Source organism: Marmota flaviventris, chromosome 18 (assembly GCF_047511675.1).
Source record: "Marmota flaviventris isolate mMarFla1 chromosome 18, mMarFla1.hap1, whole genome shotgun sequence".
Taxonomy (NCBI): domain Eukaryota; kingdom Metazoa; phylum Chordata; class Mammalia; order Rodentia; family Sciuridae; genus Marmota; species Marmota flaviventris.
This window is the reverse complement of record NC_092515.1, coordinates 61,696,044-61,837,805: the sequence shown is the minus strand read 5'-3', so window position 1 is coordinate 61,837,805 and position 141,762 is coordinate 61,696,044. Positions and strand designations below refer to the sequence as shown.

Here is a 141,762-nt window from a genome sequence, read left to right as displayed (position 1 = left end):
GGTGTTCCCTCTCTGATGCTCCCTCTCTGATGCTCCCTCTCTGGTGTTCCCCCTCTGGTGCTCCCTCTCCGATGCTCCCTCTCCGATGCTCCCTCTCTGGTGCTCCCTCTCTGATGTCCTCCCTCTCTGATGCTCCCTCTCTGGTGCTCCCTCTCTGATGTCCTCCCTCTCTGATGCTCCCTCTCTGGTGCTCCCTCTCTGATGCTCCCTCTCTGATGTCCTCCCTCTCTGATGCTCCCTCTCTGATGCTCCCTCTCTGGTGCTCCCTCTCTGGATCTGAACTGATCATTTCTTTTTCTTGCCTTCCTCCCTTGGCTTGGTCCTCTGTCCCTGCGTGGAGTAGCACCTGCAATTTCAGATGCTGGTTTTGCGCCTGACTTCTGTGGGAATGCATTGTGCATATTTCCAGTAGAAAAATGCCTGATACCAGATTTTTAAATTCATAAATTTGCTTCTTATTGCTGGTTTACTGACCCCTGGACCAGGTGATGGATCTCAGCAATGGTGGTTTGACTCACAGGGATTAAGCCGATGAGGGGCTGGCATACATCCTAGTGTAGAACCAATCTCACACTCAGAAACCTCTCCAGACACTGTGCCTGTCACGTGGGGTACGGCATCCAGGGCAAATCCATTCTGAAGATGCTTTTGTGCTTCTCAGTTCAGGCTCCTAGAGAGAGAGTGACAGCGAGAGCCTGTGCACCCCAGTCAGTGAGAAGCAGGGACGACCACTGGGTGCTCACAGGCATCTCCATGGTGGGCTGTTTGGAAAGGGTGGCAGGGCAGGGCCGGAGGCCAGCTCTGGGGCAGGTTCAGACAGGTTCGCAGTTGACAGGATATCCACGTGACCTCTGCAGGGAGCAGACTGCAGCTGGACCTGGAGTATCCGAGTCCCAGAGTCCAGGGACGTCCAGGCTGGCAGCTGCACTCTGAGGCTTGGTACTCCCCACTCCGAGGTCCCCCGTGCCATGCCAGGATGCCAAACGGAGGCCCTGAGTGGGCAGGAGCTGTGTGGTGAGACTGAAGGCCTCCCTGTGAGGGCCCCTCTCTGGGCTCTGCCCTGCCTTAGGCCAGGTGGCTCCTTGTCCTTGAGCAAGACCTCACTCTGGAGCTGCCAGTCCCACGTTCCCATCCCACCCCCATCTCCCTGGACCAGCCATGCGTCTCCACGAACCCTGAAGACCAGAGCTCTGGTCGTCCTGCCTCTGTTCCAAGCTCTCTGCGTCTCACTAGTCATCAAGCCCCTCCTCTAACGACCACCAGAGCCTTCAGTTGTCCCTCCCCCTGTGCAGAGTGACTGGCACACATGGCTGTGTACACCCACAGCATCGCTTAGCCGTGCTCACACAGGGCCACAGCGCACAGGCGACAGACCTGGTCTTCACACGCCTCTCGGGATGAGCTCAGGCACATTTATGTCAAGTCAGCAGCAAAGGTCTGGGCACTCAGTGTCCCGTTCTGTGCTGGGCATGTTGACGCACTGATATCATTTAGTCCTCTCAACGGGGAAGCAGAGCAGGCCCAGGCAGGCTGGAGGGGACCACATGGCCTCTGGCTCAGACAAGCAGGCAGGTGCTGGAGGCCAGGTCCCCACACCCTCCTCTCCAAGCCATAAGTAAAACGTAAGCCCACCTCAGTGAGCAGTGCCCACATGGCCAGGTCCAGCTGAGAGGAACATGCAGCAGGCACGGTGACCCTGCAGCCCACAGTTCTGCTCCATCTCAACCCTCGGGCACCAGCCCAAATCACTGTGTGGCTGAGAAAACCACAAAGTAAAACAACAAGAAAATGAGGAGAACATCCCTGATTTCAATCCTGAATGTTGATTCTGCTTCTGTTGGAGAAAAACACGAATCAGGACAAGGACGCACGCTGACACAGGCAGGGAACGGCTCCTCTGGCGCTCCTCACAGGATGCAGGACAGACCCTGCAAAGCCCCTCAGGGAGGCGGCACCCTCCCCAGGCCCCAGCCCTGGTCCCAGGGCCTCGTTCCCTTGCAGATGAGAAAGAGAAGCCCCCACCGGTGCCCAGCACCGCCCAGGGGCCGAGCTGTGGAACCCTTCATTCACATCCCGCCCTCAGGGGCCTCTGGGTATCCGCCCTTCTGCAGAGAAGGCCTGTGCCGGCTGGGCCGGGGGCTGATGGGCCTTCCAGAAGTCGAGCTTCACACAACCCCAAGCCTTGCAGCCTCTTCCAAGTGCATGATGAGCTCACCCTTCCTGGAACCCAGAGGGATGGACGGGGGAGGATAGGGGACACACAGAGACCAGCCTCCTCCCATCCCAAGCCTGTGCCCTGCATGCCCAGGGAAGGGGTCACAGGAAGCCAGGAACTGCCCTGCTGCGGCCATCTGGACCTGAGATGGTCCTGCCACAGGGCATTCCCCAGGCTCTGGGACAGCATACCCACGAGGGCTGGCCTCACCCCAGCCATCAGAGTCTGAGCAAGGAAGACTGAAGCCACGGCAGGCACACCCCCAGCCCTGCCATCCAGTGGCACTCTCTCTGGTCCAGGGATTATGACGTGAGCACCTGGGGGCCATAGTTCAGCTGACCACAGCTCATCAAACATCACTGTGGCTGCCACGGTGAGACGGCTGGAGCCAGACCTTGGTCCCATCAGGAGCAGAGTCCCAGTGCCCAGCCAGTGTTGGCTGGGGATGAAGAGCCCTGGCAAGGGCATGCTCGCCCCAGCTGCCCGGCTGGATTGTGGTGTGGCCAGGGGTCCACGGTGGCAGATCGAGGCCGAACTCCCTGAGCCCCAGTCTGAAGCAAGGAGAGCACCCCTAGCCTCTGCCCCCTCATGCACCCAGGACCACCCTGTGCAGCAGGGGGCACCGCTGCCCCAGCTAACCTCTGGAGGGGCTCTGGGCAGCCTATCGCCAACAGCCAGTCAGACCAGCCCAAACTGCTCCACAGATGCCTCCTGAGTGAGCCTGGGACTCCAAACATTGAGCAAGAGAACAAAGCAGAGGACGAGGGACTTGTGCCAGAGAAAATTCCTCAGCAAATACTGGACACAGGATGAGAAGCCTTTGTGAGATAAAGGAGGAGGGGACGGGGACACCAGAGAGTCACTGGGAAGATCCTTTTGTAGCCCTGCCCCAAAGTCTCTCTGGTCCTTGGGCCAGCAGCACAGAGCACCCTTTTCTCCAGGTCATTAGCACTTGGCCACCTGGGCCTGGGGCTGGCTACATCAGCAAGGCAGGGCATGACTGCAGCAGGTGCTACCCAGGACCAGCTGGGAACTTAAACTTGAAATAGGTGAAACCCAAGAAAGAGGTCACCAGCTAATGGGCAAAAAGAAAAAAAATGGCAATGAGCATGTAGCAAAAGACAAGTACCCAAAGGATACACCCAGGCAATCCACCAAAGAGAAACGCAAACAGCTACCATCCTTACCAGCAGCCAGGAGATGTGCCGCACATGGGGCCACCGGCAAGGGTGAGAGGGAGCTGTGCTCTCAGGTGGGATTGCAAGTGCAACTAGAGCAGGCTCTTCAGGAGTTACTTGAGCATCTGTCCCAGTTATAAATGTGCTTACTCCTGATTCTGTAATTCCACTTCCAGAAACATCCTAAAAAATTAATAGGAAGCTTTTGCAAAGACAGATAAGTAAAGATGTGTTTTTGTGTTTTTCTGCCCTACCAGCCCTCTCCGGAGCCCTGTCAGGCAAGGGTTAAGCAAATCATGGCCCAGGGCCGAGAGTGGGTGGATGAGACGGCACAGCCTTGGTTCACATCGGAAGCGAACTCTCTTGCAGTTTATGGGCCTGGAAGTCAGCACTTGACGCATCTTAAATATCAGGAACTTTAGCCGACTTCTTAATACGTGTTACTTGGGACCTGGACCAAGTTTGGAGTGTATCTCCTGGTACTCGTGAGGGCATCTTCCTACTCTTCCTTTAGAGCCACACACTCTGTGCTCAGCGGGTGTGGCACATGTCCTGACTCACGGGGGTGACCAGGATGTGCTTTACGCCTCTTTGGCACAAGTGTGCTTTGTGCTGTGTCTGCTCCCTCCCCCATGAGTGTGCACCGTGGCCGAGCACCTCTGGGTGCAGGGGATACAGTGAGGAGATGAGGCCCTGTGGGTGCATGACGTTGGCCTCAGCTGAAGTGCGGCTCAAGGTGGGTGGCTACCAGTGAGGGGCCTCAGGGGTCCTCCCAACCCACCCCTTCACTCCCACTTGGGAAGTTTCCATCTTGTCCTAACACCCGGATCACTTTGTGAGGCAACACATTCTGCCAGGAACGAGGTTTGGATTGTTCAGAGGATGCCAGAGTGCTTTGACCATGGCCATGGAGCAGGAGTGACGTCCCCCGAGCAGGCCAGGGCAGGCTGCTGGTCACCGGTGGTTGGGATGGAATGATGGGCCAGGCAGCGATTCCAGGCCTGGACTTGAGGGCAGCAGGACCACTGAGAGTCCAGGGAGGGCGGCGGAGGGCAAGAGAGGACAGGCGTCCACCAGGCCCCCCAGCACCTGGGTGCAGAGGGCTGAGCCCAAGAGGCGCCTCCCAGCCCTGGGAAGGAGCGGGAGGAATGTGGAGCCCCAGTCTCACCCCGAGCGTGAGCGAGAGCCAGCTGAGGTCATCCGCGAGGCCAGGACTGTGGAGGGTAATTTTTAAAGCATGTGGATGGAGCGCTCACAGAGTATCAGCTCCAGGCCATGATTCGAAGCAGATGGAGAGGCTGGGAGTGTCCCCACAGCGATGGGACTCCCAGGAGCAGAGGCTCCCACCCTGTCCTCAGCTCCCCGGGGTGCCCTGGGTGCACACTGCTTGGGGCTGGCAACAGGACACCCTGCCTGGAACTGGCATAGCAGGCATGGGCAACAGGGCCCCAAGCCACCCACCAGAAGGTCACAAAGGCGAATCCACACTATGGGGTGTCCCGGAGTGTGCCGATGCCTGTTGGCAGGGTGGGGCTTGACCAAGCTCCGATCCCTGGGCCCATCACCACAGGGGTGCCCAGTGGACATGGTGCTGCTGCATTGGCACCCACCTCTGGTGACTGAGCCAGAGCAGGCTCCATCTGGGCAGGCCAGCTGCGGGTCTGGTACCCCTAAGCTCTTATGGCCCGCCCACCTGGCACTCCTGGTCACCAGGACACTTGAGCCTGGGGCCATTTGGTGCTTTTCAGAATTGCAGAGATGTGAAGCCAGATCTGCCCCGGGGCTGTCAGCAGACCCAGGAAGGGGCAGTTGGCGGAGGCCCGTGCCCACCGAGGCTGGCCGGGAGGCACCCAGGGGACAGGTCGCCACCATCCAGGGTTGGGGGGCTCAGGTCCCCAGGCCCTTTTGTTTTCCGTCCTTCTGCTTGGTTTCTTGTTTTACAATAGCCTCGGAGAAAAGCAGTTGTTTTTTAAACTTCTCTCAGCGGGGAGTGGACATGTGTGTGTGCTAACTTCCCACTTAAGGGGGGGGGGGAGCCCGGCCCCCGGCGGTTGCCATCAGCTCCTGAGCGAGTGACTTAGCAGTGAGCGACTTGAAATACAAATTTGTTTGCAATTTCACCTCCAGGAAGGCTGGGCAAACGCAGCCGCTGCCCTGCGGCCCAGGAGTACATAAAATGCACACCCCACACACTCGGGCGCCCTGCTCCTGCTGCCCTTCCCACAGCAGCCCCAGGACCCCTGCATCGTGTCCAGCCCCAGTGCCATGTCCAGGTCCTTCTGTGCCCCCTTGGTCACTGGACACAGCGAGGCCTGCACCTTGTAGCATGGGGCTGCTGCTTCCGAGCATTGCGCCCAGCCCACTGCCTGCAGGTCCTGGGATGTCTGGTGTGAGCTGCACGTGCACGTGACCCTTAGTAACACAGGCATCACGTCTGCTTAAGCTGGCTGTTCAGGCCACGTGTGACATGCAGGTTCTCTAGAGGACACCCCTCCCATAGCATGTCCACGGGGACACCTCTGGCCCCAGCTGGCCTGCCCAGGTGGAGCCGGCACATGGGGCCCTGGAGGCTGGGCAGACGCACGTTCCCTTTCCAGAGTGTTTGCCCTGTTGGCACAGGTCAGCCCCAGGTCAAAGGCCAAAGGGCACAGGTTCCAGGGCGAGCTCTGGACTCTGTTCACACAAAGATGCCATCTCCCCACCGAGAAGGCCTCAATCCTCCTCCCTGCTCCACAACAGGGTTGGATCACAGGAAGAATTTAGTCCAAAACTGGTGAGTTTTTCAAGCCAGAGATCCAAGCAGGTAAGGACTCCCTCGGAGCCGTGTCTGCTGCAGCTGAATAAAAATACACTTCACAGCTGCCGGGTTCTGAGCGCTCCACTGAGGACCAGACTCCAGAGGGAGCAGGGCCCATCGCACACGGACACACCACGCTGCGCAGCCAGCGGCTGAAGTTAGAGTGCAAAGCCTGGAAGTCCAGCTGTCCTCTGCCCATGGCTCGGGCACAACGGGAGCCGTGGCCAGATGTGCCAGGCCCTGTACACCAGCCAGAGCTTGCCAAGGTGGGAGCTTGCCACGGTGGGAGCTTGCCACGGCGGGAGCTTGCCACACGAGAGCGCGCCACAGCAGCTCACTGTAGGTCTGCGGCCGACCTGAGGTCACATGGAGTGACTGGCAGAGCCCACAGGCTGGCAGGGATGAAGAATCAGGTGCCGCTGGGGGGTTCTGCACTCTGTGGACCCATTTTCCTGCTCTTCAACATTTATATGGTGTTGATCGTCACAGCACTGTTTTCAAAGCAGACGTCTGTCTTTCACCTCTTTGCGCTGTGGTCCGGGTTTCCAGTGAGCTGCACCCTCTCTGCTCTGTGTCCGGGGACACGTCATCACCCTGAACAAAGCCTGAGCTTTTCAGAGCCGGCGGGAGGCTGGCGAGGGGAGAGGCATAGGTGTAAGCTCTGCTTCTGGCTTCTGCCCACGGTTCTGAATTTCCTCAGCTCAGGGGAGCACGAAGCAGCAGTGTGACGGGCCCCAGGAGAGGGACAGCAGAGGCCTCTGAAGGGTCCCAGCCCCTGTCAGGGTAGCAAGTGGAGAGCGGCCCGCACAACCCACTGAAGACGGCAGGGAGGTCCCGAGAGCAAGGGTTTGCAGGGAGAGGGCCCCTGGGCAGGGGAAGCAGAACTTCTGTCCTGGGAGAGGGTCTCCTCTGGGCAGGGGCTTCCTGGCTCACAGGAGTGGCCAGGCCTCGGCCCAGGAGCTCAGGTTCTTTTAGCTAGAGAAACTTCCTGAATGGCCCTGGTACCATTGGTACCATTTCCTGGTCCACAAATCACATTCCAGGGCTGAAGGGCAGGAGCAATACAAACTCAGCCACTCATTTATCTTAAAACTCATTTTTGTATTTATGAGATGCAACACTTTGAAAGATTCCATGCTTGCAGGGGCTGCACCAGTCTGTGCCCCCAAATGGTCCAGGGTTACCCCTACTTATCCTGCTGGCCGCTGGAGGAGGGCCAGCATGCCATAAGATGTGGCCTTCAGGCTCACCCTTGGCCTTCTGGGGCCCAGTGCCAACACACCCAACAGGAAACCAGTCTGACAGGAGTCTGCAGAAAGTGCCCATGTCCCTCCTGGCCACCTGTCCTCTGTGCTCGGCAGCGTGTCCTGGGGGAGGTGACTTGGGAATGAACACTTTGACCTATAGCCTGGGGCTGGCCCTCGACCTGTCCTGGACTGAGGTGGAAAGTGCCCGTGGGACCTGGGTGGGTTCTACTTCAAGGACCCAGGTTCTCCTAAACAGTTTCAGTTGTTGCCAAATTGAATGGCCTCTGGCGTCCTGGGGACCGCCACCAGCCACCCCCACTGCCCCTGGGATTAACCGGTGCTGTACACACCAACTAGGCCCTCTTGGTGAGTGGGTTCTGAGGTGTCTGAATGGCCAGCACCACTGCTCACATCTCGTCTCTCCACACAGATGTGCAAGCCGAGCGCAGGTCTCTAGAAGTCCACCTGATGCTGCTACTATGAATGAAAAACTCAGATTAGTTAACTGAGCAGAAAACAGCCCCAGAAATCAGCACCCTGAGAACAAGGCAATGTCATTCACGTCAGCTAGCTCCTGGGGTCAATGATGTGCTGCCAAATTCTACTGTCCAAGGCGGGAATCAAACCCACACAAACTCATTGAGAAAGCAAAGCGGGAGGGGCTGTCTCCTCATTCCTGTTATGAGAACTGTGAGGAAAGGGAGCAGCAGAGGAAGCCTCCTGACACGAAGCAGAGCTCCTTGACACACGTGAGCAAACCCTTCGGGAAAACATGGCAGTACTAGCACATTGTGACCACGTGGGCTGGTCCCAGAGAGGCAGGGCTGGCTTAGCACTGAAAACCAACAATGGTCCCGTGCCTGGGGCACCTCATTCATCCAGCTTCTTGGGAGGCTGAGGCAGGAGATTCTTGAAAGTTCAAGGGCAGCCTGGGCCACTTAGCAGACCCTGTCTCAAAATAGAAAGGAGCGGGGTGCAGCTCAGTGGTAGAGCACCAGCCTAGTGTGTGCGGGGCCCTGGGCTCCATCCCCAGCTCTGCAGCAACAACAGCAGCACAGAGCCAAGACCAGAGAGTCAGAATGAAGGAGAAAGACAATGAGATCATCCTGAAAGACGCTGCGAAGCCTTTGGACCAAACTCAGTGTCCAATTGTGATTTTTAAAAATTCAAACAAAATCGGGACAGAGGAGAACTCCTGCAGCCTGATAATGGGCATCTGTGTAAAACCCAGCGCTGCCACCATCCTGAGCAGGGTGACGAGCTCCCCAGGGTTGGTCAGGCGGGCCGCCAGCTACCAGAACATGAAGACTAAGTGCCCGTGTGGCTCCTCTGCTCACCTGGAAGCGCTGCAGCACTTCCCAGCGACCCACAACCACAGCTAGAGCCAGCACGAGGCCCCAACAGGGAGCAGGGGAGGCCCGAGGGCACAGGACCCACAGAGGGACCCGCGTGGAGCCTGCTTTCTGTGGCACCCGTGGTGACCCCTCCTCACCCACCCCAAGGCCATGGGCCAGGACTCGAACACATTGTTGGCTGGTGACAGACCAGGTGCTTGGAAAGACACACAGGCTACAGGGAGACAGCCCCGCCTGGTGCTCCCCCGGAGCCGCGTAACCTGTGTGCACACGACAGAGCCCGGGAGGTCACGCCGCTGGTGCCGGGCACATCCCAAGGAAAGGACGGCTCTGTGTGGGAAGCAGCGGGTGGGGGGCACCCCCAGAGGAGCAAGGGGCCTTCCACAGTGTGAGGATCCAGCTCGGCCAAGTGCAAAACCATCCCAGCTCAGAGTACGTCTGACTCAAACCCTCAGGCGTGTTCAATATGGAACAAATAAAAAATGCCGCAGCACAGGAGGAGCGTGCGTGTCAGGACGCAGCCCAGCCAGCCAGACCCAACGGTCCGCCCGGCTCCCATGGCTCAGGCTGAGCGCCCCCCCACTCCCCCCCACACACCGCCCCCCTGGCCTGGCCTGGCCCACCGGGTGTCAGGACTGAGCGTTGTTCTGTGTGAAGCGGATTTCAGGAAGGAGGGGCAGTTCTTTGTAAAGAATCTCAGCTGGGGCTGGGGATGTGGCTCAAGCGGTAGCGCGCTCGCCTGGCATGCGTGCGGCCCGGGTTCGATCCTCAGCACCACATACAAACAGAGATGTTGTGTCTGCCAAAAACTGAAAAATAAATAAAATTTAAAAAAAAAAAGAATCTCAGCTAATGAACAGAAGCAACCGCAGACTTAGAAATCTTCCATTCTGCAACCCAGGTTGACGGGGTCACCAAGGCTGCTGGCACCTCGAGGCCAATGGGCCTTTGTGGCAGATTGTCAGGCCGGGGACAGCAGGTGGGAGAACCAGACCTCAGGACATCCTGGGGAGACACCCCAGGCGAGGGGCACAGACACCCATGGAGCCTTCTGGTCAAAAAGACAAGGGAAGACCGGAACCAGAAGTGACCAAACCTCTAGCTCTAACGAGCAGCTTTAAGACTAGAGGGAGCACCAGAGGCCACCTCGGAGGTGCCCTCACCATGAGGTGGGACGTTCAACACGACGATGACCCGCGTTTCCTGGCAAAGTTGGCAGGGGGCTTCCCTGGGTCAGGATGGCTGGCCAGGGTGGTCTCGGGCAATTGGGGGCCCTGCAGGGGCAGGAAGGCGAGCCTGTGTGAGTGGGGCTTAGGGCCTTAGGGACTCACAGTCGGGGCTACAGACGGGCACTGGGGCCGGCTCTGTGTGCCCAGGGGGAGATGACTCAGGGTGGACGACGTGGAGGACTGTGTCCTGGGCACAGAGCCTGCACCTCAACTGCTGGCTGCTGAGGCTGAAAGAGGAGGGAAACAGCTTCCGTGGGAACAGTACGGATGCCATCGCCAGGGGATTTGGTGAGTCCCCTTCGAGTGGCAGGACCGGGAAGAGGCAAGCTGTGACCAGAAGTCCCGTCCAGAGAGAGCTTGCCTTCACCGGGACAGCATGTCAGCGTTCACAAGTCACGTAGAACCGCGCAGCTGCTTGCGTGGCGAGGGATCAGGAAGGCGGACAGGAGGTTGCTGAGCCACAAGAAGATGATTTATGATTCTGAGGTCATTGGAATAAATTATAGATACGCCTAAATATTTTTGGAATTTCACCTACTCAGCTCTGAGGGAGGCCCGGGGCCAGATTAACACATGAGCCAAGACCTCAATGTCGTAGCCAAGCTTTCGGGGCCATCGGCCAATGCAGCACCCCCTCAAGGTCAATCTCGCCTCTCTGCTGACAAAGCCCTCCTGAAGGCTGAGCACGCACCTGCCCGAGGCCACCAGCACGCGGGTTTCCAGCCTCGATGTAGAATGGGCTGCACCGGCTCCAGTACTGTTTCCTGTTTCCTCTGAGTACACTCTTCAACTTTGCAAGCCAGTGTTCTGTCTCAGCTCCAAGGCAGGGTCCGCCCCGTGGACGGCTAGACGGGACGGTCAGCATAAGGGGGCTTGTGGTGTGCTCAGGCACACAGCACTGGGTGAACGCCAGGTGAGGAGGACACAATGCCCAGAACCTCAGGGAACACTCCCCAGGTGAGCCAGGAAAGACCACAGAATCCCCGGGGGAAGCTCTGTGGCTCCAGGGACCCTGCCCTGGTATCCAGTCACCTGGGTCCAGCTGCTCTCCTCCAGGATCAATGCTGGCCACCAACGAGCCTCCAATTCCAATAAGCACCGACCTCCGGGTTCCTCTTCCTGGGCACCCTCCAGCAGCATCCCCACCCTTCTGCCCACCAGGAGGCAGAGCAGACCAGAAGCACGAGGACCTTTTGCCCCAGCTCTGTGAAGCCCTCCTTAGGGACTTCAGTGACTCAGACTGTCTGACTGGGCAGTCTTTGCCTGGGTGGGGCTCTCGCCTCCCAATGACTGCCACTGGCTCAGGCCACTGCCCAGCACTGGCAGCCTGGGGTGCCCACCTGTCCCCGCTAGTGATGAGTTTCCAGGTGTTGCAATAAGGGAGACCTCCTCCTGCAGCTGCCTGTCGGCCAGAGCCCTGGCCTCGTTTGCCAGTCCTTCAGCCAGTGCCTCTGCAGGGCCCCCCTCCCCCGGGAAGGAACCTCAGCTCCTGCAGCCATCCGCTGGCAGCGGGCACTCAGCAGTGCGCGTGGTGGGGAGGAGTGGGCCTCCTTGGGGCCGGGGAAGGAGTTCTGTGCCTGGCACTGAGGGGGGCAGAGCGCTCCCACCTCCCGCTCCCTGAAGATTCCTCAGGAAGGACTGGGCTGACTGCACGCCCTGGAGAGGGGACTGGAGAGCCCTCCAGGGGCACCTCCCTGCCCCCGGGGCTCGGGCTCAAGCCTCTTCCCAGTGGTGACTCCTACACCCAGGACCAGCCTCTGCAAGCAGACCTCACCTCTGCAACCTGGCTGGAGGGACCACCCGCCCCTTCCAACAGTGGGCAGAACAAGACCCAGATGCCACCCACTGCCCACTCCACTTCTTCCCAGTTTCCAAGTCCAGGGCTGGTGAACTGAGCACATGCCCAGTCGACCTACTTGCTTCCCAGGGACAGCAGAGGGCAAGAAGAGAGGCATGCTGGGACAGCCCACTCCCCTGACCCCCTGAGCACTGGCCATGTAAGTACTCCTGAAGGGCTGGCCACTGCCTGCGCCTCCATCGCCCTCTCTGTGGGACTCGCACCCAAGCTGCTGGCCGGGAGCAGTACCCTTCACCACTGAGTGAGGGAGTCTGTGAGCTCCTCAGGACTCGACTGCTTTGAGCCCCAGGCCCAGAAGGGACATCTGTGAGCAGAGAAGGACATCTGTCAGCCCCCCAGGGTCGTGCTCATGGGGAATGTCTGACACGGAAGGTGCATACACTGCAGAGACGCGCCTCGGGGCGTGGTGGGCAGAGGTCTGGGGCCAGGGATGTCGCGTGAACAAAGAGGGGGCAGCTCCAGAAGGAGAGAGGCCCACAGACAAAGGTGAGCTCGGAGCAGGTTCCCGGCCAGCCCAGGGCTCCTCCCAGCCACGGGCCACGACCCCACCAGCTGTCTGCTCTCACTGCCCTGCCCAGGCACGCAGTCCGAGGCCAGAGCAAGGTGGGAGTCAGGAAGGACTGCAGGACACCCCAGGGCCCTCAGCATCTGCTCCCCCGGCTGTCCTGCAGTCACCTCTGTCAACCACAGCCAGTGAACACTGCCAACCACTGCCACACACCAGCGGTGGCGGGCAGGGAGGCGCCGCTCTGCCTGGGCTTGGAAACCCCCCGGCCTCCCTGTCCTGCCTGCCACTCTGAACCTCTTTTTTTTAATGTTTTTCTTACTTTATTAAACCTTACTAGTATTCTTTAAGGGACAAACACATGGACAAGTACGATATAGTGAAGAAATCTTATTTTTATAAGAGAATTAAGGAGTCACCAAGATATTTCCAGATACTATCTTCAGTGGTGATTGTTATCTTTTTTCTGGGACTCCAGATAATATTCGGCCCCTACGGCTACCACAAAAGCAGCAAATCCCCATTTAAATCCTTTTAATAATACACCAACAAAGGAAGCATTGTGTGCAGAGCCACCCATGTATCTCCAAGCTTCATTGCGGCCCCATGGATCCCTGAGCCCTTTTGCAGCCAGCTTCTCCTGGACAGTTTGTCATGGTGTCCCTTCTATCTTCCATTGCCTATAATCTGGAAGTTCTAGTTTTCCATGACCATGTTCATGTCCACGTCCGTGTCCGGGGGCCATGTCTTTATTTAGATGATTCTTTTAAAATGTTGTCTTAATGATTTTGAATACGTATGACCACATGAACTTTTTCTTACAGCAATTTGACCTCTCAGGACACTCAATAGTCAACCGTCCACTCTGAACCTCTTGAACCCTGGCGACAGTGTCCTTCCTGTGGCTCATACCAGCAAGAAAGGAACAGAACTGCTTTCTGTCCTGACAGTGAAGCTAAGTGCAGCCACCCCTGATGATGCTGGGCCCTGGGGCTCCCAGAGCTTCTCCACACTGTCCTGTTCCTGGGCAGTGCAGCGGGCGGGCCCCTGGGTAAAGTGGGCCCGGGGGCTGGCCCTCCACTCCGCAGCCCCTCTGTGACAGCCCCACAGTCCCCAGCTATCAGCACGGGTGGATGGGGGCCACCAAGGCCAGGGTCTGCCTGCCACCTCCAGCCAGCCAGACACTCCCCACACAGAAGGGGCTGTGAGCTGGGGCAGGGCAGAGGCAGCACTCTCTGGACAGGGAACCGCCCCACTTCCTCTTGAAGGAGCAAGACACTGAGGGGAAGAGCTCAGCCGAGAGCCACACACACCCCCAGCCCGGTGCCGTGAGCTTCCTGGGCTGCCCCAACCAGACCCAGGAACTCGGGCGGTCGTCACTGTCTCCCCACCGGGAGGCCCCCTTCCCCGGAAGCAGTCGGTGGCCCCTGTCTGAACTCAGGGTCTTCGATGAATTCCCCTCACAGTGGATGTGGGCAGCAGAAGGTAGTGACCAAGCCAAGCTCAGCCACTGCCACATGGAGAGTGAAGGGCCACCAGTGTCCACACTCCTGGCTAGCTATGCTGTCCATCTTTGCCTGCACTGGGCAGGGCAGGTAAAGCCAGAGCAGGGGGCTGAGCTTCCAGGACAGCACCTGTGAGAGGCTTATGGTCAGCCCAGGCCCTGGCCTCCAACCCTAGCTGTGGCCACAACTGCCATCTGAAAGGCTTTTTTTGTTTTTGTTTTTTTGGTACCAGGGATTGAACTCAGGGGCCCTAAACCACCAAGCCACATCCCCAGCCCTATTTTCTATTTTGTATTTTATTTAGAGACAGGGTCTCACTGAGTTGCTTAGCACCTCACCATGGCTGAGGCTGGCTTTGAGCTCACAATCCTCCTGCCTCAGTCTCCCGAGCTGCTGGGATGACAGGCGTGGGCCACCAAACCCCGCTGACAGGCTTTTAAAGGAGTAACGTGGCTTTCAAAAGAAACAGATTAGGAGGTTGCAAACAAAGGAGATGAATGAACAGTGCTGGGAGAAAGCTCTAGAACACGGGTGGTATGAGCCCAGATGCCCCGCTCCCTCCAGAGCACACGGGCCCTTCCCTCCGGCAACCCATCACATCTGGGCCAGGGGTTGTGCTAACTCTCCCGTGGAGGGTGGAGGGATTCCTTCAGGAGCCTTCTGCCAAGCACCATGCGTTGATTAGAATGGGGACATGGGTAGCAGGGGTGCAGGGCAGAGGGAGGGAGTAACCCCTGGCAGTGCTGACTCCACAGGAGGGGCCCGGGCAGGGTGAGGCCTGCTGGGGGCTGGTGCCTGTCCACATGGCCTACCTCCTTGGAGCTGGCTGCCCCAAAGGGAAGTACCCAGTGCCCACGCAAACATGGCCAGATGTGGTGGACAGTGTACCCTGGCTTTCAGGTCCTGGATTGTGCAGAGGTAGCTGACAGCTTCTTCCTGGATGCATCCCTTCAACACCCATGAGCATTGGCCCCAAGAGTACCCAGCCCTGCCGTCTGGGATCCAGTGGCTTCTCCTGCTGACCAACCTTGCCACCACACCCCCGCCCTTGGCGGACAGCATTCATCAGCCGCTGAGACCAGACAGGGCCAGAGTCCTGTGCACACAGCATCTCCAGCATGTGACCCTGTCCGCGGATATCCTTCTGCTCATCTTGCCCGAGACCACTGCTGCCCTCAGATCACACCTCAAGCACTATTTTGGAATGTCCCTGAATCTGACTTTGTCTCAGAGGACTGCATAGGAGCAAGGATCAAAATCCCCCTGAATATCCAAGTGGGGTCCCCTCCAGGGGAGAATGGCCAGGGGTGCACACTGGAGCGAAGGGCAGGTTAGAGCTGAAGAAGGCCTGCGGGGAGCCTCCAGGGGAGCTTGGCCTCTCTTACCTGGGAGACAGGGACCAGAGAGGGCATTTCATCAGAACCCAGAAACGCGTCAGAGAACGGGGCCACCAGCACAAGGGCAGAGAGCCCCATCGGGGGTGCCGGCTGCGCAGAGGAACCTCAGAATGGATGCAGAGCCACACACGGCACCATCCAGTGTGACGCCCACAGGCAGAGGTGGACTGGGGTGGCCCCGCAGGATGGGGTCCTGTCTGAGCGATGCCAGTATCCTCGGCTGAAAGTGGCCACAGTCAATCCACTCGTGAGGGCTGAGACCCACAGGCCCACACCTCACCCGGGGCCTTCTGGGATGTGAACCATCTAACGGATCCTTTTCAAGGCATCATCTGGGAAGCAGATGACTCAGTGGACTGCCCAGGTTGCAGGTGGCCTCAGTGGCTGTTTACTCTTCCCTGAGGTCCAACTCCTTTGACTCTGAGCAGAGCTTCAGGTGACTGGCTTTGGTGGGCTGTCCTCTGGCGGGGACTGAAACTGCCCCACAGACCCCTAGCATACTGGACACAACGAGGTGCTGGTTCCTAAGAGCAGCCCTGGGCACTGTCTGGCACACTGAAGCCAAGTGACAGACTAGGAGATTAGCATCTGTGCCAGTGAGCCCCCCAGGCAGCCTGTGTGGTCAGCTGGGAGCCGTTTCCACCCCCACCTGCTCACCCACAGAGGCAGGTGTCCCAAGCCTGTGGGTGAGAACACGTTGACTACAGGCAACAGGAACCAGGAGACCCACATATCATCGCTTCCAGGAGCAAGAAGTGGGGGCAGTGAGAGTGCTCGGCTAGCCTCCCATCAGGGGTTCCGTGCTGGGCCCAAGGAAGGGGCTGCAGACAATGGATGACACCCAGCTGTGCCCTTGGGACTACTACTACCTACATGTACCTGGGGCTACCAGATGCCACCAGCCCCAGTGCACAAGGACCACGCCAGCCACCAACAGCCATCTCATCCTCAGAGCTGCAGATTTGCAGGATCGGGGGCTGGTGCCACCTGAAACCAAGCCAGTCATACAGGCTTAGAGTGGAGGAGAGGGCTCCCAGGGGGGCATCTTGGGATACCACACCAGAGAAGGCAGACCATCATCTCACGGGGCCTATGGACACCAGAGGGCCCGCAACGTCTCGCACTCTGCAGCCTAACCGAGCACCTGGCACAGATGCCAACTCCCAGTCAGTCGAAAGAGTCACACATTGACGGGTGCTGGGAGGCTAGGGGGACAGTAGGCACCGGACATGGTAACCACCACCAGACTGCAAGGTGCTCCTGCGCCATCGTGTTGGGGGAGACCTCCTGCCAGCTTTGCTGAATATGGGTTTCCATAGCCACCACCCCCTCTGTCCTGTCTACTTCAGACATGGGGGTGGGGCCGTCAACAACACATAGGATCACTCACCAGCGCCTCAGATCACCAGATCTCCCCACTCAGAGGACGACACTGGGGGAACAGTGTGACTTCTGAGAGCGGCAGTTAGCAGCCCTGTCCATTTCTCCCTTCTGTCCATCCCGAGCCCCGACTTAGACCGTCATGAGTAGGCTGGCCGCCATCTTTCCTGTTGTGACAGGCCAAGGCGCACCTTCAGGTGGACCTGAGAAAGCTCCCTGGCTAGGTCTCCTGCCTCTGGTGACTTCCCAGGAGTTTCAGGAAGTCAATGCACAGAAACCACGACTGTCTCAGGCGTTCACTGCCAAACTTTGAAATGGGAACCAGGCCAGGAAGCGGCTGCTTTGAACTGAGTCCAAGTAGAAGGGTCACAAGAAGACCAGGGCTTTTAAATATCACGAAACGGCTGTTATCAGCAGCGCATGCTTAAGACAGACATGGACAACTGCCCGCTGTCTGTCCCAGACAGTCGTGGCACCCCAGCCCCTGCTGCCCGCCGCCTCCCTACTTTGTCCAAAGAGCCGTCGTGAGACGCACATTTAACAGAATGTACAGCTAATCAGGTTTGTGCGTGGCATGTCCCCCACGTCCACTGAGAGATAAGCCTGCCACCTGGGACATGTCATAGAAAGGGTAGAACAACAGGAGCCGCCAGCAGACAGCGTTGATGGACCCAGGAGCCTCCCTGAACACGACAGATCAGAGCTCAGCGGACTCTGCTCCCACCGCGTGAGTTCGCCTGTCGAGTCCTGGCCTCTGGTCCAGCAACTGGAATTTTCAATAGGAAAACAAAATACTTTGTTTTGCCTCGAAGCTGTTTCCAGATTGTGTTGCCTGACCTTCCCGAGAGTCTGCGAGCATTCATCACAGAAGCACGGACTGCCCTGCTTGCACCAACCCAAGCTCCTAATGAAAACCCTTCCTCTGGCCGCCCAGAGGCAGTGCCCTCGCAGACACCGCACTTACCCTGGAGCAGCAGTGCCCTGTGCGTGCCCTCCTCTGTGACATACGCCTGCAGCAGGACAGCCACAGGCCCCAGGTGCCCCCAGCTTCTGTGTGTTCGGTCCACGTCTCCGGCTGTTTGCTCAGGCTGGCTCTCCAGGCAGCCTGGGAGCCCTCTCCCCTCCACACGCTTAACCCTGCTCTGCCCGGTTCAGAGGGACCCAGAAGGGTCCATCTTGCCCGTCAGGGCGCACAGCCCGCTGCTCTCCCAGGGCAAGGGCTGTCCTCGCCTCCCTGCGTTCCTGCTCGCTGGCTCCCTAGCAGATTGGAATGCGTGGCTAAGATACGGGAGGCTGGCGGTGCAGGACGGTGTCCCCAAGGCGCTGGCTTTTCTTCAGGCAGGGAGCACCCCTGAGAGCAGAGACGCACATGCCCCCGTGGGAGACGAGCGCCCTCCTGTCTGGGGCCACCTTCCGTGGGCCCCTGAGAGGAAGGCAGGGGTGCTGCAGGGTTCCCTCACCCCTTGGTCCCCAGGGGGAGCCTCCCCAGTCTTGGCCCTTTCAGGCCTGAGTCTGCTCAGCTGCAGCCACCTGCCCACATGGGAGAAGCTGGTCAGGGGGCTGGCTGCCACGGGGCATGGGGCAGCAGGACCCACGCCCTGCCTTCCTCAAGCCCCTGGGCAGCCCACTCTGTCCATGGCACTCCCAGGGAAACTGAGTCATGGGAGCTCAGTCACGGCCAAGATTTATCCTATAAGTAGCTCCTGAGCCACACGGAGAGACTTGGGGGCACATGAGGACAAGATGGCAGCAACTGGCACTTGGAGCCACAACACACCCGACGTTCCTCTTGGCTATGTCCCCTGGCAGAATCATGGTCTTCCTCTTCTTCCGACGTTTCTGTTTTTGACGCTTCCTATAACAAGCACATAACTTTTATAACCTTCCTATGATAAGCATGTAACTTTTATAACCCTGACCTCTCCCTCACTTCTCCTCACTTGTTGGATTTTCCTTTGAAATTTCTCTCCTTTCCACTTCCCTGTCTCCTCTCTCATCTTCCCATCCAGGCTGACGGTCCAGCTCCCCCGCATCCTGCGGGCTCCCGCAGCCCCTGTGCCCTGCCTGGGCACACCAGCCCCATACGGGAAGCTAGGGAGAGCAAGCCCACCATCACAGCTAAGAAACCGCATCCTTCACGCCTCAGCAAAAACTGGCTCTGGCTTCCTGGAAGCTTCTCGAAAGGACCCCACACTGTGGTCAGGAACATACATCCCCCTACCTGCCAGCCAAAGTGAGCCGACCCAGCCTGGGGGACGGAGCTGAGCACGTGAGGTGGAGGGGGACCCACTCCTGTTCTGCACCTGTAGCTTCCTCTTGGTGCCCGGGCCCAGAGGCACATGCCACCCCTCCACAGGCCCGGGGAACACAGGGAGGACAACGGCCAGGACCCCGCCTACACCACGTGGTCCTCTGGGGCTCTCCCGTCTCGCCTTAATGGAGGTGAAACTCAGTTAACACTTTGAACCCACACTTGGAAGCCTGATTTGGTGGCATCCAGTGCACGTTGTACCATCGCCTCTACATGGTTGGGCGCACTTCCTTCACCCCCAAAGGAGAGCCTGCACCCACCAAGCAGCCGCCCCCTGGCCCCATGGACGTGAGCCCGGTGTGCATCTGCCTGCTCTAGTGAACAGGTCCTAGGCCGTGCGCCCTGGCGCCCGGCCCCTCTCCCTCCCCATGTGTCCTCAAGGTCCACCTCAGGCCACTGTGGGCGGGCACTCAAGGCTTCACGCTTCCCACCTCTGAATCGACCAGCTTCCGCCTTCTGGCCTCGCAGGAGCCCTGGCCATGGAGGCCACCCTCATTTCAACTGGGGGCCGCGCCAGCCCTGGATGGCGAGCTGAAGCTGGCTTGACCTCGACCCCCTCAGAGTCCCTGAGTTCTGCACAACCAAAAGCCCAGTGGGACACAGGCAGGTCCCAGAAGTTCACAGGAAGCCCTGTCCTTGGTGACGTTAGCTGCTTCTCCCTCAGCAAAACGCAATCATCACAAAGCAAGTCAGGTGGCAAGCTCCCAAGGCCACTGGGAGGACAGCCCCCCGAGGACCTCACAGCCACAATGCTCATTGGTTCCATTTTGTGACAGAGGCTGGTGGGGATCCCAAAGGGTGACCCAACTCAGTGGCTCTGCACTCCGCTGTAGGTCTCGAGGCCCTGGGGTAGCTTTGCTCCTCCTGGTGCCCAGCCCCGTCCAGAGTGGGAATCACAGCCCCAGGCCACACCAGCACGTTCTAAGCTGCTGGTGTCTCCAGACCCTGCTGGGGTTTGGCTGGAGCACAAGGACCGTGTTAGGACATTTTGGACAACACCTCTTCCTCTGTGGGGCAGAGTGTGCCCCAAGGCAACAGCGTGCCCAACTCTGGGAAAAGCTGAGAAGCAGACTCTGCTCCCAAGTGGTGGATGCGAGTTGGCCATCAGGAGGGGTGACCTGCCTGTCAAGCAGCCACGTGGCAGAGAGCTGAGTGAGGCCTCACATGGCCATGGGGGTGCACACATGGTGCAGGTCAGAACTGAAACATCCAGGCAGCTGTCACCAAGCGATTTGTCGCCCGCCTGCTGGACTCTCCATCCCCTGGCCTGAGCCTTCGGGCAGCCATTGACCTGCAGCCATCTCCTCTACCCAAAGCCCCGGAAGCTGCAGCCAGTGGAGAAAGGAAGGGGTGGATTTGCTGGTCAGAGCCAAAGTCAGGGCAGCTGAGGGTGGTGGAGGCCACAGGTGAGCTGGTTTCTCTCCCCACCGACCAATCGACTGATGGAGGTGAAGAGAACAAGATGCACCATAGCAGCAGAGGGACGGCCGGGCTGCGGGGCGTTGGCTAGACTGAGCCTTCAGGTTTGGGCCCTTTCCCAGCTCCTTGGAGCAGAGAGCATTGCCCCTGGGCACCTGCCTAGGGTCCCAGAGCTGGGCCATCAATATGGCACAAGAACCTGCAGGTCAGGTTGTCCAGATGAACCTGGTGGTAGCTCCTTAGCTCTCCCACCTGCCCCAATGCCCAAGTCCCGGTAAGGAAAGGAAGGGCAGCCACGTGGCGGGAAGCCAGCCGTGCTTGGGGTGCCAGCCTCTCTTGGGCGGCGGTGCTCCAGGACTTTCCTCTCCCTCCTCCCACTCTGGCTCTCAGATCCCTGGTTCTGCCTCCACTTGCCAGTAGCAACCTGACCCAGCTGTGACAGCCATAAACATCTTCAGACATTGCCACTGTCCCCTGGGTGGGGCAAGAATCCCTGGGTCCTCCTGCACGCAGAGGGCAAGGCCTGTCCTTGTCTCCCCATGAGCCCACCAGAACCAGGGCAGAACACAGCTTTCTCTCAGCAGCCTGGGCCTGGTGTCACTACGCCCACCACGCTGAGGTCATTCTTAAAACCCCCCAATTGCAGACACAGAGCAAAGGCGGGAGGAAGCTGGGGCCCCCTTGGGGAATCCTGGAGTGGCCTGGCCTCCCAGTTGGGTGGGGCATGAGTGCTCTCCCCGGCCCTGAGGCAGAGGGAGCCTGGAACTAGGGAGAACCTGCACCCACTCAGCCTGGGCAGGAGCCAGCAGGCCTCTGTGGTCACACCCGGAGGTCCTCACAGGGTGGCCATGCGGCCCAGCCCCATGGAGATCCTCATCCTGATAGTCTGGCCACCCAGGCAGGGGAGGACACATGCAGAAATGGAGAGACCTCAGGGGCTAGGTAGGGGCTTGCAGGGCTCTGGGCCTACGCCCTGTGGCAGACCAACCCCGGGAGGGAACTGGGCATTTCCTACTGTCAGGGCACAGCTCCAGGTTCCTGGGGCTCAGACAGGCCATGACCCATTCAGTTCTTGGGGCAGGGGCACTGTGTCACTTACCCAAGCACACAGCAGCTGGAAGGACCCGAGGCCCATGGAACAGAGAATATGCTTGCTCCCCAACAGAACCAGGGCCTGTGTCCCAGTGTCTGCTCCTCCCTCCCCTGTGTCCTCCAACCAGGAGGGCTGGAAGCCTTGAACCCTCTGTCTGAGAAATCAGGGAGTCAGTGACCAGACCCAGAAAACCCCAGGTTGTGTGGGCTACAGCTCATTTGATCTGGGGGCTCCTTCCAAGGTAAGGAATCCAAAACCACGCATGGGGGCCCTGGCACAGGGCGAGTGTGCTGGTGAGCGTCACCGGAGAGTGCTCGGTTCACCACTTCAGCCCCGTGAGTGATGGGAATCTTTGGGGAGCTGTTTCTACACCCAGGATGCAAGCAATGGCCTCTCTGCTGGGAAAGACAGTGAACCCCACGACACACCCCACCAAACCCAACACGTGTCCCTAGCTCTGCTGTCCCTGGCTGGTCCCAGGTGTGTTATAGCTGCCAGGGACAGGAGGGGAAGGTGACGGGGAAGCAGAGGAGGAAGCTGGGCCTGAGCAGCTGCTCCTTGAGACCTCGGGGCTCTGGGTGACTTCTGCCGGCAGCCCCCCAGCCCGGAGCACATCGACTCTGGGCTGGAGGAGGTGGCACGAGGCGTCTGATGCTGCCTGGCTCAAGATCTGATCCCTGAATTCTGCAGAAAGGGAAATGGGTTTTGAGAGCAGGCGAGGTCCATCCCCGGCCGCGCAGCTGGAACCTTCCTGGCCCCAGCTCAGCTTCCTGCTGCTCTGGAAAAAAGTCTCCCTCCTCCACAGAAGCTGCTGGCCCAGCTGGCCCCAGCCCCCATTGGAGGACAGAGGATGCTGGGCTCCTTTGAAAAGTCTGGGGCGGCCTTGAGCTGTGGACTGCTTGGAACTATTGCAGGGAGTGGGAGGGTCACACACACAGAAGTGGAGCCACCTCAGGTGCTGGGCAGGAACTGGGACTTGAAATGCAGGTCACCTCGCCACCTCCCAACAGTGAGAAAGGCCCTGTGCTTCTCTGGGCGCCTCCTGTCATGAGCTGAGGGGTCTGCACCAGGCCTCCCTGGCCCCTGGGGCATGGCCTGCACTGTGGAGGGGAAGCAGAGGGCTGCAGGCCCACAGGTGAGGCGGGGCCCACTGCGCACACGGCCCGGTGGAGGGGGCCTCAGAATTTCCTGGCATCTGCTCACTGGTGTTGCAAGCAGGGGAGAGCGCGTGTCAGGGACGGAGGGAGATTATGTAAGCGATTTTCCTCCTGAGCCTTCTCGGGCACAGTCAGACCAGACCATGTGCAAAAGTATTTCAGGAGACTGGCAGCAGCTGTGTCCCCACAGGATTAACCCTTGTGGGGACCTGGATGGTTCCCCCAGGGGACTGTGCCGACAGGAGACACTGGTGGGTAGGGGTGGGACAGTGTGGATTTGAAGGTGGCAGTGCTGTGTGATTTTGCATGTGTGGCCTCAACACTGTGCCTCTGCCCCTCCCCCGCTGGAAGACAGGGTAGTCATGATGAGCACCTGCTCACGAGGCCAGTCAGGGTTCTCGGAGGTGACTCACAGAAGGCACGGCCCACTGTCCCTGGCTCTGCCGGAGGTGTAAGAAGGAGCTGGTGACAACTGCCGCCCAAAGCCCTTGCCTTCCAGGACCAGGCCGGTTTCCAGCTGTGCCCATCTGCCTTTGGGGAGAAGTGGCCATAGCCGGGGTCAGCTGAGGTCTGGGAGGGCCCCCTGTCAGCCAGGCAGGACCTTGCAGGGGTGAGGGCCACAGGCCAGGGAGCTGCGAAACCCATCAGGGGAGCTTGGTCCCCCAGGTGAGGTGGCCGGGCTGGGCCCAGTGCTTCCACCCTACTACCTACTCTCAAAGCCTTCTGTGCCAAGGACCTGGGGGAAGCCCGCAGGGACCGCCTCTGCCTCATCACTGGGTGCTCCTCCCGGTGTCACCCTCTGGCCCAGGGAGAGTCTGGAGTGAAGCTATAGCCGAAGGTGAGGCTGATTTTTCCTTTCACAGCTCAAATGAACTGTGGTGTAAGGTTTCCCACCCCGAGAACCATTCTCTCTCACCCAGGAAGTCAACCACGGTGGCACTCTGGTAAAGACCTGACGACGGGTGCAGCGGGACACGGGTCCTGCAGCTGCTGTGGGGCAGGGGGCGTGGGTGGGCACGGGGCAGAGTCCTGCTGCAGCTGGAGGGCAGCCCTGCCAGCTCCAGTGCACGACTCCCCAGGCAGGCCAGGCCTGGCCCCGCACCAGGGACACTGCCAGGCCTGGCCCCGCACCAGGGACACTGCCAGGCCTGGCTCTGCCTCGTCTCCCCCCTCCTCTCGCTCCCTTCTGCTGTCCGACCACGGGAGCCCTAGATCCACGAGGCACCCTGCAGCTCTGTCCCCTGGGCAGGGCTGCAGGGCTGCTTGCCTCACAACAGGCAGAGCTGGCGTCTAGAAGGAGGGTCAAACCTGAGGCTTCGGGGACTGAGGTCCTATGGATCTGAGCTGTGGTCACCGGGCCAACAGACAGGGCCAGATGGAAGGACTTGGCCAGGGCAAGGAGACCCAGGGCTGTGGAGTGCTGCCCAGAGATGCCCTCAGCTGGTGACCAAGAGTAAGTACAAAGCTGGGGTCACACTGCTCCAAGCAGCGGGGCTGAGCGGTCTCTGGCCTCCAGCCTCTGCCTCAGGCCTGTGGCCACGTGGAAATGCCCATCCTGCCACTCCTCTCAGTCACCTCCAAGCGCTCAGGGCCACTCGGAGAACTGCACAGTGACTGCATTGTTTTCACCAGCCTCTGCCCTCTGCTTGGACATCACCTGACTCTCCCCAGGGTAACACAACGCAGTCGCTCATCCACGAGCAGGCTGTGACCCCTTGTATGCCGCCATGTGACCAGGCACAACAGGGAATGCCCATGGGTCCAGCACCCAGCCCCAGGCTGCAACTCCACGCTTCTGTCCTCCAGGCACACCACAAGGGCCTGGGGGCTAAGAGCTAGGAAGAGACGAGGGTCCTGCGGGTGAGGGGAAGCCCTACACTGACCTGCCAGCACCTCCCACAGCCAGGTTCACTGAAAAGACAGCCCTGGGGCCGGGGCTGGCCACAGAAAGGTCATAACATGTGTCAGCTGTCCATCACTGTGACCAAAACACCTGACATGAACAGCTTTGGGCACAAAGGTTCACTTAGCTCATGGTTCCAGAGTTTTCTGTTCATGTTTGGCCAATTCCACTGTCATGGGCCTGGGGGCAGAGCAGGGGGGCAGAGGGTGGAGCAGAACTGCCCAGCTCACGGCAGCTGAGAGGCAGAGAAGCAGAGCCAGAGACCAGAACACCCACCAGCATACCACCTCCTCGCCTCTGCGGTCCACGAAGCCTTCAGTGGATTAACCGGCTGATGAGGTCAGAGCCCTGTGGCACAGTCACTTCCCAGGCCCACCTCTGGGCACTGCTGCACTGGGGACCAGGCTTTCAGCTCATGAGCCTTCAGGGGACAATCTAGACCCAAAGCACATCAGACAGCCATGGGGTGATAGTGAAGCTGCTGGCTTTGTCCGGGGGCAGATGCTCTGTGCCTGCCTCCCAGGCGGGGAACCCCATCCCACTCTTCCAGGGACACATGCCGGAAGCCCCTCCTCACCTAGGGCTGCTGCCCTCCCCCTGTGCAGAAGAGTGCAGCTCCAGCACAGCCCCTTGCTGAGGAACTGCATGCTCACCTGCGTTGGTGGCTGCTATCAGGGTTCACTTGCCACCTCATGGCTGCTGGGTTCTGTTGGCTTCAGATGAAACCAATGGGACACAGTGCCCAACCATCCACCCTCACTAGATGGGCACTAGCTGCAGCCAAGATCGAATCTGATTTCAGGGGACCAGAAATGGAGGTGGGCAAGCACTGTGGCCCCACACCTCTGCTGGCCACTGCCCTGCACATTGCCAGGCCCAGGGCATGCACATTCCTCCCTGTTCCCATCCTATCTGCTGCAGGTGGCCCAAGGCCCACTCTCACCATTGTCCCGTGGCATGCCCTGCCTGCTTCCAGCTTGCGGGGGCAGAGGACAACTGGCACCACAGGTGCAGAGGGGGCACAGAGGATGGTGATGAGGCAGGAGGCTAAGTGGGCGTGGTGGGGGGGCGTGTAGCACTCTTCTTCTGATGCAGTGGGTGAATGGTCACCATCATGATGAGTGGAATGGGCTGGGGTGATGTAACAGGGTCAAGACCGAGGGGAAGCCAACGGGCGGCCGGGCAGAGGGGGAACTGGCATGGAAGGTCGAGTGGCAAAAATACAGCCAGCCCAACATTCTCTCCCAGCTCACAGGAAAGGCAAAGCTCTTGGCTTTGTCTAGGTGAGCACCAGGCAGTGGGGGTACAAGGAGCAGGGGCCTGTCCAAGGGGTGACCAGTCCCAGCTCCTGCCTGGTGGAATGAGTGGCCAGGGGCCAAACAAGAAGGAGGCTGCGGTTCTCTGTGGCCTGAACTCTCGGGCAGCCCTCCAGGGCTTAGTCTTGTGGTTTTCACATGAGCATCATACTCACCTTCATTTTGATGATTCTTGATGCTTTAGATATAGCTTAATGCTATTTTAATGAATGACTTTTTACAGCTTCACTTTGAACACTGCTGGTAGGAAATGGGGCACAGTGACATCCTGTGTAATTTTGATCCCCAAACCTTGCTGAGTACTTTCAATACTTCAATCTATGTTTGGAGTTACTTTGGGTTTCATGTTTGGAATCTGCATCTGCAAGTGATGAGTCTCCCCCCTCGGTGCCCAGGGCTTGGGCCCTGCCTTCTCTTCCTGTGGTTCCTGGGGAGGGGGCTTTTCCCTGAGTGGGAGCAAGGTGGGCACTGGGGCTTCGGGGCTGTGCTGGTGGCTGAGGACGGCCTCTCGTTTCTAGAACCCTTAACCGCCTTTTATTTTGTCCCCTTGAGTCCTGGGGGTTGAGCCTGCGGTGCAGACCACTGAGCACACCCCAGCCCTTTTGATTTCTTTATTTTAAAGGCCCAGGCTGGCCTTGAACTTGCCACCCCCCTGCCCCCACTTCCATGCCTTGTGTTTTTACTTAGAGCACATGAATTTTGTCAGAACCTGCTTCTGCCAGGATGGTCACGTGACCTCCTGCTCTGCTCCACTGACAGGTGGAGTCACACAGAATGCCACCTGAGGTCAAACTCACTACTAACTACTGTAGTCTCTATGAGGACCTCAATGGCTTTGACGATTAGACCAGTTACTGCTGTTGCTGAGGGAGCTCACAAGAGTCTGAATCCGACAGGACCCGCAGCGACCCCCAGCAGCAGCCAGTTAGCAGGCTGGTCTGCGTGTTGTGGGATTGAAACTCACGTCTGGGCGAGACCACTGTGGCTCTCTCCCCACTGATCCCGGGCTGTGAAGCTGAAGGGTGTGCCCCCTTGCCGAGCGTGGCGAGGTGTGCCACCCCCTCCTGTGTCCTGGGCCTTTCCTGCTCGAGCCCCGTGCTGCCTGTGGGTTTCTGTTCCTCCCCGTTCCCTCCTCTCGGGGTCCACGCTGGCTATCTGCTGGATGCCGGGTTTCGCACTGCTGGGTGTAGCCCGAGAGCCTTCCCAGCTTCCATGCTTGCACCCACCGGGCAGCCCAGTGACAGGAGCTGAGCGGCAGCCCCAAGGGACCCAACCCAAGTGGTGAGGTCCACAGGGGCCCAGTGCCCATTCATCCAGTCACCACCACTGGGTCAGTAGCAGCCCAGGAGCTGCCCACTCTGGAGCCATCCCCAGGGTCCCCAGACTGCTGGTACATTGTCCCTGTCCCTGCGGGGTGCCGTCAGCACTACCAGCAGAGACACCCCCATGCTGTGCCCCTTTCCCTCCCAGCCCTCTTCTGGACGGCCAGGGACTTCTAGCTGTGGCTTCCCCCTTCTTGGTAGGTTATACTCTGAGCCCAGCACCCCGTGGGAAGGCTTGCAGCTTGCGGGCCTGTGGTGGCCTATGAGCTTCCTGACCAGGGTGTCCTCAAGGGCTCCTGGGTCTCACCTGCTTCCACCTTCCTCCTCTTAGGACCCCAGGAAGTCATTTCTTTAACATGGCCGATTCCTAAGGCACCCACATACGCGCCACCTTCTCTGCTCCTCCCACACCTCCCATCTGGGGTCACCTTCCTGCTGCCATGGGGTGGCAGCTTCTGCCATCTTGTGTACCTCTGGGCATTTAAAAACCTGTAGAATGACAGCAGTGTGCAGGCACCACACGCCTCCCCACACGGCAGAGCCCAGGGCAAGCCGAGCGCCATCCCTCCTCGCTGCCCACTGCCCAGTCCAGTCCAGCCACGACGCTGCCTGTGTGAGATGGGCACAAATGGGTCATGGTGTCTGCTCTACACTACACGTGACCCATCTGTGTGACCCATGAGGGTGGCTGGGCCCTTCCCACAAGGCATGTCCCATGGGAAGAGCAGCATCTGAGAGTGACCAGCTATGGGGCCACCCCTGTGTCTCCAAAGCTCTGCAGCCGGCCACCACCCTCAGAGGCACCACACCACCCTCCAGGCCTCCTTGCAGCCTGTCACTGTGCGGGGCCCAGCCCCCACACGGCACATCCCTCACCCCCTCAGGGTGGGGCCCAGCTGTCCATGTCCCTCTGCAGCCTGGGTCCCCCAGACCCTAGCGACTCTGGAGGCCTCGTGGTGGTTTCCGTGTAACCAGAGGGTGAGCCCTTCCTCAGATGCTTATTGGCCCCTCGGAAATCCTCTTGGTAAGTGTCTGTCCTTTGCCATTTTGCTGTTGTGGGAGGCAAAACCCAGCAGTGAACAAGTAGCGGTTGTGACCCTCACTTCTCAAAATGATTGGGAGGTCAGAGCTGCGACCTGGCCTGGGCCTCCACCCCATTCCCTCTGCTGCTTCCTAGAAGAACCCTGTGCCTGGTCCATTTTGAACGCAGAGTCCTCATCTGGGGTTCTTGGTAGATTCCTGGGGGAGTCCTATGCTTGTTCAGGGGATGGCTCCCTCCGACCTCAGTCCTGAGCAAGTGAAATTCACAGTCATCCCCACCTTGCCAATCCTCTCCTTTAGAGTGGACACCTCTGTGTCCAGTTAGGAGGACTGTGCTCTCCCCCAGGCCAGAGCAGAGTGGCCTTGGTGCCTCCGGCACGTCTCCTGATACTCCGAGCACAGCTGGCCCCATAGCCGACTTCTGTAGTGTGAGGCTCGGCCCAGCACCAGTGGGCCTCGCGACCCTCCCGCAGACCATGGGTCACCTGCGGTGGCGGCCACCACCTCTTCAGTCTGCTCGGCCATGTCCTTCTCACTACCCCACACTGCCTGCGTCCCGGTGGCACGGAGTCTACATTCTTGGCCCTCTGCAAGCTCGAGTACATTACTGGAAAGCATGTCCACTGCCACAGAGCCCCTGCAGCTCTGATGGAAATCACGCTGGGTGCACCCCTCAGGAGGACGGGCCTCTGCAGAGCCCAGCTTTCGATGCCCAAACTGACCACAGCCTCCCTTTTCTTAGGTTTTCTTCACTTCCCTTCAACATTCGCCTGACACCATCTGTTGGACCTGTTTCTACACAGGGCACTCCTGAGTGTGTGAGAAACGGCACTTGTGTTGATGTTTGTTTCTGGCAGCTGGAGAGTAACTGATGCATGTGATGGCCTGTGGCCAGCAGCTGTGCCCTGGCAGGCTGGGGTTCCTTCTCACACACCCACCACCTCTGCAGACACTGGCAGCTTCATTTCTGGCTTCCGGACCCCTTGTCTTGACTCAGCACTGCATTTCTGCTGTCCTGTGGAGCCGCGGCTCTGGGCATCCTGTCCATCCATCTCTCGCCTCCCACCTACAGCCAAGGGGGTGTCTGTCTGAGGGTCTTAAGGTCACCTTGCATCAGCCCAAGGAAGTTCCTTTCTAAGTTTGCTCAAGCTTCCCTTAGTCGTGAGTGGGTTTTGAACTTTACACATTATTTTTCTGTTTCCTAAGATGACCATGTGGTGTTAATAAGGCGAACTGTGCTGATTGACGTTTAAGATCACACACAGCCTTGCTGCAGCCCTGAGCCCAGCCCCACCCAGTCACCACCTGCCAGCGCCAGCATCACAAAATGCCACCATTTTCGCCTTTGGTTTCCGAGGGCTTAGGACCGTCAAGAGGCTGGAGATTGTCTTCTTTCCTCTCTGAGTCACCCTGGCCAGGCACTGCCTCATGAGGCAAGGTGGGAAGTGCACTTTGCCACCATGGCCCCAGGGAAGCCTGAGACGGTGGTTGCTTCTCAACATTCCCCACACTGGCAGTCCTGGAGCCGGGCTTCTCTTCCATGGCCAAGACCTCAAGTTCACGTGAGCCTTCCTAAAGACAGGGCGGCCGAGACCGCTCCCTCTCCCTGCAGCTGGTTTGCAAAAGGTGTTCTCCCAGCAGCCTGTGGCGTGGACTGGTGGAAGTGGCGTTTCAGAACAGCCTGGGCCTTGTTGTCGGGAGGCTGCGTGGTGACTCGGGCGGCCTGTGCCTGCATTCCCCTCCCTGGCTCTTTGAGCCAACTCCAGTTCTGAGACTGCTTTTGATGTTTTGCTCTCCTCACTCATCTCCACTTACCTTTAAGTCTTCCTGTCGTGTATTTGTCATTCAATTAAAGATACTTTCCTGTCCATGTTTCCTTTTGTGCAGGAGCTGGGGAAGCACCCACACTGAGCCCAATTTTACCCATCTGACCTTTGAGTTACTTAGGTGTGCTACTTAGTTTCCAAACACAGCTTTTTCTCCCCAGATTTCACCTTGATTCCACTTGTTCAGGGAACACTCTACAGGACTCCTCCCGACATCCGCAGTCTGGATTGATGGTCTGGCGAAGGCTGACTTCAGTGCTGCCCACTGGAGAGGAGGGCCGCGTGGGCACACCTGAGCTCGCACCTGCGCTCCCTCGCCCACCTATTTGACACCTTCGCAGATTTTCACATGCAGTTTCTAGACATTCGTCAGATATTGAAACTGAAGTCCTGACATTGTTCTCTCCAGGGCAGTGAAAGCTTTTAAAACAATTTACCTCTCTTCGTATACATTTTAAGGGTTTTCCGCTATTTTTTTTACATTTCAATGAGTCGATTTTATAAAGACCCCCTGGATTCATCCACACTTCTCTTCTGTTTGTCCAGCCATTCCTTCTTGTTCCAAGAATCCGTTCTGGGCACATATTCCTGCTTCAAAGAGAATTCCCCAGAAGGTCCTTTATAGGCAGTATCTTCGGCAAGGGATACCTCAATTTCTTTTGTTCTTTCTTTTTAGAACTCAAGCACTTAACCACCGAGTCACATCCCAAATCCTTTTTGTTATTATTACTTTGGGACAGGGTCTTACTAAGTTGTTTAGGACCTTGCCAAGTTGCTGAGGTTGGTCTTGAACTTGTGATCCTCCTGCCTCAGCTTCCTGAGTCACTGGGATTATAGATGTGTGTCATCACATGAGGCTCAATTTTTTATTTTTAAAAAAAGTCATCGACTTCATTTTTTGTAACTTTGAGATATAATTTCATATACCAAAAGCATTCACCTTGTGAAAGTGAACAGGGTCATTCACAGGGTCGTGTGAACATCACTGCTGTCTACTTCCAGGATGTTCTCACCACCCAAAGATGACAGCCGACACCCCCCCAGGCCCCGCAGCACTAGTCTGCTGCCTGGCGTTCCATGCAAGTGCAGTCACAGGGTGGCCTTCTGCACCCTCTTCTCGGCCCCGTGCGGCCCCTCTGCGACTTCACCCCAGCTCCGTGTGTGTCAGTGCTGCCTCCTTCACTGTCAGACAACACTCCGCATTGTTGCTCCAGCACCTGCCGGACGCCTGCGCCCTCCCCACCTCTTGGCCGTCATGCCTAACGCTGCTGTGCGCACTCATACAGGTGTGTGGGACAGGCATTTCAGTCCCCTGTGTTCTCGTCAGCCTTTCCCTGCTGTGGCCAAAAGACATGACAAGAACAACTCAGAGGAGGAGAAGCTTGTCTGGGCTCATGGTTTCAGAGGAGCCCACCATGGTCGGCCGCCCTGTTGCTCTGGGCCCGAGGTGAGGCCGAACATCACAGTGGAGGAAACTGCAGTCCACTGCAGCACGAGGCAGAGCTCTGACCCTCCAGGAGCCAAAGATAAACCCCAAAGGCACCCCCCCCGCCTGCCTACAGTTACCACCCAGTTCATCCATTCAAGTGGATTAGTTCACTGACCGGGGCACAGCTCTGCTAATCCAATCATTTCACCTCGAATATTCTTTCTTTGTCTTACACATGAGCATTTGGGGGATCACCCGTTATGTAAACCATAATATTCCACCACGGTCCTCAAAAGCTCATGCCCATCACACAATGCAAAATACAATTATTCCACTTCCAAGACCCCACAGTCTGACAGTTCCAGCATTGCCAAAATCTATCTCCAAAATCTCATGAGACTCAAGGCCAACTCATGGATGTTCTCCTCTGTTAAAATCAAAACCAGCTACAGGTATCCATATAATGGCACAGAGGAGACATTTCTATTCCACAAGGGAGAAGGAGGGGCCCAGAGAAAAGGGGTAAGACCAAAGCAAGACTGAAATCCAGCTGGGCCAACAAATCCCGAAGCTCCACGTCCAACACCTGGAGATCATGGCATCAGGAGGATCTCTCCACAGGGCTTGTGTAGCTCTATCCCGTGATCTTGCTGGTTGCAGCCCACATGACCTCTCCTGTGGCCGATCTGTCTCGTTCCTGCAGCTTTCCACAGCAGGGGTCCCTCATTACTGGCATCTCTTAGTCTCAGGGGTCTCCACAGCAGCTTCAAGTTCCTTCTCCCATCTTCAGGCACTGCCCTCTCAGGGGCTGCCTGCAGGGACTCCAACACTGCTACCTTGTCCCTGGCCTCTTTGGTCTTCCTGTTGAACTCTCAGTGGAAGCCCCATACCCGCTACATCCAGCATTCTGCAACCCTGCAGAACCAGCACCATGTGGCTGCCACCGAGGTCTCCCACCATCTCAAGCAGTAGCCAAGCCTCCTGGGACATGGCCACAGCAGCATGAGTGCCTGGACAGCTGAGTGTGGTGAAACAGCTTCCTAGGCCACTGTGTAGGTATGCTGCCCCAGCGGGTTCTTCTCAAAACAATTTGTACACCTGAGCCTGAGATGGATGGGGTCTTGCCAGTTTGTGAGATGCCTCAAGTCACCTTCCCTATGATGTCTGTGTGAAGTACTTAGCATCCCTTTAGTGGTTGTAATCTCTTCAACAACACCACCTTCTTTGGCCCTCGTTTTACACACATATTTATGGCCAAACTGCAAGTTTCAACTCTTTCTGCTCCCAATTATCACAGTACACTTGCTAAAAGCCACCAGCAATACCCATGCCACCCTCTGAATGCTGTGCTGCCTTGAAATTTCTCCTACCAAATTAATTAGTCCATTAACTTTGAATTCAGTTTCACATCAAGTCTCAGGACATGAGCAAAACGTAGACACCTTTTTTGGCAGAATGTAACATGAATGGCATCCAGTCCAGTTTCCCAGAGTCGTCTTTCTCCTCTGAGATCTCAGTGGAGCTCAGTCTTCACTGCCCACAGTCTTGTGGGCATTCTGGTCTCCTGAGCAACCTCCAGAGTCACCCACTAAGCTCTAAGGCCTCTCCAGCCTGCACCTCCGGACTTTTCCACGTTTCTTCCACAAACCAGTTCAAAATGGTCAGGTTAGTCATGGCAATAAACCCATTTCTCGGTTATCAGTCTCTGTTTTAGTCTGCTTTTCATTGCTGTGACCAAAAGACGTGACAAGAACAACTTAGAAAAGGAGAAGTTTATTTTGGTTCGTGGTTTCAGACAGGCAGTCCATGACTGGCTGGCTCCATGACTCTGGGCCAGAGGTGAGACAGAACTTTCCTGGTGGAAGAGCGTGGCAGAGGAAACTTACCAGGTCACGACAGCCAGGAGGAGAGAGAGGGCAGAGGCAAGCAGGTGCACGTGCCTCACTCACCAGGGACAGAGGTGAACCCCAAAGACATGGCCCCAGTGGCCAACTTCCTCCCATCACACCCTACCTGCCTCCAGTTACCACCCAGTTAATTCACTCAGGTGGATTAACCCAGTGACGATGAGCTTATGGTTCCAAAAACTGATCATTTCGCCTGTGAACCTTCTTACATCAGCTCACCCATGAGCTTTTGGGGAATACTACTTATCCAAATCATATCACCTCAGGAGGTCACCTTGAAGGAACTGCTGGGTCACTCGTAGCATTTCTGAACAATAGTTTGCTAAAGACCCAGCTCTGTGCTGAGAGCTGTTTCTCAGACCCTGGCTTCCTCTCATTCACGGATTGCTGCCCTCTACTCTCTGGTCTGCTCTCTCTCTGGTCTTCAGTGTCCTCTCAGCAGGGGTTCATTCTGGTTCCTACAACCTGGTATATTTTCTGGATTTCAATACCATCTTCCTTCTGTTCTTCATTCTCCCTGGGATCCACCTAGACTGCATGGATTCTCTCCCCTGAAGACTCTGCCTTGGATTCTTCTCCATCCCAAATCCTGGAGCATGGCCTCCCTGAGGTCGGAGCTGGGAACCTCGATTTCTCTCCTCCCAGGCCCAGCTCCCACAGGTAGACACGGACTATACTAAGTTGCCCTGGCCTTCGCCCCTAGGTCAGGTGCCCTGGTGGGCAGGACCCTGCCCAGGAGCCCTGAGAGGGTGGAGTGGGCAGAGTTGCAATAGTTTTAGAAGGCAACCTTGAACTCTTCCCAGGAGGAGGACTGGGCACCGTGCTCTGAGTCTGATCGACTGTTGAACAGTGTGGGCAGCAGCAGGTCAGGTTCTGCTGGCCACCTGTAATTCAAATCACCCCTTGCATTTCGATTTGAAACTATTTTTTTCTGCCTTTCAAAAACCGCAGATGTTGAGGCAAGCCCTGTGGGAAAGTCTTTCTCCAAGGACACCTGGGCCACACTTCCCGAGCTGGTGCCTTCCTGAAAGAACAAGACGTCTGGGCTGAGGTACAATTCAGTTGCTTCTGAGGCTCCCCCATTAACTGAAGTAGCCTCCCAACTGTTCCCAGGAATGCCCCAAATGCCTGCCACCACTGTGGGAGCCTGGGCAGTGACTGCCAGAGTAGTGTGGGCCTGGGGACAGCATCTGGCGAGGACCCCACCCCAGAAATGGGCACCCTCAGGTGAACCATCTCTTACGGTGAAATAGCATTGAAGCTGCCTTGGTCATAAATACAATTTATTTCATTAAAAATGCATAATTACAGTGTGTGGGAGAGCATCCCCCTAGAAAAGTAGGTAAGCAATCTTTCCATCAAAACCGCTAGCCGTCTCTTGCAAACATGTCTCCATGGCGCTGAAAAGAGCACACAGCAAAAGCCTTCTGTTACGCCACTGTTTTTCTTTTTTTTTTTTTTCCGATTTTCTTTTTTGTTATAAACACCATAGCAAATTAAAAAAAGCTGTTTAAACAAAACGTCGTCATTCTTGACTTTCCAAGTGTGCTCAACGTGTTCGGTGCTGTGCTCCCCTTCCGGACCCAGCAGCATGACTCAAACCAGGGCCCTCTTGGCAGGGACAGCCAGGGCACCCTGTGCAGGAGGAGGCTTTTGGATGCGCCACAGAGAATCCGCACAGTCGCTTCCAGGTCAGAGTGAGAACAGGGCACGTGGAGACCAAGGCCGTCGGCTGAGCCAGGCCAGTGCAGTCCTGCTGTGATGGTCCCTCCTGCCTCACTGTATCTGGATGGCTCCATGTTCAAGCTGCATTTCAGGCTGCAGGGTGGGCTGCAGGGTCTCGGCCGTCTGCAAGAAGAACAAAGGAGGACTTTCCTAGAAAAATGTCCAGCAGCACAGGTTCCAGCAGCTCCCTTGTCAAAAAGCAGCTGAGGACCTTCACACACAGCGTGGAGCACACTGAGGCAGAGCTCAAAGAGCTCCCGCATCGCCCTCATCCCAACTTGAGTGAACACCCAGGACACATCAGCACTTGGCAGCAACAGTGACAGACCCGGCCCATCCCCCCTCTCCTGCACACGCCCTCGGGACACGGTGGCTACAGCCGATTCCCCATCCGCTTGTCCTGGGTGTACTGGGGAATAAATAGGATTAATTAATGTACGTACTTAGCCAGACACATTTACCTAGAGCCCCAGGTAGGACAAACCGCTCTCCAACACTTCAGAAAAGCACTTCAGACAAAGCTACATCAAGGACCTGTGCACCTGTCACAGCTTTGTCTTAAGATAAGGAAGATTCACCCTATCAGTGACTTAAGTCTTCCCTATCAGTGCCCAGAGCACACTCTAGTGGAGTAAACCACCAGGCTTCTGTGTGCACCCAAAGGTGCAGCTGAAGGAGACAGGACAAGCCAAAGCACCACCAGAAGGCCAGAGTCCCCAGGGGAGCTGGCACATGACAACTCCTACCATAGTCTAAGGCTGCACTTTCCAAAGACTTGTGACACTCAACATGCTGTTCCCTTAAAAGAGGGAGGGACTTCTACTTTAGGAGGAAGGACCCAGCACAGCTATCACCCATTCTGCAGAAGCCCTACGTGGCTGAGCAGGAATCACGAAAGGAACAAGCCTGTGTCAGAGGCCAGGCGATGCCATCACAAGCTACGGCCCACAGTTTCTGCAGAACTTTAGGGTGCTGATGAGGCAGGGGACAGGCCCTTGCCTGGGACTGAAAATCTTTCCATTGGGAAGCCACCTGCCCCAAAGCCCACAGGTAGAGAGACTGCAGGCAGAGGTAGCTGAGCTACCCGAGGAAGCACTGAAAGAATGTGGATGGACTGTAGCAGCTGCAGGATACCAAGGGAACCCAGCACGCCGGAACTGAGGGGCCTCCCCACCAGGTGGGCCACAGAGAGCTGCTACGGGTTGTCCTCCGGACACTCCCTCCCAGGGGGGTGCTTGGTCACACCTTACATTCCTTCTCGGTTTATCTCCCGTGGGCTCAGCCATGGGGTAAAAGCTGACCACCCTGCCCGGCGTCTGGCTGTGCTCCCATGGCGCGGCTATGAGGCCTAGTGGCAAGCAGCCGCTTCACTGGAACCCATGTTCTCAGACTCAGCCCACTGCAGTCTTGCTGTGAACTGGGAGACTCATGAGACCGAGTGCTGAGGTCACTAGGGTAGATATGGGGCCACCCCAGGCCTTCTGCGTTCCTATCACCAGCCAGAGGCAAGCTCTCTGTCCACCTGCCCCTGAGAAACAGGCTGGGACTGGCTGGGCTCACCAGCACTCACAGCCCAAGGACCGCAGGAGGACTGAGCTGGCGGTCTGCCCCACAGAGGTGTGACCCTTCACAGGAGGGGCAGTGGGCTCTCAGGAGAATGGGGACCTGGGCCTTGGGCCCCAGAAGTGAACTCTGAGGAGGAGAAGACAGGGCAGAACTTCATGTTTGCTTCTGAATTCAGATAAGCCTTTCCTCATCTCAAGCATCACTTTAAATCTGGGTCTGGGCAGGTCTGAGCTCTCACCTCCAGGTTGGCAGCACTTACAGAAACAGAATCCCTACGGTGTCTTCGTCTGAGCTGTGAGCCTTTCAGTCGTAATCTACCTCCCTCCAGGAAAAAGTCAGACAGAAAGCCTCTGAGCCTCGTGAGCTCTGTGGAAGCCGGCAGCCGGGCCATCCACAGGAGGGCATCCTTTCCAGAGGGACGCCAGACTTACCTGTGCTGTGGCCGTGTGGTCACTCACTGGTGCCAGCTGGACGTACTGCACCTGGATATCACTACCCTGGAGAGGGGACCCGTCCACTCCGGCTGCGGCAGGGTCTGAGGAGGCCACGGCAATCAGCTGAGCACCCTGAAGCACCTGGAGGGACAAAGTTGGATAGAGCCAGGCTCATTAGTACAGCATGAGCATCAGAGCTGCAGACGACACCTTCTTCCAGACCAGGACAAAGGTGGCCCCAGGCCCACACAGTGTCCCATGCTGGCTCATGGTCCATGTTTAAGCAGCATTTGGCCAGGTGGGCAGAGCAGCACTGAGCGTGCCCAGGTGCACCCAAGCCCACCTGACCTGCTCATGCCCGCCTCCCGCAGACGGCCCCCTAGGCAGGACTTTAAAGTCTCGCGTAAAGAGTAAGCTAAGGCTTCCGGACAGTCAGCCAAGGGACCTGCTGAGGGTGTTCCTGGGAATGTCGGCACTGATCAGGAGCCCACGTCACGCAGGACCCGATAGGCAAGTGCAGGCAACACAGCAGAAAGAAGCGTGAGCTTAAAACTCAGATCCTCGAGATCACGTGCAGCAAAGCATATGCCAGCAAGAGCTCTGGCTGCAAAGGACAAAAGCAGAGAGGAGCCTCTGGGGAAGGTGGTTGAGACCAGAGGCCCAGGGGCAGCCAGCAACAGCACAGACCCCTCTGCCCCCATCGGTTGCTTCCCTCTGCCCTCCTGACCCTGCACAACCAAAGCGCATACCTGGGATGTGCCCAGGAGGCAACAGGGTGATCCCATCTCATCAGCACCCCGCACTGGGGTCCACTTTCTGAGGGGACCACCTGGTGCTCAGGCAGCTGAGCAGATAGCCCCAGTCAGGATGGCCCAGAGCAGGCAGGATGGGCTTCTGTCTCCAATGGCACTGGACATTCACAAGCCCAAGTTGCCAGGAGCCATGGAGTCTTTACATAGGTCCCACCCTGAGAGAGCCGAGATTCACCCTCAACTCCTACACACAATCTCAGCTTGCGCACCTGTGCAGGAGACCCCTCACACAGAGCCTGTCCCCAGGAGGCAGCAGACTAACACAGCCCAAGAACCCAGGAGCAGCTGCACCTTCAGGCACACCCCAGTGTGCTCCTGAACCATGCTGCTGGAGGGCAGACCCACACCAGCACACGCTTGCTCCTCAGTCCAGGCCAGGGCTGGCAGAGCAGGGCCACACACCAGGCCCACCACTTGATTCTGCACCACAGTGGTCTGGCTTCACATGGTTCTGAAAAGCCTTTGTAAATGGAGTGATGGGAAAAGAATCAGAAGAATGCCCTGTGACATGCCTGCCATAGTTTGTTGTGGCTTGTCTCCTCCAAAACACCCCTGCAACCTGCTGCCCTTTCAAGAAGTGGCCCACCATTCTGCTTCTGGCCCAGTGCTATTCATAGAGGGAGGCCCAGGAGACAAACCAGCCTCATGCCCAGCCCCCATGGCCACTGCTCCAAACCCAGCCCCTCACTGCTATCTGAGGCTCCAGCAAATGAGGGGGTGTGGGCTTCTCCTCAGCCTCATGTCCTGCCAGCCATTCACTGGCCACAGCCATTACTGAAAAGCAAAGGCTTGGGGACAAGTGGCACAGGGCTGCAGGAACAGAGGGACAGTCTGGCAACACTCTGCCTCCCTCCCTCTCCATGAGCTGTGTGTCCAGCTCTAACTACACAGGAAAATGGCTCACCTACACGACTGGAACTCAAGCAAAAGCACTCAACAAAAATGTGCCTGGTACCTTCACCCAGAATGCACCTGCTGCCACAGTGTGCCCAACAGCAGCCTGGCACTGCCCGCCATCTGTCCCCCAAAGGAGCAGTAGGCAGAGCCACGGTGCACACTCGGTGGGTAACAAACAGGCAAGCGCCTTAGATAGGGCTCGGCCCCTCCTGGGAGGAAAGACAGCAAACACAACGACCCAGTGTTTTCACAGAATCCATCAACAAAAACATCTAGATCCCTTCTTCCGGTTTGTATTACTGGGTAGAGTTTTATTATTTCTGCCTCAGAGCTATGTTTTTCCAGGCAATGTGGTTCTGCTTTACCTAAGCAGCTCAGTTTAAAATAAAACTGAGAATTTCAGGAAAAAGCAGACAGAGCTCTTATTTTGGGGGTGGGGCTTTGGTGTCAGGGAGACTAGCCCTAGTTGCTGGGACTCTTCTGTTCCTGCTGGTGTGGTGGCGCCCCTCTACAGGGTGCCTGGGCCCAGAGCCACAGAGGCTGCTCCATCTGCAGACACACAGCTGAGGATCGAGGGACGAGACAGTGCCGGAATGGCTGCCCATTGTAACCATAACCTCGGAGGTTAGGGACATTCCCTAGATATTTATTTCCCATTAGCAGATGGATTGGACAGTTCTGCTTCACAATTTCATCTTGAATTCTTAAAGTTCTCTGTCTTGGCTAAGATCCCTTTACACGGGGAGTGTTCCTAAGTTCTCTTCTCCCTGTCCCAGGCCGACGCCGCCTGGCTCTCAGCAGTGTCTTAGCCGCCATGGCAGTGCTGCCGGGGAAGCCCTGCCAGCTGCTCCTGGCCGCATCCTCCAGGTCCCCGCTCACACTGGACCTTCTTCAGCAGTGGGGCAGCAGGCCCACATCCCCTCCCAGCCCGTGTGCTCCAAGCTGAGTGGTTGGCCCAGGACGGATGGACCCAAGTCCATCAGGGAGGCAGATGCACAGGCCCTGCCCAAGAGGGGGTGCTACACAAAAGGCAGGGCAAGGGGGCTCCACCAGGGACACTATTGTTTGGTGTCCTGTTGAGACCCCAGGATCACTTTTGGGGCATCTGGACCTGCATAGGGTGCTCTCAAGAACAGCAGCAGGTGGGTGGGGGAGGGGACACTAGAGGGAGAGAAAGTGAGTCTTAAGGGCCTGACAGAGGGCGCTAGGAGCCAGAGATCATACTGGAAAGATAGCTAGAGGTCAGCGGGTCTGGGCTGCAGAGAGTCCAGAGCTCCAGTAGAGAAGCCATGGGGCCTGGGCAAGGCAAGGACAGCTGAAATCTCGCGGAGTCAGTGACCGTGCTGCCCATGACTGACTCTTCAACCGGCCCGACTGTTTGTCCTGTTCCATCTCCTCGTCCCCAGCAAATGCCCCTCGTGGTTCAGAATCAGCAAGTTGGGCGCTGCCCCGCACAGTCCTTGCAGGCCTGCTTCCCGACTGTCAAGCAACCGACAACCTTCAGGACCGCAGCCCTGAGAGCAGGGCAGTCGGCCATCCAGCCGCAGAGGCAGCCGCAGGGGCAGCAGGGACAGTGTGCTCAGCCTGCAGGAAGGGCTGGGTGTCAATGGGCACAACCAGCCATCTGGCCTCCTGGGTCTCACTGTCTGGCTGCCCTGCAGACACACCTAGTATTAGGAGGGGGCCCAGGGCAAAAAGGGTTCAGAAAGGTCTGCTTACTAATTATTTGTCAACTATGCCCTCACACATGCTTCTGCACACCTGCTGACCCAGACCCTCCACCCCGTGGCTCTGCCACACTTCCACAACCCACCTCCAGCATCTCTGACCCCAGGCCTGCGCTCAGCCCCCAGACCGCTCTGGTAACTCCCCTAATGTGCTGCTGTGAGGCTGAGCTCTGCAGAGTGCATTGTTATTTACCTTGTCTCAGGCTCCGGGGACCAGGACCCTGTGACCCGGCACTTACTCATGCATGGCAAATGGAAAATCCTTGGAAGACACTGGCCAGATAAGAAAAACTTGCAAACCTGGGTCACCTTGTTTCTAATGGCAGTATCAAGTGTGGCCTATCCCCAGTGGCCAAGGCTGGGAAAGATTAACCTAGGCCCACTGAGTCATGGGTGATGTAGGGACGGGATTCTGGTCAGAGCTTGTGCCAGGGAAGCTCATGGCTCACAACTAGAAAGACCAGAATGGGACAGGCAGAGGCTAAGGAATGGGTGGTGACTTTTCAGAACCACACAGACAGAGCCTCTGGGTGGGTGGAGGAGGCAGAAGGAAGGGAGTGTGCCAAGACGCTCTAGCCAGCACCTTGCGGCCACCAACTCCGCCTGGCTGGTTAAGTCCAGCACAAACTTAGAAAAGTTCATACAACTTAAAATTCCAATCTAAAATATTAGGTATTAGAGCATAGTAAAGATTGTGCAATTATTTCACATTTTAAAATAGCCTTCAGTAAACATGTTTGAGATCAAATTGTAACTACTTTTAATGAATGACTGGAATCAGGCAGTTTGTCACTCAGAGATGGTCCTCAGGACATCCCACAGCAAGCCCCATGAACATGGCCCAAAAGTGACTTCCACATGGTCCACACAGCCAGTTAAAGCTGAAGAACTGTAAGGTCTGAAAACTCAAGACTCTAAATTTGCAGACTAGAGTGACTGGTAAATGAAAGGGAAATGTTCTCAACCGGGAATGGATCCCAGAAGTCACCACCTTCAGCAGCATCTCCACTGTTTGGTTTTGGTGAGTGCCACAGTAAAGGACGACACCCTCCATATGCATAGGACTGATGGCTCCCCTCTGCTGCACCACCAAGCCATGTAGGGAGAGGCCTGGGGAAGACTTGTGGATATTAAGAATGACCCCAAGTGGGAAGGAGAGGCCTAGTGACCATCTGCTGCGGTCACACACACGGTGGGCTGTGTCAGGAGTCCGAGTCCAGCAACCTGCCTGCTATTTGAGGGTACAACCAGAGACGGAGCTGCAGTCGCAGCCTCTCCCCAGCTCTCGTGCTCAATTTGTGAATTCCCATGTGTCCTGGAGCTGGCGAGAACTGGGGCATGCTGGGAGTGCCAGTCCATGCCTAACACACTCCCACCCCAGTGCCTGCAGCTTGCTGGAGCAGGGTGGGCCCAACCTAAGGAAGTATCCTTCCCAGAAGAGGAAAACGTGGACAGAAACAACAAAGCCCACAGCACCACCGAGACTGGGCTGTGGCGGCCACAAGCCAGGGAACACCAAGGACGGCTGGCGGAGGCGGGAAGGACCCTCACCCAGAGCCTTCAGGGGAGCGGGGCCTGCACTGCCAGTGTTCTTCTGCCCCCAGAATCATGGGAGGGTGCATTTCTTTTACGTTTGGCTCCCAGCAGAAACCAGTGGTTTTGGGGGGTCAGAGCACAGAAACAGTCTCTCCACTTGAGAGCTCAGCTGCAGTGTAGACACCCTTGTCTACACTGGCTTCCAGTCTTCTGCTTTGTGAGAACATCTCGGCTCCTGCTCTCTCCCACAGCTTCCCAGGAGGGCCTACAGGGCAGATCTGAGCTCCTTCAAAGGAGCATCCAATAGTCTCCTTTCACTTTCCACAAACCCTCCACAGCAGGGTGGGATGAGATGGGCTCTGGGCCAGGGACCTCCAACACAACTGGGTCCCTGAGAAGAGCATCTGGAGGTCAGCAGTAATCTGAAGCCCCCTCCATTGTTAGGGACTGCCAAAAAAGTGCTTCCACAATTCAGAAGGCATAAGTGACGGGGATTTAAAAGCCAAATTCCTATTTCAACAGGGAGAATGGACCCCTCTGACCTCCTGCAGGGCAGCCCTCAAAGCCATTCAGCCTTTCCTCACACGCTTACTGTGCCATTGGACCCCAGCCAGCCCCAAAGCAAGTGAGACTGCCTGGGCACCTCCTCTTCGGCTGAGGCCATGTCCTAGGTCATTCGGTATGCTGCAAGAGCCACAGGGAGAGTGCCATCTGGTCTGAAAGACACCTGGGATATCGAGAGCCAAAATTCTATCAGTCCCAAATCCCCTCCGAACCAGAGGCAGCAACCAGTGGTGTCGGCAGCGGTGAGGCCTCCTGTCTCAACGCTGGCATGAACAGGAGCACATGCAAAGGTCCCCACCTGTGACAGCTCCCATCTTCAGGCCTGGGTGGGGCTGGACTGCCAGGTTCTCCAGCAGCCATCAGGACTGAGTCACCCCAAAAGGTGAGTCATAAATATGGCTCATGAGCATCACCTCACAGGGCTCCAGGATAGACAGGCAGAGGCCTCCAATCCCAAGCACCTTTTTGAGCATCTGCTGGGGTCTCAGCCACCCAGTAGGCCCAACTACAGAGGCATATGGTGGCCCCTCCATAGGTACCAAGAGAGGCCTGCAGGCTAACACCCCCTCGACTGCCACCCAGAGCTCCTGTGCTTAGCATGGTGGGGAGGGCTGAGCTTTAGGTGGTGAAATGTCCTGATGGCCAGTCGGCCCTGCAGGCAAGAGTCCAGCAGAGGGGCCCGTCCTTGATGATGTACTATAAGCTCAGCTCGACTTTGCAGAGGGCACACCTGATGTCACAGCAGAGCTGTTGTGGAGCATGTCGAGCCACAGGGTGGCAGGACACCACTGCCAAGACACGTGCTTGTCCCCTGAATAGTACCTGCTTCTTTTCATTCTGAAGCAAAAGTCAACACACCCAGTGCTGTCTGGCAAGGGCCCCGAGTTGCTGGACAGCTAAATGCCCAACAATTACACCCTAAACTGCCCCAATCTTTCCTGGAACAGGCGCCAGCAGATAAACAGAGACTTCTTCTCGGTCTGGGGATGGGAAGAGTCCTGGAGAAAATGAAGTCCCAGCACTGCTAACAGCAAAAGGACTGGGCCTGGGAGACAGCCAAAGCACAGATACGGCTGGAAGTGCAGGAGGCCAGGGGGTGGCCAGGGAGGCAGACGACAGCCAGCAGGACCTCAGCCTACACAGGCGGAGGAGGGGCTCGCACCCCCACGGCCACTGCCCCTCCAGGAAGATGTGGTGGACAAGACTTGACCCTTCCTGGCTCCTCAGGCCCAGTTTCCTCAGACTTTGAGTTCAAATGACAGAGGACCCTCTGGCATCCCTGGACTCCTGCGGTCACCAGCATTCCTCAGAGCACAGCACCGGTCCCAGTCCCTGGAGGTTAGGAGGCCACACCTCCAGTCTCCACAGAGTTTAGAAAGAGGAAAATGAAAGGCAGGAGAGGAGAGTGGCACTTTTAATATGTCTAGGCACCAGGGGAGGGTCAGCTTAAAGGACTCCCCAGAACCCGGGTGGCACCTCCAGGCTCCCACCGGCACCGTGCCTCGGAGGCCCAGACCCTGCAGTGGGGACCCTGGCCACGGCATGGGTGAGCACCAGGGTGGTGCTCCAACGTGCGCTCCCTTTGAACGTGGGCTGGCTGGCCTTCGCAGCTAGCTGGCTCTCAGCAAGTCCTTCTGGGGGCAGCAAGAGGCTACCTCGAGTCCAAGAGTTCAAATCGCTCGCAGATGGTCAGGGTCAGCTGTGAACACAATTCTTGAAGGGAGTCTTTCTCCAAGTGACACAACACCCAAGAATCCACACTGTGCTCCAGGAGCCCCGGGAGTATGGCTACAGGAAGGAGGACAGCCCAGGCTTGCCTGCTCCCATGCTCCAGGTGGGCGGCACAGGAGGAAGGAGTGGGCTGGGGGTCTTCATCACAGTGACCCCTCAGCCCTTGCTGCTCCACAGATGGAGTTCCAGCTCAACAAACCCCATCAGGGACATATTTGAACTTGTTAAATGCTCTAAGTGAAAACTGCAATCATTCACGACACAAGGGAGACATGGGCTTTCTGGTACTGACAGCTCTATGGGACGGGTCCCTGCACCACTGGCAGCCCGGGCACTATCCTCACAGGCCCTGCAGATGCCACTCTGAGAACACAGCCACCTTGGGGCTGGGCCACTGCCCACCCTGACAGGCAGGAAACTCAGCCTCCAAAACCAGACTCACACAGTGCATCCCACAGCCCCCAGCAGCCCCCACTCCCAGTCCCTGAGGACCTCAACAGAAGGAAGGGAGGCAGAGACCACATTTCCCATAGCAGGATGCCCTCTACCTCCAACAGCAGGGCACGTAGGCCCTGAGCAGGGCTCCAGAGTCAGGCAGACTGGAGCCAGGTGGTCATCTCCGTTATGGACTACCCACATGGTCCCAGCAGAGGACCCAGCACTGAGTACCCTCTACCAAACAGGACACTGGGCACCTCATCTGCTAGAAAATGGAACAGGGTCACGGGAGGAAATAACCCACAATCACCCTAGAAAAACCTGGAGACATCAAACACAGGACTGCCTGCCAAGGTGTAGTCACCACACAGGGAAGCCCGAGCCTTAGAGCCACACAAGGAGCAGGGCAGCGAGAGCTGGGACTGGCAGGAGGAGCAGCCTGCTCAGAGCTGTGGCCCCAGGCCAGGCCCTGAGGAAGCCAGAGGATAAACTCCTCCCCACAGCTGAGGCCAGCAGGGCCAGTGGGTGAGGAAGAGCAGGTGCTGCAGTGGAGGAAGGGTCTCGCAGCTGGGGTGCAACCTGCACACAGAGAAGATCCTGCCTAGAGCATGCCCTAGCCAGAGGCCATGTCAATCAAATCTCAACAGCTGAGTGTCTCGGGAACAAATATACAGTATCCTAATTGTCAGAAGAGACCCCATGACTCCATCATCCACCCTAAACCTGGCCAAAAGGACCAGTGCAGGAGACCCAGGCTACAGACCAACAGCACCAAGAAAGGCATGTGGCTATGCAGCCGTGGCCCTGGCGCTGGCATAGGCATTACCTTGTGTGTTGTTATTAGCTCCCATTTGCAGTGGGGAGCGGAGCCTCAGAGGCTGACTGACTTGCCCAAGATGCACGGCCAGTAAAAACAGACGAAGACAGAGGGGGCCTGGACGCCCTTCTCCCAGCCAGCCCTCGCCTGGGACAGACCCGTCAGTAAAAGTGAGATGAGAGCTGCCCATCAAGCGGCACCAAGAAGCCTGGAGCCTCACTGACTTCAGGAATGACCTCCCTTCGAAGCACCAGGAAACTGTCCACACCAACTCCTTCCTCACCAGCTTCTGTTCTGAGGGGAAGTGGTTCCCGGAGAGTCTCAGCTTCTGGGCAGCCCACCTGCCCCTCAGCCCAACACCTACTGAGTGCTGACCACTTCCCCACATTGTGCTCATGGCGCCCCAAAAGGAGACTCTGAAAGGACTCGCCCTTTTTTCTTTTTTTCTCTTTTCCCCTATTAAGACCAATTTTTAAGGAGCCACGCCTCCTGCCGCTCACTGCCTGGTGTCTATGCAGATGGCTAAAGGCCAAGGCTGGCCAGCAGCTACCATTTGTTGCTGGCAACACCTCCTCAACTTCCTGGATTTACTACTGATTCTCTGCCCTGGTCCCAGTTTTCCTCGCCTTGGCCACTGTTCCAGGACCACTGTGACTCTAAAGGTTTCCGGGACTTTCTGGCTTCATGCAGCGCACCCACATCACCATTCCACTCTTTCCTTTTGGTATTGTCCACCAGTCGATGGGTGACATGAGACAGCAGCACTGATTCCACAACTGGCTGTGCCCAGTGGGGGCTTTGAGGTGCCAGCATAGTGGCAGGGGAGGACAGGTGGGGTGTGGCAACATCCAGCGGGCCTGTCCTCAAGGCAGACTGGTGTGGAAGTCCACAGAAGCCACAGCACGGTCCTCGCTGCCCTCCACAGCTCCCCGAGTCAGAGAGCTGGGAACGGGAGACTCCAGCCACCTCGACACGTAGGAGCACCACTGTAGCTAAGCAGCCCCTGCAGGGCCACATCACTACACCTAGGCCAAGGACTCCCCACTGCCCAGAGGAACCAGACAGCCACCTGCAGTGCACCCTCAAAGCCAGCAGGTGGACAGAGGAGATGAGGCCACACTCGAAGCACAGCTTGCTCCACAGCCCTGCCTCACTCACCCCTTAGGGTGAGAGCAGTCCTCATCAGCCCCCGCCAGGCACAGAGCCCATGGCTCTCAAAGGCCACATTTGGGAGCAGCTCCTTCCATGCCCTCTGCCCCCTCATTATCCAGTCTGGCCGTGAGGCCATGGGATCCTGAACTCCTCAGGCCTGACTGCTGACCAGGGAGCTCGGGGAGGCTCAGTGCAGATGACCGACCTCCTGGCCTGGCATCTGTTCCTCTGGCCCAAAAGGCAGGTGCTCAGTACAGTGTGGAACCTCCTCTCAGTGCGACCCCAAGTCGAGCGCATGGAGAAGAACCTTCCACCTTGACACAAGTTGGACTAGTCAGAGCTCCCAGATTGCCGAGGGAAACCTGGGCCTGAGCAGGACAGCCTCAAGTGTCCTCACAGGTGCTCTCCACTGTCATTTACTTGACCCAGGAGATGAGGCACCTGGAGAAAAACACTGCCAGCCTCGGCTCCTCGACAGCCTTCTAGAAGGGTCCCTGGGCTAAAGGATCTTCTCCTCCTTCATCAGCAGCTCCACCTGAGCTTACCAAGCACCTACACACCGTAGGAGTGGGCCTGGGCTGAGCCACCCCCAAGAAACCATCCGCACTGCCAAGTGAAGGCACGAGGCCCACTGCCCAGGAAAAGAGGCACGTTGAAAAGATGCTAACAGAAAAGCTTTGGAAAGGCCCAGGAGTCACCAAACCACGTTCCAAACTTGATGCTACTAGAAAGAAGCACACAACTGCCCAGCGGTCATGATGGCTCAGCTCACTGAAGCTCTGGGCTACTCTGTGAGCTTTCAGGTCATCGCTGGAAACTGAGAAGGAGCAAACACATTCCACTTGTGGTTGTTTAAAGCTGGTCACACATTAACACATCAATGTCGAACTGTGACAAGTAAATCATACTGCAATAAAGCTGTTTAATAAAAGGGGGGAAAAGAGGCCTGGGCAGAAGTTTATTCAGGGAAACAGAGACATACTCAAGGGAGAGTACAGGCCATCTCCAGAGCGAGGAGCAGCCTCCATCTGCCACATCTTAAAATGTCAAACATGGAAGTTTTCAAATGTCTTCACTTGACTGCATGCTAACTTATCTACCCAAGGACTCAACGAGGAGTCCTGGAGTATCGATATGTACTATTGTCCACTGCACTGGGTACTCTGAGGAACAAAAATGGATCTAATGGTTCTGATACTCCAGGTCTTTCATTTACCTGTCAAAGGTACACTGAAAACGATGAAGTCGATCCAGACGACCCACTGCCTCCTTGGCTGTCTGGAGATACGTCTGCTGTGGGCCAGGACATTGCAGCAGCATGGAGTGTGGCAGCCCAGGGACCCATGGGACCTCCTCACAGAGCTACGCGAGGCCCTTCAGACACCGCTGCTCCAGCTAATTGGACCTCGGCAGGTTCCGTGAGGGACTGCTTCTTCCAGGCCTCTCTTAGAAACCCACAGAGTCCTTCCCAGCCAGAGGCTGCATCCAGCTCTCACCGGGCTTCTACCTGCCTGAAAGACTCCTCTGTTGTGACTTCTGAGGCCCAACACCAAGGAATTCACCAGGGACAACAGTGAGAGCAAAGCACACAACACACTCGTCTCCTGAATCACAGCCAGCACTCGAGCTCCTTGCCACCAGAGAAAACAGGACCAGGAGAGCGGGCATCAGGGTCCTGGCATCTGTGCCACGCAGCATAGTCGGGGAAAGTCCTCAGCCTTCCCTTGTCCTGCCGCAGCCCACCCCCGAGAAGGCAAGGGACCCACAGGAACCGCTATCCAGGGCAGTCCCCAAAGTCTTGCTCGGCCCAGGCAGGAGGATAATTCTGAAACCAAACTGTAGTAGTGCCTCACCTGCAAACCACCAGCTCCTGCACTAAGGCCGTGCTCAAGCCGACAGATCCTAGGCAGTCCACGCTGCCTACACTAGGCCTGCCTTCCTCTAAGGGGCTCTGAGCCCACGCTGGGCAGGAGGTAGATCCTGAAACATGCCATCTCCACCTTACCAGTCTAAGATTCAGGAGTGAACATTCTGCTCCCTCCCCTAAGGAAAACGTGGCTTCCACAAGGATCGCAGGGACATGCCACTCCACTCCAAATGGGAACTCTCACCACTGTGCAGTGAAGCCCCTTGCCTTGGACAGGGCAGCCAGCTGGGCCTTCCAATGATCCCAGCTCAGGCTGGAGCAAAACTACCCTTGAGCCTAATAAACCCAGAGTCATGAAAGACACCCACCTAGTTCCTTCCAAGAGCCCTTTTCCACAAGCTGGGCATTCTAGGGGACACAATGCCAAACGGGGAGGACACTGCTCCCCTACCCTTCAGTCTCTGGTCACCTTTTGCCCACTCCCTAACACCATGGCATCTTTGGGCCAGGAAGCACCAGTAAGTAAGCAATTGGGGTATGTTAGGGCCTACAGATACCAAGAGGCTCCTTGAACAAAGTCCCTCTAGCTGCTAGATGAGGGTGCTCTGATATCCCCAGGGCCGTTCCACAGGCTTCCCACACAGACTTGCTACGCCTGGGACCCTCCAGCATCAGGGCTCCTTTTCTCCCTGGAGCCCTTGCAAGAAAAGGGTTTCAGAACAAAACTGCCCTGAGCTCTGTGGATATGGTACGAGTCACACAATGAGGTTGCACCACCAACCCCAAGGACAACGAGGCCACCCAAGACCAGAGACGGGTGACACCTGATTCAAGAATGCTCAGGGAAAGTCACTCAGTGCTGAGTGACACAGATAATCCTATGTTTTGGATCTCAACTTAAAGTCCTGAGAAGGTGCTAAGAAAGAACTAACTAGTATGTTTATAATCATTTTTCTTTAACTTCGTTACAATTTTAAAAATGTTTCTAATAAAATTAAAGAATTATCTTTTAACAATATGAGGGGAAATATATTAAAAAGTACAGTATAAATTCCTCATAGCTGTAAACCTTTTAAAAATTATTTAATTATAACCGTTCTTGAGAAAGACACACTAACGGTCATCCATTTCAGTATTTCTCAAACCAAGGGTTGCAAAATCAGTGCAATATGCTGTAAGATGTCTTGAGAGACAGCAGAAAAGAAGAACAGAGAAACCCTTCTGCTAAAGTGCTCTAAAGTCCAGGTGTGTGTCAACAAGGTATAATGCCACCAGTGTATAGATATGAGCTGAGCCGCTAAAACATCAAAAACTAAGAGAAAAACCATGAGTAGGAGGCCGAGCCTCTGCCACCCTGACCATGAGCAAAAAACAAGACCAGAGACAATAGCCAGCTTCCACCAGGCCCTGTGTGGCCCTGTCACCAAGATGCAGAAGGACCGCAGAAGAACTGGGTTCTCTTTGGTTCTGTTCCTTTGGCTCTGGCTCTTACTCAAAGCAGCAAGTTTAGATTTATATAATAAACCACCACAGCACTCAGCCACTGGAACCTTGATCCAAACAGATTATCTAGAGCAAGCAGCCTCCTCTCAGTGCACCCCAAGGGGTCGAGAAAGAGTTGGAGGGCTGTGTCTGCCCTGTGTCCAGTTCTCGACTCTCCAGTGCACAGTGCCACGCAGAGGAGAAATACGAACAGACCTCTCGGAGGAGAGCGCTCGTGCCCCCAGAATAGGAGCGAGCTGTGTGCAGCCTCTCCACCCTTACCCAGCTCGGGCGCCACAGAACAGAAGGGCCATCCGGATCCTGTCTCTGTCAGGAGCTGTCTTCAAAAGGCTGTGAAAACAACCCTGTGCCCAATCTCACCCTCTCCTGGCCAGCAAGGGCCTCCCTGGGGCCTCCATTAGAGGCTCTTCAGCAGCTACAGAATTCCTACCAGGAGTGTTCGCTGGAGGGCTGCTCTTTTCCTCTTCAACTAGAGAAAGTAAGTGGTTGGAGTGTGACAGCAAGAGCAAGCCCACCTTGTCCTGACCCACAGCTATTTGCACAAGCCCCACCAGCAGCTCATTCACACACAACCAGAAAAATAATAACAAATGCAGGGGAGCTCCCCTATGAGGCAAAACTATGGCACAATCCCACAAAGCCAGGACAGTAGTGCCAGAGCACTGCCCTGCCTGTTTTCCAGGCACCTGCATGGCCACCAAGAGGGAAGCCAGTCCTTCCCTCCCAGCTCCCTCCTGCAGGCGCCATCACACCCAGGCAATGCTGGAGAGAAGGCAGGGGAGCCCCAGCCAGGGGACAGTGGGCAGATGTGAAGTGAAGACAGGAGAGAACCTACCTGCCCGTCCTGGCCAACGTGGTGGATCTGTAGATTGCCCTGCAAGCAAAGGGAAAAGGAGACACTCAAGGACAGAAAAACAACACCATGACCCATGCAGACAGGCACAACCTCCCATGCCATCTGGAAACCCCTAGGAATCACTAATTCTATAAAATCCAACCCCATGTAGCAATGAAAATAAATAAACAAATATATTTTTTAAGCTTAGTCTCTAGGTACTTGGTAAAACAAAACATGCACCCATTCCCTCTACCCTGACCCCAAATAAGAATCTTTTTTTCTTTTTAAACCTTTATTTGAAACACTTGAAACACTTGAGCAGTGCAAATGGTACTGATACAACACCAGCATGGCAGGCCAGAGCACCACATGGCACTCAGACCACACTTCCACTCCTCGCCAAATGAGCTGGGCTAGGCTGGTAGACTCTGCTCCATGTCACTACGCAGACAAAGTAATTACTTCATGTTAAACAAACAACATGAAGGTAAGGATTTCTTGTGATAAGAAGACTGTCTCCATATCCTAACTTATCACAAAGTCACCATTAATGCTACAAGCAAACTGTTGTAATTTATTGTATTTGATTCTTAATGGATGGAAATAAAAATAATTCACAGATTGATTTGAAAGCTGAAGAAAGAATCAAAACTGAAATTCAAGAATGAGCGCACAGGCTATTTTAGCATAAAACAATAAAAAAAAATTTGTGTTTATTTTTTTCTTTTACTACAGTATCTATTTTCTCTCCTTTGAGTGACTACAAGCACCTGCCTTTCTTACAAGCAAAGTAAAAATTCTGATTGGATGCCTGGGCCATCTAGGAAGCTGGAGAGTCAGGACTGACATGCTAATGGCTGTCTGTCCACCCCTCCATGTTTATGCCTTTAATGACAACCCATTCCCCCAAGTGCAGCACAGCACTCACCTGGCCAACCTGCCCATGCTCTGCTCCCATCCCTCCACGTGAGTGCAGGCCTGAAGCCTCAGAGGCCTGCTCCCTGTGGGACACCAGCTTCGCCCTCACTGCCCCCAGCACCTCGCCCTTGCAAGCCAGGCCTAGCACTCTTCCACCCCTTCATCAGTCCTCCAAAAAGCCCCCTGGTGATGCTAAGGCACGATAGTCAGCCACGGAACCCTCACCCCATGCTCCTTTCCTCCTCTCTGGACCCTTCCCTCTCCCGCTCCTCCTGCCCCTTCCCTCTCTTCCTGCCCCCCTTCATCTCTCCCCTACATCTGCTCCCTCTCCCTCTCCTCCTGCCCCCTCTCTCTCTCCCCTGCATCTGCTCCCTCTCCCTCTCCTCCTGCCCCCTCCCTCTCTTCCTGCCCCCCCCAGCCCGTTGTCTCTCTCCTACAGCTGCTCCCTCTCCCTCTCCTCCTGTCCCCTCCCTCTCCCCTGCATCTGCTCCCCTTCCCTCTCCTCCTGCCCCCTCCCTCTCTCCCCTGCACCTGCTCCCCCTCCCTCTCCTCCTGCCCTCTCCCTCTCTTCCTGCTCCCCTTGTCTCTCCCCTACATCTGCTCCCTCTCCCTCTCCTCCTGCCCCCTCCCTCTCCCCTGAACCTGCTCCCCCTCCCTCTCCTCCTGTCCCCTCCCTCTCCTCCTGTCCCCTCCCTCTCCCCTGTACTTGTTCCTCCTCCCTCTCCCCTGCATCTGCTCCCCTTCCCTCTCCTCCTGCCCCCCCTCTCTCCCCTGCACTTGCTCCCCCTCCCTCTCCTCCTGCCCCCCCTCTTCCTGCCCCCCTTGTCTCTCCCCTACATCTGTTCCCTCTCCCTCCCTCCTGCCCCCTCCCTCTCTCCTCTGCACCTGCCCCCTCCCTCTCTCTCCTCCTGCCCCCCTCCCTCTCTCCTCTGCACCTGCTCCCTCCCTCCCTCTCCTCCTGCCCCCTCTCCTCCCGTGCTCCTGGCTCCTTCTCCCTCCCCCCTGTGAGCATGCTTCCCTCCCAGTGAGCCCACTGAGAGCTTCCAGATGTGATCCCTGAGCCCTTCTCCTGGAGTCTCCTGCTGCTGTCCTACAGGCAGGGCGCCTTCAGCCCTCCTCATGGTGATGGACATAGCTGTCTGGGGCCAGCCAGCTCTGGGAGGTGCAGCCTCTAGCACCGAGTCCCCACAGCAGCCTGCACACAGCCAGAGCTCAGCCAGCTATGCGCATGCTTCGTCCGCAGGCGAGCCCACGCGGACCCTCACACCAGCTCTCACCTGGAACTAAGCTTCTGAAAACCTCTGTTCCTCCCAACTAATCCACAAGGCTGTTGTGAGGACATGAGGAAAATGTCCCGTAACATCTGAGAAGCTCAAGAGCCATCAGCACCTCTGAGCCTCCCAGCCCTGCTGGACCCTTATCCGCTCCACCTTTAGCCCAGAGTCGATGAACTCACCTCACTGTCCTGTGTGATCTGCACCTGCTCCCCTTGAGGCACCTGGGCGATGTGGAGGTGGCCCTGTGGGATCCGCAAAGAGAAGACACCAAGAAGCATCAGAAGAAACACACACCAAAGGAAACATGAAGCGTGTTCCGCCAAGTCTGACCTTGACTCAGGGAAGGCTCGGTGCCGGCCAGCGCCTTGCAGTGTGCACAAGCCTGGGCCCACGGGACACTCCCGAAACCCACCTTCGGGACACAGCGTCACAGACACCACAGTCACTCCAGGAGGAGCAATGCACCCCGGGAAAAGTGTGCTAAGTGTTTTAAAGCCACTAGACAGGTAAATTTTAAGAATGTGAGCAACATTAAAAAAGAAGGGAGACAAACTTCGAACCACAGCTTCCTTTACGATGGTTTCAGCTTGAGGGACAGAAAGCTGGTGGAAGTGCCAGGAAGGGTTCTGGCTTTCTTGCAGGAAGTGAGGCAGGCAGTGGAGGGCAGGGCTCAGGGCAGCCCCGCAGGTGCAACTTTAAGTCAGAGCTGGCTTTTCTTTCCTTGAGCACTGCAGATTGAACCCCTGGGAACTGTACCACTGAGCTGCATCCCCAGCACTTTTTATTTTTTGAGACAGGGCCTCACTAAGTTGCCCAGGCTGGCCTGGAACTTGCCATCCTCCTGCCTCAGCCTCGAGAGTCACTGGGATCACAGGTGCAGCACCACACCCATCACTCCCACCAAGTCTCTAAGAAGTCTCCCGGCCCTTTTTGCTACTACTAATGTCTGCCACAAGAGCCCATGGGTGTGTGTGTTTGTGTGGAGGGCCCTTGCCCCAGCCCTTTGGGACGACCACAAGCAGGACCCCAGCAGCCCCAGCAAGCCGCTGAGGCAAGTCTCATGCTGGGAAGTGACCACTGGAAGCCCCTGCATGTGAGCCCCTTCTGTCCCATAACCCCAGGTGTGGATTACCCACAAAAGGTTAAACTGAGCCACATATGTGCTACTTGCAGTAACAATGAAACACTGTTCACAGCATTGAAAACTTGGGACATGATGAGTTACACAATCTAAAGAAATGCTATGCAGGAATAAAGGCCGTCGTTCCCATTGAAGGAAGGACCTTTTCTTCCCTCGGGAGAAGGGCGCCTGAGTCTCGGAACTGAGAACTATTCCCTCCTGGGAGGACAGACAGTAGCAGGGACCCTCAAGTGGCCAGGACCTCAAGCAGGTTGTGCACAGGTAGATGATGCCCACATTCTTTCAGGACAGAAGAGGAGCCACGAGGGACCACTAGTCATCCTGTAAGGTGCTTTTCCGTGACAAGGCCATCGATAACTGCCATCACCCACGAGCTCCAAGAGCTCATATTACAATCACTTCAGCCCGTGCTGCAGGTGTCCCCCCCCCCCACAGTCCCCGCCCCAGTCTTCCCAGTCGCGTTGGCGAGAAGATACATACTACTTGCACCTGCCCGTCCTCTCCAATCTGGTGGATCTGCACCTGCTGTGCGTTGGCCAGGGCGTAGTGCAGGGCCTGCGGCTGCGGCTGCTGGAGCTCACTGGAGGGTGGTGGGGTACCCAGCATGGTCTCTGTGGGAGCACAGGAGTGGGAGCACAGGGCGTCACACAGACAGCCTCAGCGTAGGTCCCTTCTGCCCCTCAGTTCACATAAGACACACCTCACCCCTTGATGTGGATCAGCAGGTCCCCAGTTTCCTGCAGGGTCACTAATAGTAAGTTTGGGATAACTGAAATTTCTGACACAAGACCAGAGAGTGTAAAAAATCAGGGCCACTGTCATAACAAACCCCTGCTACTCGCGTAAGCCTGGTCACGTGAACAAAGAGCACCAGATGTAACTGCAGGGATGAAAAGACAAGACCCAATGGTGTGAAGCCCTGTTTGGGCCATCAGTCCGTCGTGTCTGCCCCTGGAGTGCAACGGTGGCTAGGGAAGAGGTGCCACTGCACAGTGTGGTTACCAAGGGAGGGACAGCATGCCACACTCTGCAAAGGGAGGGAGGAGAGGGCTCCAAGAGTCTTCACCACAGGGGAGTGGCACACGTCTGCAGACACGAGCAGGCCTGGCTCACAGCACGATTCACGCTCACATCCAGCAGGACTTGGTGTCCCGTCACTACCTCCCACCGCTACATTTTTATCTGCTAAACTATTTAATTTTTAAAAAGTAATAAACAGGGGAAAGCCTCATCCACTCAGACACACTTCAAAAAGAAAATTTTACTTTCTATGTTTACCCAAAGTAAGATATATTTGCTTTGATGTATGTTCATTTTAATGGTAATGGTCCCTCCATCCAAATTTTCCAACACACTTAGAACATTAAGGGCTAAAGAAATTTTTAATGCATATATATTTTTCTTGTAGAGAGTTATGATTGATCAATTAAAAAACATTTAAACATAAAAATATATTACAGTGGGAGAAAATTTTGTGAAAAAAAGTTAAATGTTAATATGAATAGAAGAAAAATGAAAAACACAATAACAACTCTGTGGGGGTGGGAGTGTACACACGGCACACTGCTTGGCACACTGCTCGGTGAATGTGAGCCTGGTCCCAGCTGGACGTGTGCTCTGCTCCACCACTGAGCCACCAAGCACTCTGAAGCAGCTCCTAATAGGCATCAGACTGCCAAGGCATGTAGAGTCTACTGAATACATTTCTTAAAGTAACATAACAATAATAAGATGATAATATTTGCAAAATGATAAAAATTATATTTTTTAAATTACTTCAAACAATATCAAAAAATTTTAAATGGCCATTTTTTAACAAGTTGTGGCTCAGTGGTAGAGTGCTTGCTTAGCATGTGTGAGGCACTAGGTTCGATCCTCAGCACCACATAAAAATAAATACATAAAATAAAGGTATTATATCCATCTACAACTAGAAATTTAAGAAAAAAAATTTTTTTTTAAATATGCAAGGAAGCCGGCCTATAATTCCAGCCGCTCGGGAAGCTGAGGCAGGAGGATCATAAGTTCCAGGCCAGTCTCAACAACTTGGTGAGATCTTATTTCAAAATTTAAAATAAAAAGGGCTGGAGATTGTCTCAGTGTTAAAGCACCCATGGGTTCAATTCCCAGTACCAAATACAAAAAGCAAGAAAAAACATTTCAAACTTCATTATGAGAGGTACAAGAGCTAAATATTTAGAGAACACTACAGCAGCTAATAAGAGCTTTATGACTGAGCAGACTCCCAAAGTATTTCTGCTCCAATTGGAAAAAAATAATAATAATAATAATCAATGGAGTTTGATGGTTTCCAATGGTTAAAAATATGCCTAAGAAGAATGGTTCTACTCATACGTAGAAAAAAATCCTAGAAGATAGGATTAGTTAGTATGATACAAATGATTTCCAAACGGAAGATTCAAATCATTGAAATTACCATTTGATCAAGGGCTCACCACAACTGTATAATGTGAAGACTTAGTTAAATCCATAGTTTAAAGCAGAGTAATTTTAACATCTAGAGCAAAAATCTACACTGGCCACTTGTTTGTGATCAGGAGCTACAGCAGTGACCAGAGGTGAACATGCTCACACCAGCGCAGGTCAGAACTGCACTGAGGAGGTAGCAGGCTGCCATCCAGTGGGACCGGGAGCCACAGACAGGGCCCGGCCAGGGCCTCCCCACCTCTCCTGGCCTGGCTCCTCCCAGCAACCAGAGCAGTCACTGAAGGAAGCAAAGGCAGCCGTGCACAGAGTGCAGGCAGTGGGCTTCAAGAGAGGGTACTCTTCAACTCTAAACACTGGCCACTACTGTACAGATAGATGCCCAGCCACGGTTGCCAACTTGCCAATGAGACTGTTTTTTTTTTTTTTTTAAACAAAAAAACAAAAAAACATTTATTTTTCAGTTGTAGTTGGACACAATACCTTTACTTTATTTATTTATTTTTATGTGGTGCTGACGATGGAACCCAGGGCCTTACATGTGCAAGGCTAGCACTCTGTCACTGAGCCACAACCCCAGCCCTTACGCAGTGTGTTTTAAACAGTAAAATTAAGCCACATTAAACTCAAGCACGTGTAAACATCTGGGTGGTGTTGCCAGATAGCATGGTACAGTGCTTTCATAAATCAGTTTTTAGAAATTCTCTCGAAACTAGTGTTCTATGACTTGTATTCAATCTGGCAGTAACAGATAATCTTTAAACAGATTATCCTTGGCACAGGATCCCACCTACAGTATTTATTTGTTTCGAAGTTCCTTTTCTGTTGGTTGAGAATTCAAAGGTGAACGAGACAACCCGACTGAATTACAACCTCACTGAATAACTCAGTAAAATGTAATTAAGCCAGAATTGTGGCTTGATTACATTTTAGTGAGTTATTTCTGTCACCAAAATAGCTTTGTTAGACCAAGAGTAGACACAAAACGAACAACAGCAGATTCTAGAAGCCCCTTAAAGTAATAATTAAGTCCACTGAAGTTTACAAAGCAGGTGCTGTCTGTCCTCAACTCACCCGGCACTGTGAGGGAGCACTGTGAGGGAGGGAGGAGCCTGAGCCTGGGCCTGGGGCAGCAGCAGTGGCCCAATGATCAGAAGCCACACTGCTCCCCTGAAAAGGGAGCACTTCAAGCCACAGGGACACCCCTATGCTGACCACCCTCAGCTGGGGTCTGGATGACTGGCCTTGCCCTCTAGAGTTCACTCCTACTCCAAACACTGGGCACAGAAGGCTAATGGGGCAGTGCTGCTTTCACTAGGATGGAAGCTGGAGACAGCTGACCAAAGAGAAGGGCGAGGAAGGCCCTGCCCCTGGTACAAGGCCTCGCCTCTCTGAAAAAGCCATATTCAAAAGCCACCTCAGTCAGCCCGCTGCCAGGGTCTCCCAGACATGGCACGTCTGGGACCTGCCCAGGGCTCAGATACTGAAGACCCACCGCACTGCGGCCAGCTGTGCCCCTCAGAGACCAGCACACTTAGTGTGAAGAGACCCACGGCATCTTAGAGAAACACTGACATCTTGATAAACTATCATTAAACTGAGTCAGACATTCCATTGAAAGGAACACTGAGGACTGGAAGACAGACACTGATAAGTTAAAACAAAAACAAAAACAAAAAACGGTAAGACAAGAAGAATCACAGCACCTGAGCTTGAGAGAAAGGCATCTCAATTTCCACCTGCAAAGTCGGCAGTGGACCTGAAGGTCAACGTGCCCAAGACCCTACCCATTCCAATGCACAGCCTGGCTCAAGGGTGAGCATGGCTGGTGGTGTGGCTGTCACTTGGGAGCTGGTGAGAAACAGAATTTCAGGTCACCGCCGTGGTATCTGAATCAGAATCTGAATGCAAGGTTTTTCCAAAGTGGTCCACCTGCAAGTGGAGCTTGCAGAAGGCCGGTCCCACACCTAGTCCACCTGAGCACCAAGTCCCAAAGCCATCCACTCGACGGCTGGAAAGGTCTACAGAACACATTAGGAAAACATTCATGAAGAATAGGAATGGGGTGCTGGCCGTGAGGCCCCATGATGAACAAACCCAGCTGGGCTGCGTCTGCCTCCCACACCTGCTGGTGCTGTGCCCATCTCAGCATCCCACCCAAGGCAGCCAGTTCATCCAGGGCCACTTCTCCAGGCACAATCACACCCTGAGGTCTCAATTTCAAACCCTCCAGCTTCCAAAGACAATGGCCTCACATCCCAGCACTACCACAAAGCCTGCTCTGAACAGTCCTTTCAAAGGCTCCAAAACATTCTGTGACAGGGGCAGGCTAGCCCAGAGGCAGCAGTACCTTAATGTGCAAGGTGCCCCTGCCACAGCAGGACTCAGGGAGCTGAGGCGCCTGAGCACAGAACAAGGAGTCCAGCCTTGGGCGAGGAGGCCCTGCTGCCTGTCCCTGTGGTGACACCGTCTCTCGTCCTCGGACACACCCCAGGATCTTCAGTGCCCTAGTAATGCAGGGCACCACATCCAGTAGTTTTCAGATCTGTGAGGAGACTGTCCCCGACTGGGAATTTAACTTGGGTCCAGCCCTACCAAATGACATGAGTGAAATCAAGAATGGCACTGTGCCCTGGAAACCCCTGCCCGCGTGGTCCACATCCAGAGTCCACATGGCGCTGTGTATCTTCTATTTCTTTACTTCCACTACATTCCTGCTCCCCCTTAAAGAGCTTTAACAGACGTGTTCGTGCCGGGTCTGCTCCTTTAGACTGGTCTCCCTGACCCTGGTTTTGCTGCTCTCAGTCTCCTTCCCTCTGGTTCTTTTGATTGGATTTGGGGCCTTGTGCCTTTTTCCATGTCAGGTGTCTGGACTGTGGCAACTTTTCTCTGGGGACAGTTCAGCCTGAGCAGGCAAGGCCTTCTGGTGCCCCTGCTAGAAGCTGGACTTGTCACAGAGGGTTCTGCGTTCTGTCTTGTGGGAACCGGACGCCTCTCAGCCCAGGTGAACTTAGGAACCTCCCCCTGGGCAAGTGCCTCTAGGACTCACACAGGCAACAGGGAGCCTGCCCTCTCCCCACAGCTCTCACTGCCTCAGCCCCTCACAGCCCCAGCCCGGCTGTGGGCTACACTTGACAATCCTCACTGCTTCACACTCCAGAGGGGTTCGGAGTGGGGGCAGGTCCCACTTCCTTCTTTCAGGGAGCACAGGCCTGGCCACCTGTTGCCCAACGTCCACAAAGCAGCTTCTCAGATCCTGTCCAGGTGTCTATAGGAGACTTCACTCTGGCCCTGCTACTGCATGGTCACTAAAAGCAGAGATCTCCACCCCTTGAATTAAACAGCATTGTAAAAACTATAAAATTAATACAGTGTTCACTGGAAATAATGTGGAAACCAGAGTCAAACACAAAGACATAAATGAAATAAAAACCGTAACCCCGCTAGCTAGAGACAGCCACTACCAAGATAAGCACACACAGATTCCAACGCCTTCTCCACGCCTCCACACTTGAACAAAGTGGGAACACAGGTGACCACAGCTTCCACACCTGCCGCCCATTGACAGGATCTCGTCCCTGCCTGGAGCCATGACTCCCGCTGCTGTGTCCATGCAACAGGCACCCTCTCTGTCCTGTGCAGAACGTCACCAGCACAGTTCTCCAGGTCCCGCAGAGCTCCCGTGACAGGACTCCTAGCCAGGGCAGCAAGGCCTGATTCCTCCTTCACAGCTTCTTCCTGCAGCCACTCACAAGAGCACTGCCCAGGTATGGCTTGTGTGTCCTACACAGCAGCCACATCCATCTCAAGGACCTGGGCAATAGCCAAGGCTGAGGTCTGATGACCCCCCCAAAACAGCCAGGAGGAGGCTGCTTCCCCAAGGATGTGCACACAGCTCCAGGCGATGTGCTCTGCAGCTCCCAGAAGAGCGTCTCCAATCAAGGAAGCACTCGGGAGGGCCACCCCGTCCAGCCCTCAGGTTCCTAGAGCTCCTGCAAGGAAGCTGCTGTGGGGAGTCTAGGAAAATTATTTAATTCAAATACTTTATAAGTGTTTTGAGATGTCTCAGGGAAAAGGCAACAGAAAGGCAAAGTCGCACAGCATGGCTGCAGAGCGCTCTTCCAGGGAAAGCCCCTCTCCAGGAACGCCTGCGGGGAGGCGAGACTGCGCGACTATTTGGAGAAGTCTGGGTCCGTAAACTCGAAATCAGAAAAAAAGAGAAAAACAATTTGGTCCTCCCCCAACAACGATAGTGTTGCTTGTGTTGTTAAGTCAGCCGGACGCTCAGGAGCTCCACGGCAGCAGGAGAGGAGGGTCTGAGCAAACCCTCCCTCTGCTCCGGAGCCCACAGGGACTCAGAGCCGACGGCCAGGGTGTTCCTTGGTGAGATAAGCAGGACAGGGCTACTGCGCTCTCTCAGCCTCACCACGCTCACTCATGGACCCAGAGGGAAGGGTCCCGGGGCCACTGCAGACTCAGCTAGGGGGAGGCCTCCCCCTGCACTGAGCCCCAAGGCTCCACTTGCACCGCCTGCCACAGGGCCTACCTGAGGCACTGTACGAGGACGAGGACGGAGTCCTGCGCGAGAAGCTCTTGACCGCCAGGCTCTGGCCTCGCTGTTTTCGCCGCCATGCTGTCCGGCATTTGGAGTCAATGCTCTGTTTGATTCGATACCAGTCAGACTCCGTGATTCCAAATTTATAGAAAAGGTGACCTGGAAGAACACATCCCAAAGAGAGCAGTGAGGTGCAGCTTTCCTCCATGGCCTGCTGTCTGGGAGCGACCTGAACACTGGAGTGGCCAGCTGCCAGAGCTCAGCTGCCAAAGGCTGACCCAACCCTCCAGAAAACTGAGCCAGAAAGCACGTGTCACCAGAGAAGAGTCGGGGGATAAGTGGCCTTCCAAGAGCAGGTGCAGGCTCACCTAGTTATACCTCCTTCCAATCCACTTAACTTATAAAGGATCTGGCCCAACTGCATGCTGGGTGAAAGAGGTGTCAGGCTCGCTGCAGTCCCATCCCCGTCTGCCCCCAAATCATGAACAGTATCTCATGTCCCAAATGCCAAGAGAATCAAATCAGGATCCCAACAATGCAGTCAGATCTGGTTTTCCAAAACTGCACTTGTTACTCCTCTGCCCTCTCGGCTACCCCAGCCCTATGGAGCCCGACCCCCAACAGTCCCACCTGCCCTCAGCCCCTGCTGCACCACCCTCACACACACTGGAGATGAAATTTGTCTCCTTGTGCATGCCAGCAAACCAGACTGTCCTGGCACACAGCACATGCCCAGCTATCCCATCGACACAGGGAGATCACAGCAGTCTAAGGCTCTCTTCCGGCACCCTTCCGGCATCCTTCCAGCGCCCTCAGCTCTGACACTCGCTAATGGACCCCCACACCTTTTCACCTTTCTCCTTGAACACAACACCTCTAGGACAGGACTGTGTTGTGCAGTGCTTCTGCCCTGGCACCCCTGCACACCTGGAAGAAGGGCACTACCTACACTCCAACGTGAAGCAGGGATGGGGCAGGAGGGCGTGCACCTTCCTGAAGAGCATCTTGGCAGAGCAAAGTGCCCACGGGCACCCATGTGGCCGGTCACTCTTCCACAGACAGCTCTCAGAGCATCACTGATGGGCATCCAGAGGAGCTCCCAGCCAGCTATGAGGAGACTAAGGGTCTAGAAGGCCCTTCCTGTACCCAGTGGCAACGTGGGGATCATGAGGCCTCTGTCCTTCAGCAGGTTCCTCTCTGCTGGCCATCCACTCCAAGGGAACAGATGAAACTGAGAACTGTCATGGTCAGACGCTCACACTGAAATACTGTTTTCAGAACCAAGAGCCCTGGGTTTGAACCATCCACTGAGAGTTAACTACTGCCCTGTCCCCACACACCTGCTCCTGTGGGGAGCAAAACACCAGAACTAATCAAAACAAAGGAAGTGTTTGGTTTTTAAAGTACTGTATTAAGTATCAGAAGGTTTGCTGTTGTTGTGGTGGTGGTGGTGGTGGTGGTGGTGGTGGTGGTGGTGATTGTGGTGGTGGTTTTGTTGTTGTTGTGGTGGTGGTGGTGGTAGTTGTTGTTGTGGTGGTGGTTGTGGTTGTTGTGGTGGTGATTGTGGTGGTGGTGGTGGTGGTTGTGGTTGTGGTGGTGGTGATGTTGGTGATTGTGGTGGTGGTGGTGGTTGTGGTTGTTGTGGTGGTGGTGGTGGTTTTGAGAAGAGCTCTTGGCTTTTTATATGACCAAACTCTGTGACTAGATAAAAAGAAACCGGATGAAAATGGGGCAGGACCCCAGCATCAGGAAGAGCAACCAAAAGCATGGGAGCAACACTCATCATCTTACAGAAAAGAGTATTTGTAAATTAAGCAGCAAATTTTGGGTCTTTGACTTTCAGGTCACCTCTAAAGAAATCACAGAATCATCACTCAATAAATACCTACTGAGTGATCACAGTGTGCTGCATATGGCTTTACTGCAGGACAAAGCCTCACCAAGTCAGGACACCAAGCAGACAGTGACCACTGCAGTGACAAGGACCCACTGCAGACCACAGCCACCAAAGAACCCACCACTAACCAACTACCTTATTGTCTGATTCATGTTTGACAACCTCAAGGAAAAAGAGTATTCACCTTCATGTCCAAGTCAAACACCAGGCAGGAGTGTGCAATGGCCTTACAATCCTGCCTTCCAGTGCCACCTCGGGGAGGCCTCCACTGTGGCCCTCAGCACAGCCCAGGCCCCAGCAAGATGCTCAGGGAGGACAGGCCACCAAGCTGCTGCTCTGCTCAGGCTGCCCCACCGCTGCCTCAGTGCACTGGGGAGACAGCAGGCAGAAGAAACAAAGAACAGAAGTTGCTGGCACCGGCCCTCGGGCACCTGCTACCCACAGAGCCGCACTCAGCTCCCTGGAAAGCAAGGTGGTGCACCCTTGCCACTGGCCGGAGCCACACCTGTCCACTGGGCTCAGGGGCGGCCCCAGCCAGCTCTCACCCTGCCCTTGCAAGCTGCCAGGCAGTCTACCCTGGGGCAGAAAACACTCCCCACCATGTAACTGCCTCCCCACCCTCCAGAACTCCTACTGTGGACCTGTGTTCAAATCACAAAACCAGATTTCCAGCTCTCCCTGGCCAGCCTGGCTCATAGTGGACCTGAGAGGAGCTGTGGGGGGACAGGGCAGAGGTAACACACAAGCAGAGCTCAGTCTCCTGTCCTCGGTGGGTGGCACACTCAATTTATCAGGCATGAAGGAATGATAAACATGATCCCTGTTAACAGAATCTCAAGTTCAGGAGAATGCAAAGCAGGAAACGGAGTGTCAGCAACTTATTTCTTGAAATCACAGCCCTAACTAGATAGCAGCTGGCTCAGAAAAGCAACAGGAATCCACACAGCTCTGAATGGGGAACTGAGCGATGTGTCCTCATGGTGACACTCCAGGCAGGCGCAGGCCCAGGCCCTCAATTTCCAGAGCCTCCCTCACAAAGCCCAGCCAGTGGGTGTCCCACTACCACGATCGCACACATGGGTAAGAAAAAGATAAGGCTCCTCAGCTCGCTGAGCCCTGGTGCTGCTCTCTGGTGCCTGAAGGCACAGCGTCCAGGTCCCTGCCAATGAGGGGTCTTCTGCTGGTCTCCATCAGTCACAGGGACCTGACCTATGCCAGCTCTAGGTCAAACTGGGGTACTCATTGTGCCCTGCCATGCTGAGCAGGGATGGACCAATGGGAGCACCTGTGCACAGCCATGTCCTGACCCCAAGGCACACATGGGCAGCCTCCCCTGTCACCATAGCAGTGGAGAAGAGACAGCACCCAACCAGCAAGTTCAGAAGAACCCACATCCTGTGCGATAGGTCGAGCAGCATCCCCTCGAGTTCTCGTCCTTCCCAGGAGCTCTGAGTGTGACCTCACTGGGAACCAGGGTCTGTGCAGATGTGATTCATTAAGTGAAAATGAGGTCACACCAGTCAGTGTAACTGGTGTCCTTATAAGGAGAGGAGAAAAAGACAGCGGAAAACACTGGAAACAGGCCCTGGGGCAAAGCGGCAGGGCTGGGGCCAGGCTGCCACGAGGCGGGAGTACCAGGAAGCGTCAGCCACCAACAGAAGCCAGGAGAGAGAAAGCCCCAGCAGAGGAGGTACAGCCTGCCAAGAATGGACCTTGGACACGCGGCCTCCAGACCCATCAGAGAACCAACCCCTGGGTCTCCAGCCCCAAGTCTGCAGTGCTCTTTGCAGCAGTCCCAGGACCCCAACACACCCTGCAGGGTGCCCCAGGTGGGGTAGACAGATGGCTCCCCAAGGTAAGCGTGCCTGTGTCTTCTGCCAGGAGACTGCCTGCTGAAAGGGGGGACTGTAGCCGTCTGCAGGTCACCTGGGAGTGTGGGACTTTGTGCCAACCAAGCAAACTCCCACCAAGCACCAGGAGATCTCAGGGGTCCCTCATCCATACCAGCCTTCCTCACAGATGTCCCCAAGGGTGGGGGTGTCAGGCTGTTTGTGTTTCAATTCATTTCTGGCAACTTGCAGGTTAGGACTTGCTCTTCTGCATAGTTCAAGCAGAGGCTTATATCACCGATAGGAAAAGCTGTAAGAACCGCTCCTGCGCTCTCAATTCAAACAACAAGACACACTCTTTAAAAGAATGTTCCACGTTTTCCAAAGTTACGAGAATGTGCTACTTTTGATGGAGCACAAACTATTTCGTTATCTGCCTGAATTCTGGGAGGCCCACTGATCCTTGGGAGCCCTCAAAAAGCCAACATCCCAGAAAGCAAGTCCCCCTTTCAAATAAACATGTCCCCTCATTTCACAAAGACAGTACTTAGAGATGTGACCTACCATGTGTTTCACAATGCAGATTTTGGGGGGGGGGAGATATTTTTTTTCTTTTTGGGGGGTGGTGGGGAGCGGGTACCAGAGTTTGAACTCAGGAGCACTCAAACCACTGAGCCACATCGCCAGCCCTATTTTGTATTTTATTTAGAGACAGAGTCTGAGTTACTTAAGGCCTCGCTAAATTGCCGAGTCTGGCTTTGAACTTGTGATCCTCCTGCCTCAGCCTCCCAAGCCCCTGGGAGGCGCATAAGCATGCACCACTGAGCCCAATAGGGGAAAATATTTCTGTCCACAAACAGGAAGGAGAAAAAAGTCTTCCCTAACTGGGATGGTTGTGGCTGTAGCCTTGAAGCTGTGGATGTCACGGCAGACTCTGAAGGAGCAATAGAGGGAGGCAGGGGTGACAATGCTGGTCTGCTCTTCATCAGTAGCTGAGCTGAGGCCTCAGGAGGTGGGCCTATGTCCATGTATTTGTTTTGTGTTGTGTTGTGAGGAGCAATCAGCAATAAGTACCAAAGCAAGCACAGGGAGAAAAGGCAAATGAGCACTTGAAATGTTTCAGGGTCCACCTGAACACACAGTGGTGCCTAACTTGCAAAGGCCTCGCTGACACAGGTGGGCCAGATGGACTCCCACTCATCCTGAGGGCTGCACCCAGCAGAGGGACCTGAGCACGCACTGCCCCTTCCCAGTGGCTTCACAGGCGTAGAGGGCCACATGTACTGACAGAGCCCACAGCAGCTCTGCCAAGTTTCTCCCCGTCACCTGAGGAAGCTGAGGCACAGAGGCCAGCAAGGGGCCAGCAGTCATGGGATGGGTCCTAATCAACAGCCTGTGCCCCTTCCCTACAAGAGACTGACTCCAGCAGGAGCTGCTAAGGGAACGGAAGCGCAGTGAGCGCCAGTCTGGGGACTGCAGGGCAGAGCCTGTGCACACACTCCATGGCCTCAAGGCTCCTTGCTTCCCCTGGACCCAGACCTCTGGAGCTTCACCTGGTGTCTAAGCTCAGGACACACAGGCTGGGCACTCTGAAGGCCAACCCAGGAGCACATGACACAGACCACTGAGCCCAGCGTCCTCTCCAGCACTGCACACGTGGGCCCCCAATCCAGTTCACCGGATGCCTCCACGGCTCTCTCCACCCCCCAGCCAGGCAGGAACTGGGACAGGCTCACTTACACCGGATCCCATAGATGGTGAGCGGGTCCAGCTGCTTCTTCCCATGTTTGCCCTGGCCGGAGAGGTTGGACACGGCCTGTACCTCACGGTGGAAAAGGTAGTCCAGCAGCGTGAGCGCCATCTTCTCGGCCGTTCGGCAGTTGGTGCTGATGTGCAGCATGTCAGAGGGGATGATGGCGCAGCGCACCCTCATCTCAGGATTGTTCTCATCGCCCAGCCAGGTGCCGTTGGGGTAATCCTCTGAAAAAGAGACAGGGTCCTCCGTGAGCCAGCTTCAGGGCATGCTCCAAATAAGTGCTCACATTCCAGATGGCCCCAGTGCTTGGCTCAAACAGGCTCAGGAAAGTTGACCCACAGCCAATCCCCCAACCTCCCTGTGGCTGCAAGAGGGTGGGCTCCAGTCTGACAAAGACAGCAAGGGTCATACCATGCCCACAAAGTTGACCTAGGTTGCTTGCTCCATTTCAAAAAGATGAATGTGGCAGCCCACATGGGGAAGACACTCTGACCTGCACTCCAGGCTTCCTCAGGAGCTAGACCACCTTGTGACCTCTGTGATGGCAGGGCACTGAGGGCTGACAACTCGTTGGAAAGCTACCCAGCTGGGTCCTGCCCAAAGCTTGTGCAAACGACCAGGTGTGGCACACTGTAGGCCAGCAGCTGGAGCCGCTGCAGTGCCCTTGGGAGCAGTCCAGGACTCACACAGGCCCAGGTCATCCCGACTCGGGCAGAGAGAGTATCAAATAAGCTCTGGGCTCAGACACCAGAATTTCTTTCCACCCCAGCAGTGCAATGAGCTTCGGGAAGCAGGCCTCACATCTTTCCTCTGCTTTAAGCCTCGCCACACACCCAGGCAGGAACGGGCAGAGGCAGCTGCTTGGCAAGGGCACCCACTTTTCCTGTGCATCCTCTTGACTGTGGGTGTGATGGCCACAGAGTGCACTTGTCCCAGATGAGAGCTCAGTGCACCCATCTCCACTGTGACCTGCCTCTACAAGAGGCGATGTGACAGGCCAGCACCATTGTCATCTGCACTACAGGAGCCCCCAGGAACACGCCATCTCCGCAGGACACCTGAGTCCTGTCCCAGCATTCCAGACAGCCACCCCTCCTTTCCCGTGGCCTCCCTCTGGGCCTCCCTCTGTGGACGGTCCAGCAGCGAGTGTGGCCCCTGCTCAGAGCACAGGTTCCCCAGCCTCTTCTCCAGGCCAAAGCTCCTTCCTCCCCACAAGCGTTTTCCTCAACCATGTGGTCACACTTCTTAACTCGCGATCTCACAGGGAGGAGTGCAGAGTGACAGCTTGGAAGACATGCATCGGGCAGGTCTGCAGTAGCAACATCCCCAGAGCCCAGGGCTCGCACACTCTGGCCACCTCTGACCCCAACTCCAGTGCGAGCCTCGGGCCTGCTGCTCTTCTCAGACAGCCTCGCCCAGCTCCCTGAACCAGAGGACTGCCACGGAACCTCAGGGACAGGCAGGGAGCCCTGTCCACGGAAAACATGGTCCCTGGGGTGGGGATGAAGCCAGGCTAGAAGCACTGCTCAGGGCACCTCAGGCTGGGCTCCCTGGATGTAGCTAAGGATGGAAAACAGCTCTGATTTTCAGAACTGAGTAAGAGACGAAGAAGAAGCACCATTTCTCAGAGACACTGATGGTTCAGAAGTGGAGAGGCTGTGCCACGGGTACCAGCTCAGACACAGGCACTGTGGTGAAAACCAGCCATCCACTATTAGATTCAAGTGGACACGTGACTCAGAGGCACAGGGAGTCCCCGGCAGGGGTCGTCAAGGTATCACGGGGGAATGCTAAAGACTCCAACTTCAAGGGTACTTACTAACTGATCTGCAACTATGTCTTAGACAACCTTGTGCCTGCCACGGGGTGCAGTGCTCACCATCTAAGGCCTGGCTCAGTCACAGGTCTTAATTCTAAGGCACCGAGCTCAGCAGTCCAGTTGCAAAGCCAGGAGAGTCAGGGCTGGCTGCCCCAAGGATGGAGAAGGAAAGAGAGCTGGGACTTAACCGAAGTTTCAAACAGGAGGTGTTACCACTGACACCAGAATCTCTGCACTTAATATTTGGAGATTGGGAGCACAGGGACCCACCGTGAACATGCAGGGAGGGGCGGCAGCACCCTGTGCTGTCAGAAGCCGAGGCATTGGCTATACCTGCAAACACCACTGGGACCCAACCAGGCCAGCTGCCGCTCAGTCCTTCCAAAGACAATGTGGCTCCCACCATCCTGCCCCAGCACCCCAGCTGTACTGACCATCCCTCCACCCACAGCTCAGAGGAGCCAAGAGCAAGGGAGCAGGTTCTCACTTCTCAGACACACTGGTGGGCTCTGTCCTATGACTCTGCCTCCCCAGGACCCCTCTGGCCCTCAGCCGATGACTGCAGTTTTCCTAAGCTACTTGTGAGTCTCCCTGTGGTCAGCACTGTGTCATACTGGAGGTCAGTAGTCACACACCACACTGTCCAGCAAAGCACAGTGAACAAACAAAAAAGGGCACTACTTTGTGTCCCGCTGAGGGCCTCAGGGCTGCTCAAAGACTTGGACTGAAGTCACTCCGCAGCACAACAGCTTCAGGCAGGAGAGCTCTTCCAGGCTGGTCTCAGCAACTTGCAGGCAAGTTTTCAGAGCAGATTCATTGTCATGAGCCAGTACTGGATTATAGTTTTCATCCACACCAAAAACTAACTTTCCTCTGGCCTTTGTAAAGGCCTGCCCAAACTGTTCACAAATCTTAAAAGCAATATACTGCCTGAGATGGGAGAAATGCTCTGACAACAAATGATAATCAGGAAACCAAAGTCAGTACCCACTGCCTTCTAGCCTGAGCAACTATGCACCAGCCCAGCAATGGCTAACCTTCACAGCAAAGAGTGTGCTTCTTCCCCCAGGATAGGGGAGTTAGGTTCATAAGATTTCCACGTGATCCACGAAATGTTACTGTTAAGCTACTTACAATTATCTGCTCCATGAAAAGTACCATGATTTGGGGTAGCCAGGACCCTCGGGCCAAGGACCCACTGACAATGAAGCCACGTTTGTACAGCACACCCATGCTGGACACCTGCAGCCAGAGCCCTACCACGTCACAATAGATGCTCATGACAGACCTTCATCCTTCTTTGATGACCACGCGAACCAGTGGTCATCAAAGAAGTATCCGGGATGGGAATGGGGGCCAGAAAGACTGTAAGGGAAGGACGTGCTCTGAACTGAGTGAAGATCCCAGGCCTGGAAGACACCACAAGAACCATCCTATTGGGACTTGATGATTATCTGACACAGAATTTGAGAATTTTAGAAATCCATTCCATTGACACTCCACAAACTACAAATTACAGAGACATCAATTTAGAAATGGATATATTCTACCATTTTCTCTCAAAATGCCTTCTTTTCTTTACTTACCCCTCCACCATGGGCTACTTTTTTTCTTTTCTTTTCTTTCTTTTTTTTTTGAGAGGGTAATTGTAAACCAACCAACGATTCTATCATAAACATATTACTAGTAATGTGCAAACATCACTATTTAGTCACTGATTAAAAAGACTTGGTCATGCAGTCACTCCAGAGGGAGGGTCCAAGGCCCTGCCATGGGCCCAGTTCTCTGTGGCTGGACACCTCTGATACCCTGGTTGCTCACAATGACACAAACAGCTAATGAGGTCAAAGTCTGAAGCATGATGTGCATCCTGCCACACCTGCCTCCTACCTTCCTTGGAGGCCATTGGTGAACTCCTACCTACTAAGCAAAACGTGCTGCATGCTCATGACTAGGCCAAGTGTCCCAGGCTGCATGTCCTGCCACCCCTGGCACAGCAGAAACAGAGGCAACATGCTGGGCTTGAGACCACTCACATCCCAGGCCAGTCTGTCTGGAGTAACTCTGTTCCCTTAGGTCACCAGACTGACCATGTCACTCTTCTCAGAGGCCGATTCATGATCCCATGAAAATGTGCTCATGTATAACAATTTATGCTAAAATACATGTAAGATAAATGTTCAAAGAATGTTTTTGGCAAAATTTCCTCCTTTGCATATGTATGGCTGACATTTTGTAAACATAGCAAATTGTTATTAATCTGACTTGGCAGTGCACAGCGCCAACAACATCCTGCAGGACATGTCTGCCAGCTCTCCTGACTGATGGCCTCTGAAAAAGAAGATTCCCAGCCTCTGCCTGGCTGCCCTTGCTCAGCACATCACAGTGCCAGAGGCCGCCATGCTGGCTCCAGAGCACTCAGAACCCGACGGAGACAAGAAGTCACCAAAGTACAGTCAGCACCCAACTTTGATATGCAGGATGAGTCAAGTTTTCCAGGAATTATTAAATGCCTCCACTGCAGGAATTAAAATGCTTTATTAGAAACCTAACTGAATTCCTTAATTTTGTGCATTTTAGCGAATTTGCTTCTCTAACTCCATCTGCCCACACTTCCAGTGCTCAATGACAGGAGTGCACCAGGACCCAAACCACCAGTGGAAGATAAACTCAAGAACTGAGTTTAGTGGTCAGTGCTTTGAACAATTAAGAGTTACCTTTTTTCTCATTCAAATGAAGTTTACATCATCAACAAAAGTTTAAAAAGTAGGATAAAACTTGAGCTGTCACCTTTGCAGTATAATAAACTGACTCCAAGCCTGATGTAAAATGGCATTTGGAATTCTTAAATAAACACTGCTTTGAGGGGTTGGGGCTGTAGCTCAGTGGTAGAGCACTTGCCTAGCATCTGTGAGGCACTGGGTTCGATCCTCAGCACCACATAAAAATAAATAAAATAAAGGTATTGTGTCCATCTACAACTAAAAATTAAAAAAAGAAAACTGCTTTGAAATTCATGATTCTGTAGACTTCAGACACTTAAATATTTACACAAGACGACAAAAACAATCTGTACACTTGTAGCTCTTGGCTCTTACCAGGGACCACAGAAACACTCCAAAGACAAGCCTACTACCCAAGAGCACCCCGCATGTGTACTGCTTCTCCAACAGGCACCTGCTGCCCTGATGCTCCCTGCCCAGCAGCTGCTCCAGCCAGGGCAGCACCCGTACTGGGCAGCTAATCTGTGTCCCAGCACGCACAAGTCCTACCGAAGGTCAGGGACGCCACTGCCCTCAACAGTGAGTTGATGAAAGAGACCTTCAGGACTGGCTGCTCTTCCAGGATTTACAGACACAGCAATCACTTAAAGAGGACCCTCCGTCTCCAAACAGCCTTCACCAAACCACTGAACCAACATGGCGGCTCAGCTAGCCGAGTTCCCAACAGGACATGCTGCAGACGTGTCCTTCCGGACATGACATGCTGCAGACATGACATGCTGCGGGCGTGTCCATCCCCCAGAGATCAGCAACAGACCCATCCGTGTCCTCTTGTGATGGCTGAGAAGGTGGAACTATCTGAACTCTGACCTTTCTTCAAAACAAAGTAAAATCTTAAACTGGAAAAATGTCTTTAGTCTGATCCTAACACCCTGTGCTACAGCTCAAGATCCCTGTGGCAGAAACAGTCAGCTTTCCACGTGGTCTTAACACTGTGCTCAAAGCCTCTGCTAAGAAGCATGTCTTAAAAATAAAAAATCAAATAAAGACATATGTCTTACATGGAGTGGCATCTCGTATTTAAAGAACCTGAACTCAGACGTAAAGAAACCCGCGCTTTCCCTAGGAGGCGAACAGCACCTGTCCAGACACCAGCGCTCCCCACCTTCCTCACAGCGCCAGGCAGCGCTTCCCCAGCAGACACGGGTGACGCTGACCAACCACACTCAGACAAAAATTTGTAAGGGGGAATTTTTGTTTTCAAGACTCCCAGGGATGTTTTGCTCTTTAGCTGGAGTGGTTTACACTAACTGAACCCAAGGCCTACGTGGCTAACCAGACCAACTGCGCAAAATCCACGTGGAGGAGGAGAGCAACCCATCTCCCCTGCGGTCCTGCAGTGAGCCTCACAGGGTTCCACGAGGAGGGAATCGGCTGCACCCTCTTCTCCTCACACTTGGTGTAAAGGAGCCAGTTGCCCTCACCTGGCGGTTCACCCATATGTAAATACGTAAAGCATAATTTACAGCAGCCACAAAGTGGAAGTAACTCAAATGCCCATCAACTGACAAAGGACAATGCTATTCAGCTACGAATGCTACAATACTATGCAGCTACTGCTGCAGGCCACCACCTGGACAGGGAGTCCATTTAGTGAAATGTACACAGCAGGCAAGCCCCTTGAGACAGAGGTGGGCTGGAAGGGCGAGGGTGGAGGGGGAGTCACTGCTACAGGGGGAGGGTTTCTTTCAGAGATAAAAACATTCTAGCTGGGACCGGTGGCACATGCCTATAATCCCAGCAACTAGGAGGCTGAGGCAGGAGGATGGAGTTCAAAGCCAGCCTCAGCAAAAGCAAGGCGCTAAGCAATTCAGTGAGACCGTCTCTAAATAAAATACAAAATAGGGCTGAGGGGTGGCTCAGTGGTCGAGTGCCCCTGAGTTCAATCCCTGGCACCCACCCCACAAAAAACAGTTCTAGAATTAGATAAAGGTGATGGTTGTATCCTTACGAATACACTAGCCACCATGAAATCAGCCACCTCTGTCCCTGTCACACGTACCCAAGGTAAGACAACTGAGGAGGAAAGATTTATTCTGGCTCAGGGTTTCAAAGGGTTTAGTCCACGGTCACCTGGCCCCTTGGCTTTGGTCCTGAGGTAGCACAGCATGTCATGGAGGGAGCACAGGCAGAGGAGGCCGGCTCACCTCAGGGTGGCCCTCCAGGAAGCAAAGAGAGCCCAGTCCTTTCATGGGCATACCCCATGACCTAACATCCTCCCACTAGGCCCCGCCTCTTAAAGGCTCCACACCTCCCAATAACACTGCAGACCCCAACCAAGACTTCCACAGGTGCCCGTGGGGGGCATTCCAGAGCAAGTGTCACAACCACTGAAATGGATGCTTTAACACAGTCGACTTTATGGTATACAAGCTTTTTTTAAAAGGTCACCTCTTTTTTCCTCACTGTTCTGCCATCTAACTCCTAGCAATTTAGTAGAAGTAAAAGCAATTTCTGAAAAAACATTTAATCGAGTGTTTCAGCCACGGTAACCAGTTTCTCTAACAGAAAACTCTTTGTTAAGCTGACAAACCTACATCCTGTTTATAGGAAAAAACCAATAACTGAGATGGGGAAGCAGGAAAACCTCCCTGGTAAATGAAACCCAGCCTCAGAGCTCTGCAGACACAGCGGAGTCGGTCTGGTTCTTGCCGTTCTCCCTGTGTTGTCGCTCTGTGTTGTTCTGCTGCAGTGCTGGGGTCAAATCTAGGGCTTTGTGCATGTTGTTCATGCTGTGGTAACAATGTCACTTATGGTGGCTACAAAGTTAGTCACAAGAGCACATGAGGACTCCAGGTGACATGAAGCCTTTCAAAGGCACATGGGGCTGTTTCCACAGGCCAAGAGACAGGCAAGAGGGTACCTCGGACCCCTCAGGAGAGAAGGACCATCCCCACCTTGGGGCTCCCAGAAGCCCTGGGCAGGAGTCCAGGGAACACAGACAGACCCAGCTACCAGCCTTCCCACCCGTCCGTGCAGACCCCCGTCAGGAGCGGCAGCGTGTGCCATAACTAGAACAAACAGCATCTCTCAGCCCAGCACCTCGGGGTCCACGTCCAGCTGCGGTGCAGAGAGTGCGAGCCTGCGGCTGCCAAGGAACGAGGACAGGACAGGACTGCCACCAGCAGGGAGCATCAGAAAGTTGCTAAATGCATGACCTGGAAGTGACATCTGTATCAACGTGGAAAGAGCCTACTCTAGAAAACAGTGAAAGGTGAGCTGCAAAGTCATCAGGTGTACACGCGGACACAGAAGGACCCCACACCAGGGACAGAGCCCAGGGGCACCTGACCATGCAGCACATCCCAGGCCGTGTACTGTTATTTGAGCAGGCTCCCACCGAGCTGTTTAGGGCCTCGCGGACTTCTGAAATGTCATCCCCCTGCCTTGGCCTCCGCGGCCTCCTGGAGTGTGCACCACCACCCAGTTCCAAGCTATTGCACTTCACCTTTATTTCTACATCATTCCACTTTTCTTAAAGACAGTAAGTGTGTACTTCTTTCCTAAAATGATGAAAACAAGGCTGTCACAATCACTGTGCTGGCCAAGCAGAAAAGCAGCCCTAGGGACACACCTTCCGAGTTCAAGGTGATGAGGGTGACGTTGCTCCCGATGCTCTGGCTCCCCGGCTGGCCGCAGCTGGACACAGAGTCGCTGGCCTCCGAGCCGCTCTCCCCGTCCTCATAGTGGCTGTCGTCCTGTCCCGGCACCTTCACCACGATGGTGTTCTGCCGCCGCCCGGGAACAGCGCTGGCGGGAAGCAAGCACAGCAGCCTGTGGTGAGAGTGACTTGGGCAACACGCCGAGGTCAGCCCTGACTCACTGGACAGTCCTCTTCCCGGTGACCACAGCATCTGACTGAGCATGGACCAATGGACCAATGTCTCCCCACACAGCTTTTCTACGAAGACTAATAGCAATTTAATGGAGAAACAGTCTGGGGCTGAAAGAAATGGTACGAAATAAAATGAAGGTTTAAAGAAAATATTTACACCACAAGAGAGGTGGATCGAGACTCACTGTGACTTGGGCCTGGAACGCGGCTTTCTGGGTGGAGAGGCTATGCTATGAAATGCTGGCTTGAGTAAGAGTCATTTTTAGGGCTGTGTTGGAGGAAAGACAAAATGAAGAGGAAGGGAGCCCAGAGCTCCAGATAGCCCATCCCTCCGCTCAGACATCCGAGAGGTGACTCAGCCTCCAAAACCGCAATCACACTCCCAGTTATTCCCACGGACAAACCATGGTGTGGGTTTCTAAGGCCAGTTTCGAATCCCAGGAGTTCCCTGAGAGCTACTCTCATCACAAGGGCTGGTGGCATGCAGCAATGAAGTCCTGCCAACACAGCAGGGCCAGCTGCAGAGAGCACTCTAAGGACTACTGATGACCTGCCTTCTAAATGGTCATCATCCCTGACCGTGGCCTGCTCAGCACCCAGAGGAAAAGGAAGCACTAGTTCCCTGTTACAAAGTCAAAAAAGGCGTTTAAGGTCCTAGCTGTCCTCGGAGGGGGGAGCTGCCCATCACGCTTCCTAAAGTGGCTCCTCCACTCAGACCGACCGGCTGGACTCGGCCCAGCAGCCTGGCTGGCCTTGGGGCACCCCACCGCCCACCCAGAGACTGCAGCTGCTTCCTACAGGGCTGGACCAAGACAACGAGGAACCGGGACAAACCTAGAGGAGCAACAATCTGCAGAAGAGACTGAGAAAAAGCAAAACAGAACGTTGTGAAGACACAGATGGAAACGAAAAGCAACAATGACCCTCACAGGGATGTGCACAGCTCAGAGCATTGGGCAGAGGGCACCTGTGGTGGCTCCAGCCACCCCTGGGTGGGCACCAGTGCTCTCTGTCCACTCCCACTCCACCATACTTCCACTCAATGTGTCTCAAAAGAAAAGGGTGCAAGAAAAAGCCAGAAACTCAACATGCCCATCTCATTCAGCCAACTCAAGAGAGGTGTCTGGTTGCCTGACATGCTGCTTATAGGGACAGACAGAATGACCAACTGACCACTGTGAAAACACACTGCCATCCCCCTCCATCACGCATCAGCTCCAACATAGACGTCCCTTGGCCCCTCACTGTGTGGCTGTGAATCAGGGTGTGGTCTCTTGGCCTACCCCCACTCCCACACTGAGCGCTGTACTGGCCCTCCTGACTGCACAGAACCAAGTTGTGCCTGCCAGGATCACCCGTGAACAGAGAAGGACCACATATTTCAACCGTTCCCTGGCTGGGGACATTGACTTATTCTCATCACAGAGGCAGGGAAAGGTGGGGTGGTGCGTGGCTACTGACTTGCTAATGATATTTTCCAGGGAATCCGGTGCCCTGTTGCTCAAGGGGTCTTCCATCTTGGCTACAATGGCGTTCTGCCGATCATTGTTGAGTATTACTGTAGTCTGGGGGACGACGCTACGGAACAAAAGAATCACAAGAAAAAGAAGACCTTAAAACAACAACATTCATTGTCAGCACATCAGAGTCATTCAATACAGTCAGCTCCCAGTGCCTGCTCGAGGGAAGAGGGAGGGAAGGAGGTGGTCCCAGGCAGGCATCAATTAATTTGCACTAGCTAAGAATAAACTCAAAGGGAGCTTCTTAACTGAGAGTTTACCTTCCTAACTCACAGGTACATTCTGCGGGACAGCTGGGCAGAGGGCACTTAAATAGTCTGTGCACAACAGGCGGAGGCACCGCGAGTTGGCACCGCGAGTTGTCCAGCATGAGTGTCACACTGTGAAAGCCAGCCTGCCTTTCCCGACCCGTTCCAGCTGATGTCCATGTAGACCAGTGTCACTGCACACACCAGCACTAGGGAGCCAGGGGCAGCCGTCGCATCAGATGGCCAAAAGACACACAGTGTGTGCTAGCTGCGGGCTCTCCTGGAAAGCACACAGGCCACAGCCACGGGGCCTTGGGCTGTGCTCTGAAGAAAAAAGATTCTAGGAAAGGTCAATGGCCACAACCCAGAAGCCACCAGAGCCAGCAACACCCTGGAGGAAGCACTACAGGCGTGCAACTGACTCCTGAGGCACAATCTCATTTGTATTTTCAATCATTGATTTTTCAACCCTTAGCACTTTATGGTCACAAGAAATTTTCTAAAGTATGCCTGCTGTGATCTGTTGGGAAGCAAAAAGAACTAGCACTAAAAATACAAAGTCATACTACCAGTGAATAAAACATCCTTTCCTGGGAAAAAAGACTGTTCCTCTGTGATTGGCACACATGAAATCAGCCTGGCGTCACAGCCATATGACTGAACCACCCGCCTCAGGCACAAAAACAGCACCTCAGTAGGCCCCCAGTCTGTCACAGGACCACAGCTGGTTTTCCAAGACGGAACATCATTAAAAGGTATTATTATCTTTCGATCATTCTACTTGTTCTTTGGTAACACCTAAAGTAACCCACCAAACCATGATGAATTATCCACCGGTCAGGTATCAAAAGGAACCGGGTAGGGCTGGGGTTGTGGCTCAGTGGCACAGCCCTTGCCTAGCACATATGAAGCACTGGGTTCAGTCCTCAGCACCATAGATACATAGATAGACAGAAAGATAAACAAATAAAGGTCCATCAACAACTATATATATATGTATGTATGTATATATATATATATATATATATATATTTTTTTTTTTTTTTTAAAGGAACCAGGTAATTTTTCCTTCCTTTTTTGCAGTGCTGGGAATGGAACTCAGGGCCAGGTGTGTGCTAGGCAAGTGCTCTGCCGCTGAGCTGCCTCACCCTCCAGGAGACTCTGACTATCTGATCACTGCAGCCAGGTTCAGCCTCCAACAATCTCATATGTGCCAATCAAGGGACTAAAATGACTTCTATGGGTTTGATATTTATGCAAGCCTATCAACTTTGAATTGTATCAAAGAATATTTAGTACAAAGAATATTCCATTTTTCAAAAGCTAAGCTATGGAACTTCCATATCACATGGAAGAGCAGTTGCCTGGCACACACAGGGCCCTCGATTCCATGCCTAGAATCACACAAAAAAGTAGTAGTTATCTAAGGGATGATATGAGAAAAGTATCACAATAATATTAAGTGCCAAAAATGCACAAATAAACGTAGATGTGCACATATGTGCGCTGGAAGCCTTTCCCAGAAACCGGGGTGGAAATGATGAACTTTCCTGGAGGGTCTGACATTCTGAACATGCCCATGCTTTCTCTCCAAGCCACAGGCTGGCCACAAGCCGTGTTTCCTCTTTTTCACTCACTACTTCTGGGATGCCTGGGATGGAAAGGGATTTTGCAAACAGGATTAAAGTCCTCACTGGTCCACCCCAGTCCACCAAAGGAGAGATTATCCCGGGTGGTCCCTTCAGAGGTCTGTGTGCCCCCCAGCCTGCCTCCAAACAGCTCCTGCCTGCAGGCCCAGACTGCTATGCCTTCCCCACCCATCCACAGACTCCACACCTGCTCAGCAGCCCACAACTGTGTGGGCAGTTGCTTGAAATAAATCCCTTGTGGCTTCAGAGTTCTCTTTCTCTCTCTCTCTCTCTCACACACACACACACACACACACGTACACATGCATGCCCCCAACTGGTTTTGCCTCTCTGGTTGAGCCCTGACACATGTTTTAAATAATTACAGATTCACAGAAAGTTACAGAAAAACAGCACATTGAGTCCTGTGAACCATTCCCCAGCATCCCCCAGTGGTGACACGTGTGTCATCTGTGCCACGGTAACAACCATAGGAAACAACCCTGGGGTGAGACCAGAGCCCCTGCCTGGACTTCACCATTTTCTGCACCTGTGTGTGTCGGGGTGTGCCTGTGGCTCTGGGCAGCTTGACCCCAGGCACACATCTGTGTAACCACACGGAAGCACAGCAAGGTTGGACCAGAGCCCAAATGCTTCTGTGACACACAGAGTAGACTTCCTGAAACAAAATCCACAGAGCAAGCTACCGAGCACTGCTTCCTACACACCAGAACTTTCTAGGGAAGTTGGAATCCCCCAAAGAGAGATTAGGGCCTTTTCTCACTTTTACAAGTCCCCCGGGTAATTCTGATGGGTGACTGTTTTAAAATCTGAACAACAGCCATACACAGTGGTGCACACTTGTGATCCCAGCAATTTGGGAGGCAGAGGCAGGAAGATTGCAAGTTCAAGGCCAGCCTCAGCAACTTAGCAAGTCCCTGCCTCAAAAATAAAAATAAAAAGGGCTGGGGTGTAGCTCAGTGGTAGAGTACCCCTGGGTTCAATCCCTAGTACCACAAAATTACTTAATTATTAATTAAAAACAAAATTTTTAAAAAAGCTAAACAGCAAAACTATGCACGTGTATACGTGGCACCATTTGGAGGTTCACTGTGCTCTCCGGGCTTCCTCTGGACTTGCACCTTTTCTGCTGAGCAGTTTACTTACAAGGCGTGGGTCTGCCATGTGCAGGAGACCTTCGTCTGCTTGGTTCAAAGACATCCACGGACCTTGAGAACACTGGGGCATCGCCGCACGGACTCAAGGAGCGCTTTCCAGAGGCGAGCTCCCCTGGCTCCACGGCTCATGCAGCTGGTCCTTGAGCCCAGCCAGAGCAGGCCCACGTCTACTATTATAGAAAATTAACTCTTCTCTCCCTTGGCTCATCATCCACCTAAACAAGGGCCATCTCAGGCTTTGTTCAAGTACATGCAAGAAAAAAAAAAAAAAAAAGCCTACCAAAATCAAGACACAAAAGTACCCTCTTCTGGGCTAGGGCTGTGGCTCAGTGGCAGAGCACTTGCCTAGTATGTGTGAGGCACTGGGTTCAATCCTTAGCACCGCATGTAAATAAATAAAAATAAAAGCCCATCAACAACTAAACAAAATTTTAAAAAAATATCCTCTCCCTGAAAAATATAGTATTTAAAGCACTTCTCATGAATTTGTGTTTGCCACATTTTAATACAAAAGGCCACTACCAATCAGTTGTTTGTAGTGGAAAGCTTGGAACACCACACATGCCATGGTCACGTGCAGACAAGGACTCAGGGCTCCACTCCAGGCGGCCCCCACAAACCCAAACCACGTGTGCCCTCAGTTCAGGGCCTCCCTCAGCAACTTAGCAAGCTGCACAGCCGCTGACCAATACTGTCCCATCCCCACTTTGGGAGCCAGGCCACCTGGCACTGCTGACCACACAGTGGCCCACTCTGTCTTCTGTGGGAGGCAAGAGAAACTAATCTGAATACTGAGCAAACACTTGAAGACTGAGCTGCAAAAGGGATGCCGACCTGCACCAGCATGGTGTGTCATCCTATGCTGGTGCAGGTCAGCATTCCTTTTGCAACTCATGTTAACTACGCACCGAGTTCAGTTTGGGAAATCTGTATTATATTAATTTTCTGTTTTTGTGAATTATCTCAAAGGAAAAAATGTCTCAGAAGCAAGCTAACACTCAAGAATTCAAATAATTTTTCAGCTTTCTAATTATAAGACAAGTTGACAGATTTCTTTTAAAACTCCAGACAGTACACATTCTCCTATGCGTTTTCACATTTATGCTCCTGCATGAGGTACAAGAACCCAGGTCAGGCCAGCACACACACCTGTCATCCCAACTGTTCAGGAGACTGAGGCAGGGGAACCTAAGTTCAAGGCCAGCCTCTGCAACTGTCTAAAAATAAAAAAAAAAGGGCTGGGGATGTGGCTCAAGCGGTAGCGTGCTCGCCTGGCATGCGGATGGCCCGGGTTCAATCCTCAGCACCACATACCAACAAAAATGTTGTGTCCGCCAAATACTAAAAAATAAATATTAAAATTCTCTCACTGTCTCTAAAAAAAATAAATAAAAAAAAATAAAAGCACTGGGAGTGTAGCTCAGTGATAGAGCACCCTGGGTTCAATCCCCAGGACCAGGAAAAAAACGGGGTGGCAGAAAACAAGAGCATGCTCTGTGGGCTCTTGCACTTCTTTTCCAGTCTTAGTTTCAGCAGGAGGAGGGGAAATGGAGGGACCACAGAAAACAATGAAGCCAGACACCCCCAAGTCCTCCAGCCCCAGTGTGGCAGGCAGGCTGGGGCGTCCACAAGCCCCCACTTGCCCTTCCACAAGCAGCACTGACCCAGGAGCACTGTGCAGCCAGACTACACTTCCTGGCCCCCTCACCTGCAAAAGCAGCCCTGCGACCAGGGCTCACCGCTGGACTGTGAGCGGAGAATCATACCAGCTCCACCCCTCCCCTCCCAGAGCCTGAGGCCAGGGCTGGCATGGCCAAAGAACGGAAAGGCCCCAGGCATGGAGACCCCATGGCCAGCTATGCCTCCAAGGCCACATCCACCCAGCCCACAAGGGCACAGCCAGAGGCATGACCACCTTGCCAGCCCACATCCTAACAGCTCCTGCCACCCAGTCAACACAAAAAGCGTCCAATTAGCCAAGCTGGGGCAAAAACTTGTCCTAAAAGGTTTATTGCTATTGCTCACTGGTTAAAGATTAAAAATTCATAAAAGCTAAAATCCCAAAATAAATACTCAAGGATAAGTTAGCATTAAAAATTCCTTTCCAATATACAACAAGATAAGCAAAGCACAGCATTAAACGATCCCAACAGCCAAGTGCTCCATAGAAATGGGAAGAGCTGGGTGCAACCCACCTCAAAAACTGGCTGCAGGAGGAAAGGAGCTTCCAGAGCCAAGCAGCTCTAGAAGGCTCAAGACCTGGCTCCTCAGAAGTCACACTGCACACCACAGAATTCTGAATCCCAAAACCAAGAGCCCCAAATCAGGACAGTGAGTCAGTGGGTAATGTACTTCTGATAAGAAAGCAAACAAGAACGGGAGACTAACTCAGGTGGACACCAGCACTCTGACCACATGTAAGAGAAGACTTGACTATAAGCCCGTGGACAATGGACCTGCGCCAGGACCCTCCACCTCTCCAGACGCCTTATCCAAGATCCGGGTCTCTATCACCTTTTCCCAATATAAGGTTATAAGGAAAATGGCCAATTCTCGCCTGGGATGAGCCTAGGGAAGCACCTAGCCACACCTAGTAAGGAAGGAAGTGCTCAAACCAAGAAGTCCACCATGACAGGGGCAGGCCACAGGACACCAGAGCCAACAGAGAGAGCACCAATGGCCAGAGCTGGACAACAGAGTGAAGAAATAAAGTCACACTGATTCCACCTACTTTAATAAATACCCATGAGTCCACACTGATGTGAGTAACCAGCTAGACAAATAAACAGGAGAGTTGAGACAACCGCCTCGTGAAGACAGGCCCACCTTGGGAAGTGAGAACAGTGCCCCGCTCCTTAAGTGGAAGCTGGGCACAGCAACCTCCTCCAGGAAGCATGGCAGGGAGGAGAGAGGCACTCCCTCCTCGGGGCAAGTCTGGCAAACACTCTTCACCCAGGCAATCTGCACCAACACCAGCCATGGATGAGTCCTGCAGATGGTGTGGACCTTGATGGGATGAGGGAAGGGCACTTCACCTCTGGAGCGGTCCTCCAACATCCACCATCCCCATGAGATCAGGAGGAAAGGAGAAGACAAATGCCAGTGGACAGACATCCTGCAAAGCACCTAATCAGTATTTCTCAAAAAGCCATCAAAATCAAGGGCAGTCTGAGAAGCTGCTGCAGACCAGAAGAGCCCACAGAAACATGGTGTCTCAATGCCACGTGGACCTACACACATTTCAGACACCGTGGAAACACTGTGATCAAGATTAAGCTATTTAATTCTGCATTTAGATGAAAAGGAAAATCACACAACACAAACCCAAGAAGTTCCATATTTTTTGAAGTCCTATATTTATAAGAAACTGAATTCATGATTTCAAGCCTAGGGCCCAGGAGGGTCTTTGGCAAATTCTATCAATTATTTAAGGAAAACCAAAGCTGAACCTACAGAAGCACAATGAGAAGCAACTTCCCATCTCACTTTTGAGATCAGCATCATTCTAACAACACAGACTAATATAACATCAAAAAAAGGCAATTACAGACTAATGTGCCCCCTGAGCATGGATGAGAAAAGCCCCCACTAATTACAGCAAGTCAACCTAGTAGCACACAAAAGAGGCGGCACACTGTGCTCAGGTCAGGTCACCATCACGGACACGCAAGGCTGGCTTCACCTGGGAACCAGCAGGAGAGTTCACCTCGTTGGCTCATCTCAGGTAGAAGCATTCAGCACGGGGAGACCCAGTGCCTGTTCACACAGGAGCTCCACAGAACAGGGAGAAGGAGGGGAACCATATCCTAGGAAAGAGTACCAGGAACACGTGCAGCTGCTGCCACACGTGATGGCGAAAGGCTGGAGGCTTTATCCCCGAATCAGAGCAAGGGGACAGGGACAGCACAACATGGAGACACAGTCCATGCAGTAAAGAAAGGTACAGAAATTTGAAAGGAAGGATAAATACAAAGTTATGCACCTTTTTTTTTTTTTAATCCTACAGAAAAGCCACTGGAGTAAGTGAATTTGGGAGCTGGAGTGTGGCTCAGTGGTAAAGCACCTGTCTAGCATGCTTGAGGTCCCGAATTTGATCCCAAGCACTGGAACCCCAACAAAAGTTAAAGAAAAAAAAATCTGAACAAGTAGAGATTGAAATTTAAAACATAGAATCTACATGTATAAAGTATGTGAAGACAAATTTAATGATATATTTGCAGTTGCTATACTCTGAAAATTGTAAAAATACTGCTGAAAGAAATTAATGAGTTGAATAAATGAAGTGGTTCGACAGGTTCATGACCCAGAGGTCTCAACTCTCGGGATGGCAGTTCTTTCCAGAATGATCTAGTCAACACGGTCCCATCCACGAGTTATGAGAGATGCTGACACTAGAGAAGAGCTGCAGATCGTGGGAACGCACACACTCTGCTGAGATGTCTGCCCACGGTGACTATCAGCCCTAGCTGTTAGACGGCCTCTGTCATCTGACCATGTCACTGATCCACTAGGGTGCATGCATGTGGACCTCATGCTTCCTCGGGCAAGCACCCAGCTCTGACATGCACAGGAGATCACAATCAGGCCACCAAAGTGTACAGCTGTGCAAGAGAGTGTAGTCCAGGAAAAGGAATCATAAAATCAAACAGAAACATCCGAAATTCAAAATTAGATAAGAAAGGTTTAAACAAATCTGTCACGACCAAGATCAAACCATTTCTCCCAAGTCACTCAGCCCTGCCTTGAGTTTGCCACATCCTAAAGCCCATGAAATGCTTGACTGTGGACCAAGAATATCGACGGCCCCATCATGGGAACAGGCAGTGTCCCCAAGCCAAGACCCTCAAGTGCCCAGTGGCCACAACAGTGATGCTCAGCATGAGCTGAGCTCTACCAAGAAGCCAAATGTCTACAGGAGAGAGTGGGGGTTAGGGAGGGTGTACAGAAAAGCCTATTCACCAACATCCATCCACATGTAGAACAAAAGATCCTCTGGGAAATAGAATCAGCAACCAGCATGCCGAAGGTTTAAATCGTTTAATTTAAATCATTCTTGATCACTCCAGGTCAATGGTCAGTTTTGAGGAAAAGAAAGAAAACAATTCCCTTTCCATAAATCTCATGGTACTCATCTCTCTGAAAGAGAGACTTTAAATCACTTTTATTTAAACTCTGAGGACTAGCACTGTACAGAAACCTCTTATTTATTACAAATGCTTTTACATTGTAGAAATACAAACAAGATTTTTTAATTTTAAAAAATAAATAAATTCCTTTTAAAAATAACAAAACACAAACTTTTTAAGTCAATGTGCTCAGTTAATAAAACCCACACGGCAGAAGCCCCTGGCTTTGAGTGGATGACATGGCAGTGTCCACAGTGACAGCACTTGGAAGGCTGAGGCAGGAGGCGAACTAGGGTCTAGAGTTCAAGGTCAGCTGGGCAACACAGCAAAATGGGCGACAGGAGGGAGGGAAGAGGAAGGAAACACCTGGGCCAAGCTGCACAGAGTCACCAAGGTGCCAGCTCCTCAGGATGCCACAGGCCCAGGGGACTCTCTCAGCCCAGCTGAGTTGCAGCTGCTGTCGCAGCCCCAGGCCCGAGTTGCGCTCACTCCAGCACTCCAGGCTCGCTGTGACGTCCACAACGGGCTTTCTGCAAATGTCTGTGTCTAGCCCTAAAGAAGTACAGGAAAACGATTTTCACATCTGTAGAAAAGCACCTGTCGGCGCATGAGAGGGGGCCTCATTGAGCCTCGCTCTCCACACGGCACCTCAGCATCCACGGCTCCCTCCCCTCCTCCAAGCAGCTTCAAGGTCACAACTTCACGTCTCTGCCCACAGAATGGAAATCACACAAAATCTGAATTTATGGCACACTGACATAAAATCTATGAATTCACAGAAGTTAACAGAAGGGGGAAAAGAATGCTCACTTCAGAGAATCCAAGACCATTTTCTTTATCCTCAAGTGGAGCACCACTGCTGGATCAGATTCCAACCAACCTCACAAACAAGTTGATTACAAGGATTAAGCTCTAACTTCAAAGAAAACGGGACTTTTCTTCTCTTTTTTTTTTTTCCTTGAATTTATTTAAAGAATTTCATCCAGGTGTAGAATCTGAAAATCTGAATCTGAAATGCCAGCCAAGGCTGGCAGTACTCCACCATCTCTGCATTCCAAGAAGGGAAAAGAGTAAGTAAATAACTCTGTTGATAGCAGACTGGTCCAGGCCAGTTTTAACTAGAAATTACCAACAAGCAGAGTGAACCTGTGTGTGCAAAGGGCTCAGTGGTGCATGCTCCTGGCTGTAGGGTCTGGGCCACATACACACTCTGCAAATGAAGGACTCGTGGCCTCCCAGGGGACAGCTGCTAAAGCAGCTCCAGAGGCCTCCTTACATCTCAAAGATCCCCATGGACCTGCCTTCATCTGTGAGATAACACACCCAGTTCTCAGTAAATCTAAACCACAAACAAGCGGTGGGCCCAAGGAATTATAGGTGTTTTTAACAGCATTTGACTTAAGACAAGCTAGCTGGGCGAGGTGGCACTTGCCCGTAATCCTAGCAGCTCCAGAGGCTGAGGCAGGAAGATCATGAGTTCAAAGCCAGCCTCAGCAACTGCGAGGCACTCAGCAACTCCGTGAGACTCTGTCTCTAAATAAAACACAAAATAGGGCTGGGATGTGGCTCAGTGGTTGACTGCTCCTGAGTTCAATCCCCAGTACCATAAATAAATAAAGAAAGAAGACAAGCTGATCTATATACTGCTTTCACTTTAAATATCTGAGGTCCGAAATAAACAATTCATAGAAGTACCTTATTACTCAAAGGTCAACCAATTTTTACCTGCTTTGGGAGACATTTCCACACTTTGCTGCCCACATCTTCGATGTAACTCCCATTTGATGAAACGTGTCTACGCATTAGTGACTTTCACTATGTCCTGGGATGGGGTTCTAACCTATCCTAAAGTCTCAGCGAGCCTGGACCTGGTCACCACCACACCTGCAGGACCCTGGATGTCACTTCCTGTCTTTGTTTTGCATATGAATAAACCAGACCAAGAAGCAGCTGCACGGCTTGGCTGAGCATGTACGCAGGGTGACAGTGACACCCAGAGTCCTGCACACCTTGCCCAGTAAGATGGAGCTCCTAAACAAGGCGCTCAAAGCTGAGCCACAGCTGGCGCTCCTCCTTCTCTAAGCTCCTCCTCACATGGGGTCAACTCCCTCCCTAGCCCAGACAAGACCACCACCAAACACTGACGGTGGGATTCCAGTTACAGATCTGACACCACTCTCCCTGGCTCATGAGGTCAGCCCGCCCCAAACACAAGAGCAGGAGCAACGGAAGCCTGGGGCAGCCATCCTGGGAACAAACGCACAAGGCTCTCAGGGCAGGGGCTGCTGTACCCTTCTGTTTCACCCTAGAGCAATGAGCAGAGGTGACGAGATGCAGGCCGAGGTGGCAGCCACGGGAGAGACACCGCCATGATTTCCTGGCAAGAGCCAAGGAGGCTGAGATGCACTCCAGCACAGGGACAGTTGCCTGACGGAGCCTTCCCAAGCACCACCTGGGCACAGCACACACTTCTGACTCTGAACCCAGAGTCTTGGTCCATTCAACACAAAACATTTTACACAGTTTTAATATGACTTGAACTTTCCAGGAACTCAACTATAAGTCTAAAAAGAAAATCATCCTTTCCTTTAATTTGAAACTTCCTGCTCACCATTCTGCAATATTCTCCCACCAGCTGGTATCTGTAACGTCAGCATAGCCCCTGGGCCAATCTGCACTAAATGAGCACAAACAGCAGTGCACAGGGTCTCGTCATGGCTGACCATTTGGCACAAAATGTGTTTCTTTATATGATATACAACTGTCCTTTTATTCCACCTTCACATTACATTTAGGACAGTCTATTAATTTTTTATTTATAATTCTTACTTCCTACACATCACATTTTAGAATACAGGGGTATTCCAAAAATTGTACTAAAATGGTACTGGGTCCTTAGGTGTGCAAGCCTAAGAGAGACAGCGTGCCAGCAGCGTCTGTGAGGAGAAAACATGGTGAGCTCTGCCCCACCTACCTCAGAGAAACTCCAGCAATGATGCTCACCTCGCAGTTGGGACCTGAGAGGCCAAGATTCCTTCAGTGCCAGCTGCAGATCAGGGCCACCAGGCAGTGCAGCAAACATACCAGGGAGGCACGTGAATCCACAGCCCAGTAGGTGTCCTCAGAGCTGCCCCAAACACACCAGGACAGGTGAAGCCCTGACCTTCCTGAGCATCTCTGAGCATCCCCAGGCCCCTCCTCTCCCTTCCCACACTCCCTCAGAAGTCCACAGAGCACCTGATGTTGCTCTGGCCACCAGCACACAAGGGCAAGGTGGTATAGCAGCCACTGGACACACCATCATCAAGGCCACTACAGCCCTTCCAGGTCAGGTTCCCGCTGTCACCCATCAACACAGGGCAGGAGGCTGCTGTCTTTCCATGGACTCAAGAGAACAGCCCTAAGTAGGAGGATTCCAAGCCCTCACCAAGTACAAAGACACAACTTGCCCACTGCCACAAACATGACTTCTTCTTAGCCAGCTGTGAGAAAGGGCAGCAATGCCAACAGGACTCATGGTCACTGATGCCCAGAGCCTGAATCTTAGCTCACCTCCTGGCACACTGCCTGGGCCTGCAGAATACAAGCAGGCGGAAGACCTGAGACATCTTTCCAATCCAACCAAGTTACCCACAGAGCTTCAACACAAACAGTGCACCAACTGCTTCACAGGTCTCTAAGATGAGGGTCTAAATATTTTCTAACAGGCACAATAAAAGCTACAGATTTGAATGGAAAGTTTATAAACATAAACTCTGTAGAAAAAAATATCTAAAAGACCAGTCAGATAGAGATAGAAATGTACGTCTGCAAAGATTTGCAAAGATTTGGTAGTTAGGTACACAGAAAAGATATATCAGCTTTATGTCAGAAAGAAAAGCTCCAGAAGGAGCCTGTATTTGGTTTTGGTCTAAGTGAAATCAGCAGCTAGGAACCACGGAGTCAGATACCCAGTATCTATGGCAGACGAAGTAACAACCGGAGCCCGGGCAAGGACCTGAGCGTTTTTCCCACAGTGGCCCGAAGCTCCTCTGTCCTTACCATCGCACTTTGTTGCAGGTCTGAGTGGCGCCAAGTGGAGAGCCCGCCACCATGGGGACCTGGATAGGGCTATGCTGTTTGTTGGTGACCAGATCCAGCTTCTCCTCCAACGATTTGCAAGTAGCTTCCAGGGCTTGCAGCTTGGCCTCAATACTATCCAACCGTAAGCATATTGTCTGGTTTATGGAGTACAGGAAAGACTGGAAGTGAAGAAGAGAAACTTTAGGAAGGATATCCTCAACTATGAGAAGGCAGCTCTAAGAACGCCAAACCGCTACTGCGGGATGGCCATGTTCCGGCAGACCACCCCTACAATGGGACTGGCTTTACAGGCACACTCCAGAAGCATGTAACAAGTGCAGTCTTCTGCACCAGAAACATGACTCCCTGATCATGGTTTTACTCCTTGTGCAGTTGCAATTCTCAGTTTGCACAAACCCATGTAATAAACAACTTATGGGGTCCTTAACATGTTACTGTATTACTCAGTAAGTTCACACAGAAAGCTAACAATGAAAACAGATTGCATCTAACATCCGGAAGGGCCCAAAACCACAAGCCCTGCATACCCATATCATGCCAGCTGCCCTGAAAAGATGACTGATGCCGTGTGCTCTGATGTGAGTCCAGTCGCCACCTTCCTGTGAAATTTTGGAACGGCAAGCCTGCCACCTGGTGGCCAGCACAAGCAGCACCACGTCTTGAGACCAACGAGTCAGCACCACCTTGCATGGCTCCACACCCAGAAAGGCTAGAAACAGGACAGGCAGGAGGACTCTACTCTCCACCAGCCACCCTGCTAGGAGCCACCAGCAACAGAGATCTCCAAACTGGAGCTCAGGTGCTGGTTAGTGGCAGGGCCCCAGTGGTCAACACTGAAAATAGCGAAGAATGGGAAGAACATGGTCTCGTCTCTTTCCTCTCCTAGTCGGCCGTGACTGAAGGCTTGAGTGCCCAAGTGGACACACTGGAAGGGAGGAGATAGGCCAGGAAGCAGCAGTGGTTGCCTCCAGCACGTGGGTCCTGGAGGCACAGGTAGGTGGAAGGACCCACATGCTGGAGGCAATCACAGAATACCAAAAGTATAGCAGTAGCAGACATTGTGTCACACTCCTGATATCAAACCTGGGTGAAGAGAACCAACACTCTTGACAGAGCACCTTCGACAGGCTGAGCTGCTCTGAAGAGCATGTGCCTCTGCCTCCTGCCCAGGTGTGCAGGAAGTGAGGAGCTCCCGCCGTCCACACACCTCACTTCCACTCAGCCACGCTCCCTGCAAGACTCCACTCAAGAGTGCGCTGTGCAGGAGCTAGGCTGTGGCTGCAGTAGAGCTCTTGCCTAGCAAGGGTAAGGCCCTGGTGCAACCCCCAGTACTACCTAAAAAAGAGTGCACTGTGCAAAGGAAAAGGCCTAGAAACTGTTTAAATCCACACAATGCCAACTGCTCTCTACTGGAGCAGGCGCTAAAGCAGTATCCAAGAGGAAATAAGCCATGGGCATCAGGGTCCACCGGCAACACGCCATCACCAATGCAGAAGCAATGTCAGTGTGAGGGGAGACAGGCATCATCATGGGCACCAACTGTGGCTGAATCCTTGAGATAAAAGCAACCCCACTCTTTTTATAATTTGAAGACATCAAATATCTGCCTCCCATTCTTTCAACATAGTAAAGCCACATTTTTTAAATTCTAAATTATAAATAATTCTGCCTGGGGTTTTGGCAAAAATCACTGCGACACAGTAATAAAACTACTTACCAAAGAACAAAATGAAGAAAGAGCACGGAAGAGTATTTTTAAATATATCTCTTACATGGAAGCGATAGTGGCCATAAACAGCTCAAAACTTCTCATTAACAGCCCAGGGCCCTGGCTGGGCCAGCCTGGGCTTTTAGCAACACAGCAGCCTATGCGTGTGCAGCAGTGCCCAAGGACGACCCGGCCTCCTGCCTGTCCAGGGCCTATCTGCGGCACACCAGAACTGAGGTGGCCTGCGTTGCTTTTTACTTTAAACATTTCTACATTATCGACAATGAACGTGTTTTTTGTTACAAATTAAACTGCGCTTAAACCCCAGACCCTTTATTTTAAAATAATACAGTGTTACTAACATAACCATCTTCTCTATTCATCAGTCTGAAGTAGAAATTTCACTGTGAATGTATGTCTAAACCATCCATTTAAGCTCAGACTCCTTGGTAACAAAATGAAGGGAGCATTTCTACACAGACACAGCATGGGTAGAGGCAGTGTGTGAACAGGACCACTTTCCACATCCACCGCTCTCAAAGAGCCTCACACAAGCCTCTGATGCTGCAGATGCTGGAACCAAACAGGCAAATTCAAAGATCCAAAAACAGTTTCTTGAGTAATTCCAACTTCAGGATGTGGGGACTTCAATGACAGACACAAAAGCCATCTGTCACCAACGGGCAGCACGGCCACAGCACTAGTCATCTTCCCCCGTCTAAAGCAGGCCTATGGATCCACAGGAAGATACCTCAGTCTAACAGCAGTTACTCTCTCCAACTAAGAAATGGCCTATGCTCTTCTGTAGTGGGCTGAATAATGATTCCCAGAAACAGCACGTCCCAATTCCCAGAACACATGAATGCGGCCTTCACTGGGAAAAGGGTTTGTGCAAAAGTAATGAAATTGATGAAACCACCCTGGACTAGATTAGGGTGGGCCCTAGACAGAGGCTGCAGTGATGTGGGCAAGAATGGAGCCTCCCAGAGCTGGAAAAGGGGGCGGGGCCCTGCCCACACCTTGATTTTGAACTTCTAGCCTCCTGAAGTATGAAAGAATAAACTTCCGTTGTTTCAAGCCACCCCATTATGGCACAAAACACTTAGGCACAATACACATAAAGATATGCATATTTTTACCTTTATAGAGGGATCCTGGCAATTGATTTCTAGCCGCTGGCGTTTCAAAGCAGGTTCATCTTCATCTGTCACTACATGATTCTCCAGGACAACTGAAAAATCAATGACGGACACAGACACTTTAACATGAAAAGTTTTTTAGAGGTCTTTTAACATGAAGACAGTACACAGCACTGACAGCTTCACATTTTACTGGTGCAATGTAAAGTCTCAGGCAACTACCCAGAGCCTTCCTTAAGCCCAAAGAACACTGAAGACACCTAGGCAGGTCCATCCCAACCTGTGGTGACCCTGCCACCCAACTGTAGGCCTCCCAGCCAGTGCTCCCTGAGCACCTGTGTGAATGCTGACATGCTAAAACCATTCAATTATATTTCTTTCCAACCTTAAAATGAGGTTTTGTCAGATATCTCTAATTCCAAATCAAAAAACCGGCTCAGCCTCAACACACTGCCGTATGCAGAAGCCCCCCTCCACTGTGTGGCTGCAGCTAGGAGCAAACCACCAGTAACTGGTCATCACAGCCTCCCTGGGGCTAAGCAAGTCAACCCAAATTCCAGGCCTACTACCACACCCCAACAGCCTTCCTCACATCTAAAATCAAGTACAAACAGTACTGCAGATAACCACAGAGGCAAAGGCCAAAACCATCCACCACTGCTCCATTTCTGCAAACCCCATTTCTATCTGTCTCACACTTCCAGTCCTCTTCCAAAACCTACTCTATCTTCAGCATTCACACTGTGCAATCACAGGTGGAAGTTCACAGTCCACATTTTATTGGGCCTTATGCCAAGAGCACTCGCTCACTTCACTGCAGGTGCTGCTGGAAACCCCCAGCGCCCCTGGTGTACTCCTCCGACCTCTTTCTACAGGTTCACATGTGACACATGCTCATAGGAAAAAGGGGCAAGGACACCTAATTGCAGTTTTGTCTGCACCTCTCCTCATCTCAGCAATACAGGGACAGCGCTCCGGGTTACTGTCTTTGATGCACTCTGAATAGAAATGAGTGCCAGTATGTAAGAACACATGTCATACACGCAACACGCCACAAACACATTAAAGTACATATATGCATACACGTGAGCATATTTACTGTGGCACTTCTTTTTTTAGTTATCAATGGACCTTTATTTTATTTATTTATATGTGGTGCTGAGGACCCAACCCAGGGCCTCACACGTGCCTGGCAAGCACTCCCCCACGAGCCACAGCCCCAGCCCTTACTGTGGCACTTCTGACAGCCAAAGGCCACAAGTCTGAAGCTCACAAACGGAACCACCTGTGCGCAGCTTGCAGACCATCGCCCTCTTTGGAACACAGCCACACTGTGCAGTCAGGTGGGTGAACAGACTGGCCCTCGTTCTAGTGGCGCTGACTGACCCCAACCACCTCTCTACTACCACCAACCACCAACCCCCTCGACCACAGACACCCACTGCTATCCTGTCCAGCCCTCAGATGCCACCTTGCTTAGAAAGCCATTCCCAGAAGAGCAGGAACTCACAGCCATTCACACTGTGACCCCAACAGTCAGAGAGCCACCCCTGTAATGGACCACTCCTCCCTGCACTTTCTGCACAGGGCCGCTGCCGGGGTATGTTCAGAACACAGTGCACAGGCCTCTCGGTCCCACCGCCCCATACACATGCTGAGTACTCCTCCCAGACCTCAACAGCAGGGAGAGCACCCGTGCCTTCAGGTCTATGCACTCTAGATGACCCCCCTCAGAACTCAAGCGCCACGGGCTCCAGCAGGCCTGGGGCCAGGGCAGTGTGCAGAAGCAAGGGGTCTGGAGCCAAGGACCAGCTCTCATGGAGCCCAGAACTGGCCGCCCACTCAGCTTCTGCACACAACTCCAGCCTTGCAGAGTTCTCACTTAACAAAGCAAAAAGGAAAGCCCGTGCTGGTGAGTGCCTGGTTAGTCAGGGTTCTTCGGACCTTAGCTGAAGCCTCCTTACTCTCACTTGAAAACTGGCAGCAATGCCAGAACTGGGGGAATGGAGATAACCTGGTGATCTTTATTTAACCTTCTAAATTCCAGAAAGGTTCAGAGACTTGTCAGGGGTGACACAGCTGGTTTCTTTTTAACTAAAGAAATTAAGAATGAATGCATGCCCCTTGGTAACACGGAGTACCTCACAGCTGTAAGCAAAGGTCAGCAAAGCCAGTATGTCACAGGCAGTGTTCTAGTTGGAGAAGACAGAGGTACACATGCCAGCGTTCCCACAGGACCTTTCTACCAGGAGTGGGACTGCAAGTGGCAGTTATTTTCTCCACTGCACTTTGCTATCTTTGCACACATTGCTCTTTACAATTATGCATGCATTACCTTCAGTATTAAACAAAACGACTCCTTGTTCATTTTAAAGCCATCAGGATCAACTGGAACAACAGGCCTGATGAAATCAACAATCTTACATACTTTCAGAAAGGTAAAATACAACATGTGGTAGGTACATGCAAGATCAAAGGAACCTAGAAATCTTTGTCTTGAATATTACTGGAAAAAAAAAACAAAAACTGGGAGAACATACACACCATCTAAAAGCAGCTAGGCTGCCAGGACTCTTGAGAGATTCTTACTTCTTCTTTCTTGACTGTCTTTCACACATTTTGGTCACGTTACACAGCATCAGAAAAACTAATACACATGCCCGATGCCGAATCAATCCAACTTGTATTTATATACTGTGGGGCATTCAAAAGTAATAAGAAGGTAATATGGAAAAGTCACAAAGCTCTTCAGTATGATCGTTGCTTCTCACTCCTGGGAATGTTCTAGATTGCATTTCCTAGTCTCAAGGAAGTTAGTGGTACGCGTGTGGCCAAGGCATGTGAGTTAAATCAATGCAAGCACTCTCAGGCTAGTCCCAGGTTCCCATATGAACTCATCCTTGCTCCCTCACTTCCAAAAGCTGGTTCCAATGCCCATAGCATCTCCACTGGCCACACCCAGGACAGGCCTTGGCCCACCCTGCCTGCCAACTGGGCTCATACTGAACTGCCTATGTCTTAAGCACTATGTCATTTTTTTGGTGAGGGAGAATCTTAACCATGAACCTACTCTGGATGCAGACGTGGGATGCAGGGCATTTGCAGGGTGTGTGCACGTGCTTCTGGACCAGAGGTGGCAAGCTCCATGTGCAGACAGACCGCAGGACCTCTGCACACAGGAGGAGCTTCACAAACAGGCCAGGAACCACACCGCCCATCATTTAAGGAACAAGAATGTGACACAATCAGGATGAAAGGGTCCCCAGCCTTCTCTGGGCATATTCTACAAAAACATTACCTGGGAGGCAGAACTGTCGGAACTTTAATGTTCAAAGCTGCTGAAAACAGGTGATGAACCTTTTTCTTCACAGCATTGCAGTACGTATATGTGTTTTCTAAAGAAACAGTCATTCACCTGCCAGGTACGAATGGACATTTCTAAAACTGGTAGGTGTAGTGATGATGCATCTTGTAATGAGTCAAATGACTGGGGAACAGCACCCCACGGCTGCTCTCACACCCCCAGCTCTGCTCTTTGAGATCCTCCATACCACAGTGACTTCCAGAGAATTTCTCCAACTATTTACACCTCAAACCACGCAAGTGAGACAGCATTCTTTCTCACAGACTAAAACTGCTCCGAGTTCTAACATTCCTGAAGAATGGCCAGGCAACCAAGACACTCAGTGATAGTGCTCTTGTCACTTTGAGCCCAGCCAAGCTGCAAATACACAAGTCTACAGCCTACTAAGAACTCTTGTAGCATGAGTAAGTACAGGCAAAGTTTCTTCAGAGGAGGCTCCTGTAATGCTGAGGGTCACCTCTATGCGAGGCCTCACAGTACAGTATCATAAAGAAAGTGCCTGCTTAGCAGACAAGAGGAAGGTAGTGCTCAAGCACTGTCAGCACAGTCAGTCAAGCTGTTCTGGAAAATCTGTCAGTGTGTTACCAAAGCACTAAACATATACAAGCCAGACACAGGGGCACACTCTGTGATCCCAGTGACTCGGCAGGCCGAGGCAGGAGGACTGTAAGTTCCAGGCCAGTCTGGGAGACTTAGAAAGACCCTCTCTCAGAATGAAAAATGAAAAGGGCTGGAGGTGTAGTGCCCTTGGGTTCAATACCTGGTAACAAAAAAAAGTTAAACATATTCAGCAATCCTGCTTCTGGGAACTTACCCTACAAAAACATTTGCTAAGACATAGGTGCAGGGTTCTTCCCTACATGACTGTACACAAAAGAAAAGCAGCAAGTAGCATGGAATGGCCCTCCAGAGGGCAGAGCTCAACACACCAGGGGATGTCCACACATAGAACACCACGTGGCTGATAAAAGAAGAACCAGCCTCACTCACTCTCACCAACACACAGCTTCCACAGTCGCTCAAACCATCAGCCTCTACACAGGGCAAGTTGGAGATAGAAAGGTGTGGAACACAAGAGCCACAGGCTCACATGGTGGACCCACATGCCTATCAGAGAATGCACGCAGGTGGCAGGATGTGCAGAGAGGGCAGGTGCTGGGCAGTTGCACATCTGGGAAGGGACTTGGGGGCCAGAGTGGTCAAGTAAGTCAAGGAGGGCTGACTGTTCACCCACCATGACTTGAATTCTTTTTTTAATTTTTTTTTTTTTTAGTTGTAGTTGGACACAATATCTTTATTTTACTTATTTATTTTTATGTGGTGCTGAGGATTGAACCCAGTGCCTCACACGTGCTAGGTGAGCGCTCTACCGCTGAGCCTCAGCCCCAGCCCCAGCCCCCATGACTTGAATTCTCATATGCAGCATGCGTCACTGTTGCCTCTACTTAATTTAAAAGAAAGAAAACTACTGGAATAAAGAAAATAATATTTCACCTACTGTCCCACAGCTCTGTACCTGGATGATCAGGACTCAGGTCTTCCACTGCGATTTGAACCACATCCGCTAGGTCCTGTTCTGACATCATCCAGAAGGAGCAGAGAGGGGCCGGCCCGCAAGCAGGGGTCCAGCTCACAGGGCGCTGGGTGTCTGTCACCTACAAAACAAAACCAAGAAAGCAGAGAGGAACATTAACGAGCATGACATGTAAGCCAACAAACTCCCACCACATGTGCTGGGGAGCTCCGTACTATGGGTCTGAACTACAGGATGCCTCGTGCCCGGACCACGCAGGGCCCACTCTGAGATATAGACCCAGCTTGGCAGCATCACGTGGGCTCTTCTCAAGGGCAGGCCCAACCCCACTGAACAGCCTCGCTTTCCCACTCCACTCTGTGGTCACCTTCAAAGCCAGCTTCCTAGTGTGGGTTTGGGGAACCTCACCCCACCTGCCTCCTGCAACCTCCTGCCCTTACCTGTTCCCCACAGGCCTCAGCCTGCTCTGACTGCCACACCCTAGAAAGACAGTGTCCTAGCTGCACAGCACCACTGGTCTCCAATGTGACCGCTGGTCCCATGTCCAGAATGCCTCCATGCCTGCTCCCACACCACATGGCACTGGGATTAGGCCTCAAGAGACTTTGTTTTCCAAAAACAGAAATGAGGCCACATTATCCCAAGTACAGTCTATCAACCCAAATCTAAATAAGTAATTTCAGAAAGACTAGATTAGAAGGAACCCGAGCAAATAACACAATAGAATACAAATACAAAAAGGAGAGAAATGAATAAAATTTTAAGAATGTAAAGAAGAGAAATAGATGAAAAGGTTTTAAGAAAAGGTAGCACAGAAGAGAGTTAAAAAAAAGACCCAACATGCATTTAAGAGGAGACTCTACAGGCGAAAACCAAAGCCATCAAATGAAATACTAAAAATGAAATACAAGAAAACTCTCCTGGGCCAGGGGCAGCTCAGTGATAGAAAAATATAAGGCCCCATCAACTCCCAGAAACAGCAACAGAAAAAAAGAAAACTCTCCCAAAAGCCGTTGGGGGGGGGGGGGGTGTAAATCACTAAGGTGGGGGATACATTCTAATAAAAATGTAAAAATGCTACTCAAAAATTTCTTTACACATCCAGGCAAAAGACTAAATGACTTAGTAATGGTAAGAAAATTAGATGCTTACATCAGAACAGAAGAGAATGAACTAACATATTTACAATACTAAAGGAAAGGAAATGAGCTAAGAATTCTACACCAGACAAGATCACTCTCAAGCATAAAGGAACAAGCTGTGACCAACATGCTGCACTCAGTAGGTAGCATCCCATGAGCACTTCCTGAAGAACATGCTTAAAAACAACTTCAGGACTCAACCCCTGGAAGAGCCGCACAGGAGGTCAGTGGTGAGCTCTGAACCCACACGCAGGGTAGGCCCAGACAAATCCCACAAAGGAGACAGCACAGCGTGGATGACACCCGCTCCCAACACGGCAGAGCGGAACACCTAAATGGGAGAAAAATGGGAAGCCCATACCCAACTGTAACAATTTCAGCAATCATATTGAGCAGTAGTGTTTACACTCCCTTCTGGGAATGCTCTGTGTACAAATGAGTGCTATTATCATTCCTAATGTCCTTAAGAGCCTGGAGAAGCAGGTACAGCAATCCGAGTCAAGGAAACGCCTGGGGGCTAAGAACTGAAATCCAAGTACAAACTTCCATGCACAGTTCATATACACTCCACCTCTGTCTACTACAGAAGTATGGAAACAGCAATCAACGGGTGACCACCTGCACCCTTGGAGCCCAGGTTATGGTGCCAAAAGCCGTCTCTCCCCTAAGGAGACCATGGAGACATGGAGACATGTCTGACTCCAAGTCTGAGGCCAGTAATACACAAGCTGAGCCTAGAACACCTGCAATGTCAGATCTAAAGAAAGACCACAGAGTTGTGTCAAAAAGACTCAGGGGCCAACGAGAAGAAGCCAGTCCTCCTCAAAGGGGAAACAAACTGACCATCAATAAGGATGATAGTTGCAATGGGGTTAAATAGAAATATTTTTAAATTCATTAATTTGGAGGGTACTGGGGAACTAAGCATAATTTTTTTAAAAATAGTAATAATATATCAAGCGTTTATCCTGTTTTCCTATACAAACTGTGTCACTCCTCTGAACAGAATCATCACAGCAGAGAAATGAAGAAGAAACGGTCATAATTTTGCAATTCCTAATAATCTAGGACTCTGGACCCTGGAAAGGCACGGTTGCTGATATCAGGAAGACCCACGGCGTTTGCCTCATTAGTGAGGATACACCCTGCCCAGGGGGAAGCGCACCACACAGAACACTGGCGCTCAGTGACCCCCTGCAGCTTTTTTTTTTTTTTAACATTTTGTTTTTTATTTTTTTAGTTGTAGATGGACACAATATCTTCATTTATTTATTTATTTTTATGTGGTGCTAAGGATCGAACCTAGGGCCTCACACCTGCAAGGCAAGCGCTGTATCACTGAGCCCAGCACCTTCTGCAGTACTAAAGAGACTGCTCCAAGTTACAGCGGTTTCACTCACTGTTTTCAACTTTCTGATGGTTGTGACACACACTCAGTAGGAACCACACTCAAATACTGGTCTTTCCTGACCCTCTGCTGATGATGGGCAGCCAAGGTGTACACCCTGAAGGTTCCCACTGCTCTTGGTGTGCTATGCTGCTAGCCAGGGTGCTCGGCAGGATGGAGCACTGATGCATTTTCAACAAAGGACCTTTTTTTTTTGGTGGGAGTACCGGGATTGAACTCCAGGCACTCGGCCACTGAGCCTCATCCCCAACCCTATTTGTATTTTATTTAGAGACAGAGTCTCACTGACTTATTAGTGCCTCACTTTTGCTCACTTTGAACTCACGATCCTCCTGCCTCAGTCTCCTGAGCTACTGGGACTACAGGTGTGTGTCATCGCACTCAGCTCAACAAAGTACTTTACACTTAGGGTTGGCGTACTAGAAGTGACCCATGGCAAGTGACCCATGGAACAGCCATGCTACCCCTCACAGGAAATGGAGAGGTCCGGAGAACTTGCTGAACAACACCGCAGAGATTCAGACAGCAAAGCAAACCCAGACTGGGGGCATGCCACAAATAACCCATTAAACCACAGCTGAGCGGTACTGGGGTGGGGAGTACCAGGGATGCACTGGTCAGCTTTTCACTGCTGTGACAAACACCTAAAAGCAACTCAGGGGAGGACAGGTCTATTCTGGCTCTCCATTTCAGAGGTCCAGCCCACGGTCGGCTGGCTGCGTTGCTCTGGGCCTGAGGGAGGCAGAACATCATGGTGGAAGGGTGGAAGGGAGGCAGGTGCCCTGCCCACAGTGGCCAGGAAGCAGAGAGCGAGAAGCAAATGCACTCTTCCAGGACACAGCCTCAGTGACCTACTTCCTCCAACAAGATCCCAAGCCCCTACAGTCTCCACCACCTCCCATCAAAGCCATCAATTATTAATCCATCAAAGGATTGAACCATTGATAAGATAAGGGCCCTCATGATCCAATCACTTTCCAAGAGGCCAACCTGAACACGTCAGCACTGAGGACCAAGCCTTTCACACGTGAGCCTTTGGGGGACGTTCTAGATCCCACCATAATAAGAGGCGTGCAGAAATTAAAGGAGACTTCAAACATTAAACAAAAACAGACAAAACTACAGGACTGAAGAGTAGAAACCTGGGTAGTGGAGCTCTAAAGACAGGTGCTGTCCCACAGAAGCAAGGGCGTGCCAAGAGCAAGGGTGGCCGGCCACACGCTCCTGGCCTGGGTAGTAATGGGGGCATGAGCGGCCTAGGAGGTGTCCTAGTCCACCTTCCCTCTTCTGATTTCTATGTCTACATCACACTCAATAAAAAGGACATTTTAAAAGGGAAAATTCAAACAAACTAGGAAAAAATATTTGTTGCACACAGGCCAAAGAGCTAATTTCCTTCCTTCATGGCAATAGAAAAAAGGTCACAAGCCTACTCAGAGTGCACAGGACATCATCAAGTGGCATCCTCAGCCTTCTGTGTGCCTAGTAACGCACAACACAAATGAAACATCATCTCTCCACAGGTGTGACAAAGGCCACCCAGGAGATACCATGGTAGTCTCCAAACTGCAGTGCCCAAGGCCAGCGCTGGGACTGTCTTCGGCCATCTACCCGGTAACCAGCTCCACCCTGCTTGACCCAGGTGAGCCTCTAGGCCTAGTGTGTGATGGTGCTAACCCATGTCAGGACTTGAGGGAAGGTTGCCAGGCAGTCACATTGAGCATCCATACCTCACATGCCATAAATCCTGTCTTCTCTTCCAACCTAAGCAGCAAAGCCAAGACTAGCTAAGGGATAAACCACACTTCTTAATGAAGGCAGCAGTCCTCAGTCAGATAATGCCACCCCACCAAATTCTGTATTGGTGGATTTAAGACATTTTAGGGTCACAGGCTGCTTTCAAAATATTTTTTTTAATGTTTTAAAAGACGATATAAACTCTTTTCTGAGAAAAAGCACAAAAGACAGGCAAAGTTTTACTAAGTTCTAGAGGCTACACAAATACCACAACTGCAGGCTGCCTATCCCAGTACCCCTACCCCTTGCTCCCCAATGAAGACCCCTAAGCAGGGCAGAAGGCCACCAGACAGATGCGCCTCTAGCCTCCCCTACAGCAAGCTGTGGTCATGGGACACAGAGACAGAAACCTCTGGAAACCACCTCAAAAGAGAACTGGCATGTGGTCCGGGCACTTCTCCATACCCTATTCAGCTGGTTTCCAGGCCTGGGATGAGGACAGGACAAAAGAGCTGAAGGGTGGGGGAGCCGCAAGGGGGAGCCGCAAGGAGGAGCTCGGACCCTCGGACCCTCGCTTTCACGGGACTGCCCACTGTCCTAGGCTCTCTGCCCCAGGACATCCTCATAAGAAATTAGAATAACCAACCTGTGATTTTAAACCAGGCATGGTAGTACACACCTATAATCCCAGTTATTCTGGAGGCTAAGGCAAGAGGATACACATTCAAGGTTATTCTAGGCAACTTAGCCAAACACTATCTCAAAATAAAACTTCTTTTTAAAAAAGAGTTTGGGATATATCTCAGTGGTGGAGCACTTACCTAGCATGTGCAAAGAAAAAAGAAAGAACAAAAGAAAAAAACCTATTTAAACAATGTTAGCCCTGGAATCACATTCACGGATGGGCTGGGTCCGCACATTCCATGTTAAATACCTGTTGGCCTGTTGGGCCAGGGGAAACCTTTTTGAAATGACCAATGCAAGCTTTACCCTGGTTTCTAAAAGCTCTGCAAGTGGCTTAAGAAAATACTGTGAACTCACCATAAAACCCTGTATCCTAACCTCCTCCAAATGAGGACGCCACTGTTATCCAAGTTGTTTACTCAAAATGATTCTGTTGCCAGGATAAAGAGTCATTTAAAATTCTGTTAACAGTGAAGGTTTCAATAGAAAAACCAAGGCAATGAGCCCAAAAAAACTGGAACAGAGTAATGCCTGTGGTTGCCATTTTGGCAAATTAAATGTGTCATTTCTCAGAAGTCCTGGGGATAGTCCAGTCTTAATATAATAAAACAGCTGGGTTGAGATCAATGTTCAATAAAGTCTTAGACAGTTTTTCCTTGGAACCTCCATCTCCCAGGGTACACGTGGAAAAAAGGGCACCCCCAGCCCCCTGCAATAACCCAAATGCTCCACAGCAGCAGACAGCGAAGTCAAGGGTGGCACAGCCATTCACTGCGGTCATGAACAAAACAGACTGACTTAACTACACGTACCAAGAAATGTAAACAGGGAGTTCCAGAGCAGCACATATGACAACACCCATCCTTTCCCTAACAATTAACTGCACATGCGTCCCAAGTCCACAGCAACTGCATACAGTGCCCACGTTCCAAGGCCTCCGCCAGGAAGAGGAAGAGGCACAGCCAGCAGGAGCTCCCTCCCTGGTGCTCTACCTTCCAACCTACTCAGTTTCCATAAGCAATTTATTCACTGGCTACCTGTGAAACTCTTTTCCTAAAGCAAAACAGTGGTAGATGAGGCCAACAGCGTCAAGCCTAAGGAACCTGAGAGCCCTTTCATTACCTGCCTCGAAGCCCCCTCAGTGCACAGGCTGGGGAGAGCCCAGCTACACACGGCCACAGAGAGAAGCCACTTCAAGCCCAGCCATCCTTGAAGCCCATGGGCACCTCTGGGATCCTAGACCCCAAGGCACACTTTCTCCACTCCCTTCAGACCTCCACCCCTTCCTCCTGTGGATTCTACTGATGACCTATCAAGAGCTCCCCTACCTCTGCCCCACCCAGCTTGGCTGGCCCCACGTCTCCCGGAAAGTCATGCTGCCATCTTCAAAGCTACCTCTGTGTCCAGACCAGTTTTCCCCATGCCACCAGAGGTCACATGACAGCCCGCCCACCTCAGTTGCTCTGCTCCAGGAGGGATCCCCACATTCCACCCTCCATCCCCCTGTTGCTCCTGTGGGACTTTGCTCTGCACTGCCCCCCAGGCCACCAACGCCTATTTCTGATGACCCTGAATTACCTCCCTGCTGCAGCACCCAGGACTCGGTGCTGGACCCTCTGCTCAGGGGCAGTGGCACCCGACAGTCTGGCCTGACGGCTCTGAAGCTAGGAGCTGCAGCTGCTGCACACCAGGTCCGCCTCACACTGCCCTGGGATAGCTCCCGGGCTGCTTGCAGGTCAGCAGGTCAGCACCTCTGCACTGAGCTCGCAGCACCCTCCAGGCTCTCTTCCCACCTCACCTCCCAGCGACTCGGGTCAAAACCTCCTGTGCTGACTGGTTCTTCCTTTGCCCTCTCGCAGACTCTGGCCTCATCTCACCAGTCCACCGCCTGTCCAGACCCAGGTCTGTCCCCTCATCTAGACTTACGCACTGCTCTCTTCTGGTCTCTTGCTTCTGCCTGCCCAGTGATAGCCTCCAACACGGCTCTGGGATCACATTCAGCAAGGGTCAGTCCAGTTCCAGCTCCAAAGACCTTGGGACACTCCTGGACCCTCTGAAGCAAATGCGGGCAACGGTCCCCTTATAAGTCCCCTTCAGGATGCCGCTCCTTGCTCACTGCGTCCCATTAGCCCCCAAGTTCTTCAGGCAGGACCCAGCACAAAGCCCTTCCAGCCAGACTTCCACCTGGTCCCTCGTCCCAACCTGGGCTCCCACACCATCTCCTCAGTGACCCCTGACCACACCCAACTGGGCCCCATCAGCACCCACTCCTCGGCCCTTTCCTCCTAACCTTCCATATATCATAGTATCCGTCACCTAGAAGGGAGCCCCACGGGGGCAGGAGCTCTCGTGGCTCTGCTCAGGCCTAACACAGGGTGTGCAGGCACCAGCACTCAGTTATTATACCCACAATGAACCCAGAAGAACATGCTGCTCAAGTCACACACCGCACAGGTGTGGTGTCAGCATTCCCAAGGAAAATCCCGCTGAGGGGAACCCTCACTACCCTGACTCGATCAGTGCATGCTGTACACATGTGGCCACACCACACTTGAACCTATGAATATGTACAATCATCATGTTAATCAAGAATATTAAGTTAAAAATTAATAAAGACCATAGATTAAGGTCTTCAAAGTTCTTTGTGTCTATGTTCTCATTTCAAGAAAAGCTGCAGTAAAATCACCTACATAAATCTAAATGGTTACTTTAAAAATGTAAATGAGGGCTGGGGATGTGGCTCAAGTGGTAGCGTGCTCTCCTGGCATGCATGCGGCCAGGGTTCGATCCTCAGCACCACATACAGACAAAGATGTTGTGTCCGCCGAAAACTAAAAAAAATAAATAAATATTTTTTAAAAATGTAAATGAGGGGCTGGGGTGTGGCTCAGTGGTAGAAGGCTTGCCTAGCATGTGGGAGGCACTAGGTTCAATTCTCAGCACCACATATAAATAAATGAATAAAATAAAAGTCCATCAATATCTAAAAAAATATTTTTTAAATAATGTAAATGACCCATTATTAACAGTGATAATAAAACAAACAGTTATACATGTCAATAACATACAACAGTAGCTGTTCATCAGCTGAAATAGGTAACTGCAAATATATTTTTAATTTTGCTATTACTCAAGTATTTTTGGAACCCATAAAATAAAACCGTGAAGGCTTCAAAACAGGAATAAAAGAAAAGCTATTTCAATTGAAATAATTTCTTTTTTTTTTCTTTTTTATATTTATTTTTTAATTATAGGTGGACACAATAACTTTATTTTATGTGGTGCTGAGGATCGAACCCAGTGTCTCATGCATGCCAGGCGACAGCTCTCCCTTAGAGCCACAGACCCAGCCCTGAAATAATTTTTCTCAAAACAGCTTCAGCAGTAAAGGTTAAAAAAGAAAACACTACAGATTATCAGCTCTCATTATGTGAAAGGAAATAGCAAGAAAAAATAACTCCATAAAGCCCCTGTGTTCCAAACTGGGAGGTCTCTCCCTGGGGCACCCTTGGTCACTAGTGAACAGCATCACACAGGTCACTTGGGAGGAAAGACAAAATGGATTCTTTTCCATCCAGTTTTAGAGCACAGGTATTCCTCATGGAGCTTTTTCTTACACTAACCCGTGATGAGAGCATCCATGCTGCATATGATCTGAATGAGGCCACATCCACAGAAAACAAGAAACTACAATTCACACACACAACCTCCCAGGCTGGGGATGCTCTCCTGGAAGGAGCAACTGTCTCATCCCATGTGCCCTGGGGAAAAAACACATCTACTGCTAGTCCAACCCAGAGAGATGACAAAATCCAACTCCCTGCTGGCAAGCAGCCTCCAAGCCAGGAACAGTCCAAGCACAAGAGACGGGATCCTAAACCTAAGGCACCCAGTGTGTGCAATAGCACACAAAAGGCCCTGGAAACATGGCAGCATGGTAGGGAACCTCACCTGGCCACACGATGTCCCCATTCTTCATGCCATGCCATCTCCCTCTTAAGACGTCTGGCCAATCTGACTTAGAATGCTTAAGTCCACAATGCCAGAAAAATTAAGGACAGCAATTTCATTTTCTCTTGGAGAAATCATTAAGCATCCAGTTAGAAAGCTATGTCTCCAGGAACAAGGAAACATGGGAGATGGAAGACTACCCCGTTCAACTTAACACTTTTGTGATATAAGAGCTGTAATAAAATAAATAGCCAGTGTGAAGTCAGCAATCGACTTTTATTAAATGGAGATATGTATAAAACAGCTTACTTTTTTTTAGCCCAAAATTAGTCTGAGCTAGAATATGCTAAGATTGAAATGGGGGAGAAATTTTTAAAAAGACTGTAATTGGCTGTTCGGGATGAAGAACTCAGGAAGAAGCCAGAACTACTTTTTCCTGGGTATCCACATATTCTTGGGAAACTTCAGGCAATACTTAATTTAAATTTAAAATCAGGAAAGGAGGCAAACTGGCCTCAGGTCAGGTCCTCCCCACTTATGTTCCTAATGTTTGATTAATCTTCAAACTTCCACTTCTATTCGCCTGACACAGGTACACGTCCTCAACATGAGCCACAGGGGCAGGAGCGGACAGCCCTGCTGCAGTCCTGAGCCGCAGCTGGCTTCAGCCTGCAGGGTGCCCAGCCAAGCAGAGGGCAGCAGGGCAGGCTGTGGCAGGTGCACAACAACTTCCCGGCAGCCTTCTGGGACAGGAACACACCCCGGTGCCTAAGCATTTAAGCAAATAAGTTCAAAGATCATTATCACAACTCCAAATGCTTGGGCAGGAGTTGATTTTTTAAGTGTATGGTTAAAAGTTAACCCTGATCACATTAGTATGCAGAATCTAGAGACATGAATGAAAAGGCTTCACACTTTATGGCAGACACCCTCTGACCTTTTAGTCTCAGGACCCCCTCAACATTTTAAATTACCGAGGCCTCCAAAGAGCCGTGCCTGCATTCTTATCTCTGGCAATATTCCATATTTGAAATTACAGCACAAAAATGTAAGACTATTGATTAGGCACTGTTCCTTAATATTTATTATTTATTACAAAAATAAATAAGAATTACAAAAATCAACATATTACAAATGAACAAAGCATTTTTTATGAAAAATAACTATAGTTTCAAAAAAAAACAAAACTTTATCAAGGGACATTGCTTTGCACTTTTACAAATCTCTTTAATGCCAAGTTCAACAGCAAGGAAATGCATCTGTTTCTAAACTGTTGAGACGGGTGGCTTTGGCTGATCCTGTGACAAAAGCCCAGCCTCACAAGGAGACACCAAAACCCAAGTCTTTTATTCTTCCTTGAAGGCTAGCTGCAGTGTGACCCATGAATACAGTGGTGAACTTCCACACTGACCACTCTAGGGTCCACCCACTTGCCTTGCACAGGAAGTGGAGCTTTTGCCCAAGTGTGACCTGTGTCCATCACCGACAAGACTTGCTGAGCAGGTCTTCCCGATATTGCAGTTACATGACATCACAAGTGTGTCATCCTTAAAGAAATGGGGGACAGTGGAACAAGTCCCTGGATGCCCCCTTTCTATTCCCAGAAACCTAGCAAAGAAAGTGGGACAATGGGAACAACGAGAGCAGCCTGGTGTGGAAAGCCCAGACCCCGTTACCTTGGAGGATGCTGGCTTTCTCTTGTGTACACTGAGAGGAGGACAAGACAGTGTTAACTGTAGAAAGCCACTTTCTTCCCCACACACCAGGACAGCTGCTCCTCGGGATGCTGCTCAGACAAGCAAACTAAGTGAACCAATGCTGACGGTGTCCCTGCTCCTGCAGCCTGACATATAAAACCCCTGACTGGGGAGGGAGCAGAACGGAGGGCACTGTGAAAAGGACCTGTCACTCATCCAGGCAGCCACCGTGGACAAGACACTGAGAGAGAAGAGGCCCTGCTCAGCAAAGCAGTAAGGGATACAGATGCTGTCAGCCTGCTGTCGCCGGACCTTCCCTGCAAGCATTTCTCGGCTCAGCCCTGTGCCTCATAACGCTGTCTCTGGGTATTTTCTTGGGGGTCTCAGCAACCTGTCCCACTGCCCTCGTACAACTGGGCACTGCACATGCCAAAAAGCATCATGATCATTAACACTGGCACTGACATCCTCCTTGAGGGTACTGCTGGGCTCACAGTGGCAGATACAAGCTTTCCAACAAGATTTTTACTTAACAGCTCAAATGATGTCACTTGCAACAAATCCCATTAGTGGTTTTCTCTGAAATGGCAGGCTTCTGATCATTTTGTAAAAGAAAAAAAAAAATCAGGTTGTAAATTTTTCTTTCACAGAGGTTGAGCTAGCAACCCAACTGCAGAGGCCTGTCCTGGAAACCCACCTGCTGGGAATGCAGGCGTGCTTCTGCACACTTCACTTCATCACAGAGGATCAAGAGGCCTGCTCAGCACGAAAGCCTGAGGAGAGGATAGCCATCGAAAGAGATGGAACTGGACTCTATGGGGAGGAGCTCATTGCAAGAGCACCACCCAGAAGTTACCGACAGGCTGGAACTGGAGGGTCTTTGGTTTCTGCTCAGCTGTGTGTGGTCTGGGAGAGATTTACTTAATAGAATGACTTCACTACTTTATCAAGGACATTCTGAGTGGTTTTAACTGCAAAGCAGTGGAGAACAGGACAACACAAACATAATTTGGGGCCACAGCCTTGATTCAAGCTCAAGCAACAGCAATCTTGCCCATCACCAACTCCCTGGCACCAGTGCAAACAGCAGCACATAGAAAAAGACAACCATGTCTAGGCTACTGGCACTCGGATCGTCCGTGCCAGCCCCCTAGAGCTGAACTCTCCTCACCTGACCACTGGCTTCTTTTCCCTATAAGAACTGTTCAAAGGGATGCCACCCAGGCTTCCAGTTGCTCAGGAAGGAAGCCTGCAGGCCCTGTTCCTCTCCTGATCTGCTAGCCTTCAATACTGACCTTGGCCAGGTACTGGTGGTCCCCCTGCTGCCAGTTCCCCTGATGTCCCCTTCTCTGCTCATACCTGTCATCGACGAACACTCTTGCCAAGGCCCCAGGCTGCAAATGGCTCTATGGTGTAAATGCCACCTCTGCAGGGCACGCCACATTTACAGTGTGCTCCCTGTGTCCCTCCCAAACCACAAATGGCCGAGCAGGAACCAAGCCCTCCAGGCCAGCCTGTCAGTACCTTCCAGACTGTGCTCTTCAATAAGTTCCTCCCTGTGGAGCCCAGTTCCAGCATCTTCTATGGCCATCCTCCACTTACAGCATTAGCACCATTCCTGTGTAGGGCCCAAACCCTTCCCAGTCCGATCCACAGCCAGCCTGCATGTGACCTTGCTCCACTTTTTCACTGCACAGAGGCAACTGAGGCCATGGGTGGGAAGGTGGGGTCCACAAGCCAAACCCATTTCCCATCTATTTCTATGAAGCCCAAGAGCCAATAATGGGCTCACAATTTTAAATAGTTGGGGGCTGGATATGATGGCACACACCTGCAATCCCAGCTACTCGAGAGGCCAGGGCAGGAGGGTTGTAAATTCAAGGTCCACCTGGGCAATTTAAGGAAACCCTATCTTAAAATACAATGAAAAGTGCTGGGGATGTAAGTCAGTGCTCCTAGGTTCATCTAGTACTGGAAAAAGTAGTTAGTCGGGGGAGTGGCTCAAAAGAAGAACAATATTTCATGACATAAAAATTACACGAAGTTCAAAGTCCAGTGTCCACAAGTAAGGTTTCATTGAAACATAGCCATGGCCGGCTATGTGCACACTGTATGTGGCTGCTCTCACGATACAACAGCAGACCAAGGAGCAGACACCCTATGCCCCACCCAGGAAAAAAAAAACACCTAGACTCTGGTCCTCAGCAGAAAAGTGTCCCAAACTTCATGGCAGGTATTTGGGGCACAACAGTGACCTCAATAATGATCTTCATCCTCATGGTAGGCACTACACCACTTCCCAATTCTCTGTCACATGCAGAAGTCATGCTGAAGCCCTCTTGGGAGCCTCGCCCCTCATTCCCAGCTGCCAAGGCCTCCTGCTCCTTGGAGAATCCTTCCCATTCATAGGGCTAGATCCCATAGCCCCCAATCACTCTGGTCCAGCTCCTCCCTTCGGCAAACAGCCATGCACCAGGAGTTGACGCTTGGCTTCACTGGTGGGCTACCTGTTGTAAGGAAATCAGTGGATCCCCACAGAAGTCACACACCACTGCATGAGAGACTAAATGGTAAACTGCAGCTAACACCATATGCTAAACTTAGCCCCACTACCCTACAGAGATGGTCTTTTTACAACTTTATATATGACATCCAAAGGTACCTAAGCCCAGTCAAATGCCACTCACAACAATCTGCAGCTGGAGAGTGGCTGCCATACTTCAACTGGAATCTGCAATGTGAAATAACCATGCTCACCTGCACTGCAGAACCACGCTCCTCTATTTTTAAATGCTAGCTGCGGGCTGATAAACTGACTTGGGTTTAGACCCAAAGTTTGAAAGCTAATGCACCTGAAATAAAGCCAATGCCAAGACTCTCGAGTTCAAGAGCACTGGGGCACATGGTGTAAGCGGCCAAGGAGCGCTGCAGGAACTCCCACAACCACCACGAGGGTAACCAAAGCTCCCAGAGCTGGAAACACATCTACAGGGAGGTCACATTAAGGAGCACCTGGCTTCTGAATTCAAAGTTAAAATTCTGATAATTTTAACTTTACTGAATTCTATTTTGTAGAGAGATTGGTGCCAAATTTGTGATGTGAGACGCAGCAACTGTTCATGGGAAAAACCACATCCAAAGTCCACAGAAGAGCCTTTTTCTCTTGCAATAAGGGCATCACTGGGATTGCTAGTAAAATTTAAATAAGATCTGCTTAGATAACAGATACCAAAATAAATTTCCTGATTCTGATAACTATATTATAGGTTGTATACGAGAACGTCTTGTTTTAGTTAACAGCCATTTAAGTATTTAAGAATCAAGGTGAAAACATGGGAAGATATAAGCAAAGAGGGAGAGCTGTCAAGTAGATGAATAAAATATAAAACATTAATGTTTCAGAATATGGAAAAGACTATAACACAAGTTTTTATATTTTTCCTGTGATTTCAAAGCCTGAAATTATTAAAAACAAACATATAAGCCCTATGCCTATTAAGAGACCTTGGGGCTTTTTTCCAAAGAAAGGCAGTGATAGAAAAAGGATGGATGCACTGTCCATGGGAACTGGTTTACTTAATGCTGATCACACTTGAGAAGGGCTGCCACAGACATGTTGGAGGCAGATGTTCCCTATAGAAACTGTTTATGATCTATACTCTCAGCGCCTTCACCAGAGAAATTACATGTTTCAGTGGCTTCCCCCAGATCTGCCCCACCACCCAAGATGGCAAGTTGAGAGCCGGGGTGCGGGAGGCACTGGCAGAACCATCTGTAACAAGAGACAGCAGAGGTCCAGGGGAGACCGTGCTGAATGGGCTTTGCAGAGCACCTGCACCAAGTTGCTCCTCTCAGCCTCTCACCGAGTCCACTCCCACCCTGGGCACACTTTGTCCAGCTCCCACTGGTTTTAGTAGAAAGCATGGGGTCCACAAACTACAGTCCCTGGCTCAGCCAGCTGTCTGCTTCTGTAAATGTTTTATTGGGGTACAGCCTTGTCCATTCTGGCTTCCGCTTTCCAAGGCAGAGTTCAGAGTCATGACAGAAACCACCAAGCCAAATACATTTTATCTGGTCCTCCAGTTACTCAATTTCAGCTCTAGAGCTCCCAAGCATTTAATGACATGGATGGCATCTTCCCAGTCTTGAAACTGCATGGAGACTGAAGAACAAATCAATTGGGAACAACACTGGGAGGATCAGTGAGGTTGTTTCCTGCAGGGCTGGGCCAGAGCCTCCTTCACTTCCTGTGAGCTACAGGGAGGAATTCCTGATTTGGATGGAGAGTGGATGGACAGAAGCCCCAGTGAAGCAAAGAAGCAGGCCAACTGCTCCTGAACAGCTCACGAAGCAAGTCAAACGGAACTTGCTGTCAACCACTGTGCTCGTGAGGCAGCCCCAGAGCCCACGTTTTTGCTCATCTTTCACCCCTTTCAGCTTATCTCCCTTACATGGATGCATTTTGTACAGATCTGAATTGTGAAATTTTAAAATACTATAAAACATAAAAAATTAAACCCTTGCTTTGCGGAAAAAAAATGAAATTATTTGAATCCTATAAATCTTTAAAATCCACATTGTTTTAAAACTGAAAGGCCTATTACAGTTGGCATTGCTTAATGACAGGGATGCAAACCGAAAGCTTCATCTTTGGCAATTCCACTCTCCAGTGGACCTCCCAGGTGTGCCTAGGTAGCCAAAGGTCAGAGGCAGCACCACCTTATGGAACCACTGTCCTATATGCGGTCCCTCACTGTCACCCATTCTGCAGTGTAACCACGATGTGCAAGCTGCTTGTGCCCGCTGACAGCAGAAACATCTAACTGGAAATAGGACCCCCAGGCTTATCAGGTTTGAAACCACGCAGGTGTGAGTCACTTGAGATCTTCAGGAGGCATCCAGGTGCAAGGGCAGCATGGCAGCAGTGGTGCGCCATTCCCCAGGACCATCCCTGGCTCCCACCAATGAGCCATGCTCAAAAGGATGGACTGTGTGGACACCTGAGGCCATCCCTATCCTAGCCAGCTACTGCCCAAGCTTGCAGAGCTGCTCTTCACGAAGGCAGCAGAACCACGGCCTAACGCCTCCCCTGGGTCTTTAGGTTAAGATGAATTAGCTTTCTGCCACATTTGAAGGAAACAAAGTTCATACCAACAAGGAAATACCAACAGCACACACAGTTTTCACTTCATTTTATCCAAACCCATCTCCTACTAAACTTTGCTTCATTTGATGACTTTCCATCTTGAGGAAGAAAAAAAAAAGGAAAAATCACTAGAAGACACAGCTGCATTCTTGGTGGCACAGAGGTCTTTATTACTAAAAGGTTATGTCAGCACAGGGCCCTGCCCCAAGTCCGCAGAAGCCCCCACCAGACAGGTTTCCCACCCACTCAGTCACTTTCTATGCAACAGACCACCTGAAGAAAGGCAACGGTAGCCTGAGTTCACATGCACTCCATTCCCCCTATCAACCCAGTGGTTTAGCTAAAATCTATCCCAGTCTTTTCACCCTCTTTGGCCTTTTCTGTCTTCTCTTTCCCAAATACGAAGCTCCTTACAAGAAGCAAATCTCACTGTCCACTCCACCATGGGGGACGATGTTCCAGCACATGTAATAAAATTGGACAGCTCTTGATCAGGCACACAGGAGAGATGCAGAGAAGTCAATTCAATAGGCACCAATTTCATATGACTTTACAGTATTTCAAGCATACAACCTGCTTGTGTATGTCAATGTTCCGTTATATTTTAATTCAAGAATATTTCCAGGCTCCAGGCTGCAGAGACGCTAGCTCCTCCACTGGGATCCAGGGCCAGTTCCAAGCTCCACTGACTTATTCCATCCACACAGGATAGCACTTCACTCTGTACCGGGGATTGAAGTGAAGGGATCAGTGTTTCTTTATCTCTGCTCCTGAGAAGTAAGGGCAGAGGGGTGGGCAGAGCAGTCTTGTGCAACAGACACATGGAGTCAAAGCCAAGGCCCAGAGGGATAAAGATGAGAGGATGACTTCACTTTGGAGCAGATGCCTGCAGGCTGGGAGGGTGTACAGCCTACCCTGGCATGTTTCTGCCAGGGGCAAAATGAGCTCAAGCAAGCGTGGCTTCTTAACAGCAGAATTGAAACCAAGTGATTCCTAGTATTTGCTTCTTGAATTCCCTAAAACTCCTCCCCAAAAGGGATACTTCAGAACGGTTCACAGCACTTCTACTTAACAGTTCCTGGTGTCTTTTTTTTATGACTATCATACATACAAAGCAAAACAATAAAAATCTTTATTTACCATGCGTATGAGGACTTTTTAAAGCTTTTATCTGGACATTCTTGTAGAGATCCTCAGTATATATTCTCCCCAAGAATATTTTCTTCCAGAGAAAATGTTTTTCAGGATTTCAGCAGCTGAAGGGGTACTGTAAGTTACATGAATGTTTAAAAGTCAAAGACTTCCGTGTCATGTAATTAATTTACTTATGGAACTAAGGTTGGGTGATTTACATAGTACAGATGACAACTATGAGGAAAAAAGACAAATAAGCCATACCGAATGCCATCAATAAAAAAACCATCATTGCAAACTCATCTAGAATGTCTCCTGAGCACCTACTCACCAACTCACAAAACAAGGTTTTGGGCCTTTATTTCCTGGCACGGAGGTCTTTCTTGAGTGTTAATGTGCATTTGCATCACCTGGTCCTCTTCTTGCCAAAAATTCTGAGTTTCTGACCTTCAGGACCAGGACACTTGTGAGGAACACTGGTCAGTTTTGTCAATATCCCTCAACATTTCGCTTTGACAAGACTGCACGTCTGGCACCAGCACCAGAAGTGATGTGTCCTCGGCCTACATCATGGGGGGTTGACATCAAAGTCTCATTACCAGTAATGTTAACATTGGTAGTTGATTGTATGCTTCAGGTGGCACCTGCTGAGTTTTTCCACTGTATAGTTACTATTTTATTTATAAATACCATGGTAGTACCATGGTAATACTTTGGGATTAGGTAAATAACCACAGGTTGGAAAAGGCATGACAATTAAACGCACAAGTAGCGACCTATATTAGATACTGAAACAACAAAGGGCATGGTAGTGCACGCCTGTAATTCCAGCAACTTGTGAGGCTGAGGCAGGAGGATTCAGAGTTCAAAGGCAGCCTCAGCAATTTAGCCAGGCCCTAAGCAACTCAGCAACCCTATCTCTAAAAAATATACAACAAAAAGGGATGGGGATATGGCTCAGGGGATAAGAGCCTCTGGGTTTAATCCCCAGTATCAAAAAAAAAAAAAAAAGTAGAAAACTGAATTGAATAAGGTCTATATCTTATTTAATAGCCCCAATAAGATATTGTTTCTGGTTTCTATATGGCTATTTCATTATGTAAGATGTCAACATTAGGGGAGCAAGGGAAGAGAGTGGGGAAATAGACCAAAGTAGTTTTGTTATTTTTCTGTAATGACTAAAAATTACTTGAAATTAAAATTTTACCAAGTTTAAATTCTGATTCCATAGATCTGGTGATTTCATAAACTCAAACAATGCAATGCTGATCCATGCTGTGGACCATTCTGCTAGCAAGCCTCTGGCAGACAGAGCTAAAATCATCTCGCACAACTGGCATGTGGGAGACTCACTGGACTGCACGGAGGCTATGCTCCAAGTGTAGCCATCACTGACTGCGGGTGTGCCTCAAACTGCAGAGTGCTGAGCCCCTAGCCCAGCTCGGCCCAGTATACCTGGTCCTGGGAGAAGCCAAGAGTCTGAAATCGCAGTGTTTGCTGCACAGGTCTGACTGACCTTCCCCAGCTAAGCCTGAAGCCCCTTCCAAGTCTGCAGAGCCAGAACCATTCTCTCAATTTGAGACAGCTACAGGAAGTATGGACCTGACACCTCTCCCTTCTGCTGGTGGACATATCACCAAGACTTCAAGGAGGTAGGAGAGTGGGGTGAAGAAAAGTTTTGAATTCCTGCTCAAAGTGACTGACCAACCTATTCTTTTAAAATTATTTTTTTATTAATAGAGATAATAAACCCACAAGAAAGAGAATGTGGAGGCAAGCAAAAGGCTTCACTAATTTCTGACAGAGGATCCAACCCAGGCAACACAGGGAGTGGGGCTCTAGGCCCCACAGAAGCCCATGAGCAGGCTGAAGACCTTGGCAGAGGGGGCCAGGCCTGCTTCCTAAAGTCAGCTTCTGCTAAGGCCCCCACAAAGACAGGTGGAGTAGACCCCAAGCAAAGAGGACTTCTAGAGAGAAGATGCTCAGCCCAAAGAAAATGTGTAAATCTGGAATTCCAGGTCCCACTGTACCAAGCTCCCAGAGGAAACCCACCCATTTTCAAAACCAGCCCCATACAGACCCAGGGTTCTGTGCCAGTTTCCTCTTGCCTTAGACAATAATAATGCAAATATTGGAGGAGGACCTACCATGTAAGGCAAGAAGTCAACATTTACCAAAAAAAAAAAAAAAAAAGTGCCATTAAACAAGAAATTTAAACACAAGAGAACCTAAAAGAATCCTCACTTCTCAGCGTCTAGGAAATAACACATTTATAAAACAGTTGTCTATTATAATAAAGAACAGGACACATACATTTTTAGAAATTAGGTTTGTACAAAAAAAAATATTTAAAACAAAGCCAAGCACCATGGCACACTCCTATAATCCTAGTGACTTGGGAGGCTGAGGCAGAAGAATCACAAGTGCCAGGCCAGCCTGGGCAACTTTGCAGGGTCCTAAGCAACTTAACAAGACCCTGTCTCAAGACAAACGAAAAGGGCTGGGATGTAGCTCACCGGTGAAGGGCCCCTGGGTTCAACCCCCCGTAGTGGGGAAAAATTTTTAAACAGGATTATAAAACAAATCGAAGTCCTTCCTAGAAATGAAAGGTAAAGACAAGTTTCAAGAGGTGAATGTAATGCTTACCACCCACTAACAGGAATTCTTCAAAGAGGAAAGAGCCAAATGTTAAGGGAAAGCTGTCAAGTGACTCCAGAGAAGTGCCAGAGCTTACGGACAGCAGCAGGGTCAAAGAGCACTCGAGTGGGACTCCACGCACTTGTGCACACTATGAATTGTCATAAAGCCTAAGACAAGATTCTAAGGACGCCCAGGGAGGGAAGAGGCTCCCTCTCCAAGGGGAGGAAGAATACCTGGAAGAGGCTCCCACTGAAGCGATGCAAGGCACGGTCAAAGCCAGCCAGGTGCAGATAAGGGAAACTACGGGACGGCACCTGGGCAGGGCTGAGGAGTGACTGAAGCGGACAGAGGTAGAGGGCCGGGGAGGCCGCACGGAGGAGCCACTGTGTAAGGAGCCAACGGGAGCAGAAAATGCAGGGAGAAGAGGCGGCCGCTAGGAACAGCAGCGACAGGGCCGCCCAGGAAGCGGAGCGCTGCGGCCGCAGAACAATGCCGCCGTGCGGGCGCACTCGGGCGCCGGGCCGCCCTCCGCGCACGCCGGGCGCCGCGGACGGCCGCACCGGAAGCGAGGCGGCCCCACGCGAGGCCTCGGGCCGCGCGGTCGGGCCCCAGCGCAGGGCGGGCGGCCAGGAGACCGGGCGCGGACCGTGGGCGGCGGGGGCGCGCGGACTCGGCCGCGGCGAACGCGGGCCCGCGAGCTCGGCGCCCCGCTCCCGGGCGCGACGGCGGACACCGCCCGGCCCCCGTCCGGCCCCGAAGAGCGGCCGTTAGCGGCCGTTGGCGCGGCGGGGCGGGGCGGGGGCGGACAGAGATCTCGCTCTCGCTCTCGCCCCGCGGGAAGGGGGAGTGGAGGCGCGACCGGCTGCGGGAGCTGCAATTACCGTGTGGGCTGCGGAATTCTCGTGGTGTTTGTCGGGGAGATGCGATAATGGCGTCCGTCCTCGCGAGAGAAGCCGCCGCTCAGCGCAGGCGCCGCGAGCACCTCCCCGCGCCCCGCGCCCCACCCTCCGCGCAGCCTCCCAGGGGGCTGGGGCGGGTCTGGGACCTCGGGGGCGGGGCTTGCGCTGGCATCTTCTGCGCGCGCTGGCGCTGGAATGTGCTTGATGAGCATGCGCACGCGTCCCTCTCGCCTGTAAGGGTTGACTCCCTGGAACGCCGACTTCCCGGTCTTACGCCCGGGCTGCTCGCCAGTGCGGGAGAAATCGCTTCAGCAGGCAGTGTGAGAAATGTGCATCCTCTCCAGGACCAAGTGAATAGGCTTTGGCTCCCCCGACGACTACACATCCCAGGATGCCCTGCGCCGCCCGCGCAAAGCGTCCCGGGACTCGTAGTCCCCGCGTACGCGCCGTGCATGCTGGGACTTGTAGTCCCTCCGGAGTCCGGCCACCGCGTCCCGCGCCCGCGCCTAGGGCTGCTGGGACTTGTAGTCACGCGCGCTGGGCTGCGCTGTGAGCCTCGGGGTCCGCCTGAGTTTGGTGCTCGCCCACCTCCTGTGTGGCGGGCAAGTGCGCCGTGGAATGTGAACCCGCGGTGACCGAGTGCGCGCTTGCCGGGGTCGCGCCCTCGCTCTCCTCGCGTCCCCGCCCCGCGTGCTGGCGACTGACGAGAGGCCTCGGAGCCCCTGTCGCCCGGAAAGCAGGTCCTCCGCCTGGACTCCGCCCGCGGTGCAGAAAGGGCAAAGCTGGGGCCCGATCCAGCCGCCACGGTTAAGCCTCCTTCCCAGAATAGCACCCAGGCCCTGCGACCATCCAGGTTCAGGACGCCCTGGAATAATGCTGGGGCCCAGCGATCTCCCCACTGTCCGAACCGTAGGCCTCGCAGGAGAACACCGAGCCTTGGCCACTGTTCAGGTTAAGGGCCAAGAATAATCCTGAGGCTCAGACACAGGCTGGTCCTGGGCATTTAACAGCAAAAGCACCTTAAAGACCTTCCAAGGAAGGGACCATGGGTGCTGGACAGACAGTGGTGTTTAAAAGGGACCAGTCCTCTCCAGAGGCCAGGAGGAGGGTCAAAGAAAGGAGAGAAATTGCTAAGCAAGATCTCCTGCTGAAAGGGGAGAGGCTGGGTCTAGAATCCGGTGAACTAGAATCCTGTTGCTCAGCATCCATCTTGAATATAAGTTGGACTAACTCATGCAGAAGCAGGGCTCAGTTCCTCAGGCCTTGGGCCGCTTCCTGGGCCTGCAGCCTGCTTGACTGGTCCTGCTGACCCCAGCCCCCTGGACTGTGTGGGCATGCCATAGCCGCCATCTCAGTCACAGCTCACCTGGAGCTGCTGCTTGCTTTTCACCCTCAGGGTGAGGGGGGTTGTGTGTTACTTCAGATTGTTGGGAGGTGCTGACTGCAGGCATAAAGCACAGTTACACGCCCCCTCAAGTGTTTTTGTGAAACTTTGTGTCCTGCTAAGAAAGTGTTCACAGTTACCACTGTTGACTGGCCTCAGGTCCCAGGTGTGAACAGGCTCCCACATGGTGTGAACAGTCTGATTGCCTTCTCTTTCTAAAATTGTGCTTCATGGTTCTTGGTAAACAAATGCTGGCTTCCTGGTCAGTTATCCTGTTATCAACTATCACCTGGAGCGGCTCTCAGCAGGGATGACTCATGAGGCTCCCTAGGTTCCCTGAAGACATCTACAACCCTGCCCCACGCCTGACCTGAAGATGCTAGTGCTGATGTCCTGAAGGTTCAACCAAACCCCTTGCACCAGGTGAGGGGAGAGAGAGACAGATAAGAGTATCTCAGTCTGCTCTCCATCCCTCCCATCTCTGAACTCTGTTTTTTCCCATTGCTGGGCAGAGTCTTGAGAAGGGTCCCCAGCAATGACACACATACTTGGCTACCTTAATAAATCTCCTTGGAGAGAAAATGCCTGTTTCTCCTTCATTTCTGCAAAATTCCCATTGCTCAGGTCACCTGGCAATGCTGTCCTGATTGGCTGAGCCTGAAGTATGTCAGAGAATGGGGTCAGCCCACCCCTGAGCCATGTGGACAGGGGAAACTCAGAGGAAGTTAGCAGCGGACAGGGCCTAACTATCGCCGGCATCAGTAGCCTTTGTCCTGAGCTCATGCCTGAATGCACAGGAACACCAGTGTCCACATTGATGTGTCCATTTGGTGGTCCTTTCCTCCAGCAGTTGTTGACACACCTTCCAGAAGGAGAGGCTGAGTGCTTACAGCAGCACAGGAAGCTCTTCACTCTGGGTTGCTGGCTGCCGGGTTTCCCACCTTCCCTGCTGCCCTTCAAACGTGGGACAGACTGCAGTTGAGCCAGCACCTCAGCCAGGCAAGTGACAGCTTGAAGCGCCCTATATCCTTCTATTTTTTTTTTTTTCTATTTTTGTAGCATTGCTGCTACAAAGCATCCCTTGGGCATGGATGGCAGAGGGAACAGGTGTGTGGTCTGCAAAGTCAACAGAGGTGTGCACCCAAAATCATGCTATGAAAAAATCCAGGGGAGAAGAAATGAGCCGGCAAACCCACCAAGAAATGTCCATGTGTCTGGAAAATTTTAATCCAATGCGGGTCTATGCTATTTGTTTTTAACTAGGATGTAACTGCACTTTGGGTTTGTCAGGGGAGCATTCGGTTGCATGTAGAAATGGATTTCCATTTCTGTCACATAAAAATAAACACTTCTCTGGGAGCAGTGATGCACCCAACATCATCCCAGCGGCTCAGGGGGCTGAGGCAGGAGGATGGCAAGTTCAAAGCCAGCCTCAGCAACTTAGTGAGGCTTTAAGCAACTTAGACCCAAAGTAAAAAGCAAAAGGGGTTCCAGATGTGGCTGGATGCATGAGGCACTGGGTTCGATCCTCAGCACCACATAAAAATAAAATAAAGATATTGTGTCCACCTAAAACTAAAAAATAAATTTAAAAAAAGAGATTGTGTCCACCTAAAAATAAAATATAAAAATAAATTTAAAAAAGAATGAACTGCCCCTTGACAAGAGGGATGCAGGGAAATTTAGGGCTGCTGTCGAAGAGTGGGCTCCCAACTTCCCTGGCCACTCAGTTGTTTCCATAGAAAGCTCTCCAGCCTGTGCGTCGATCAAGGAGGACTGATGGATGAGTCATCTCGCGAGTGAGGTGCGAGGTGGATTGTGCTCCATCTCTGTGCTCTGTGAAACACTTGGAAAACAGAACATTTCAAAAGATCAGAGAAAATAAAAATAGAAGTTCCGTTTCTTCTCCCTGCACTTTGAAACACTGTCTGGGCCCACAAACTCCATTTCAGAAAACACAAACCTAGAGAAGCTCTGAGTTAAGCTCTTGGGCTGAGGATGAAGAAAGCCTCACACCAGCAGAAAGGAAAGACCTCGGGACCGCCCCTTCTCCATCGAAAAATGCCCTGTAGTTTCCGTTAGCCCTGCAGCGTCAGGGTCTGCAGGCAGCAGAACAGCATGGGTGCAGAGTTGTGCAGGCTCGACAAGTCCAAGTTGGACAGGGAGGGCAGGCAGCTAGAGACTCAGGAAGGGGTTCAAGTCCAAGTCAGGCTGCTGGCCACATTCCTTCTTGTTCAGGGCAATCCGTCTTCTTTCTCTTCAGCCTTCAACCGATTGCATGAGACCCACCCAGATAATGGAGGGTAAGTTGCTTTATTGAAATCCACTAAGATTTAAGTGTTAATTGCACTATATAGAGAACACCTTCATAGAAACATCCAGAATAATATTTGGTCAACGTTCTAGGCACTACGACTCAGTCAAGTTGACACATAAAATTAACCGTTTCAACTCCACATGAGAATTTTCAACTCTAGCAGAAAATTATAGACCTGTGAAGCCCACTGAATGACACTTTGTGCGCAAGGTAGACACAGGAATTTAAAGGTGTCTGGTTGGGTAAACATGAAGGCTCTTGGTTGAAATGCAAAGGGAGTGGGTGAGAGACAATCTCCAGGAAGGTAACTCAGCACGAATATCACAGTTGAAGCATATTTGTCCTCTGACCCATAAGTGTCCCAGCTAGGAATCTCATTCAGAGATGTTTAGGACAGTGTCATGTACAAGACCAAAAACAAAATAACATTCTCATCTGTTGAGCTAGTCATTGAATAAATTTCGGTACATCTTTCAGTGGAATATTCTGTCATGTTTAAAGAACTATGCACTGATACAAAGATTATTAGGATAAATTATTAAATGGCTATGGGTGTAGATCTACCTGCATGAAACAAGAGGGCCGCACTGGGAGGTCACTAAAGCAGTCCACCCTGGGCAAGGCGGTCTTCGCGGTCCACTTCCAAGCTGCTCCAGACATCTCAGGGGTCTGAATGTGCACTGTTCATCCTTTTCCAGGACAGAGATTTCTGTCAGTACGGCCACAGCACCTGAGGTGGTGTGTAAGAGGCACCTGTCAGGAGGGGAGGGACAAGATGACGGATATTTTCTAAGCAAAGCAGAGACCTGCCAGGAAGACCACAGGGCAGGAAGGAAGACCCAGACCCACAAGGACTGCATGGATGTCGTCGGCCTCAAAGAGGGAGACTGTGGATGGTGGAGTGGCCAGGGACAGGCTGCAGAGGGCAGCTGACAGCTCATCACAGTGAGAGGCCAGCTGCTGGCTTGGGCCAACTGGGCCTCGACAAGACAAAGCACTTAGCCTGCAGCCCCAGGAGGGCTTGCAGAGGGCTTCCTGCAGCAGTGCAGGGGCCTTCACAGACAGGACACTGGCGCTGACATTAGTGAATAAGTCGAGCACTTGCAAAGGCCCCTGTGGAAGAAGAGGTAGCCCAGAGGTGGCTCTGCTGTATGAGGACAGCTCACGCTGTGAGAAGGGTTGTTGGAAGCACCGGGCCCAAGTGACAGCCCTTCCTCTGGCTCATCCTGGAGGTTTGCTGCTCTAGGGTTCCGGAATCCCCGCCCTCCCCGAGACCACAGGCTGACACCAGAAGCAGCAATCACAGCAGCAAACGCTGGCACGCCGGGCAGTCTTCCTGTGGCCTGGCATCGTCAAACATCACGGGCCATGTGGCCAGGGTGACCAAACAACCTGCCATCCACATGCAGACCCTTTCATGCCTGAGAGCAGCACTGTTGGTGTTTATGCTGAGACAAGAGGCGCTACCCACGGGCTCTTGCTCCAGGGGGATGGCTGGCATCGAGTCGTGTCTGTTTAGTGGAAAGGGGCCTCACAGCAGCCCCAGCAGCCCCGAGCAGACAGGCCACCTGCTCACCTGCTGCGTCTCCCTGTGCCTGCAGCTGGCCCCACTCCTGAGCTTCTGCCCCTACCATCTTAGCTCACGCACCCAACAGAGCCCTGTGCCTGCTGCTGAGTGTCCTGTGGCTCCAAACCAAGGTCAATACCACAGGGAACCGGGACTTTGCCCGTCCACCCGCCCTCCCATCCTCCTGTGCTCACAGCAGCTCCCCATCACGTTTTCTAACTCCCTGGTGGACTCACCAAGCTGTTTACCAGACCAGAGCACAGTGACCTGAGTTGTGTGTCCCCAGCGAAGGCCACTTGTCCCCATGCATGCACTCCGAGCCAAACCACACACCATCTCACACAACAATCTGGGACAGGCACGGATTGAAATTTAACCATCTCAGGGGTTTGGGTGAGCTCCTCAAAGAGGCGGTATGCCTCACTCACTGTCCTGACCAAAGCGTGGTCAGAAGGGGAAGTCGCCCTCCTTGGGGAACAGCCAGAGATGTTCAGGGTCACGGTGCTGGGGAGGGACCCCTGCAAGCCCTCAGCTGTGGCCTTCTTGGTCAAGCAGATGTGGGGAACTTCCCAAGGTCATGCAGCAAGGCCAGCACGATGGTGCTCCCAGCGTTCCTGCACCCAGAGAAGTCAGAATGAGGCAGGTGAGTAGCTCTGCAGGCGCCCCGGCTGCTGCTGGAAGTCTGTAGAGTCGCAGGAAAGTTTCCAAAATGAGAGCGTCCCAAGCAAGCCAGCTTGGTTTGAGATTTCTGCTGTCTCTTTTGCATTTGATGACCCTGAGTAGGTCATTTACCCTCCATTTCCTGGGTCAGCAGGAGGATGTGCTGCTGGGGACAAGGGGTCCTCAGTGCTCCCGACCTTGGATGGGCCCTTCCTCTTTCTCGTCTTACTTAGATGCTTCCTCTGTGCACCCAGGGCCTGCGTCCACGGCTGTAGGTTCTGTTCTAACTCCAGCATCTCACTTGCTCCTGCAAGAGAAGGCGGGGCTCCTGGGCAGACCCACTGGAGATGGCACCAGTGACACTTCGGGGGGCTGACCCACAGCCCTGAGCCTCAGTGCCCGCATCCGTAAAACAGGCATGCCTGGATGCTGTGTCCCAGGCACAGGGGCACGACAAGCGTGAAAACCTGGTGCACATCAGACTCCGGGTGGACATTCCAGCCTCTCCAGGGCTGCCCCGGAGGGACACCAACCTGATGTTGAACCCCATCTGGAAACCACAGGAGCCCCTGGGCTCTGCACTGGCTCCGCTGGGAGGCAACTTTGGCCTGCGGTGGGGGCACTTGGCCTGAGGGGGGACGCCATCCCTGGGCACTCCTGGTCCAACTTCAGGAGGACTCTGGTCAGTAGCTGCTCTGTGGGGCTTCTGGGAGTCAGCAGGCAGAGGAGAGCCACGTCTGCACCCCACACAGAAGGGTCTGGAGCAGAAACCTCATTACCCCCCTTCACTGTCCCATCCCCAACCCCTGTCCCTTCAGCAACAGGGACATTCCACATGGGGTCCCTAGAGTAGTAGCATCACCTGGGCCCCACCCCAGACCTGCCTCTAAGGTCTCAACAGGGAAGGGAAGACACTAATGCAGAATGTGGATCTCCCCGGGCCCCTCAACACTGATTCCCAGAGGTGACTTCCACGAACAGCTTTGGGCCAGCCTGGGACACTGCTCCTCGCCCACAGAAATGTGATTGCAGGTGCTGGAGGCTGTTCAAAATACACTTGCCTGAAGTGCAGACACCTTCAAACCTATCCTCCCTTCTCTTCTTAGCATACCCCTCAACAGCACCAGAACACCAGATCAGAATGCTGGCCCTATCACCTTGTAGCTGTGTGCCCCTGGGCAAGCATCCTAACCTCTCTGAGCCTGAGGTTTATCACCTGTAAAAGGTAGTTAATAACAGCTTTCACCGCACAACGGTGTTGGAAGAATGAAGTAAGGCGCTTCCTGGGAAGGCATGGGGCAGTGCTTGGCCGAGCGACTACCCGCTGGAGGGCAGCTGCTGCTAGGAGCCCTCGTGGATGTATCTGCCAACCACAGGCCTGGCCGCTCCCCGGAGCAGCCTTGGTCGCTTTCTGTGGCGTGCAGCGTCTCTGCGGGGCGTGAGGCAAGAGCAGGGGCAAGTATGTGTCCATAACTGTTGCAGTGCGTCCCAGTGCACGCTGCCCTAGCTGACCTCGGTAGGCCTGTTGCAGAGGTGCGCCCCTACACACTGTAATCCTCGTCCCCACACTCCAGAAAACGGCATCTGGGGAGTGCTGACCGGGGAGCAGGCAGAGCCGGCTCGGGGCCCAGTGTCTCTGCCTGGCACGTTTAAAGCATTTAAAACGGCACTTGGACACTGGAGGCTTCGCATGAATTCTGCATTTTTATCTTCTCTTGAAAGAGCCAAAGGCCTGCAGAAGGCTCTCACTGCCCAGGCCGAGAGCCACTGCCCACTAGGTGCACTTTCCACGTCCCACCGTCCTCACCTCTCCCAGCTGCCTCCTGCGAGGGTGAGGGTCACTGATCACCTCACCTCTTCATTTACCGAACTTTCCTTGAAATAGGGCCCCTCAGGAGGGAAACCAGGCACCCGATTCTAATGGTGGAACTTCAGGTCTTGGGAGAGTGGAGGGCAGGGTGGGTAGCTTCCACTGCCAGCCACCAAGAGCTGGCGAGCCAAGGCAGCCATTCAGCAGGGACGCAAGAAGGCTGGGTCTCAGTCGGGGCTAGTTCCCGGGTCTGTAAAGGGCAGGTGGCCAACGACGCCAGGGCTTTCCACCCAGCACTAGTGTGTCAGAGGCCATGTAAGCACGGGCATATGAAGGGGCAGAGGGCCTGCTCACACTCTGGTTAGAGACACCACGGTTGCCATGCACGTCACCTGCGGTGGGAAAGCAGGAAGGAAAACTGGAACATAAAGCAGAAAACCCACCTACCGTCACCACCACCATTTCCCACAAGAAGGACTTTTCTGTTTTATTTATTCATTTATTTTTGTGGTGCTGGGGACTGAGTCCAGGGCCTTGTGCATGCAGAGCAAGCACTCCACCACCTGAGCAACATCCCCAGTCCCCAAGAGGGACTTTTATCACCGAAGTAGAAAATATGTAATCTCAGAATAAACACTCTACATTTCTACAATCTTTACGTCTAATTTAGAAAAGTGTGATGTGTCCTACTGGCCTCTGATGCTTACTTGTTAAACACCACCTCCTAAAAACAGTTCATCAGTATGTTAAAGAACAAAACACAGCGCTAGCCATTAGACTCTCAGGGTGGGAGAGATGGTCCCAGTAGGACTATAATTCTTAATTCTTAGTTTTCTAGAATTTTTCTGAAGATGCCCTTTGACCCTCAACTCTGTGGGTAGGAGTTTATAGGAAAGAAAATAATCCAGATGAGTGTACAGAGAACTAAGACAAACTTCATTACAGCTGTTTAAATTTATGAAAAGTTGGGAAAATTCTAAATATCATCACTAAAGAATCCGGTTTAAAAATCAAGGCATAGCCAGGTATGGCAGCAAACACCTGGAATCCCAGCAGCTCAGAAAGCAGAGGCAGGAGGATCCCAAGTTCGAGGCCAGCCTCGGCTGCTTAGCAAGGGCCTAAGCAGTGTGTAGTGCAAGTGCATCACTAAAAAGTAATCCCTGGGCTGGGGGTGGCTCCGTGTTTAGCGCTTGCCCTGGGTTCATCCCCAGCACTGGGGAAAAAAAAAAACAAAAAACACCAAAATCGCACCGTTGTTATTTCACCATCAGATGAGCTCTTGGTGCTTACCAGATGACATGCAGAATAGGATCCTCGTTCATTTTGTTCATTTAAAAAAATGGGGGGGGCAGGGGGGTGCGCTGCGGCTGTGGCTCAGTGGTGAGCACTTTCCCAGCATATGTGAGGCATGGGGTTGGATCCTCAGCACCCCATAAAATAAATAAATAAATAAATAAAGGTATTATGTCCACCTACAACTTAAAAAAAAAAAAAACCTCTCTATGAGGGCATTTCCCCAGAAAGCAGCCTGGGCCCTTCCACCTGGGGAGCAGCCCTGAGCAGCTTCTTTTTCTCCTACAAACCTTTCTGTGTTTTCTGAAATATTCTTTTTATTTTTTTTTCAGTTGTTGATGGACCTTTATTTTATTGGCTTGCTTATATGTGGTGCTGGGAGGCGGACGGAGTGCCTCGCACGTTCGAGGCAAGCGCTCTGCCACCGAGCTACACCCCCAGCCCCTCCGAAATATTCCTGATCCTGGATCTTCCTTTAAAATCAAGCTCAAGACGCGTGGGGGTGGACCTGGAGTGAGGGGCAACCCTGCTGAGCTCCCGAGGCTACTCCTGCGGGTGGCGTACGTCCTGTGACCCTTCCCACAGGACAGGGCCCGATGCACTGTGTGGCCTGCCCTCCCCAGGCCCCTGCTGGGCTCCCCGTGGCCACACTCTGGACAGTGCACGCAGGTCGAGGCCCTCCTAGCACATGCGGGCAGAGTCTCCACTCTGGGCGGGAAGGAGGTTCCAAGTCTCGGGGTCCAGAGCGCCTGAGTGAAGGGCCCCGGGAAGGCACATAGGGCTTAGCAGACGGGTGGCCTGGGGACTCCCGGGCTCCCTGCTGCGCCGGCTTTCCCCTGCGCAGGCCCTGGGCTGTGTCCGCCATCTCCATCCAGTGGCTCAGTCAGGGTCTGTCTCCCTGTGTCCCTAGGCCAGGTCTCCAAGTCAGAGGGCACCAGGCAATCTCCCATCAACATCCAGCGGAGGGACAGTGTCTACGACCCCCATCTGCAGCCACTCAGAGTGTCCTATGACCCCGCGTCCTGTCGGTGCATCTGGAACACCGGCTACTTCTTCCAGGTAGAATTTGACGATGCTGCTGAGCAGTCAGGTAAGTCTGTCTGGCTGGGGGTCTGTCTCCTCTTCTGTTGCACCATGAGTGGGGTCACAAGTTTAGGAAGGGGGGATGAGAGCAGTACCCTTCCTTCCTGACACCGTGTCGGCAGGGAACAGGAGGCCCAGGAAGACTGAGGGAAGGGGCCGGGGACAGGGAGATGATGCCCCCTGAGGAGGGGAGGCCCCTTCACCTGCCCAAACGCAGGTTTAAGGGGACGAGCCTTGCTGAGGTGGAGCAGCTCCCTCTAGGCTGGGCAGAGGTCAGAGCCAGGCGGCCTGGTGGCACACTGCGGGTGCCACTTCTCAGGTGAAGCCGCTGAGCGCAGAGCTGGGAAGCTCAGACCCCCAGCCACCAGCCAAGGCCAGATGGCACCCTGTCACCCCAGCAGCCTCTGGGCTCCTTTTTGCTCTGTGCGTGAGGAATTCCCACATTAATTACGGCTTCTTTCCTATTGCAAGTGGCAGACACACAACTCCAACTGGCTTAAGCAAAGAGGGAAATTCGTTGCGTCCCCAGGACAGGGCCATGTCCGGGGTGTGTAGCCCCACAGCCTGCATCTCAGCACCCTCTCTGGGCTCTGCTCTCTCTGGTGGCCTCAGGCTGCCTTGGGCTGGGCCATGACTTTCCTGAGGGTGGCAAAGGTGAAAGTTCAACCTCCCTCAGAGCAAGCAGCAAAGACCCCTCCCAGCAAGTCAGCCACAGTCCTGGGCTGAAGCTGCAGTCCCAGCCTCGGCCACCGGCCTGGGCTGAGTGGATCACAGTGACTCTGGCTAGCCGGGGGATGACCCAGCCCTGGAGCAAGCTGTGGCCAAGAGCAGAGGCAAGTGACTCCCCTCAGGACCGCAGGAGTGAACAGAGTAAGAAGGAGGTCCCCGGGACATGGCGGCCTCCTGTGACCAGAGCGCCCCTGCTGTTAGGCCGCAGCCACTGTGTAGCTACTCCTGTCTGTGTAAAATGGGCCCCAGCCAGCGTCGAGGACCCCTGCTAAGTGCTGACCCGCTCTTGCCAACTGCTGCCCGGGATGGGAGACCGAGTCCACGCTGCGTGGTTTCCTCCCGCCAGCCACTAGGGACCTTGAGCACCTTTCTCAGTCCCCAAAACACTCACAGTGGCGGCCACGGCTCTCTACCAGCAGGCCTGGGGACAATGTGCTCCACCGGCACAGTGCCAGGGTGGCCTGCTCAAGAGCTCAGCTACTCGACACCCAGGCTTGGAACAGAGCATGCGTCACTGGGGGACCTGGCTCCACAGCCCAGGGCAGACACGGGTGCGTCCTCACGCGTGACATGTCCACTTTGTGCAGACTCAACATCCAGCGCCTGAGGCTCCCGTTGCTTGGCCACCGCAGGCTCCTTCTTGCCCCCCAGCCCTACCTCCCGAGTGTCCTCTGCACAGACCCCACGTCCAGCCCCATGGAACGTCCATCTGTCTATGCGACCTGCTCTCCTTCCCCCTGTTGTCCTCTCTCCCTAGCACCGTCTCCATCTTCACCTAATGAACACAGACTCATTCCTTGGGGCTCAGCTGGGACGTCACCCCCACAGGAGGCTGTCCTTGTGTCCTGGCCAGTGTAGTGTAGGTCCCCCACAGCAGCCCTCCTTGGCTGGCATAACACTCCTGACCCTGTTCCCGTCACTCTCTCCTTCTCTGTCCCCGCAGAGCACAGGCTGCTGGAAGTCGTCCCACAGTACTGAGCGTATGCACAGCTCGGTGCTGAGTGACAGGTTTCTCCTTTGACATGTCCACAGCTGGCCAGGTGCCTTCTGACGGACGCTTTCCTAAGGTGTGCTTCTCCATCCATGTCTCTGCTTCCTTCCTGTTTGGGGGGCAGGGGCTGTGGCAATGGCAAGTCTCTGCTTGGGTGACAGTGCAGTGGCCTCAGTGGTGGCAACCCCGGCGGCTCTGACAGCAGTGTTGCTGTTCCCTGGGCTCCCACTCGTGACAGGCACCGGGCAAGGCCACACCTGCAGCTGGGCCTCTGCCTTCATGTTCCATGAAGATGTAGCCAGAGCGGACCTCACCACATGGCCCCAGAGGCTGGGCTCAAGTCCACCTGGCTTTCAGACCAGAGGTGACACTGACGGCCTCGGAGCTGACTCCCCGGGGCACGTGAGCTCCTGTTCTGGAGCTCTGGGAGGGCCTCTCTGCCAGGCCAGCACAGGTGAAGCCCTGGCCCCCAGCTGTGGCCCTCACGGGCCTGGGAGAGTTGTGAAGACCTTCCTCTGCCCTGTGATGGCCACTTGGCCCCCTGGTGGCCCCCTGTGGCACGGCGTGATGTGGAGTTTTCACGGTCTTCCATCTTGTTTTGTCTTTAGCAAGTCCTGGGATTGAAGCTTAGGGCACTTCACCAAGCCACACCCCAGCCCTTTGTATTTTGAGACAAGGTCTGGCTAAGTGGCTCAGGCTGGCCTTGAACGTGGACCCTCCTGCCTCAGTCTCTCCAGGAGCTGGGATTACAGGCGGGCACCCCAAGCCCAGCTTCTTTTATTCCAGTGTTTAGCCTTAAAACCGCAGGGTCTGTCCAAAGCCTGCTTATTCTGGTAAAAGCCCTGAGCTGTGGGTACTGTCAGCAGCGTCCTGGTGGCAGCAGAGGCTGCATTATCTGAGGCCACCAGTGCCAAAGCCTGCTGACGGAGGGTGTGGAGTGGGGCTGGCACGCTAGAGCCCTTCCCCTGAGAACCTCTTTTTGAACTAAAGGACTGCCCTGACACCGAGCAGCACTCTGAAGGGTCAGTCAGAAATCGTTTCATCTGAGTCTGTGGCCTCAGGCTGGGTTCAGCTTACTGGCAAGTGGCACTTGGCTCGAAGCCTGCTGTGAAAGCTGGGGGATCAGCAGACCTGGCTCGGGTCACTGGGTCCTGGGCAGGTGACAACTCCCTGAGCCTCAGTTTCCCGACTGCAGTTAGGCTGCTCTGCGGGTCAGAGCGCGGGTCAGTCTGTTGGGTCCACAAAGGTCCCTGCCCAGTGCCCGGGCAGAGGCGCTCCGGACCTGCCAGCTAGCCGCGCTCACAGCACGCACTGAGAGTCCTGCACCGCTTGACCTGCGTGAGCAGGGGAGGGCACGCGGAGAACCCGGGACACGAGACCCTGGCCAGTGAGAGGGGAGCCAAGGCCGGGAGGGGTGGATTCCTGGACCAGGCTCCCAGTGGAGGAGCCAGGTGAGCCTGGAGACCCAGTCCTGACACTGCGCCGCAGGGTGCTGACGGCAGAAAGCCACAGAACAGGGATTTCCAGTCTTTAAATAAACACCCTGGCCACTGGCTGGTGGCTGTCTTGCCAGTCAGTCCTAATTTTGGAGACATTGTCACGCTGAGAATCTTCTGTTCCAACTTGAACATGCCCAAGCTGTGGCCCCTCCCTGGCCGCCGCTCCCCGGCTTTAGCTGCAGAGGCTCCTCCTGGCCTTGTCCAGCAAGGGCTGTGCTTCTGCTCCCGCCCTTTCTCCTGGAAGGCCCCCCCTTCCTGGTCCCTTTCCACCTACGTGCCACCAGGGGGCGCTCCAGCCCAGCCCAAGACCCAGGAACCCTCAGCCCGTTTCCTTACAGAGACTTGGGGAGACCAGGCCAGCCTTTCACACGCCCTCCCAGCAGAGCTGCGCAGGTGTCTCCCCTGTTTTTATTTAATTACGCAGCAGTTTTTGTTGTTGTTCTGTTTTGGTTTTTGGTGTGTGTGCGAGCTGGCTGGGTCTCCAGCCCGGGGTAACCATGGTTTCAATCAAGACCCTTGTTTACACGCAAGTGAGCAGACGCCCGCCCCGTCTGCAGAACAGGCCCCGTGAAGGAGGAGCATCCTGCCTTGCCATGGGAAGGTGCCCAGGATCCCAAAGGACAGACTCCGACTGAAAGTTTCTTACTTAAATGGGTGTTGTGTTTTGCTGCTGCTGAGGCGTTTCTGTGAAGCGTTCTGGGCAGCTGGGCCTCTGGGGAAGAGTGCTCACAAATCCAGGCCCCGCGTCGTCCTGCTGCAGGGGCCAGAGCCAGCCTTCTGGGGTCCAGGCCGACCTGCAGGGCTTCATGTCCCTGAGGAGGGCAGGGCTCGGCAGTCGCCTGCACCTCCCTGTCTCTGGGCTCTGCTCCTGCTCTCCGCTGCTCGGCAGGTCTAGGTGACTCCTGTTTCTCCTAACCCAGCTGCAGGCCCTGGAGGATAGAGCCGGCCGCAGAGCCAAGCCCTTCCTCTGCCTCCGGACACGGCAGAGCCAAAGCGCCCAGCGGTCCCCACCAGGAAGGAGGGCCGGGCGACTTTGTGGGTAAGCCCTGCTGGTGGAAGTCCAGCCGCGTCCAGCTGGTGCAGGACCCATGCTTTTCTGGGGACATCATTCCTTAGGGAGACCTGCTCCTGTGCCTACCCAGGGTCCTAGGATGTGTGAGCTGGAGGGGACAACGAGCAACAGCTGGCAGCTCTTTTTAAAAAATAGTGAAGGAGTTGGAGTCCTGAAAGGCTCTGTGATGTGTGGTCACCACCAGCATCGTCACCATCACCTGACAGCATCTCACAAAGTGACAGTGTCTCCGTTTTCCTGCCAGCAGGCCTCCTTTTAGAGGTAGAGATGATCTGGCTCAGAGAAGCTAAGCCACCTGCCCAAGATCACACAGCAAGTTGGAGGCAAAGTCGACTTGCCAGTCCAGTCTTTGAGTACTTGTAGTGTCCTGTGGATTCTTCTAGAAATCCTACACAGTTCCCAAGCTGCCAGGAAAAAGGCAAAATCCCACTGTGACACACAGACCTGCTTATCCAGTGGCTGGGTGACTGGACAAACAAGTCGAGGACCATTCCCATTCCTTCCTTCACCTGCAGGGGTCCACGGGCACCTTCAAGGACCCTTCCTTGAACTAAGTGCTGAACCGGGTGGAAAGAGAAAGGGGCCTTGCCCTGAGATATGACAGGGTGACCCTTGGCTGGGCCTTGTCAACTGCATCCACCAGATTGCATCCAGTCCAGCTGTCCAGGGCGTCAGCATAGAGACGATGCTGTCACGCGCGGCTGTCCCCGTGGTCCCTCCAGCTCGCCCCCCTGTGGCTAACAGGTGCATCTGGTGCCGTGAGGATCCTGGGGTGGCCAGGACTGCTATCCCTTCCAGGGGGCTCTCCTGGCCTGGCAGAATTGGCCAGCCGCGGCGGCTCACACCCCATGCCTTCTGCTGCGAGGACTTCCTGTGAGGACAAATGCACTGGGTGCTCCGTGGCATCCTTCACCCAGGGACATTCCCCTGTGCTGGCCACTCCGGGACCTGACAGCAGCAAGGCCCGGGAGGGCCATGCAGAGCACACTGTGCAGCGGGTGAAGCCGGGCCCCGCGAGCTGCCAGAGCCACTCCCCAGCTCTGCAGCCAGTACCGCGCAGTGGCCGTCCCCGGGCACCCGGCACTCCTTCCGGCTGAAAAGGAGAAGCCCGACTGCCTCCACATGAGCAGCAACTAGGGTTGAACCACAGGAGTCTGCCGAAGTGCAGATCCCAGCCCTGCCCTGGACTGTGGAGCCAGTTCCCCCAGGGATCCAGGCTGTGTTCTGAGCCTGAGTGCCAAGCTAGCCGAGCTCCTGAGGAGGCCACCCTGGGCACTGTGCTGGTGGAGAACAGTGCTCCCAGGCCTGCTGGTAAGAGCCGTGGCCTCCACAGCGAGTGTCTCAGGTGACTTAGAAAGGAGTGCTCGTGTCGCCTGGTTCAGTGGTGGGCCTGGACTAAACAGAGCTGTGTGGGATGGGGATTGTGAGCAGGTGGCACGTTGCTCCCCAGAGCGTGTTCCCGGAAAGGCCTTGCTCTCTGTGTGTTGTGTTATTGAGTTACTTGGTGATAGGACTTAAACTTCCTTTTTAATTAAAGAAAATCCCAGAAACTTATGGGACAGGTGTGCATCTCGGGTGCCTCTGCCCTGTGCAGGAGTTGAGGCCCTCACTGCCGTCTGCAGGCCGGCCGCGTGCGGCGCCTGCATGCATTCAAGCGTTTTCTGTAAACAGGGTCAGCCTGCGCTGGCGAGGTGGTGGGCAGAGGGGACCAGAAAGAGTAAACCCTGCCCGTCAGCTTGTCCCTCCAACAAGGCACCAAGCTCCAGAGCGAACTTGTACAAGAGGCAGATGGTGCGGCAAGCACCACCGTAGCCCGAGGGGAACTCAGAGTCACAAACTGCGCTTTCATTCGCAGGGATCAGCGGGGGGCCTTTGGAAAACCACTACAGACTGAGGCAGTTCCACTTCCACTGGGGAGCAGTGGACGAGCGGGGCTCGGAGCACACGGTGGACGGCCACGTGTACCCGGCCGAGGTTCGTAGGTGACGTGGGCCAGGCAGCGCGAGTCCCGGTGTTTTCCATGTGCCAGGCTCTCCTGCAGATGCCAGCCTTCCCAGATGCCCAGATGTGAGGCACTTCCTGGGACCCAGGACTTTCAGTGCTCCGGGCAGAGCAGTTAGCATCCACCACCCACTTTATCACACCATTGTCCAAAGAGGAGGGTGATGCAGGCATGCTCAGTTAGCAGAAGAAGAGACAGGGGGTCTGAATGGTGATGATCATCACAGTGGAGTGGTCAGTGGTGACTTTCAGACACAGAAAGAACTGGACCAGCATCCATGAGGCTGCCATCTCCACCCTGTGAGTACCACACTGCCTTGTCCACTGGTCACACCACTGTCCCCACTGAACCCTGAATCTGTGTGCCTCCCAAGTGACGGGTTGGTTTGGTTCATCTTGTCCCACGGTGCCCATGGGGGATGTGTGCCTGAGCTCTGCCTGCTGTCACCTCTGCTCTTGCACACAGAGGCACTGCAGGGTGGGCTGTGGTCCTCCTCCCCTGAGTGTTCCTCGACTGCCAGGGTAACAAGTGAGAGCAGGGGACCCACGGGGCTGTCTCCGAGTCAGGCTGGGCCTGGTCCCTGCTGGCCGTCTCTGGGGTGTGGAGGTCAGGTGGGAAGGCAAACCTGGCTGCAAAGAGGGGGTCTGTGAAGGGGAATGACTCAGGGGGGCCTGCGGGCCCTGCAGCCCCCATTTCTAGGGCCTTGAGCCCCAGCCACGGGGAGCTCCAGGTGGGCAGCGTCAGACACACCCTGGATCCCAGGGGCTCGTGGCCAGGCAACTGGCTCCTGCTGGGAGTGAGGTCCGCGAAGAGCACATGGGCCCAGTGCCTCGGCAGAGTGCAGTGCTGGCCAGAGAGGGCTCCTCAGCACCCAGGAGCCCAGGGACTCGAGGCCTGGGCCACCTCTAAGCCAGGCACTTAGCAGAAACACGAACACTCATCCCTGGGTCCTGCAGGGCACTGGCCCCAGTACCCTTGGGTACCAACCCGCCGGTGCTCAAGCCCATCATGTGCCTGTGCGCAGGACTCATCCCGTCCTGTAGGCTCTAGGCCATCTGCAGGTCACCTGCCACCCACACCAGAGTTCTGCTCCTTCAGCCCAGACACAGCATCTTGACCCAAGGCCTTTAATCTGCGGTGGTCTGAATCCCCCAGTGTAGCACCCAAGGCAGAGGGCCAGCTGCACAGAGGCCCAGGCCCTACTGGGGAGCCACACCATCCCCTGGACACTGGCCAACCTCCCACTCCCACTCCCGTGAGGGACCCCTCCCCAGCTCACCCCCAGCCTCCAGGCAAACCCGTCTCATCTGCCAACTCTGGTGTGGAGTCCAGCAGACGTCCGCCACCCCAGATCCATTTTCCTACATCAGAAACTGAAGGAGTGTTAGAGCCACGGGCGAAGTTCAGGGCTGGGCTCCAGGGTCAGGAGGGGGCAGCATCTGGGACCCACTTGCCCTGTTGCAGTCCTGGGCTGTGTCTGGCGTAATCCCGTGGCCCTCTTCTACCTTGTAGTCACAGTGGCCTCCGCCTTGCCCCATGCCTGTGGCCTTGCCAAGTGCCTGGGAGCCCCAGGGTGCTGGCCTCCTGCGCGCCGGGCGGCCATAACACGATTCACTAACGTGATGAAGTGGCCCCTGTGTCGGCCCCATGGAGGCCGAGCACCTGGTGTTTCCAGCCGCACCCGACGCTCACACCGGGCCGCTGTGTTTCAGCTGCACCTGGTTCACTGGAACGCTGTGAAGTACCCAGCTTACGAGGAAGCTGTCCTGGGGGAGAAGGGCCTGGCCGTGCTGGCCGTGTTCCTGCAGGTAAGGGCACCCGCAGGGCTGCAGCACCGGGCGGGCGGCCCCTCTCACAGCCCCGCACAGAGGCGTGTTCTCAGCCCCCTCTCTGCTCACGTCTGTGCCTGTGCCGTGCAGGTGGGGGCCCGCCACGAGGCCCTGCAGAGGCTGGTGGACGTCTTGCCAGAAATAAAGCACAAGGTGAGTTCCATGTCTGGGGAGCAGCTAGCTGGACGGGCAGACTGTTCAGAGGAGCCCCCGTGGGCGGGGAGGGTGCAGTGGCAGGGGCATGTGGCACCAGCGCTGTGCTGGGACTGGGGTGGGGTTCCCAGTGGGTCCTGCCTGGCTCCGGGAGGGAGGCCACCTCTCCCCTCAGGGGCTCGCAGTTGTACTGCTGCCCCCAGACCCCGTTCTTCCTCAGCTCGTCTGCTGGGGTCGATTTGGGTGTCCCAGGATCAGGCAGCTTTCTGAGGGTCGGACACTCCTGCCCGCCCGTGGGACTGCCCTTATCATCACTGATTTGCTTTTAAAAATCTTTAGCTTGGTCGAGGCGATGACATCCACTGGTCATAAAGTTCCTTCTAAAGCAAATCAGAACCTCACTCTTGACACTGTGCCACCGGGCATGCTCTGGGAAGGTCTTAATTCAGATCACCCCTGTCCTGGAGAACATGGAGTCCAGAGAGGGAAGGGAAGCTGTGGTGTGGCCAGCAGCCCCGGGCCCGGCTGGTCCTGCCTGTCCGTACAGGCGACCTTTGCACACCTTAGTCACTGGCATGGCTCAGAAAGGTGACAAGGAGAACAATGTTGCTTTTCTCCAAGGTCAGCCCAGAGAGGACTTTGATGGAGAGGTGGAAATTCCAAAGAAAAGGGTTTATTTATTTAGTACCGAACAAAAGAGTCCCCAGGAGGAAGGAGCCAAGGTGGCCGCAGGCGTGGCGCGGCGGGGGCTCTTCCCCCTGGGCCGCAGGGCCGAGTGGCTGCACTTGAAAGCCAGGCAGCCCCTTCCTTGCCAGCCGTAGAGGCTTTGATCTCCCACCTCCTCCCCTTGGTGCCGACCTCCAAGCCGGTCGCTTCCCCCCTCAGAGGGCCTCAAGGCCAAGGTGCCAGGCCCCTGCCAGAATAAACCTGGGGTGCGGATGTTTCCCAACCAGCCCCCAACCCGGGCAGGGTGGGCTCCACCTCTTGGTGGGAAAGAAGAAAGCTGGCGGCACAGCCATGTTTATGGGGGTCTGATTTCCTCCCCTGGGTCTGCAGAGCGCTTCCCCCATGAGCTCACACAGAATGTTCTGGGCAAACCCCCAGGGAGACCTGGGTTGGGGACTATCGAGGAAGTGCTGCCGGGGCTTAGTTCTGGTTCCAGTGCTGATGGCTGGGCCACAGTCTCCCCACGAAGAATAAGGCTGAGACTCCAGAGATGAGGGGACTTTACGAGGCGGAGGCCAGCCTTGGAGGGCCTCAAGGTCAGGGGATGGGAGGCACCTGAAGGTCACCTGGCCCAGCTTTCCGGTCTGCAAGCCTCGACTTCTGGGCATTCCCACAGCAGCACAGTGTGAGCAGAGCCCTGGGGCAGCCCTTCAGAGGCTGATCCACCAGTTCTGAGCCTCTCAGAGCCTGGATGCCCGCTCTGTGGAGACACAGCAGGGGGCACACCTGGGCTTCCTGATCAGGCCGTCCCCAGGGGAGGGGAGGGCAGACCCACACCTGCTGCCTGACGCCTGGGGACTGCTACTCAGCACCGAGTTTGAGTCCCCTGGCTGCAGTGGCCTTTGTCACAACAGTGCTTTTCCTTAGCTACCCCAGTGTTGTGCCCTTGGAGAGTCCTTGAAACTCGGAGACCACAGCCTGGAGGGCAACTCTGACTCCCAGTGGTTGGGCGGTAGTAGGAGTGGCTCTGGGCCAGGTGGCTTGCTGTGCCACTCACCCCTGGGTACTCTGTGAGTCCCTCCCCAGGGGGGGCCACCTGAAGCAGCCCACTCCTCCCTGGGGTTCCAAGCTCAGGAGACCAGTCACTTGGCACCACCACTCCTCCAGGCCAGGCTGCCCTGAGCCCAGCACCAGAGCTGGGAGACAACGGCAGGGATCCAGGTGTCCCTCCCTGCTCCCGCCCTCCCCCGGGGCCTCCTAAGCACAGCGGCTCAGGGCAACCACTTCTGCAGGGTGCTCCGGCCTCAAGAGCACAGCTTCAAGAAGGAGACAGGTGGACTCACGGTCCCTTCCATGCCTTGGCTTCCACAGCCACCCCGCGTCACTTCTGTGACGTCCTGCCCACCACCCAGCCATGGGAACCTGCCTGGGCTCAAGCGGGGACACAGCACCTCCAAATTTTGCTGGGAGGGAAATGAGAGCACTCTACATGGTCTCATCTTCAATCTCTCAAATGGCCCCATGGGTCCTTCCTCTGGGTTAGGACTCTCACCTCTTGGGGAACCAGAGGTCAGTGAGGCGAGGAACCTGCCCTGGGGCACACAGCCAGTAGGTGGGGACAGTTCATCGAGGGCAGTGCCACCTACAGCCAGCCACCAAGACGCCCTGCATCACAGCGCCCGCCCTCTGGGCCCCCACACAGCTCCAGCGCCCTCCCGCTGCGCCCTCCTCCACTGCCCTTTGCTCCTGCCCCGGAGTTTTGCCTTTTCTCCCCAATTTCACGCTCTCTGGCTGAGTCCTGTGGACTTTCGTGTGGAACGCCCATCCTAGGAAAGTAGGACAGCGGCTTATGGACCAGGACAGTGGTGTTACCGCTGTTGACCGCTTCCCCAATGTTGAAGTATAACACCAGAGAAGCACGCCGAGGCCAGGTCAGAGTGGAAAGTAGAGGTTTATTAAAGGACAGCAGAAAAGACTTCTCCTGGAGGAAGAAGGGGACCAAGAGATGGAATCCGTGGAAGTGCGGTTGTCTCCCCACTTATAGTTCCTTCAGTGATTGAATGTAGGTGGGAAGGCCCAAGGGTGGGGCCCAGGTGGGCCAAAGAAGTCATCTGGGCAGGAAGGACTTCTGAGTCAGCATCTTCAAGTTTGCTGGGAGCTGTTCATTAACACTTCTTTGGGATGGGCTCTGGGCCTTGGGGACATTAACATTCCAGGAGTCGCCCTGCGTTTCCCGGACTTCATTAACATTCCAAGAGTTGTTCTGCTTTTCCGGGAATTCATTCTCAACCTGGCCTCCATTTTGGATCTTACTCGATATTAGACCCGATTTACCTAACTACACGGACTACCTGACTTTAAATCTGGCTTCAGTGGGACCCTGGAGTAGGCGCCTTCACCCCATGGCCACCCCACACACCGGGTGCCCCAGTGTCGCCTTCTGGCCAGGTGCCTTGAGGTCCTTGAGGAAGGGCCTTGACGTGGGGGGGTCATCTGCAGTGGAACATGACCAGAGCATTCACACATGCACACACAGTGTGACCAGCCCCGAGGACACGTGCAGGGGCAGAAGGCCACACGCCCGAGACCCCTCACATCCAAGACACCCAGCACCAGCAACCCCGGAGCTGGGAAGCAGACCGGCACCCCGGTGAGGGGTCCTCTGCGGTGAGAAGACCAGGATGTGGGGTCCCACACTGCAGTGTTCAGGCCCGAGCAGGAAAGCGGGCCCCCACTTCAGTGTGGATGACACATGAGGACGTTAGCTCAGGGGGATCGGCCGGCACAACCGACCGAGCGCAGGCCTCCACTCAGGGAGGTACGTGGAGTGGTCACCACCAGCCAGCAAGGGGCACGGTAGACACCAGGGCTCCCTTGGGGAGCTGGTGGGTGGGATGGCGTTGGGTGTGGAGGGTGGCACAGTCCCAGAGCCCAAGATGGCTGCACAGCGGGGGACGTGCAGGTGCCCTGCTGCCTTGGTAAAAGCCGGTGGGGACCAGCGCGTCCCCGTGTTTCATCACAGTAGAGCAGTGTGAGCTTTCCATGGCCAGAGGCATGAGAAGGAGCGCTTTCCAGGGAAGTCGTGAGTCTGGGTGGAAACCTCTTGTCCCTGCTTCAGAACGAGGCAGTGGCAGCTGCCTAGAGTGGCCTGTTGGGGAAGTACCTCCCCCGACGCAGGGCGGACGCCCCACTCCCCTGATCCAGCACTGACACCATGGCCCCCGGTTCTTGCTCCCAGGACATGCGGGCGGCCATGGGCCCCTTCAGCCCCTCCTGTCTGCTGCCTGCCTGCCAGGATTACTGGACCTACTCGGGCTCCCTCACCACCCCGCCCCTGGCAGAATCTGTCACCTGGATCATCCAGAAGCAGCCCGTCGAGGTGGCTGCAAGCCAGGTGAGTGGGCTGGGACGGGGTCGTGGCCTGTGTGGGGGTCTCCTCCTGGGGCAGCTCCACTAAGCTCTGTGCAGGAGCACCCTGGAGCTCGTCCTCGGGCACCACTGATGTCCCTGCCCCGCCCTGACTGGGAGGAATCCCAGCTGTGTGGGCTGGTGGAGAAGGAGCCGGGCTCCGCCTGTCACAGGTCTCCTGACACGGAGCTGCTGGGGTTAGGGTTAGGGTTAGGGTTGGGGTTGGGTTGGGGGGGGATAGCTGGATCCTCGCAGTCCCTGAGCCCAGTGTTTGCACAGGACCTGCTCACGTCCCCAATATACCCCAAGTCATCCCTCGGTTACTTTTAATACTTAACACGATGTAGGTGTCATGTAAATGGTTTTTTTGTTCGGGGATAAGGAACAGAGGAAATGTCTGTACATGTTCAGTACAGACAGAATTTTTTTGGGGGGTAGTAGTTTTAACTTCTGCATTGGTTGAATCCGAGGATGCAGAACCCACAGATGTGGAGGAGTGGCAGTGTGCGCTAGTCACCTATGACTGTGTAACAAAGAGCTCCAAACTTAATCACTGATAGTGGGTATTTATTTTCTCTCAAAGTCTCTGTGGGCTTAGGAACTGGCTGGTCCTTGCTTGCAGTCCCTTGTGGGGTTACGGTGCCCTGCGAGCAGGAACTGCTCCCTCCTGACAGCTCGGTGGGGGCTGGAGGACTCATCCCCAGGTGCTGGCACGAGGCTGCTGGCTGTTGGATGGGGGCCTTACTTCCTGTCCTTGTGGCTGTCCCCGGGGCTTTCGAGTATTCATATGGTAGATGGTTTCCTCCAGAGAAAGTGGCCTTAAAGACCAAGCTGCCAATCGTGATGCCCTCTAAGACCTTCCCTTGGGAGCCGCCTGGCATCACGTCCAGTGTCCTCCACACAGGGCCATCCCGGATCTGGCGTAGGAGGGGCCTGTGCAAGGTGTGAGGGACCCAGGGGCAGGACAGCTCCCTGCACTCTCCGTGGCTCTCTCTTCCAGGTCTCCGCCTTCCGGGAGCTCCTGTTCTCCCCGCTCGGTGAAGAGGAGGAGATCATGGTGGACAACTGTCGCCCACGCCAGCCCCTGATGGGCCGGAGGGTCCGCTCGTCCTTCAGGCCACTGAAGTGGGGATGAGGTCCTAGAACCATCATGTCCACATAGTAGGCAGCGCGGACCGTGCGAGGGCTCCCACTCTGCTGACCGTGCTTCTCGGATTAAAAGAGAGGAAGAGTGTTGTCCCCATGATGTGCTTCTAAGTTGCAAGGGCAAGAAATCACTAAGGACGCCTCAGGGCACAGGGAACAGATGCTGGGACCCAGGGCAGGCAAGTAGAAGGTGGTCCCCGGGGCCAGCAGCCACCCGGGCCAAGGCTGCCCACTCGCCTCTCTCAGCTATACTCGTGCCCCTGCATAGGGGTGTCCTCCACTGTCCACTCTCAAGGCCACCCCAGAGTCCCCACACCACACAAGACCAGGACTAACACCCTTCTCCCCAGTTCCAAGTCCCTGGGGGTCTCAGTGTCCTTGGCCACTGGAACACAGAAGGAGGGACTGCGTGGCCTAGAACAGCGGTGAGCTCCATTTGGGAAGCCAGGGGTCTGAAGTCGGGGTGTCTCAGGGCTGCGTCCCTCCAGAGGCTTCCACCATTGCCTCTCTGGTTAAAGGACCCTTGCGATCATGTGTCCACCAGATCATCCAGGATGACCTCCCGTCTCAAGCCCCTCGGATTGATCCCCTCTGTGGGCCCCCTTTTGCACACAAGGTCTCATAGCCACAGATTCCAGGATTAGGATGTGGACATCTCCAACTCCGAGACCCGCACTGGGGCGGGTGGGGGCTGGAAGGGGCAGGAGGAGGGGCACTCTGCATCGAGGCTGGGGTGCCCCTCCCTGCCTGCTCTTGGACTCTGGCTTCTGGCTCAGCTCCTCTGCACTGCGGGAAGGCAGAGGCCCACTGCGCCCAGGCCTCAGAAGCCCCTGTGCTCCCCAGGTGCCGTCCTGCCGCAGCTGTCACCCTGGCTTCCTGCAGTCTCTAGGCCAGGCCCTGACCCTGTGCCTTGGGCTCCTGCAATGACTGTCCCA

The 141,762-nt window shown here is 53.6% G+C and overlaps 2 protein-coding genes and 1 pseudogene across 9 annotated transcripts; 1 reads left to right on the top strand and 2 right to left on the bottom strand.

Annotated features, from left to right (window-relative positions):
• Positions 1-12,684: 12,684 nt before the first annotated feature.
• On the bottom strand, positions 12,685-13,242 carry LOC114090971 (NADH dehydrogenase [ubiquinone] 1 beta subcomplex subunit 3 pseudogene; annotated as a pseudogene).
• Positions 13,243-34,656: 21,414 nt separating this feature from the next.
• Positions 34,657-117,302, bottom strand: Banp (BTG3 associated nuclear protein). 8 transcript variants are annotated; one of them, XM_027932952.3, is made up of 13 exons: positions 117,201-117,302; positions 96,745-96,901; positions 91,883-91,974; positions 88,994-89,193; positions 76,714-76,830; positions 74,992-75,167; positions 66,800-67,039; positions 61,325-61,492; positions 54,814-54,944; positions 53,372-53,443; positions 50,995-51,033; positions 37,113-37,256; positions 34,657-35,238 (listed from the first exon to the last, which is right to left on the bottom strand). In XM_027932952.3, exons 2-13 carry the CDS (start codon positions 96,830-96,832, stop codon positions 35,167-35,169), a joined length of 1,539 nt encoding a protein of 512 aa, XP_027788753.1. In that variant the 5' UTR covers positions 96,833-96,901; positions 117,201-117,302; the 3' UTR covers positions 34,657-35,166. The 8 variants fall into 8 exon arrangements, with proteins under 8 accessions (XP_027788753.1, XP_071461050.1, XP_071461051.1 ...); XM_071604949.1 differs by having other exon boundaries at positions 53,372-53,434; XM_071604950.1 differs by having other exon boundaries at positions 96,763-96,901.
• A 5,670-nt stretch (positions 117,303-122,972) lies between these two features.
• On the top strand, positions 122,973-140,844 carry Ca5a (carbonic anhydrase 5A). Its single transcript, XM_071604204.1, has 7 exons — positions 122,973-123,129; positions 127,133-127,339; positions 133,479-133,597; positions 135,338-135,433; positions 135,545-135,607; positions 139,512-139,667; positions 140,682-140,844. The coding sequence occupies exons 1-7, from the start codon at positions 122,973-122,975 to the stop codon at positions 140,814-140,816; spliced, it is 933 nt and encodes a 310-aa protein (XP_071460305.1). The 3' UTR covers positions 140,817-140,844.
• The last annotated feature ends 918 nt before the right edge of the window (positions 140,845-141,762 follow it).

Excerpts from the sequence above, each read along its gene's own strand:
- Ca5a (XM_071604204.1), top strand. The coding sequence starts at position 122,973 with ATGTTCAGGGTCACGGTGCTGGGGAGGGACCCCTGCAAGCCCTCAGCT. Across the intron at positions 133,598-135,337 it reads GCCACGTGTACCCGGCCGAG|CTGCACCTGGTTCACTGGAA; the intron begins GTTCGTAGGTGA and ends GCTGTGTTTCAG. Across the intron at positions 135,608-139,511 it reads TGCCAGAAATAAAGCACAAG|GACATGCGGGCGGCCATGGG; the intron begins GTGAGTTCCATG and ends TCTTGCTCCCAG.
- Banp (XM_027932952.3), bottom strand. The coding sequence starts at position 96,832 with ATGATGTCAGAACAGGACCTAGCGGATGTGGTTCAAATCGCAGTGGAA. Across the intron at positions 89,194-91,882 it reads GCCAGGATCCCTCTATAAAG|TCTTTCCTGTACTCCATAAA; the intron begins GTAAAAATATGC and ends CTTCACTTCCAG. Across the intron at positions 54,945-61,324 it reads GTCCTCGTACAGTGCCTCAG|AGACCATGCTGGGTACCCCA; the intron begins GTAGGCCCTGTG and ends GTGCTCCCACAG.